The following is a 141,747-nucleotide window of genomic DNA, read 5'->3' on the forward strand; positions in this document are numbered from 1 at the left end:
TTTGGAAAATAAAATACAGCTTTGGGTAACCAACTTTTATACCAATTCTGCTGTATTGCTTCTTATTGGAAATAAAATACTATTTTATTACCCAGGTAAATAAATTAACAGCTATTTCTTCTAAAAAACAACAACACAACATCTGTAGGCCTATAGACTTTCTATAAATGCTTAATAAGGCATAGATAGTTCACGCTTTAGATTAGGTCACGCAAAAGCCTTAACTAACAGTTAGTAAATGCTTTATAACTTGCATTACTAATCAGAAGTTGCATCATTAGTAAGTCTTTATAAAATAGTTGTTAAGACATTTGCAAAGCATAGTGTACATCCTGTATTCGACTTGGCATACATTAATTAAAGACATAAGTAAATATGTTGTTAGTTATTTACTCATGCACACCTTATGAATTGTATTATGAATAAAATACATATTTTTTAACAGTGTTTATTAATGATCAACATAGTGTTTAATAATAATCTTATTAACTATTTAATAATGTATTGTTAATGTTTCAAAATGTTTTATAAAGGATTAACTAACTATTAGTTAACACTTTGTAAATGCCAAAAAGCATTGACTTATTATAAAGTGTTACCAACGTTTTTTGTGTGAATTTCTGCATAAACCTTGACTACACGGAATCCGCACGGCATCGAGGGGAAGGAGGAGGAGGGACAGGAGGAGGAGGGCGAAAAGTGAGGGGGGGGGGGGGGATGAAGGAGGGGAAGAGGGGAAAGGGGGAGGAAAGGGGGGGGCAACATGAGCCTGAGAGGAGTCATATTTCCTCCTCAGGAGACGACAGACGGTAACGGCGACCAGGATCTCTTACAACTAAAGTGATTTTATTGTTATTGTTCCAGGACTGATTCTATTGTTGAAGCCTCGATATCCAGACAGCCACGGGAATCAGATCAAATGAGACAATGTGCCTGAAGCTTTGACTGTGTTATTGCCCCAGTGTAATGAAGCCCCAGTAATAATTAATGACCCACCCGATGTGGTCTGGAAGGGTTGGGGGTAGGGGTTGCTGTCTCAACCCCTGCTCAGCTGGGGTGGCAGTCTGGTGTAAACAGAGCAAATACACTCATTCACTCACTCATATACGCTTTCAGTGACTCATTCCCTCCCTTAGTGATCACTATGGTTTCCTCCAGTTAGTCTTGTGGTCTCATTTGCCATGTGAGACCGGAGGGACAGACATAAGGAAAGTTTGTGGTGTTCTCAAGAGGTGTGTTGCTCAGGGATGATGACCTCAAGCACTCCGAAGCCCTATAGCCCTAAGCCTCAGCCCTGCTTCCCTGCCCAGAGCAGGAGGCAGTGAGTGGAGGGACCAAGTGGGTTTATGGTGCTCAGAGCTGTTGTGGACCCTGGTTGTGCCCCCATGCTCCATCAGTCATCAAAAAGAGATTTGGTCCTTCCATCCTACCCCTCCCTTTCCCCCTGGTTCCCCTGGGAACCCTGCAACACCTGCCCCCCACCCTGAGATGAGCATTCATCCAGAAGACGCTGAGCATATGCACATACACACACATACACACACAAATCATTATTTTCCTCTCATATTCCCTTATGTTCAGGCTGGGCAAAGCAGGAAATGGCAGCCAAGTTAGAATATGAATTGATGGGTGAACAGAGTCACGGGTCACTGCAGTCACTTGCCGTGGGATGAGAACCATGACCGTTCTGGCTGGTTGGCTTTGAGAGAATATCATTGAAGGGGGCTGGTGACACGTTTATTGAGCCTGTCAAATTAACAAAAGCAATGGGCTGAGGAAAAGACTAGGGGTGTAATCGCTGCATGTCTGCGCCAACACACACTCCCTTCCGATCCCCCCTCTACATTCCTCCCTCTCCTCCCTCTCCTCCCTCTCCTCCCTCTCCTCCCTCTCCTCTCCCTCCTGTCCTCTAAGCTTGTTTAACCTCTACAGATACAGAAGGTCCACATCAATCAACCAGGAGGTTTCCATCCAGACCCCTGTTGGTGTGGCAACCTGGTGTACCAGGAATATCACCTGGCAGAAGATCAAATCCTACTGGGGGTCCCATTGAGACTCTTTCTCATTCCGACTGTCTAGTAAAGAATGAAACACAAGGAAAGAAAAACACAACCATTTCCTGTTTACCAAAGAAACAGGAAGCTCTCTTCACACAGGGGTGCAGCCTCACACATGTCCATTGTTAGAGAATATAGATTCATTAGATCATCTCAGGCTTTTTTACAGTATTGTTGGACAGATAGATAGACAGACAGACAGACAGACACACAGACATGCAGAGCGATAGATATATATTCTAGATAGATATGTAGTTATGTAAAAATACAGATGGATATCTACTCCCCTCATGCACATCTGTCTTGAGAGGGGTGCAATCCTTTACAAATGTAAGTTCAAAACGTTTCTTAAATCAATCAGATCCAGATAGATGTGTTCTGACAGCACTTCCTGGCCTCACCCAGCTCTCATCGGGTGTTAAAACAGTATCGAGCAGGGCCACAGATAAATTTCATTTGAAGGTAGCAGTTCAGATCTCTCCAGGGCAACAGTCAGCAAGCGAGCCCAGATGTGCGTTGACATCTGTGGTAATCTGTTGGAATAGGTTTCCTTTTACAATTCAGAGTGAGAGTACGCCTTCTACTTTGCAGTCTAATCAATGGGAGAGGGGGGGCTAACAAGCTGCCAAGTTTCGCTCAAACAAAGGTTAGGGTTAAAAAACGAAATGGGAATGGAACAAGGCTGGTATTTGCAACAGGGGAAAGCCTGCATGTGTGTTTTCCAGTGATGAGGAAGACATGTCATGAAAAGTAACACATTCATCTGAGTTCTTGTCTCTGCTGAGGTTTTAATTATCAGGTAGACAGGTTTGCTCATTCAATTGGCCTGACTTTATGACAAAGCTCCTCCACATCCTTGTACAGCCACGTGCAGAGTTCCAACAGAGCCTGTCATACCAGGTTCAGCCCTGATCTGAAGGTCAAACAGGAGCTGCAAAAAAAGTCATGTGCTACAAAGCCAGTATGTGTGGAGTTTAAAAGGATGATGAGTCATATCTATCCAGACTAGAGTTGTACTTGACACCTGTTTCCAAGGGCCAATAAAATCTACATAGTGTCATTTATTGAAGACTGACTCCAGGCAATAAGATGATATTAAAATAACGTAATACTAATAAATACTGTCTGTAGTCTTCTAATAGAAAGTATATCTTTATCTATAGGTTCACTCTGTGGTCTCTAGGAAAGCACTGTCGATGTATAGTGTCTGTGTGTGTGTGTGTGTGTGTGTGTGTGTGTGTGTGTGTGTGTGTGTGTGTGTGTGTGTGTGTGTGTGTGTGTGTGTGTGTGTGTGTGTAGGGAAGAGGGGAGGGGGGGGGCTGGAAGGCAGGGGGAGGTGGGGTAAGGGGTCCTTTGGTACTACGTCTGAATTAAGCAGCTTCTCCAAATAGCCCAGTAAGTGCTTCCCCACCCTCCCCATCTCCATTAAGAGGTTAGAACTGTCAATAGGTCTGCCTGGGCGCTTGGGGCCGGCTGCATTGATCCCACAGTCCGAGGTGAAAGGAGGATAGGCGGAGGGAGGAGGAGGATGGAGGAGAGAAGGATAGTGAGGGAGGAGAGAGGGAGAAAAGGGTGGACAGGAGGTTGAGGGAAGAGAGAGGAGAGCCCGAGGAGGAAGAAGGAGTGATACTGAGTCTCTAGAACACATTCCCCTCTCTATCTACAGCTTCATGTTATACAGCAAATGTTGGATTTCATTTGTAGGGAACTTGCTATTATATTTTAAATAAATGTGATTATGTAATCACAAACATATGCATATACGAATAAGTATGTCTGAGACCAGATTGTGATTCTTCCTCACAAACAACAACAAGACAAATGCTCTGTTTGTTTGTCTTTTTTTATGAAAAAAGGATATATAGAGCATTTCATTTTGACATCAACAGACCTCTCAACTGACACAGCAAAATAAGCCATTGAATCACACTGCAACTTTACTCAGAGGTACAAAACAGGAACATGGTACTGATACTCAGGATGCACTGTACTTGTGACAGCTGGGTAAATGTTTGATCACCTATTACAGACAATCTTTACGTCATTGAATATTGCAACACATTGATGAGTGAGAGGAGGGAGAAGGGGAGGGGCACAATGGTTGAGGGGGCAAGAAGTGTCCAGCCACTGATAGAACACACATCAATCAAACTAAAAAGGTTAGCGAAAGGGACAGAGAGAAAGAGAGAGAGAAGGAGAGAGATAACAGAAGAGAACAACAGCACACCCTCCATAACAAGCAAAGGGAACCGTACAGAACAAGAACAGATGTGCAGACACTAACAGGAGTGGAACCGTACAGAGATATGGAGGAGGGCATCTCCTCAAAGTACAGCCCAGGTTATCATTCTCATCTGGTGAGCAGTCCATGCACAAACTTCTTGCATAGTCAGCATGACAAGGAGATTTGTGTTGGACTCTATTACTATATATTTATATATATATTTATATTATTATATTTTTTATGTATTTTCTTTTCTTTTTTTTACAAGTACTTGTGTTTGTCATTTTCTACATTTGATATCACAAAAACACGACTCCAAAAGAATGGGGAAAAAAAGAAAACCCCACTATAGTTACATAATGTCAGTGTTTCACATGTTGACATGGTGGAGGTTAACTGTTACCATGGCTTTATTGCTTTGTACACCAAGTATGGATGACTCTGTCTGAGGAGGTCCAGATGGAAAACATCTATTTCCACAGAAGGGTACATTCAGCCCCCCTAGCTAACAACCAAATCTCTCCTTGGCTTAGCTCTGCCTCCAGCTAGTTCCCAGCAGCCCTGCAGCTAACTCCCAAATGCATCTTTAGCATAGATGCTCTCACCAAGCTTATACCCACCTCTACTCTACACCTTTGGTTAATTGTGCAAAGAAATTGACACATCAGTAACAGTTTAAAGCGAAAAAGACTGTGAAAGAAAAAGAAAAAAAGAAATACACAAACTACTCCATGTTCCATGCATAAATACATTTTTTCACGCGCACACACACACACACACACAGATCTACTTTAGATAGTTAAGTGCTCAATTGAGGTTTCCGCTGACAGTTAGTGAGAGGACAGGCTGGGTCCCTGTGTCTACTTGTGCTTCTGACAGAACTCTAAAACACTGGGCCCTGTTCGAATACTTTTAAAGCTTCCTTCCTCTGTTCAGCTGTGACATCACTGATCTGATGTTACCGTATTGGTTGGAGCAACGTAGGCAGGCTCACTTATTCACCCAATCCTGTTAGATCAGAGATGACCTCAAAAGAGGTAAGAAAGTAAGGAATGACACACTTTTGGAATATTCATACAAGGTCCATGAAAGTTACACTGACTAGTTACTTTCTTTATGCTGATCTTGTTTATCTTGATCAGCAATTTTCATTGGTCAACCTGCTTTCTCTGGAAAGGTAAACATTTCTGAAGTGATGCTGGCAGCATTAGCTGTCATGTCATGGACTTTTTTTTACACATCTAATGTTCAAAAGCATTCAAATACAATTTAAAAGAGGCATAAAGTTGATTAAATTCAACCACTTCACCAATTAGTTTTCATCAACTGGCAACATCGATCAAATTCGTTATTTATTCCATTCTCTGCATTGACATTTTATTATATGTTGTATTAACTCTGTATTGACTTAATCTCTCTTTTGAATATAATCTATTTAGACTTGTTTTTAGACACATATACTACACTGAACCCTCTCCACATTAGTTTACATTTGAGTTTGACATGTTTTCCATTAAGCCAGACTGAGTACAACCATTTTTCTTTGTACTTTTGAACCGTTTTGCATTGTTTCATCTTTTGTCACCTCTGAAAAAACATACATGTATAAAAACAAAAGGTTTCAACAATGCATTGGTAACACTTGACTTTAAATGGCCTGTCTATACACAATGACCATGGAAGAAGGACATTATGACTCTACTGCTGAGTATTGCAAGTAATGAATGTCATCAAATCCTTCTCCTCATCTTATTCTTTCTTTTTCTCTGCACCTAGCCATATATGTTAAGAAACACAGATTTACAAACGCTGATAAGAAAAATAAAAACATATCGGGCATGGTAAAGAAACATCCGCACCAGTGCTTTAGGGAGACATATGACCTCCGCCAGGATGTGAGCGCTGTCCTGGGTCACATGACCTGCAGTGACAGACTGTTCCCCACGACAACCACTGGCTCTGGAGGAGGGGCCATGGCACTGGAGTCAGGACGCACTCTCAAAAACAAGCGGCTCTAACAGGGTTCTCAGGGCATCTATGTGGGGGAACCCTCTAAACAACTAACTTATATGTTCCTGTTGGAACCTTACATTGTTAAACGAGATCAAGGGGGTTCTCCCACGCCACAAAAGAACCCATCTTATCTTAGTCACGCTTTTTGTTTTCTGAGAGTACAGGAAAGGATTGTCCAGGAAATATGTCAAACTGTAACTATGGTGACCCTGCAAGCTTCGACTGGTAGCTCACTCAGGGGGGAATGGTTCACACTGGTACACAAGATTGCACTCCAAATAAATATATCTAGAATTTATATTCATATTACATTTACAACTCGCCAATCTGATATGTGTTACATCACTATTGTATTTTTATTTGTTCTCTTTAGCAGTTTTACATTAAATTTCTATTTTAAAGTTGATCTTTTTTAAATAACGATTTTTGAATTTGTGCAAACATACAACAATGGATCGTTATCTTTTTTTTTGTTTCTGCTTAGAATTCTAAACTCGCAAACACTCCAAAATAAGTCTACCCATGGGCTGGAGTGTGAGTGGATGGCCCTCTGCTCTAGGAGTAGTCCTCCTGCTTGTACCCGTACCCTCCGGCACCCGCCTCCTCCTGGACGTACTCCTCCTTCTTCTCCCAGCTGTCGGCCCAGCCCCCGTTGACCTGAGTCGTGGCTCCGTACGTCTTGGCTGGTCCTCCCAGGGCTCCGTAGCTCTGGGTGATGTCACCCGTCTCCTCCGCCAGCTCGTCCTCGTCGATGAAGCCGCACTTCTCGTCGCTGGTGAGCTCCGGGTCGGCCCATGGCTGCTTGTCCCCTGAGGCGAACAGGCCGTAGAAGATCACACCCCCGTAGTGCACCATGGAGGCGATGAGGAACACGTACTGCCACTCCTCTCGAGTCTGCCAGGAGAGGGGGAGGAAGGGGGGGGGGGAGGAGGGGAGCAGGTGAGGAAGAAGGAGAAGAGCGGGTTGAGGGTGGGGGTGAGAGGGTGAGCATGTGAACAGAGCGGGAGGATAAGAGAGGGTAGGAGGGAGGGAAGCAGGAGTGGGGTAGGAGGGAAGGTGAGGGGGGAAGAAAAGAGGAGAGGCGAGGGGGAGGGGAATGGAAGATGGAAATATGGGGGAGGGGGGAGCTAAGAGTCAGAATGCGGTCTGGTTTGATACATGAGCAACTAATCGCGTACTAAAACTCTTTGTTTACCTTGTTCTTTGTCATGGCACCCACAATCAGAGGACACACCATGCCAGACAATGTGCCCACCCCGTTGGATATGCCCATTAGGATACTGGCATAGCGTGGAGCGATGTCCAAGTGATTGACATTAAACCCTGATGGGAGAGAGATTGAGAGGTGAGAGTGTCCTCTCTGACTGCTGCACAACATGGCTACCTGTCTGTCTGACTATCAGCCTGCCTGTTTGCCTGTATTCCAGTCTATTTATCCGCCTGCCAGTGGCTTGCTGCCTGTCTGTCTGTCTATCTGTCTCTCTACCAGCCTGCCACCATGCCTCCCTGCCTGCTCCCCTGTCTGCCGGCCACTCTCCAGCCTCCCCCACTCCCCAGCCTCCCCCACTCTCCAGCCTCCCCCACTCCCCAGCCTCCCCCACTCTCCAGCCTCCCCCACTCCCCAGCCTCCCCCACTCTCCAGCCTCCCCCACTCCCCAGCGTCCCCCACTCTCCAGCCTCCCCCTCTCTCCAGCCTCCCCCTCTCTCCAGCCTCCCCCTCTCTCCAGGGGTGTCCGCTGAATTATTAAACACTACAGGAGAAAGCCTCCATCTCAGGCCCCAGCTGGAGGAAACAGGGGAGGGGTGAGGCATCGACCTGGTTCCCTCGGTTCCAAGCTGGCCCAGTGTTCGCTGTGACCAAGCTGTGGGCTAGACCTTGTCTGCTACTGGCTACTCAGAGAGCAGTGCTGGTATTCTTGCATCAGTCCCCTTATCGTTCACACATCTCCTGCACTCACTAAATGCAGTATGCAAATACTTTTTGTAGGTTGTGTTGGCTAAAAGGGTCTGCCAAATGAATAAATGTAAATGAAACATAATATGAGACAATCCAACATGCAAATTCATATAATTTGATTAAAAGCTGTGCAAAGTACAAATGTGTTGCACCTGGAGTATTAAATACAATATTATATTGGTACTGACCTGATATAGCAAACCCACTGAAGCCCACAGCTAGGACCAGGAAGGAGATGGCTACACCTTTACTGTGGGAATATCCTACCACCAACAGCAACGTGGCCTCCATGCCAAACCCTTTAGACACACACACACACACACACACACACACACATATACACATACAATGACCCAAGGCTATTTCCAGTTGTCAGAGTGGAAATGTAATTACAGTGTATCTCAGACACAGACTACACATATTTTCACAGCTACTGTTGTGAAATGCTGCTGTTAACTGATGGATAGCCATCCAACCACTGTAATACGGTTGGAACTGTGCATTTCTAGTCTTTGATGGTCTGCGGCACTTATTCTACAACAGAATATGTACTGTGTTCTGTCGCTTTGGATAAACATATGCTAACTGAATACATGTCTCACCTCCACAGTTCATGATCTTCCTTACGGTGGTGGTGGACAGAATGTTCCTTGTGCGGAGGTAGTCAGCCAGCTGACCACCAATGGGCACTATGATGGTCATCACCAGGTGAGGCAGGGCAGACAGCATGCCGACCTAAACACACACCAACACAGAAATGTACCTGTATTGTCTAGATTGAAGAGACCAAATGACACAGTGCTACATAAATCAAATCTGCTCATTTAATTCAATACTGCACTAGGTTGGCGGCAGGAGTTCAACCAAATCCTCTTTAAACAACAGAACCAAACTGAATGAATGAGCTCGGAGCTGGGGGCTGTCTCAGTGATGTCTGACCTTGATCATCTCAAACCCACACTCCTCTCAGCTGGGACTCCGATATGAAGTCTCACCTTGCTAATCTCAAACCCAAACACCTCCTCGAAGTAGGCCGGCTGGCTGATGAGCAGCAGGTAGAAGGTCCAGCTCCTGCAGAAATTGGCCACGATGATTGCATAGACAGGCATGGAGGTGAAGAACTTCTTCCAGGGGGTCTTGAATTTCTGCAGAGGGAAACAAATGCCATCATTGATTAACTGGCATTCGAGAGATGGAAAGATTTGTTTAAATGCTGACAGCAGTGGTTCCGTAGTGGTCAATCTGATATTCACAAAACGAGTGAGCGAGTGAGAGAGAGAGAGAGAGAGAGAGAGAGAGAGAGAGAGAGAGAGAGAGAGAGAGAGAGAGAGAGAGAGAGAGAGAGAGAGAGAGAGAGAGAGAGAGAGAGAGAGAGAGAGAGAGAGAGAGAGAGAGAGAGAGAGAGAGAGAGAGAGAGAGAGAGAGAGAGAGAGAGAGAGAGAGAGAGAAAGAGAGACCTCAAGGGATCGGATCAAAACATAGCTACTTTGAAAGTAGGACAGGGGAGCCTACCCACTTTAGTATAATGAATTCCAGAGCTAGCTGGAAACATTCACTCTGCCCTACTGTCCCTCTAACATCAAACCCAGAAGTGAGAATCCGAGTAAGGTAAGTGACAGTTATGTCATTGGTTGACTGAGGGTTATTTGAGGGCATGGTCCTGACCTCGGACGGTCCCATGAGCTTGGCACTCTCTCCAATGCTCTCCTCGATGTAGCAGCGCTCCTCGTCTGTGATGGTAGGGTGGTCAGCAGGACTCTCGTAGGACACTAAGATCCAGAACATGTACCACAGGATCCCAAAGCAGCCTACGCACACGCACAGACACACACACACACACACATAAACACACGTAAGCAGAATAATAGAAATTAAGAATTGGTCAACAGCCAATAGATTCACAAAGAAAGGGAAGGAGAAAAGACTTCAGATCTGCTAGTGGGTATCAGAGGTCTATTCATTTTGAAAGTGCTTTTGGCAATGTAAATCCCTCAAGCCCTAAAATGGCTGTTTGATGTGGGCCTCTTCAGAATTTAACTCAATCATTGCAAAATAAAAAACAGAGACCGTCTGATGCTGTTTTTCCAAAACAGCCTGAAGACCAGATCGAGAGGCCAGCATGCCATCCACAGGGGGAGGAATCATTATTGGAGGCCAGACACACCAAAACATTGCAGAGTAAATCGATAGAAATCCTGGATTGGTAAATCCATTTGGCTTTCTCTGAGGCTGGAGGTCTGTAGCAGTATCAAAAGACTCAGAAGATCTGATGACGAATCACACTGATGATTCACACACACACACACACACAATATCTTACCATAGATATAAAACACGGAGGACCATCCTGAGTACTGCACGAGAATACCAGCCAGAGGCATGGCTATGACAGCTCCAGCATACGACCCTGGAGAGAACAGGAGAGGAGAGAGGGGCAAGGAGGGAAATGGAGGAGAGAAGAAGAGAGGAGAGAGGGCAAGGAGGGGAATGGAGGAGAGAAGAAGAGAGGAGAGAGGGGCAAGGAGGGAAATGGAGAAGAGAAGAAGAGAGGAGAGAGGGCAAGGAGGGAAATGGAGGAGAGAAGAAGAGAGGAGAGAGGGGCAAGGAGGGGAATGGAGGAGAGAAGAAGAGAGGAGAGAGGGGCAAGGAGGGGAATGGAGGAGAGAAGAAGAGAGGAGAGAGGGGCAAGGAGGGGAATGGAGGAGAGAAGAAGAGAGGAGAGAGGGGCAAGGAGGGGAATGGAGGAGAGAAGAAGAGAGGAGAGAGGGCAAGGAGGGGAATGGAGGAGAGAAGAAGAGAGGAGAGAGGGGCAAGGAGGGGAATGGAGGAGAGAAGAAGAGAGGAGAGAGGGCAAGGAGGGAAATGGAGGAGAGAAGAAGAGAGGAGAGAGGGGCAAGGAGGGGAATGGAGGAGAGAAGAAGAGAGGAGAGAGGGGCAAGGAGGGGAATGGAGGAGCGAATAAGAGTTAGAATATTAAAACTGTTTGGAACAAGGTGACTGCAGGTGACTGCAGCTATCAAGTCTATAGATAAATGTGTGAACTAGGGGAGCTTGTTTACCACAGAAGGAAGTGGTTGCCAGACGACTCCTTTCCAGTGGAGGAGCCCACTTACTCCATATGCCGTGGCATGCTGGGTAAGTGACACCCTGAACACACACACATCACACACACACCATAGTGTGTAAGCAAAACATCCATAGAGACTAGATAATACATTGGACCAAACGAATGTATGTAATACACTTATTATATACATTGCATACATGGTACACTGTTTAAAGGTGAGTCTCATCTCTGTCAAACGCAAACAGCTATTACAGATACAGAATAAAAGGCCAAACTGGTAACATATGTAGCCTACCAAGCTATAATAAATAGATGTTTGCACATTACATTAAACCGACAATCCCAATGGACAATGAACCATCACACATTAACTGTCGTGTCTGTATCTCAGATGTGAGCACAAACAAAAACCAACATTCACAGTTGATTACTTTTTTGATTAACATTAATAAGTGAAAGTCAATGCTCTGGGCATGACAAGCTGTGTGCTGCACAGACAGTGCTGCTCCCATTAAGTGTTCATCAGTGACTAATTGGAACAGAGTGTGCTATTGGAAAACTGCAGTGTGCATGGATCACGCCAACAGCACAGGTCTCTGTATGTACATCACCACTGAGCAGGCTGGTGACAACACACGCTGTCCAACAGGCCAGTGTACGGGCCCTGCACCCACTCCGGACAAGAACACCCACATGTCAGATTTGATCAAGTTACCAACCAACTTGTCTTCATGAAATCAGGAAGCACACCTATCTTATTCAAATTCCAATTTCTATCATGTATTCATTGAATGTATTCATTTATATAATAATTATATGGAGCTGTGCTTAGTTATTCTCTTGTGTGTTTCACTTCTCAGATAATGTCAAATGTGTTCATATCTGTTCAGGTTGTGGGCTGTTCTTGGAGTGCTGACTACAGTGTGTCAACGTATCGTGTTTTACTACAAGCCATTTGATGTGCTGAGAGTTTCGTGTTTCACTACAGACTACAGCAGGATTTCTGAGCTATGTTGTATCAGCACGATGGTGTGAGATTCTGTCCAGGCCAGCGGTTTTGCTACACAAGTGGTATGACTGCTGGACATGGTAGTTTATAGTGACATAAGGACTACCCTACACATGCTACAGATCAATACAACAGTGTCACATTTCCACAGGCTACTTCTGATGTTGGGTGCCCTTGATTTGACTGTTTTTGCAACCCGATAATAATCCATGTGGCTCCACAACATTAACAGTTTTGAACACCACTGAAAGAAAAAGGAGCATGGATTGTTTCCAATTGTAGGGGCTGTTATTAAGCTTGGCACATTGCTTTATGTTGCAGTGGATTAAATGAAGAAGCAGTGATCACAAAAAGAGCAATGTGTCCCTTTAGAGAAGGGGCTCACCTCCACTAGACCTTGCAATATCCTCACGAAGATGACACAGCCGTAGTGGAACCGCGCAGCAGAGGGAATGAACATGTTGAGAGTGGAGGTGAGGAGGATGGCAGCCCCGAAAACCCTGCAGAGAACAGCAACATTAAACACTCATGGTAGCATCTGTTAGAACACCATATTCACATGATTTCGATTTTTTTGGCCTCCCTTTTGTACAATGCTGTTTGTGGTTCTTTCGTTCTAAAATGGCTGTTTGAAAAGGGCCAGTATATGCTTAGTGAATCTCTGGATCTACAGTTTTTTTCCAGAACGATTTTGCAGTGTGATCCTTCACACATTCTTTTTGCCTTCTTTTCAGGCTAAACGTATACAAGTTCTGATATTTATTTGAATAGGGTCCATTCCTCCAGTCCGCCAAAACGTGATAATTTATATACAATTATCGGTACATTGTTCAGAAGGTTAAAACCAACCTATTAATACACGCCTACATTGGTAGGCTATCATTTCCCTATTCCGAGAATTAAGGCCTTCTCCGAGTCGTTTTTAAAACCAGCAAAACGAAATGCATCGCTCTCATTATTCCGTGTCAAAGCGGCTGGTGAAATGAAAGGGTGATGGCAGGGCGTGCCGACAGCAGGCTGTATGGTTGCTGGGAGCGCAGCTGAGCCAACGCATGAACGGTCCCTAATGAATACCACGTAGTTCTTTTTTCATTTTTGTCACGTCTTGTACACACCAACCCACCCGCACGCGGGGAGCAAGCCCTAATCCGACTGAGGCACCTCTCTGGCACGAGACGGTTCATTCGATTACATCTCTCAATGTCAATCAATTGGACATGAACAGACAATAAACACGCAAGATAAAAAATCAAAGCATTTCGCCTAATACAATTATAAATTAATTTTCAAAGACTGGGCAGATTTTGAGGGGTTTATTTTGGTGGGATAATATGTTTCATCCTTCATTATTATCCTATTCCAGTGATCGACATAATGTATAGGCCTATAAATGCAATCCGTAATACATAGGCCTATAACGCATTTATTGTTAATTTTAAATATCACACATTTTCTGATATTATAGCAGCCAAACCCCCTTCGTTGCACTAGTGTGAATCTTATTAAGTATACCAGCCACCCCATGCACAAGAGCGTGCATGAATAAAAGCCTTTGGCGCCGAGACCCGGGCTGGTCGCCATGGCCCGCGAGGCCATGAGATTAGTCATGGCTCCCCCAGGAGACCTCATTAACAGGTGGCACAATGCCCCGAGGAACTGGGCTATACGGTCAAATCTCCTTGGCCTTGCAGGAGTTGAAGGTTCCTTCCCTGTCTGCATTTGCATGTCTACCAAGGCAGTGCAGAATATTGCAGAAGAGCCTGCAAACCGCCTTTTGCAGATAATTTATTTAAATTCAAAAATAACATTAACATTTCAGAGGTAAGAAGTGGGTTTCAAATCAAAGGCCTTGACAATGGCACCATTTAACACAAGCAAATGTTGGGCAATATCTTACAGACAAACGTGGGTATAATAGGTTAACAATATAAATAAACAGCATTGCGCATTGTTTCATAAACATGTGGCCCAATCCCAATAAAATATGATTTTCAATATTAAATATATTATACACAATGTCCATTATCTTATGTTTTACATTAGGACAAACGAAGAGGCCCTAGATAGGGAATTATAGTATTAATAAATCTCGTGGGGCGTTACCTGTTCGCTGCCAGTCTCGAGCAGATCCATCCTCCTGGAATCTGCGTCACTATGTACCCCCAAAAGAACGAGCCGTGGATCATCCCAACTGTTTCCGGGTCCCAGTTAAACTTGGCTTTCTTCAAATAAAAATAAGAACACTTAACAAATAATTTACAAAGCAAGTGATTCTAAATGATAAACTCTTAAGCATGTAGTCTTTATTTGAGCAAATGCGCATGCAGTGAATTTACAAAATATCCCAATGCTAAAGGGCTGCTAAATCAAATGAAATAATTAAACTTGATTGTGCAGAAAATACATTGATATTGGGAATAAACCATAATTTGGCTTTAGGATTTAAAATAACCAATAGGGAAGTGTATTATTTGCTGTGACTTAGGCTGATGGGCCTATATAGCCTCCATGAAGGATGCCGATATGCCGTGTATAATTATTGTGGGAGAAAGTAAGCTCACAATGTCAGATGAAAAACTTCTAAGGGTTTATCTGGATTAATTTTGAAATAAAAAGATCTTCAGGAAATGAAAGGGGAATTGATTGCTACATCCTCTAGACGTCAATAACGTGCATAGGCCTGCAGCGCACACACCTCTTTGATGATGATCTTCCCATTCTGGTGTATCGTGCTGTTGTTGACCATGCCCACAATGGCCACGCCTAGATTACACCGGATCCCGAACGAGATGCAGAAACCGAGTCCACTCATGATGGCAATGATATAACGGCGGGGCAGCCCAAAGCACGTGCAGTCGCACAGGGGTGGCTTTTTCACGGCGGCCTCAGAGGGTCGGCCGTCTTCGGTCAGTTCAATCACCTCACCGGGTTTCTGCCGTTTCTCCATAACCCTGAAATTATGGAATTACGGTTGACATTGTCATCTATTCTTTGACAACAACTTACTTCCTAAACAAAAGCTCTCCCTATTCAAAGACAGCCTTTACATATCAGTATGGGTGCAGTTTGATATGGCAGGCCACATGATGGCCCACTAACGACGAGCAATGAGTGAAGTATTTCGTTTAAATGTTTGTATGCCCTAGCCTACTTAAAACTACGATTTATCATTTCAGTTTTAATATTAGAATGGGCCCAGGTTCACCCTAGCCTACAATCACCAAAACAGCTCTTCAAACCGGAACATGATGTTTTATTTTGCTGTGAATGGATAGACTGAATACATGTAGTTACGAAATATTAATCATATCTGTAAAAGAAGGGATAGAGGCGTAGAAGATTCAGAAGACAAGCGAAGATGCGCCATGTCCTACCGCATTGCAGCAACCCGCGCGCTCACCTTCACCCTCATTTGCATGCAAGGATTGGGCAGTAGTTTTCGTCTCCAATGATTATTTCAGACGTTGTTGATCCTTTTCGAATTTATTCGATACGTTTTCTCAACATTTAAGTGTTATATAAACTTAAAAAGCTTATAATGTTTTCAAAAGATGTGAAGAAATTATTGTCTGTGGAATAGGCCATTTGCAACAGCCTGCCTGCCATAATAGACGTCAATATTTTCTGAAAATATTTTAGGAACGTTTCATTCACCACACGATTACATGTGGCAATTCCATTCCACCACTCACAACTAAAGCATGGCATTAATTCTTAAAGTTCTCTCTCATTGATTCCTAATATTAAGTGACAGCATTTTTAGAAACTGGGTTATTAATAAGACTAGGCCTACACTTTACATTGTAAAATAACCTATCTATCAGAAAAAAGATATTTGTTTCATTTCCGAAACAACGTAATCATCGTTTTCATCATTACATTAATTTTGTATTCGACTGGAGGTTTCCAATATTAGTGGCTGTATAGGGACTACTTTATTTAGTGTTTTAGGCTACAAGGTAAGAATTACATTTTCAAAGCGTCATAAAAAAACAAAAATGTAACGAAAAATCTAAATTTAAAAGAAATGTTTTGCATTTTGGTCTTCTGTAATTGATTTACAGCCCAAGTGCAACCACTAAGAATGTAACATTGGCATTAAACCCTCCCTTAATAGCAAAATTGAATTCTGCCTAGATATTACGAGGAATAGCCTATGCCTAGATATTAGGCTACGTCAAATCCCGCGTCTTTACAATTTAAATAGGCTGATTCAAGATAGTTTTCTGTTCTCACTCACGACTGGAATCTCGTGTGAAATATTAGAGCAAAAGATAGCCTAACAAATGAACGTGAAAAACAGGTGGGCTATAAGCTAGGCCTTTAGCCTATATCGAACGAATTCCTTTAATATTAATAATTTGGTAGGCTAAATGCGCATCAGGCTATCAACACAAGCGTCAGGTTTCATCCAACGTTGGAAAGATCCAGTTACACACATTTACATAATTCCTTCCTCGTGACTAGTCTAAAGGCTTGGCGCTGTCCTAGACATAGTCACAAACACTCAGAACAGGTCGCCAACCGGCCTAAATTATATTTAGAAAAATAAATGAACAAAACAAATAAAGCTTTCATTCAAGAACATAACATAAATATAGGCTAAAGATTTTTTCTTACCTGTACATATGCCCCAAAGTCTTTCCCGCAAATTCCTTCACGCCCGCGGTAGCTCTCATCTTGACGGACTCCATATCCAAATTTGATTTTTTCCCCTAAATATATATTTTCTAATGTTTATACATCATGTTACGGTGCTATGTTGACGGAACGAACCAGTGTTTCGAACACTGTTATTTATCTCAGATTTGTTTTGAATGAAAAAGCGACAATTTACAAACGCCGACGTCTGTAAAAACGCCAAGCCGATATGCGAGAGAAATCAGATGTGCTCTGACTCCCTATTCAGAAGTATAAAGCCATCGCTCTCCTCGTGTACTGTAAGAATACGCTCTGCCATGGCAATGGAAACTATCAGATATGCTCTGCGAACAAAACAAAACACACTAGTAGCCTATTAACAGATTCTTCTTTTCTTTTCTCGAAACAATGACAAACAAAAAACAACCGCTTGAACCGGAGACCAGCGGTTTGTGGAGTTGCTTCAATAAATCGCGGAGCTGAGCGCTCACGTCTCGTGGAGAGCACCAGCTTTTCTGACGTCGCGAGAACCTCTGGCCGTTCAGCACCAAGGTCAGCGACAGCTTCGTGCCTAACAGCTGAGCGTAGGTGCGAACCGATTGTCCACATTTAAATCCATATTAAACTCAAGGAGAAATTAAACACCAACAAAAAATTACGAATTATGGACATAATTCAGTCAATTGCTCATTGCTGTGTCATAAGGACTATAGGTATACTTATACAAATCATTTATTTGCAATTGCATTAATGAATTAAATGATGAAACCATTTTTGTGACTGGTAGATTTTTAAGCCATTGATCTAAAGAATGTTCTCAATTGTATGTGCTTATCAAAACATGGCTGCAGACTGGGCTAGACTCCATGGGCATCAAAGCTGGAGTAAAACCCTCCCGAGGGCGGTGCTATGGAAACCAGATGAGAAGTGGATTCTCCACGAACGAGCTCTCTTGAACATAGAAACCATAAATAATTTAGGCATCTAACCCCTCCTCCTTTTCAGTCTCTCTCTCTCTCTCTCTCTCTTTTTCTCAATTAACATCTCTCTGTCTCACTCACAAAACACAAACAATATTATTCATATTTAACCTCAGTTCATACACCTTATATTAATCCATACTGAAGGCCTACACGGCAAGTCATTTCCATGTAAAATGTTACATGTAATTAAAATGAACCAGGCTAGCATGATTTTGTCCAAAACAATATCTGGACAGACCATACAACGAAAAAAAAGGCTATTAAATTAATCTAAACTCTCATCTCATCAAAATAATAAAACAGAACAGACTCAATACCAAAGGCTCCTCTGATAAACATGGAAATTCATATGAAGGGTTAGACCACCATCTGGTGGCCATCAGTATTGACGCAGCCTTCAAATGTACTGTGTTCATACATAAGAGAACAAAAAACGGTTATGTTTCCTTATTTATTGGTAATATTCAAACAACATTCTCTGTCCATCTGAGTGCTGACGTTAATAATATTTGTCTTCAATGGGACTAGACAAACGAGCACAATCTAGCAATGCATGCACCTTTAAGCAAGACAATACACATCACATACATACAATGCAAAGTAGAGAGAAAGTGTTAGTGATCATGAAACGATATGACGAACATGCTTTTAAAAACATTACAAGAAAGTGACATTGCAGTATATATGAGAAGCTGCTGAAAAAACAGATGTTTAAGGCATTGGTCAGTTGGTCCTGTATTTGCCTCCTCAGAGATACAACCTCTCCCCTCCCAAGCATGTCTGTCTGCATATGGCTGAGAGGTGTGTGTGTCAGACACTGGAAGAATGGTTAACCTGAGATAGAAGACATGTAGCAGTGTCACAAGCCGTATTCCAGCCGTGTTTTAGCTAAAACACCGGAGCTGCTAAGCTTATTCATTTATTTGACATATGTAAATGGTGGACTTAAGCATATGGATAAGCTGATTGTGTTTCTGAGCAATAAATTATAAGGTGAATTGTATTCATGTTATATAGTTGCATTAACTTCATATAGTGTACTTTACAAAAACAATATGTACAACAAGCTAACTTACAAACCACAACTCCCACTGTCAAGTCTGCCTTTAATCTGGAGATTCCTTGATATGCTGGAGCACACTCACATGAACAGTTCACTTCCTGTCTGCCGACCAGAAATGCAACAATCTTGAACACATTTATTATAATTTTTCAGCAATCTAATCATGTCTTAACTGCAATTAGAAACATATTCAATAAGGTTTCTGTGTTGAAAAGCAAACAGTATCATATTGCCCTCCTATTTTCAAGTCTGGACTGAACAGTCCACTGACAGATACACCTGGTAAGGATGGTGAACTTCAAAGACTAGCAGTAGACACATTGACTGTTGCTTGTTTAGGATGAGTGGTCTGACTAATTAAGACAGGACAGATATGTATGAGTGTATATGCCTACCTTCAACATGTCAATGTTGAAGTCATGACAATGTCAAAAGTATATTTTGGTCCCATTAAGATAAACAACCCTCAAGGCTTGGAGTGTAAACCAGCCAGCAAACATCCTATCCATTATGGCAGTGAGTGGGTCTACACATCAACACTTTTGAAGTAGCATACATTCACTATGGCAGAACCCAGAGGGAGAAAACGGTACTCCGTGGTTCTCAAATAATTTCAGTCAGGATCCCTTTTCAAAACTGATAAACACCTGCAACCACCCCACCACCCCCCGGTTTGAGATCCACTGACAATACCCCATCCCTTTGGCTCTAGAAGTCCATACAGCAGCACATCCTTCCAACATTGTTGTCTCTTTCCCCAGGCTGAAGTCACTGCTTCTTTACTTACAGTTTTGAAAGCCACTTTTTTCTAAACATTGCACGCATTGCATTACTGTCGCCCACCTATAGCTCAATTCAAACCCATTGCATGCTGTAGCTACCATTTGGAGGCCAATAAAGGGATTTCATATTTAAGATATTACATTCTAATTAGTTTTAGGTCAAAGTGCACGGCAGATGCTAAGAAAGCCAAAGCATTTTGCTCTTCAAAGGCAGTCTCTGCTGAACTTAATTTATATTTAAAATCATACGTTAAATGATTACATCATTTATGATGCAGTTATGATATGGAGAACACTAAATCTTTTTTATCAAACCACTGAATCATCATCATCTAATTATTTCAGACAGGCAGACTTATCTAATTGGCACATACTGTACTTCACCAGGCTTACTGCCGGCCACAATCAGCAAATGCTCCGCGTGATTGCACTCATTTAAAAAGCCCCAGGAATCATTCTCAAATGAATCGAAACTGAAGTGAGTATGCTGCCTCAAAGCAGGTCCTAATATAGGATTCAAGTTTGGCAGCTACTTCACAATCGTTTTACAGAAGAAACAAAATGTAAAAAAATGAAAACGAAATAAGAAAAAGTGAATAGAATATATACCGTTAATATACCGTTAACCTTATTAGGGAAGTCCTTTACATGTGATCACACATTGTCAGCAAAGGTGAATTCAGGGAGACGCAAAAAGGTTCCAAAGGGTGGGGTGGGGGGTGGGTCAAAGGGCAAGGAGTAATTAGCGAGGGGGGGGGCTACAGGCACTCGGACAGCACTTCACACTTGTCTGTGGTGGAGCTGGGATGGGACGGGGGGTCGATGATGAAGCTCTGGCTCAGCTGGATCTTCAGCTTCTCCACCTCGTAGTTGTGCAGGTACTCCTGGATCAGGTAGCGCTCCCGCTTGATCCGGGCCTTCACCTCCGACGGCACGTCAGGGATCATCCACGCCACGAAGAACTTGACCACAAACACCACGTGCTGGGGTGAAGAGGAGGGAGGAGAGGGGGAGGAGTGAGAGGAGAGGAGGGAGGAGAGGGGGAGGAGTGAGAGGAGAGGAGGGAGGAGAGGGGGAGGAGTGAGAGGAGAGGAGGGCAGGAGCAGGGGAGGAGTTAGAGGAGAGAGGAGAGGTGAAGGAGTGAGAGGAGGGCAGGAGCGGGGGAGGAGTGAGAGGAGGGCAGGAGCGGGGGAGGAGTGAGGAGTGAGAGGAGAGCAGGAGCGAGAGGAGGAGTGAGAGGAGAGGAGAGGAGAGGAGGGAGGAGAGGTAAAGGAGTGAGAGGAGAGGAGGGAGGAGAGGGGGAGGAGTGAGAGGAGAGGAGGGCAGGAGCAGGGGAGGAGTGAGAGGAGAGAGGAGAGGTGAAGGAGTGAGAGGAGGGCAGGAGCGGGGGAGGAGTGAGAGGAGAGCAGGAGCGAGAGGAGAGGAAGGAGTGAGAGGAGGAGTGAGAGGAGAGGAGAGGAGGGAGGAGAGGTAAAGGAGTGAGAGGAGAGGAGGGCAGGAGCGGGGGAGGAAAAAAAAAGGAGTTAAAAAGGAGGAGTTACAGAAGGGGTGTATGGAGGTATAACAGGACTGGTCAAGACTTATTTACTAACCTACCTGCATAATTGCTTATTGATTGACCGACTAAGGACACTTTGTCACCACACACACTATACCAAACAATCTCCCACAGGAGTGAGAGGAGGAGTGAGAGGAGAGGAGAGGAGAGGAGGGAGGAGAGGTAAAGGAGTGAGAGGAGAGGAGGGAGGAGAGGGGGAGGAGTGAGAGGAGAGGAGGGCAGGAGCAGGGGAGGAGTGAGAGGAGAGAGGAGAGGTGAAGGAGTGAGAGGAGGGCAGGAGCGGGGGAGGAGTGAGAGGAGAGCAGGAGCGAGAGGAGAGGAAGGAGTGAGAGGAGGAGTGAGAGGAGAGGAGAGGAGGGAGGAGAGGTAAAGGAGTGAGAGGAGAGGAGGGCAGGAGCGGGGGAGGAAAAAAAAAGGAGTTAAAAAGGAGGAGTTACAGAAGGGGTGTATGGAGGTATAACAGGACTGGTCAAGACTTATTTACTAACCTACCTGCATAATTGCTTATTGATTGACCGACTAAGGACACTTTGTCACCACACACACTATACCAAACAATCTCCCACAGCACATTATGTTAGGCTTTACCTTGTTGTGTCTTACCTCCATTATGATGATAAAGGCTAGCTTGGCGGCCAGAATGTGCCAGAACTGCATGGTGTGTGTGTACTGCTTGGGGTGTCCGGGAGGGTAGCGATAGTCTCTATACCTGAACAAACACACACAAGAACTCAAAGTCAACAAACACAAATGTTCTCACCAAACCACTGTGTCAACACCCTTCATTTTCTTTTTCCAATGAACGCAGGTACCCAAACGCAGCTGGTGATCGAAACCCTGATTAACTCAACAATAAGGGGACCTTGTGGTTCCTTGTGAGACCTTGCGCTCTCTGTGGGTTCCTGAAAGTGTTGATACGAGGCTTCACTCAGCACTGGGTCTGTGTACGTGAATGTATATGTGTGTGTGTACCTGCAGGTGGTTATGGTCTGGTTGTTGTACCAGGCCGGACTCTCCCCCTCCTCTGGCTGGCTGTACAGGGGGATCTGCGAGATGTTGTACACTGAAAGACTGTTGTTGACGTAGCCACTCATAGATGCCTCGTGACCCTCATGGTAGGCGTACAGGTAGACCAGCCGGGGAATCATGTCTGAGGTGAAGGCCATGATGAAGGCCTGGGGGGGGGGGGGTGGAGACAAAAGAATTAGACAGAAGAGAGAAATTACAATATGCACAGGTTTCCATGAGATTATAACACTGAGGTCATAGACTGTGATGCACGAGGGACATCATTATCCAGTCCTGTCCTCCCTCCCAAATAGGTTAGTGACTACAGACAAGATGGCCACCCCCCACTCAAATGAGTGACAACAGACAAGATGACCGGCCATCGACTTACGTTAGTGACTACAGACAAGATGGCCACCACGTTGAGGATCTCCTGCCAGGCTCCGATGTTGCGTGCCTTGGCCGCCACAGGCCGTCTGAACTGGGTGGTGAACTTCCAGGCGTCCACGCGCACCTCCAGGATGTTGTTGCACAGAGCCAGGAGAGGAGCCAGGGGGAAGGAGGCCACGAACAGGGTGATGAAGCCAAACTGGATGACTAGAGGTTGGGAGGGGACGAGGGAGAGAAAGGAAGGAAGGCAGGGAGGGAGGAAAGTAGGGAGAGGCAGAGGGAGAGAGGGAGAAGCGAGGGAAGTAAAGAGTTAAGGAGAGAGGGAGGGAGGGAGTGAAGGAAGGAAGTGTGTGAGAGCATGACTCCTCTGCTGCTTGGGGGAGCGCCATCCTCACCCATCTCCAGGTACTCGTAGAAGAGGCCCAGCTGGGTGAAGTTCAGCAGGTCATGGTCCTGCTCCCAGCGGCTGTACTGCTGCTCAGGGTGGTTACGGGCCTTCCTGCTGCCCCACCAGTTACGCATCAGACTGGAGGAGGAGGGAGGAGGGGAGGAGGAGGGAAAGGGGTAGGAAAAGGAAGGGAGGGGTTAGAGAAAGTAGCCCATTTAAAAGAAAGATATTTTGCGTGCCTATCTATGATCTTGTGATCTCCAGTGTTAATGCCCAAGCTTAACGTGTCTCTACTTCATAGTAGACAGAGGGGGTGAGCAGGAAGGGGGTCAGGGGTCACTCACGGCAGCAGGGCTTCCTGGATGTTCCCCCACAGCTGCTTCCCTGCCATGACGATGACCAGCTGGGTGGTCAGCTCGATCAGACAGCCTCCCGGGTCACACTGGGGAACACAGACAGGTCACCTCGACTCCCTCCTGCACTCTACTCTCAGCAGCACAGGTATGAGACAAACTTTCAAGACTTATTTCACTATCATGAAATCAGAAAGGGGGTCACGAACAAATGAAGATTGACATTAGGAAGACTTCCAGAGCCAACAGCCAAGCCATTTGATTGATGGGTATCCATGATGAAATTGAACATTTTCTCCACTTGGAATTTTGACCTCTAACGTAGGTGTGGGCTGAACATGACAGACGGTGGAGCTGGGTTCAGATCTCACCTCCTCGTTCCTCAGTCTGCTCCACTTCCCAAACATGTAGGTGTAGTTGCCAGGGTGACCCACAAACTTGCCCTTGAAGAAGGCCACGTAGAAGCAGGAAGAGTAGTAGTTGACGAACTGGAAGAAGAACATCTTCATGGTCAGCTTGTTCTCGTACTCCAGGTGGGTCTTGGGAATCTCTGAGATGTACGGAGAGAGAGAGAGAGAAGATCAATCACAAAAAAATTCTACGTTGATCAAAGACATTAGATTCAGTGGAACCACAAGTAGAAGGACAAGCCCTGTATAAACCCATCTAATGGAAGCGACAACACCAGGAACATGGCCTCACCGAGGTCAGTGATCCAGATGGCCACCCTCTCGTAGAAGAAGTTGAGGATCATGATGATGACGAAGTTGATGCAGGAGGCGGTGACCGAGGTGGCGAGCTGCGGCGTGATGAGCGAGCCCACCAGCTGGATCTTCCTGGTGGGGCTGTCCTTCATGATGCTGGCGAAGGCCGCAAACACCGCCAGACGATAGGCGATCACGCCGATGATGCAGGCCACGATCAGAGACATCTGGAGAGGACACACACAATGTACTGGGAACCTCACTGAGGACTGCTGGTATATCTAACACACACACACACCATGTCCCATGTATTGTACTAGTTTACCCAGAAGAGGACAGTAGCTCCAGACAGACAGAAGCGTGCACACTTGCTGGTGGCAGGGAGATATGGTTCCATTTCCTGTCCAAACAAGAAGTTCAGTTAAAACGCAGTCCAAACCCACTGTTGCAGAAATGTAGCATCCAAATATCCTCACATGCAATCACATTAAAGCAGTTGAACATAAACAGTTTATTCAATAAAGTCTATTCAGTGTAAGAGCATTTCTGTAGTCTAGGACTGTTTAGTAGTGGGCTTACTGACTATGTACCAAGCCATCATTTGATAGTGGGCATATGGGTGGTCCTTGTGGGCATACAGCACATGCAGACTAGATCCCTGTGTGAGCGATAGGCCGTGGCCTGGTTAGGAGGACTGCTGGTACCTGGGTGATCCGGTTGAGCCTGCGGCCGGTGCACTTGATCTCAAACTCGGGCCGGATCATCAGCTGTTGCTGCTCCTCCTCAAAATCCACCAGGTCCCACTCATACTCCAGCCGGGCCTGTCGCCGCTTCCAGAACTCCAGGAACAGGGTCACTAACCCACACACCCACACACACACCCACACACACACACACGTACGATACAGTACACAGGTTAGTACCCTCCCTGCAGAGCTGGGCTCACACTCTCTATGATGAGGGGGAGGGGGGCATCAGAACAGGCCAGTTACACTCATTTAACAGCCTGGAGGAGACTCAGCCTGCGTCCTGATTAAAGAGTATACTCTGTGGGGCTGCTCTGGGAAGGCTTCAGCGCTTCACTAGGGACCAGGAGGAGTCTCCAGTCTGTGCTGTGCAGCAGTCTTCCCAGCAGCCATCTGCCTGCCTCCCAGAGCAGGCTGCCTCCTCTCTCTTAAACAGGTTCAACTCTTTCCCAGACAGGGAAGCAGACACACACACACACACACACACTCACCCCAGATCCCCATAAAGATGGCAAAGAACACCGTTCCCTCGTTGTCAAACAGATGGGATTGCTGGAAGAGAGAACAAGGAGGACAGCAGGGTGAGTTTCTTAGCAACCCGGAGGAAGTGACACGCTGTGGCTTGGCAACAGGGAGCGAGACATACTGCAGGCTCAGCATGCACTGTCTCTATGGGCTTTGTTTGATTGACAGGTCCGGTTCCAACAATGACTTCTATCAGAGTTGTCCTGAGCAATATGGATAAAATGTAGAAGGCAAATACATGGGCTATTCATTTAGAGCACAAACAAATTGAATTATAAGCTGAATATTGTATGATTATTGATGCCGAAATTGTATTAATATAATATCAGGACTGGGAATCATTCATATTGATCCCCCCCACACACACACACACACACTGTTCAATAAAACATCCAATCAACCTGCTAATTGATTTGACAGTTTGATCGCATCTAGGGAGTTTGAAAGAGGTGAGGAATATAGGAGAGGGGAGGAGGGTGAGAGTAAAGTGTGATGGGGGAGGGGGGAAGTTACAAGGGTGAGATGTGCTGCTTCCACAGGGAGGGGTGAGAGAAAAGGATGAGGGTGGTGAGGAAAGGGGGTGAGGGCCTGTGAGGTAAGTGGGGCATGTGGTCTTACCCAGGAAGACAGGCAGGTAGAGTTGAGTTTCCAGTAGCTGCACTTCTTATCACAGAGAGGACACATCACTATACTGCCTCCAATGTCTGCATCACAGATCTCTTTACTGGGGCGACAGGAACAGCACTAGTAAAAAAACACTTTTACAGACCTCCAGTATCACTGGATTGTGTGTATATATATAGTCTCTTTATGCTGTATGTGTGTGTGTTTGAGAAAGAGAGACAATGAGAAAGCCAGTCTGTTGTGGGAAATGATCCCTTGCAGTTGAAAAGCTGCTCAACTCTGCCCCCTGGTGGTTCTAACCTGGACATGTTGTCGTCGTAGCTCAGGACTCCGTAGGTGAAGCAGATGACGCCCATCACCGCAGCGAAGAACAGCATCTCCGTGTAGAAACCCAGCCACGCAAAGTAGATACCAATCTTCTCCCCATAGTACTTCCTGTGGGCAGCACAGACGGATGACAGCAGTGTGGGTTCAGAGGGGAGCTTTCTCTTGACACATGGTCCATTCTTTTAAACTGGATGAGTAACTAAGTCACGATGGAGGTTAGATGGAGAGCTGGAAGCGTCCAGGTTCAGAAAGTAGAAGTTCTACCATGATTTTGGTTCCACCCAGGCACTGAGCCACCTGAGTTGAATCACCTGCTATAGATCTGCAGATTAGCACAGTTCTCTGAGGAGATGGGTGCCATACACTGACTCAGTGCATGGCTAAACAAACCCATGGTAGTACTTCTTCTGTCAATCTGACCTCAGGTCAGATCCAGCCCTCCGGTGACCCCTGTGATGCTGTGTCACCTGATGAGGTTGAGAGGCTGCTCTTTGTAGAAGCTGAGGAACCCGGCCCAGTGTCTGTACAGGTTGTATCTCTCACTCTCACACTCCGGGTTCCTCGCCCTCTTCCAGTATCGACACTGGGAACACAGGAAAGGAAGGTAGCCGTTCATAAACGTAGCTTTGTGAAGTTTTGTATTCCAAAAGACCCCTAACACAGTTTGCAATGTCTTGGTCACATTTCCTTCCTGATAAGAATATGTTTGAGTGCATGGGAGGAAGGGGACTAATTATGCCACTTGTTCTTATTCAGAAGACTTTACAGATGATGACTGGAATAGTTAGTTCACTTACTCATGACAAACTGTAACTTACAAATTGTGAAGTGGTTTACATAAGTGTCTGCTAAAAAAAGGGCTGAAAAGTCAACATAGAAGAAAAGTAGAAATAGAAAGAAGTTCATGTCAGAAAAGTTTATTACATCATGAAGCGGGAAGGCGGAAGTGTAAGTCCCGTTGCTAAGTAACCGCTTGATCCCCTTCTTGTCTTTCTCCTTGCGGTCCTCCTTGTAGTACGGACAGCGGGCCAGGATGTAGTACACCTGGACAGGAAGTGACATCACTGGTTGACAAAACAAAGCAATTGGACAGAGAGAGAGAGAGAGGGAAGTGGAGGAGGGGCAGATAGTGTTTGTGGAAAACCCCCGACCTCTGACCTTCCACGTGGACGCCGTCGCAGTACTCACTATTCTGTTCCTCGTGGAAGGAGGGAAGAAGGTGTGCTTGTCGTTGATGAGGAAGAAGTCGATCTTGCCCTTGTCGAAGTTCGAGGTGAAGTAGTCCGGCTCGGGGCGCATCACCTTCTCCGGCAGGCGGAAGGGGCGGGACAGCCACTCCAGGGGAACTTCCTGGGTGTGGAGGATGTCGCTGGCCTGGGGGGGGGGGGGGGGGGGGGTCACAAGTTCAACATTCATCTGAAATAAACATCTAAACATGGATGGTCAAATGCACATTGCGTTGATGACCACTGTGGCATTTGATTTCCTAAATGAAATGGGCGAAATGAAATGAATGAAATCCTTCAATGAAATGGTGACCTTCTGTGGCGTGAACATGAATGCTGGCTGTACACCATGGAGGAGAGCCCTGGTGTGGACGTGAACAGGGCTACCTTGAAGGGGACCTTGATCTTCAGCACGTCTGCGTACGTGGCCAGGACCTCCCACGGAGCGTGGACCTTCAGGAAGTACGTCTTACCATCATCAGAGTCCTGGGGAGGGAGAGAGGGAACAGGGAGGGAGCGAGACAGGGAGAGAGGAAAAGACGGGGGGAGGGAGAGAGGGAACAGGGAGGGAGCGAGACAGGGAGAGAGGAAAAGACGGGGGGAGGGAGAGAGGGAACAGGGAGGGAGCGAGACAGGGAGAGAGGAAAAGACGGGGGGAGGGAGAGAGGGAACAGGGAGGGAGCGAGACAGGGAGAGAGGAAAAGACGGGGGGAGGGAGAGAGGGAACAGGGAGGGAGCGAGACAGGGAGAGAGGAAAAGACGGGGGGAGGGAGAGAGGGAACAGGGAGGGAGCGAGACAGGGAGAGAGGAAAAGACGGGGGGAGGGAGAGAGGGAACAGGGAGGGAGCGAGACAGGGAGAGAGGAAAAGACGGGGGGAGGGAGAGAGGGAACAGGGAGGGAGCGAGACAGGGAGAGAGGAAAAGACGGGGGGAGGGAGAGAGGGAACAGGGAGGGAGCGAGACAGGGAGAGAGGAAAAGACGGGGGGAGGGAGAGAGGGAACAGGGAGGGAGCGAGACAGGGAGAGAGGAAAAGACGGGGGGAGGGAGAGAGGGAACAGGGAGGGAGCGAGACAGGGAGAGAGGAAAAGACGGGGGGAGGGAGAGAGGGAACAGGGAGGGAGCGAGACAGGGAGAGAGGAAAAGACGGGGGGAGGGAGAGGGAGTAAGAGAGGGGATCTCTTAAGTTCCAACCAACACAAGCTTCAGTAGGATTATGATGACACACATTTGGTGGTGTCTTTGAGCATAAGCGAAGCAAGGGCTATACAAATTAAATCAGATTAGATTAGTAACTGCAGAGATGAAGAGTTTATGAGTGGCCCTCCCCTTTAAAGGTGTTTTAGGGGAAAGGGCTGTACCTGCACACTGTCCCCACTCGGGGGCGCCAGAACAATACAGTTGAGTTGCTTACCGATTTATCCTCAGTCTCCAGCTCCAGCCCTGCCTTGAGGAGGTTGGCCTCAAACTCCTTCCTTCTCTCCTACGCACACACACACACACACAAAGACACACACACACACTTATAACTTGTACTTGCTGTGAATTATATTATTGTTGCTTGCTTTCCTCCAGGTACACTAGCACTTTCGAAGATCATGTAGTTTAATTGTAACTTGTTTAACTACATGCTCTTCTGGTTCTACCCATTGGTTAATATTTGATTTTCACAATGTATGCTTCATGTTTTGGCTACCCACATTGTTTTCATCTCGTTGTTTATGATCATTGACCTATGCACCTTTTGCTCTTTCTTGTAAGTCGCTTTGGATAAAAGCGTCTGCTAAATGACTACATGTAAATTAAGTGCCAAGGCAAACACATGCATTGCCCTCTGGGTCCAGGCAATCTGTCACTGTATCTCTCTCTCTTCTTCCATTATATCTTCATTCCTTCTCCTGCTACAGTTAACTGTCTCCAGCCAGTCACACCGCCTCCCTGTGTGCCGTGCTGCATGGTCTGTCCTCCTCTGGCAGGGTGGTGAGGGGAGGTGAGGGGAGGTGAGGAGGTCGCCAGTGCTGCTGGGTAGAACCGGGGACAGGTCACGCTCCCTGGCTTCCCCTACCTCAGGAAGAGCTCGCTCCACTCAACACCCTTTGATAGTGTGGCAGCGCTGGCCTTTTGTTTTCTATCCCTTCAAACACCTTACATCTTTAGCTAGCTACTCTCGTACCCCCCACTGACCCACATGATTGTATCTTTGTGAGTTCCTTGAGTCGTTTCATGAATTGCTCTTTCAATACTTTGAGACTGCTGGTTGTTCTTGCAGTTCAGTCACCTGGCCTTTGAGGTGGGTTTTGCAATGGTTCCCAGGAACCAGGTTAACTGTGGAAAAGCCTGGTCATGTGATCAAGCCAACATCAGCTGAACCAGTCAAACTAATGCAATAGCGCGTTTCAGTACAACTTCCTGTCAACCACTTCCTCCTTGTTGCCCTCACACCGCCCTGAACGTGAGTCACTTGGCATCACATGACACAGAGCTGAGTCTTCTTGCTGTGCTTGAGCTTTGAATCTCAGATCTAATCACACAACTGCAATCCACACAGAAAGTTCTGTAGTTTCCTTTCAAGAGGTTTCGGAAAGAAAGAGAGGAAGGAAGGTAGCCTGTTGGGCCTGCTCTATGGATGGGTGGTGGGGTGGGTGGGGTGTTCCCAGTTGCAGTCATTCCTTAATTGGGAAATTACTATATTGTGTACTTTTCCTGGATAGCCACTCTATTTCTACAGAGACTACAGTTTATCCCCGGCCCGATTTATATCTCTTTCAGGTCAGCAGACTGTTCTATGCACCAGCAGCTGCCCTGGCTGAGGCCTGTCCCTGGGTTATATATGTTTATATGAACTCTGTCAGAGTCAAGAGGGTGATTTTATTTCCACTCTAGTCTGTGTGCCGTGGGTCTCTGTGTACACACAGGGCTGTCTGTCTCTTTGTGTGTTGGTGTATTAGCTAAATTAGACCTCCGGGGGGTTAACTATTTAGTCGCTGGTTCTTGGAACGGGCAGACGTAAACAAGCATGTACACAACAGCACATGTATTAACCATGAGCAGTATCTCATGTCCCGATAAAGTATCCGATGTCCCCCTCGTGTGTAGGAACAACTCAGTTAGAGGCCCAGCAGGGTGATGCAGTGTTTGAAGTGTCAGAGGGGGATGAGTGCCGGGGTGGTGGGTCACCATCAGTTGTGACACTAGTGTGACGGTGGATTCCATGTATTCACCTGCTTCTTCTCTCCGTCCTTGTCGTCGACGTAGGACAGGACAAAGTCGATCCTGCGAACTCCGTCCCTGAAGAACACTGTGTCCTTGTTCTGATTCAGATTGTCTGTCTGCAGGGGAGGCACAGTTATCACATGTTACTAACACAACTAGCACATACACACACACTAACCCTAGCACACGTAAACAAATACATGCTGGAAAGCAAACACACACCACTGGAACACTAACACACAATCACAAATTCAAGTTACATGAATGTTTGATTTGGTCTGAAAGTTCTGTGTGTTTATAAAGCGAGCGGAGGCGAGATCATAGTTATTTTGAAGCAACCCCAGCAAACACGGGGCAGTGACTTTTGGACTCACTCCAGTGACTGGTAAAGGCCAGGCCTGTTATTATACTAAACTTAGCCAAGACTAGGGTGCACAAGTGGACTTTCAGTACAGAACCAGAGTCTGAAATGATGTTGTTTTGGCCTTACTGTTCACCATCTAAATATGAACTCCTACCATAGCGAGCTCTTTAATTCAAAGAGCCATGCAATACCATGATTACAGAGCTATCGTACAAAAAGGAACATTACAAACCAGAAAGAATTCAAAGTTTTGATTTAGATTTTGCAAGACCAGCATAACTCTTATTGCCCAACTGACCGAGCCACTAGGGACTGGCTGTGACCTTAGCCTCTGTTGAGGAACATGTCTCATCCCTGTGGTGGCTTGGTGTCAGACCAGGACCCAGTGCAGTGGAGCCAGAGGGAGGCATTAGTCTGCCTTTCTCATGGTCGCTACGTGGTCTCAGAGTATCTGTCTACACTCCTGTAACACTCCCACAGCCTGGCATCTGGTTTCTGCTTTTATGAGGTAGAAACTGAAACAAACAGGCTGGTGCTCGAGTTCCCCTAGCTAGCAGCTAACAACATCTGTGCTATTTTGACTCGTTAGTTTCCACCCTCCTCATCCCCTTCCACATTGTTAGCAGAAGCCACCACACTCTCCCTCCTGTCTCCGCCCACATAACATTCTGGATGTGGCACCCGACACACACAGCCTAGACACCGCAAAACAGTGCTCTTGTGTGTGTGCCCACAGCGAGGTACACACCGCACTCTGCCAGTTCACTTCTTTATTGGCAGCTTCCCTGAGGTTGAAGCTGGGCTGAGGGGGGAGGAAGGGGCCTCAGACAGAAACAAGGAAAGAGGAGAGAACAAAAGGAGAAGAAAAGCAGAGGTTGTAGCAGAGAGGTCTAGAAATGAAGAGAGGTCAAAGAGGAGAGAAGGAGAGGTGGAAACAAAACAAAAGGGATGAGGATGGGCTGAGGAGTCGAGTGGAGCAAACGAAGAGAGGAGAGAAGAAGAGAGGAGAGAAGAGAACATAAAAGTTGTTGAGGAACGCCTATTAAGACACGGTGGAGCACAGGAGGGGGGAAAGGCCTATAGTCATATCCTGTGAAATAACTAAGGTTATATCACAGGAAGTGGGTTGCCAGGTTAAAAGGTTGCCAGATGTGTAACACCAAACAAAGAAAAAGTCCACCCAGCTATAACCCAGCAGTCTGTGAGTCAGTCAGTCAGCTCCTAGCCTACAGAACCCCTCCATGGGTGTAAATGAGAGACCCTCTGCACCCGCTCCCCCAGCAGGCCTCTCGACAGGAAGGAAGTGGGTAGGAAGCTGATTACAAGTCACAAAATGTTGTTCAACATTTACATGAAATACAGGGTGGAGGAGAAGTGCTTGTGATACACGTGTCAGTGAGACAACAGTAAACACACCTCCAGTCAGTCAGTCAGTCAGCTCTATACTGCTCTAGGTGACACTGTTAACCTGTCCTGTAAGAACACATCATCTGGCCCAGACCATCCTCTGGTACTAACACTCCTGGACCAGGTAGATGTGAATATCTCTCCTGAACAGTAAACTCATCCTTAATCGGTTCAAAAAGAGACCAGTGTACAATTGGTAATTGCTTTTTAGAAACACACACCATCTTCACTAAATGACTCACATGATCAAGTGAGAGAAAGTATAAATATATGAAATACATCAAGGCTTTAAATACGAAAGGGTAAATACGTTGAATGAATAATTCATTTGGTTACAGAGAGGCAGTGTAACTGTCAATCTGGGTGTAACCATGGGGAAAGCTAAATGTTGCCATGACAGGAGTTCCGTAAGAGACGCATCGATCTTCTGACTGAGCAGGGCAGTGTTTCAAGAGTCTGATGTTCGACACAGACAAACACACACAGACCAAAACAACCTCCTGCTGCACCTACAGCTCTCCTCATCAAGACAGAAGCCTCAGTAGGGCATATTGATCCCAGTTGAGAAGGGAGCAAGAGTTAAATCTCCGCCAGACAATCACTCCCTCCACACACTGACACAGAACCTTGAGGGCAATGGTTCATTCATAGCTCCCATGATAACCCTAGGCCTTATCACGTAGTCTAAATAAGCTGCATGCATTGTGCTTTAGTTGCTGTTGAAATGTCATTGAGGGCCAGCCAGTCAGGCTCTAGTGGGTCAACAAAGACAAAGTCTATGTCGTGAAACATGAATACAGATGAACACTCCTAGAGGAAATGACATCATGATGAAATCAGTGCTGCTGATAAGCATGCAGGTCATATGAGGGATGCTGTGTGGTCGTCTGGCCTGCGGAGGTGGCAGGGTCCGGGGCTGTGGAACGGGCTGGGAAGGGGGTCTGACTGGAGGTGCAGGCCTGCTGGGTGTGTGTGTAGGGGGGGTCCTTGCTTCTGGCTCTGTGTGTGTGTTCATGTGTGTGTGTTTTGGTGTGGGGTTTCTTGCCTCGTGTGTGTATGAAGGTGTAACATGTATTCCTGAAGCAGACATTTTAAAAACGTGTGTGCGTGTGTGTGTGTGTGTGTGAGTGCGTGTAAGGGCTCCTTACCTCCGTGTGTCCAGGCAGCATGTTCCCTCGGTCAGCCATGTTGTTGATCCCGTTACCGCTTTTCTCATCTGGGTAGGAAACAGACACGCCCCCCCGCAGGGTTAATAACACCCACTGAGGATGACTGTTATCCAAATGACTAAGGCTGGGAGAGAGAGATAGAGATGGGTACTACTGAGTACGGATTCTGTAATCTCTCTGAAGTTGAATTACTGAACCTGGAGTACACAGTCATTTCAGATTCATACCTAACTCTTTTACATAGTGAGACACACCACACACACACACACACACAGCATTCTTGCAGTTCTCTCCCCCAGTCTGGCAGTCAGTGGAAATGTGTCAGAGGGCTGCTCAGAGTAATTCTCCTCCTGCTTCTGAGCTCTGGGAAGCAGCACTTCCTGTGGGAGAGGATGGAATCACGCAGAAGAGGGGGGAGGGGCTGCAGCCAGGCCTCCCCTGACTGGACACACTTCACCCTTAAGAAACAACAGCTCTCCTGGGATTGGATGAAGGGCATAGTTTAAAATCCAGAGGTGTGACGGACACCACCGTGAGCCAATGAGAGTCCAGAGGGTGTGGGACGGCTGGCCAGCTCCAGGGTACGGAGGAAGGCAGAGAGACTCAGCCTGCTGGAATGCTGCGTTAGCAGAGCAGAGCTGGCAGAGGGGGTTTCCTCTCTGTGTGAGGTCATGTTGACTATGCTGCTGCTGCAAAGCAAACACACTATCATGGCCAGTGGGCCCAAGGACTATGAACGTCCTGGTAACCAGACCAGCTGTTAACCCAGGCCAGGCAGCGTCAAGGACCTCTCTCTCTCTCTCTCTCTCTCTCTCTCTCTCTCTCTCTCTCTCTCTCTCTCTCTCTCTCTCTCTCTCTCTCTCTCACCAGTGTACAATTGAACATTAGAAACACACACACACATACACACCAACTTCACTTAAGTTTCAGTACTTGACATGACAGTGTGAATCAGCAAGAACGTGTAGGCTAATCATGTTCTTCACTGTGCCACATGGAGAACAATAAGCTCATTTAACAATGCACAGTTCTTCAACAGCAAGCGAGTCTACAGCAGGGTAAAGTGTAGGCAGTACAGGTGAGTGGGGGTGGGGGGGGTAATGGGTGATAGGTGTGTGGGAGGAGGGTAGAGAGCGGGCTGGAAGGACACAGGCTCGCCAGGGTCTTGCTTCATAGAGGAGTTGATGGTAGAGAAACCACACAGCACTCGCTCAGAGCAGCACACTCCAGCAAGATCAGACAAGCCCAGGCCAGGCCCAGCCAGCCAGCATTCTACACAAGACTGAGCAAGTCCAGGTACACACTATGACAGCAGCAGTGACACACTATGACAGCAGCAGCCAGTAACACACTATGACACCAGCAGTAACACACTATGACAGCAGCAGTGACACACTATGACACCAGCAGTAACACACTATGACACCAGCAGTAACACACTATGACAGCAGCAGTGACACACTATGACACCAGCAGTAACACACTATGACACCAGCAGTAACACACTATGACAGCAGCAGTAACACACTATGACACCAGCAGTAACACACTATGACAGCAGCAGTAACACACTATGACAGCAGCAGTAACACACTATGACACCAGCAGTAACACACTATGACAGCAGCAGTAACACACTATGACACCAGCAGTAACACACTATGACACCAGCAGTAACACACTATGACAGCAGCAGTAACACACTATGACAGCAGCAGTAACACACTATGACAGCAGCAGTAACACACTATGACAGCAGCAGTAACACACTATGACAGCAGCAGTAACACACTATGACACCAGCAGTAACACACTATGACAGCAGCAGTAACACACTATGACACCAGCAGTAACACACTATGACAGCAGCAGTAACACACTATGACACCAGCAGTAACACACTATGACACCAGCAGTAACACACTATGACACCAGCAGTAACACACTATGACACCAGCAGTAACACACTATGACAGCAGCAGTAACACACTATGACATCAGCAGTAACACACTATGACAGCAGCAGAGGAGAAGAGATGCAAACAAGAGAAAGAGAATAGGACAAAATGAGAGGTAAAGAGGAGAAAAGGGAAAATAAAAGTCGATCAAAAGTAGGAGAGCTTGGGATGAGGGGAGGACAGAAGGAGGGGAAGAGGATGACAGGAAGGGTTCGGCCAGACAGGTGTCACATGAAGCCTCAGACCTGGCCGTACCTGAGGAGAGGGGGGTCGTCCTGAATGAAGTCAGCACGGCCACACCATCTTCAGAGGAGACACACACACACACACAGAAAGTTAGGGATATAGTTAGTCAACACATCCACACCATCTTTAGAGGAGACACACACCCACACACACAGAGAGAGTTAGGGAAGGTTAGGGAGAGTTAGTCAGCATGGCATACTCCTTCTTTAGAGGAGATACACACACACACACACACAGAAAGTCAGGGAGATACAAACAGTTAGTCAGCACGGCACACTCCATCTTTAGACGACACACACGCAAACACAGCAAGTTGGGGAGTCGGTCAGCTGTGCACAAGACAAGACAGCAGACCAGTAGCCCACGTGTCCCAAACAGAGCTGTTCATTCTGTTCGAGAGAAACCAAGTCTGATCCTGTTAGAGAGCCCCACCTGCCCTGCTGCCCTCAAACACCACAATCACATGTCCCTGCACAGGAAAACAATGGTACCAAACAGAACCACGCGTGGTCGTAGTTCTCAGTCCTGTTGACGTGGAGTTGCTGCAGTCAGGCAGGACAACTGTAACTTTCAACATTTTAGAAGAAAACGTTTCTGCTAACTGTAATGAAGGACCCACAAGGCAGCCGGGACTATAAATAGCATCATTGTTTAACTCAAGACCCGAGTCACGCTGCTCACATCAGATGAGTTAAACTACGAATAGTCAGACCTCTCCACCACTGGGTTGAGGAAATGCTGACATTGTGCACACTCATGGAAATCACAAATACGATCAGACAAGATTAGGAGTCGCTTTACTGACCACGCATTAGCCTGAACGTTGACCTACAAAACCATTCTCCATTTAAAAAGACACAGTCAAAGACATTGTTTTGGACTGATCTCAATCTGTGTCCAGCTCTGCAGGTCTATGTGACCCCTACGACCTGAGACCTGACCAGAGAGGGACATCCGTCACAGAAGCTGTAGAAAGCTGGTTACGGTGTGTCGAGGGTCATGATGAGACTACTGTAGAGACCAGGGTGTGGTCAGAGAGAGGCCTAATGGTGAAGCTCTCCAATTCATCTCCATGCACTGCAAACTGGGATCATATCTCTATATTACAACTACTGTGGTAAAGGTCGGGGTGACTCTACCATCATTAATTAACTTAATGAGTTCATGGCTCAAGAATATTTTCCTTGCGGAACTCATGGATAATCAGGTTTGGAGATATTGCAATTCTGCAGGTCTATGTGACCCCTACGACCTGAGACCTGACCAGAGAGGGACAGATCAGGAGCAGAGGTCAAGGTCCTGCTCTAAGGTTCAAGTGGAACTGGAAGCCATCCAGTACAAGCACACTGGTATCACTATACTTGGACGTAGAAATGACCTTTCGTTGCTAAAAATTTTATCTTCTCAGTACAGCTGAAGTCAAAACTAAAAATAACATTCCAGCCGGACAAAAAAAAAATCCTTGAGGAAAGGCTGAGCCTCCTTCCTAACCTATACAAATGAAGCATATCATAATGAATAATGAATAAAGACATTGATAATAAAGGAGACATCTTGACTGTCCCCAGAGCACTGTGGAAAGACATATTACCTGCCACAGAGAGAATCAAACTTCTACAAAACCACTTGCTTTCATAAACAGCGCGTGTGAAGCGCCTCCGTCATACACAATAGCTGCTTATTTCTTTCTTGAGGAACTGGAGCCCTCCTCCTTATCTCCAGGATACCACAGTCCCAGTGGAGCCCAGGGTCTTGACAACGTCCGGAAGCCTGAGCAGCAATGCTACAGCAGATCTCCGGGACTCGGCAGGTCATGGAGCGGCTAGATAGGACAGCTCATACTTTATCTACTCATGCACACACAGAAAGTATCCTCCTTCTTTTTCTGCCTATCCTCTCTCTCTCACTTTCTTTTTCTAGATCCTTCTTTCTCTAGCTCCTTCTCTCTCTCTCTCTTACTGAGGCCTCCCCATCATTGTCCCATGGTTGCGCCAGGGTTGTCCCTGGGTTGTTCCAGGCAGAGCTCAGTCTATATTCAGATGCCATTCCCCTTCCCTGTCTGCATGGACCATCTATCAAAGAGACCTTACAATTACAGAGCCAGTTTCCATAGCAACGGCCGGGCCTCCCCTAGACAGTGAGCCAAAGCTGAACGCCCTCCCTCCCTCCCACCCCCTCTCCTCCTTCCCAACCCAGACAGAGCTCCAAACAAGGAGGTCCAAACTTCCTCAGTGAACAAACTCTTATTTAATCGCCTTATGTGGAGTAAGTGCTGAAATGAAAAGACATGATGTACATGCTAGCCTTGGTTTGTGTGTCTAAGTTGACCAATGGGGTAATGGGAACTGCACGCACACGCTCAGTAAATCTCCGACCAGGGAACTTGAGGCTGATAGCACTTAGGCGTAATGAATAGCTGGTGTTACCAGGGGACACAGAGTGAAGGTGGAGGACTACACCCCTCTCACCATCACATTAGTGAGCACTACTTTGACAGCTCTTCCAACATAGAGCGTATTCAGTGTAGTCAGTGTGTAGATCGTAAGTCATAGCCTACTCTGTGGTTTAGCACTCTGTATTGAGCTCCAACAGAAATCCTAACCACATAGTATTTAATTTGTTTGTCATTTTGCTGTTGAAGACAAAGGTGATTGTTAAAGTGATTGTAGTATTAGTTGATAACTACAATGAAATTGAACAAATTCTGACATAAATGTGTCATTATTAAAAAACCCTTAAGTGGCTTTAAAGATCACTTACGTATTCTCCTGGCTGCACTGAGCCGTCTGCAGGCTGAGCCAAGTCCTTAGGTAACTGTCAGCCAGGCAATCCACACACACAAACACACACACGAGGTGAGGTGAGGAACTGGTTCCCGGCACGCCCCCTCCCACTCCCCCACCCCACTCCCCCACCCCCTTCATGAGCCTGACGGTTTGGGCAGAGCTGATAACAGCCTGGACAAGGCTGCTGGAAGGAGAGGCTACTCTGTAAACATCACAGACAGCCTTTAGTAACAAGGGAACCCTCATTAACACGAGCACTAACTGAGACATTTAAACAGAAAGGGACACAAAGGAACCAAGGAAAGATTGTCATTAAATTAACCTGCTCGGTTTACTCCTCACTAAATGTCACCGTTATCACTGGACAAGAACAAACAGGTCTTCTCCTCAGAGAGATAGAGTGCTACCCTGTTATTTACCTCAGGCTGTTCTACATACTGTAGCTTCTATCCTGCTAAACACGTAATCTCGACAAGCTTTCTGTTTCAAGTTAAACTGTTATTTGTAGTCATGTGAGAATTACTCAACAACAACATACTCATATCTAGTGGTATGTGAGAAACGATTGTTTGTTTCATAATGCTGAAATTGTTTGAATAATCGATCCTCAATTCTAACCCCAAGCAATCTCGCTATGAAAACGGGTCAAGGATTTTATTAAAAGGGTGTTGAAACAATGACCCCAGTTAGAAAAACATCCGTCACAGAAGCTGTAGAAAGCTGGTTACGGTGTGTCGAGGGTCATGATGAGACTACTGTAGAGACCAGGGTGTGGTCAGAGAGAGGCCTAATGGTGAAGCTCTCCAATTCATCTCCATGCACTGCAAACTGGGATCATATCTCTATATTACAACTACTGTGGTAAAGGTCGGGGTGACTCTACCATCATTAATTAACTTAATGAGTTCATGGCTCAAGAATATTTTCCTTGCGGAACTCATGGATAATCAGGTTTGGAGATATTGCAATTCTATGACTCCCATTATGCTTACAGGCCCTTTCTTAATTGTCATTTTCCCTCTCTCTGAAAAGTGAGAGGAGTTTGAAAAGAGTTTATGTGTTGGGTGTCGATGGAGGCTGAGACTCATGCTATTTATTGTGCAGTGGACAGTCCTAGCAGTAACAAGGGAGAACAAGCAGAGTGATCTACACTGTACTAATCAGGGCTGTCTTTAGAGGGGAGGCCTTGCTGCAGACCCAGTGCTGGCAAGCAGCATTCCTGTGTACTGATGAGAGACTAACGTGTGGAATAGCCTAATTTCTGTGAATAGATGGACGGTGGGCAGAGAAGTGACGACTAGCCTGTGTCAGCAACAATAACATCAACTGGCGCCATCCATCATGAGGACTTTGAATCACACCTGGAACACATTTAATCATGAATAGTGAACACACGCAATATAAATCATATAGGCTATTACAAGTAGGCCTATTGTAGTGGGGTGGGGGGTGAATATGTGAGTGTGTCAACATTGTACCAGTAAGCAGTGCAGATGGAGCTAGAATACATTCTGGGAATATCAGTTAATTCGCCGAAAACTGCTTTGACTGGGCCGATATTGTCCTCATGACGTCACCTGGTTTAGACTATGATATACGTATTTAATCAAATCGTTCCATGGGGTTATAATGGGATGGACAAAGTATCCCACACGTGTTACATCACTATTTCCTAAAAGTACGCTTATTAACATTGCTGCGAGCAATTGTATCCTTTCAGTAACACCTCGTGGGATTTATTAGTGCAGCTCTTTATCAACTAACTGCATGTTCAAAAGTTACTGGGTTTATAGCATGATAGATACGATTACAAGACGAGAGGATTGTCTGTTTGAATCCCGGTTGAATTGAGATCAGATCGCTTTGAGCACATTGTAACCACGTTCCAACCACACGCTTCCAATGTGAGAACACATAAGCAAAGTACCTTCTTCTGAACCTCGCCTACTTTACCTTCAATTTGGAACACCCTCGCGCTCTTCATCTCTATTAAAGTTTCATCCCTCGCCATTCCCGTTATCCGTTTCATCCTGGCCGACGGGCTGTCGCCCTTTCAAGGATTTAAAAGGAAAAGTGCGTGGACTGGAAAGTCCCTAATGAACCCCGAATCTTTCCAAGCCGAAAAGACGCCACTTTAATATAGCGTGGCAGTAAAGGATCCTCGCCGAAAGTACCAATTCTGACATTAATGCCGGGTAAATGTGTAGCCACAATATGTTCTATTAAGATGTTGTCACCTAGGTTGATAAAGGGGAGTGGTCAACCAAGACTCAATTTATGTCGGCAGAATGTGCGTAAGCCCATAGTCGGAATGGGATGGATCTGCCCCCTACAATGAATTTAGATGGATTCATTCAGTAATGCTCTAATTTATTTCGTGTACGTTTCCCTATAATTAAACAATCTTAATTCACTTAAACACACGTAGGCCTATGTTATATTCATTTAATTGAACGCTTGCCACATTCCATCGACAACCCCTTGATGGAAGCCTCGACTTAAATGAAGGTAGACGAGGACCTCAAGTGGTAAAACGTTATATTGCATCTAATATCAGTATTAAGACTTATTTATTTAAAAAAAACTAAGAATATAATACATGTATGACAGACCAAAAATCGAGTCATCTGATTTATTGAATGACAATTACATTATTCAGAAAAAAATGTAATATATTGCAGTCTTTTCTCTTAAAAAAAATCTGTACAAAGAAATATTGACGGTATAACAAAACATGGATTTTACAGCTTGAGTTTAGAGGCTGAGAGTTCCTTGTGCTTCTTCTTCTTTGAGGCCTGGTCCTTGGCTCCTTTGATCTGGCTCTTCACCTGGTCCTGCAACTGGGAGAAGAAGGCCTGGGAGGACCGGAGGGCTTTGTCCTTCCCCTCGTCCTGTACACACACACACACATTAACATCAAACAGTATGTATACTACAAATACTACTCCAAATGTATCAACCTTTATTCTATAAATGACCCATTTGTACAAATGTATTGTAAATGAACACTCACCTTTAGCAACGTTGCTTTGCCACCTTTGGTGAGTTTCTTCAGGTTTTCGGCCACCTCTGCCTTGGAGATCTTCCTGTTCTCCCCAGACTGGCTGGCCTCCTTCAGCTTCTGTCTCCTCTCCTTGTCCTTGATCTTCAGACGCTTCACCACCTTCTTCTTGCGTCTCTCTCGTTTCTTGTCTGTGGAGGTCTTCTCAGAGTCTCCCAGCATGTCGCCCGCCTTGTTCTTCTCCTGAGGAAGAGAGACAACATTGATAGTCACGTGACAGCTGGTGAATTACTACACAACACGTGATCCAACTAAACACCACACACACACAGACCATGAACATAAACAGAGACATGGGCTCACACACACACACACACACACACACACACACACACAGATTTAATCTCTTCATGGATAATTTTGAGCTCATGGTGACCCACCTTGACTTCCTCTGGGGCCAACAGGGTGGCATCGCTGGCACTGACAGGAGCCACCTCCTCCATAGTGATGGATGGCATGTTAGACACCACCTTCACCTCTGGTACAGGCTGAAGGACACACCACACACATATTAATACCACCATTCTATACAATCTAATGTAGCACTTTGAGGAGAAAATTCCACCAAATATCAGACACTCAGCTAAGTATCTCATAACCCTGACCTTTATCACACCTTTAGAAGAGTTATAGATAGTCAATGACATCAGTACACCATCTATACAGGCCCTTCCAAATAAATATTTTATCCAACTGGATATTTACATCCATTGTGAATCAAAACCACGATTGATCCTTTAAAAACTCACAGGCTTGGGTGTAAAGTGGAAGTTGGAGAGAGCGTCCAGCTTCAGGAACAGAGTGTCCATCAGCTTCTGGATCTCTACATGGGCCGGGCTCTCCTCCTCCTCTGTCTTGGACTGTGGACAGGAAACTAACAACGTCAGAGATAGACCACCAACCACAACATGGTATAGGGACGTGTGTGTTTCTGAGTTGCTGTCATGGGCAGTGTTAATGTAAAGCTTCTCATTCAGAGTTGGGGGGGGGGGGGGTGAAAAAGGCATCATTAACTTTGAAGAGTTGGGGCAAAAAGGCAAACGCGTGATTTATAACTGCATTGTTGCACATGACTGGACTCACCTGTGTCTTCTTGAGGTACTCTTGCTCGTAAACCTGGGCCAGACTCAGCTTGCTCTTCTCATGGTCCAGAGTCAGTCTCTTCTTGTACTCAAACACCTCCTCCTTGGGTTTCTCCTTCCGGACCACGTCGTCCCACACCTGAGACACGGGTCAGACCTTAGACAGAAGCCACAGGGAAACCAGAGGACCAGGTACAGGGGGATACTGTGTATCACAACACCTGCTTTGGTTCTAAGTAGACTCTGGACTCGAAGGTTGTGAAAGGTCTTCTCAGTTCTAGACTAGGTGTCGATAACAACAGTCAAGAGTCTGTGTACTTGCCTTGTCTTTGATTCTCTGTTTGATGATGTCTTCTAGCTGTAGTGTGGTCTCCTCTGTGACAGCAGGAGCTGGAAGAAACAAGCAGGTACCCAACATGAAGAAACAAGAAGGTACCCAACATGAAGAAACAAGCAGGTACCCAACATGAAGAAACAAGCAGGTACCCAACATGAAGAAACAAGAAGGTACCCAACATGAAGAAACAAGCAGGTACCCAACATGAAGAAACAAGCAGGTACCCAACATGAAGAAACAAGCAGGTACCCAACATGAAGAAACAAGCAGGTACCCAACATGAAGAAACAAGAAGGTACCCAACATGAAGAAACAAGCAGGTACCCAACATGAAGAAACAAGAAGGTACCCAACATGAAGAAACAAGCAGGTACCCAACATGAAGAAACAAGCAGGTACCCAACATGAAGAAACAAGCAGGTACCCAACATGAAGAAACAAGCAGGTACCCAACATGAAGAAACAAGAAGGTACCCAACATGAAGAAACAAGCAGGTACCCAACATGAAGAAACAGGCAGGTACCCAACATGAAGAAACAAGCAGGTACCCAACATGATTGATCGACATGGATGACACCTTTTTTACAGAGATACACACCCATATACAGGTGAGGCATACCTACGCCAAAAACGTAATCTTTCTATAAAGACATCTATACACAGACTTCATTTGTTTGGCTCTCCTAGGCATATATACAAAGAAATAGTTACCCCTCCTGGAGGCCTGGTCGAACTCCACGTCCTCCTCCAGCATGCTGTTCTCTGGGCGGGTCTGGGCCGACACCTCTCCGGTCAGCTGCCAGGGCTTGTCTCCCAGAGCCGCCTTCTCCAGCTCATCAATCCTATCACTCATCTGGGAGAAGGATGGGGTGTTACACTTGATAATGACAATCGGGGTTAAACTACAGACTCTCCATCTTGATACAGAAGAGCAGGTTGTCAGGGACAATGTCTTGTACAGACCTTCTCTTGTCTCTTCTCAAAGGACGACTTGGCCACCAGATTCACTGCTTTTTGAGCCTTTCCTCCAAATATGTCTTGCATGTCCTCTCCCTCACTCTCCTCCTCATCCTCTGGGAGGTCAAAGGACACTTTCTTCAGCGCCTCCTTCGCCTGCCGCCCTTCTTCATCCTCCCCGTCCTCTATGAAGTCCCTACAAAAGCCCATCCACATGTTAGATGGTCAAAACCTGACAATGTCGGAGGAAATATGGAGGGACAAGAAAAGGATGTCTAGCAACTTGTATTTTACTACCACAAAATCTGAGCCCTTACTCGTCCTCATCATCGTCCTCCTCCTCCTCATCATCCTCCTCTTCTTCTTCCTCTCCCTCCTGCATGCCGTCCATGCTGTCCTCGTCTTCTGACATGTCATCTGTCTTGGCTGGTGCACCATCCACCGTGTCAAAGAAATCCTTGTACTTCAGATTCCTGGAGCTTTTTACCTGCAATCAAATAAAACAGTAATCATTTAAAAAGACCCAATACAATTATTATTTTTCGGAAGCAGATTTATATGAACTTGATAAAAACATAAAATATAATATTAGAATCTCAACAAAAACACATACCATGCTCTTTTTGTTGTGTTTCTTGGGGGGCAAGTTTTCAAAGTTCAGGTCCTCCTCCTCGTCCCCAGAGGGTAGGTCCTGGAAGTAATCAACGTCCTCTCCCCCCACACCCTCCTTACCCTCCCGCTTGTCCATATCATCCAGGAAGGACTCCATCTCTGACAACTTGAAGAACCTGTCGTCCACCTCAGACGGAACACCCAGCTGTTTGGATGGTTTCTTCGCAGGCTGTTTCTTTTGTTGAACCTTTTTTTCCAAGGTGTCTACATCAAAATTTACATCTGAGTCGTCGTCTGTAATATTCTCTGCATTGTCAGCCAACAGTGCTTTGGAACTGCCTGCCTCTTCCTCATCGCCCATACACCCCTCCACCTCATCGCCCTCCTCTTCCTCTACGATACTCAGCGTGTCATCAGAGACAGCCTGTTGGACTGCAGTCTCAAAGTGCTTCAGCACAGCAGAGTTCTGGAGTTCGAGCTCTTGCCATATCTGTTCTTCGTCGAAGTTCTCCACCACGAGCTGGTCCAGCGGGCTTCCTCGGCAGTCCGCAGACTCCTGACCTTTCTGCAGGTCATACAGGGCCTTAGTAAGACAGGTGAACTCAGCTGCGGCAGCATCCTGAACACTGTTGAGACAAGAGCACACACAACACAGTTTAAAGCCGCAAGTATCAGACATACCAGGTAGAAGGCGAGTGATCGTTGAAGCTCGCAGTAGCAAAATTGTCTGCTGGCTGTAAGCTAACGTTCGCGAGCATTAGCAAGCTACGCTACCAGCACCAAATACCCGAGTACGGAAACAAGTCTTGCTCATCGCTGTAGCCATGAAGCTAACCTTCGACATGTCGAACTTACCTTAGAAATTGTTCTGGATGGACAGTGTTGATACTTAAGATTGTTGAACACCCATGCAACGTGTTGCCGACATCCCCGTTAGCCATCATTCTGTCTCACATGGAGACCTATGTGTATCGTGTAAATATGTCCCACCGGAAACACTTTTTATTGCTATATAGTTCCGGGTAGCGTCACACAGCTCTTCGAAAATATGGCTGCGTCCGTGTTGAAGGTTGCAAGTAAGAGATCCACTTCTTTGTTCTATGCTCTAATATGTACATATTTGCTTTGGAAAGCATACTTATGCCAATGTAACGGGCGAGTATAAACGTTAGTTAAGTACCTAAGGTAACAATACCAGACGTTCACCTGCTATTTTGACAGGAGCCGTCCTCGACGTGCCACACATATACAGTACCTCTTTGTTTGCAACGTCTTATCTCATCGGTTGTTCCTCTTGCTTTATAATGTTCTCTTTATTTGACTGGGATCCTTGGCAGAGATGCTCAACTTGATTCAAGTTAAGTTGAATTGAGTAACCCAAAGAGCCCATAATAACAGTCGTCTCTAAGGTCTCCAAAGCTGCCAACAGCGTCCACTAGCGGCTGTTGTGACTAAACCATGTTATCAAGCAAACATAATGCCTCCATTCTCAAACAAAGCCTGTCTTAGCCTGCTCTGAGAACTGTGATAATAATCATTATATATATATCTAAGATTGATCTGTAATAAATTAATCAGTGTATCTTCAGTTACAGGTCTTTCGAAGTGTGCCCGTCACACTTTGCCTTTGCTGAGAACCCACTCAACAACCACTCCACTCTGCCAAGGAGTCCCAGGGTCAGTATGGAAGCTAGGCAGATTGAACCACGTAGCCATCGCTGTTCCTGACATGGAGAAGGCCACTGCTCTGTACAGGGATGTACTTGGGGCTCGGGTCAGTGACAAGGTGCCCCTGCCTGAGCATGGCGTCTACACAGTGTTTGTGGAGTTGGGGAACACCAAGCTGGAGCTGCTGCACCCTCTAGGAGAGAAGAGTCCCATTGCTGGCTTCCTTCAGAAGAACAAGGCTGGAGGAATGCATCACATTTGCATAGAGGTGATAGGCTATATGTTCTCTTCATCCCGACTTTCACAATTCTTTCTTGATCGTGTACTAATAAACCATGCATGTTCAGAAACAAATGACTTAATAATTTGTTGCTCACTCACTTTAACAGTAAATGAATGAAGTGGCACGTGAAACAATGAGTGATTTATGAGTATAGTACTGGCAAATGTTACATTATGATTCATTTTCTTTGTCTTGTGTTCTAGGTGGATGACATAAATGCTGCCATTGTGCACCTGAAGGCCCAGAAGATCAGGACGCTCTCAGCAGAACCAAGGATAGGAGCTCATGGGAAACCAGTCATGTTCCTGCACCCTAAAGACTGTGACGGGGTACTGGTGGAGCTGGAACAAGCTTGAGTGTTCAAATATAGCTATATTCAAACAACAAATTTCAATAAAACAAGACTTTTTTATGAACATCAAATGGCCTGGAATTGTTAACTTTCACACTGAAAGTGTGTCTGTCTGTCTGTGTTGGTCCTGTGTAGGTGCAGAAAACACTGTTTGGTTTCATCTGTTGCATGAGCACCTGTAGCTACTACAGAAACTCTGTAGCTCTGGCTAGGAAATTAACTGTGCCATTTCACTTTCTACAGTTTATATATGCTATCGATTGCTTTTGGTTTTGCATTATACTGTGAAAGTGGGTTTTCATGGAGAGATGTGGGACCTTGTATTGATTTACTGTTGATGATATTTTCTGGTGTTTTTCTGCCGTAAACGTAGTTGTTTTTCTATGGCATCAAGATTTGCCTACCTCTGACTGTTCTGAATACATGGTTTAATAGTGTTTTTGACCTTGCTATAATCACATCCTGTTTTTTGTTGTTTTTTATTCTCACCCTTTACACGTTTTCACAAATCCCAGTACAAATGAACACATTTTTGTAGTTAAGACAGATAAACAACTTACTGTAATAGTTCAATAAATCAATTTTCCACTGACAAGACATCACTGGTCAGTTCCTGGTTGCCTGAGGATTTGGCTGAGGATGAAAGCAGTGAACTGTGCCTTTAAAGAAAAAACAATATATCTGTCTGGTCCAGCATGGACTATTCCTCTGGTTTCACTTACTGCTCAGCACCTCCCACACCCCATTCTCTCTCTCTCTCTCTCTCTCTCTCTCTCTCTCTCTCTCTCTCTCTCTCTCTCTCTCTCTCTGTCTCTCTCTCTCACACACACACCTTATTGGCTGACTCACAGAAGACCGCAGTGATGGACAGGCTCCCAGAGATGAGGAAAGACAGAGTTACTTTGGCAGGCAGCCGACTCTCTGTTCTCTTGTGAGTGGATATATAAGTGTGTGCGTGGGTATGTGTGTGTGGGTGTGTACAGAGTCATCCATGCCTGTCATCATCTATCAACTCCAGCAGTTTTTTATGTATCAGGCGCCCCATGCTGAGTGTTAGTTTAAGAGACAACAGTGCCTTTCATTTAAGATGTGAGACTGGAGAGGACGTAAAACAACTTAACACTGAACTTGAGACAGATTCTAAACGTTTCAAATAAAGCAAGATACTCCTGAAAATATACAAATCCCAAACATCCTGACTATTCATAATAATTTCCAATTGCAAGACAGTGTTGAGCAGGATTCGAATGAATGTAATAATCGTGTGAAATGCGTGTCTGACCTTGGACATGTATTACCTTTTGACAACATTGTTGCCGTCCTTATTACCTTAAATTTCGTAGACCTTTTCACACATTTTTAGCTAGGCTACATTATGTTAATGCTGATCGTATCTCGACCACTGACTGTTAAGGTTAACAATAAGCTATACGATGAGGAAGGCAGTTCAACATTAGTAGGCCTACCACTGATGCAAACAAGATGATTTTGTCTTTGTAGTGTACAATTAAGTGTCGGGAGGTGAGGAGGACATTTATTGATCAGCGTTTTCAGCAACTTCTGCTGTCAGTTGATGGATGCTCTGAAGCGCCGCCTTCTGTTCACACAGGAGTCCCGCCCCTTTTCACTCCAAGTCTTCTGTTCCACGAGCGATACCTCCGAATCCCAGGCAAAAATTCCTCCAGAAAGCAAAACGGGACGACTGTGTCTGAGACAGGAATACTAGCGAGTCGGATTTCAGAGAAACCTTGTAAAAAGACAGGAATCTCGCAATTTTCAAGGTGCGTGTGCGTTATGATCTATTCTACTATTGTACTCTGCAGCGGACAGCTAGTTTCACTTGAAAGCAGCTTGATGGCAAGGGTGTCAAATGACAGACAACACGGCAGAATTCCATGCAGGAAAATCCCGTTGGTTTCCTGAATGTCCTTGAGTGTGCATGAGTTGAAAGTTGACAAATAAACTGTCTGTGTAGTTTAATAGCCTAATGCAGACTGGAGAACAATCCCTACGTTACTTGTTGGACAAACTTGGCAATGTGGGCACATTGTTGCTAAACATGGTGTTTAAGGCTCTTGCGATACATCCAAAGTTGATACAATAGAACTCTGTTCATTGACCAAACAACCAATAGGGGGTGTTTTAGTAAAAGTTTAGAGTTATATTTAAACAACTCAAACAAATGTTTATTATGCATGTACAACAATGATTCAGAATTCCTATCCACATTTCTAGTGTGCTCTGGTGTGGTGGCGTAAGTCTTTGTAGAATGAATGGAGTTGAAAGCTGAAGTAAAGCAACAACCAAATGTCTGCCACTGTCCAGACAGCAGACCGTTATGTTGCAGTGATTCTGTATATTGGTGATAGAGTAAAACGGGTGTGTTTGTTCATTTTTTGGGGGGACACACGTCGACTTCAAAGACGATTTGCAACGCCCCAGTAAAATGGTTATTCCTTGGTAATAACACGGACGTTTGATTCTTTAGGATTAGGGGTAGGCTACTATTTAAAATGCTACAATTGTTTTCTAGCAAAGGCTACGACTTAGCATACCCTACTGTGGTGGAAGCCTTTTTGCTTAAAGTACCCCTTTTTACCATGACATGAGTGTGTGATAACACTGCTGCCTATAAGTGTATAGTGGGGTGCTAGCTGGGTTATACACTCACTTCTGGCCCTGTTATCAATGTTTTGGGAGGAGAACTGGGTAGGTTTACAGCTGGGTGGAGACACAGACAGACAGACACCCATGTCTACAGGAAAACAGATGGTGTGCTTTAGACCTTGGGAGGGATCTCATCCAATCAGAACCACTGATCGGGTTTCTGGAATAACTAAAGAGAGAGTGTCTTCCTTTTCAGTGAGAAAGTTAGATGTGAAGATGTGATTTGGGTTATCGGGAATGACCTCTTAATATCGTCTGAGCCCTTATACACGAAGCCCTTCTAAGACAAGATGGAAGCGTGTCCTAGGGTTTAACATGGTGGCTTTGGACCGAGTGGCGTCCTTGCTGCTCACACTGCACATCATCACAGCAAATGTTGTGGCTTTTGGCTCAGAGGTTTAGCCCATGTCCCCAAATTGGCTAAAGCATCATCTTCCGAGAGGCAATCTTTTTTTCTTAAAAAAAAAAAAGAAAGTTGGACAGAAACTGTATGGTTGTCTGGTTGCTCTTGTGCATTGCATAACAAGGGCACACACACTGGCGGACTCCAGAGAGTCCATATTAAAAGAAGGAGTCTTCCCATCGTCAAGGTGCCTGTGTGCAGTGTAGACCTACTGGATCTACTATTCATCGTCAAGGTGCCTGTGTGCAGTGTAGACCTACTGGATCTACAATTCATCGTCAAGGTGCCTGTGTGCAGTGTAGATCTACTGGATCTACTATTCATCGTCAAGGAGCCTGTGTGCAGTGTAGACCTACTCGATCTACTATTCATCGTCAAGGAGCCTGTGTGCAGTGTAGACCTACTGGATCTACTATTCATCGTCAAGGAGCCTGTGTGCAGTGTAGATCTACTGGATCTACTATTCATCGTCAAGGAGCATGTGTGCAGTGTAGACCTACTGGATCTACTATTCATTGGTCAAGGAGCATGTGTGCAGTGTAGACCTACTGGATCTACTATTTTTCCAGAATGGGCAGCCTGTTCTGGATAGATCAAAGTTCTGAAATCTCACATCTGGAAACTGAAGCCTTGCTGATGTCATCACTTCCCCCCTTGTGTCTTCATCACTCGCCTCATTCTCTGTCATCTCTTCCTGTGTGCTCCTGTCCTCCTGTCTCCCTCTCTTCTCTATGTCTTCTCCCTCTCTCCTCCTGTCTCCCTCTCTTCTCTCTGTCTTCTCCCTATCTCCTCCTGTCTCCCTCTCTTCTCTCTGTCTTCTCCCTCTCTCGTCCTGTCTCCTTCTCACCATGGTTTAGGGGGAAACAATGGTCCACTGATATCCTGGCTACACTGACTCAGAACATGTACCTGTGGAATAGATATTACCTACTCCAGTCGAAGATTTCTGTAGTAATGATTTTTTTTTTTTTGAAAGTTAATAGTGTCCTTCTCCTGTCCAGTTTCCCCCATTATGGTGATGATTCACCCTCCTACACATCTGACCCACATCTGGGTCAAACCTCTCTTCCATCTCTAAGATGCGCTGGGTCTGGCACAGGGCTACCTAGCTGATGCAGCGGTCAGTTTGACAATCAGACACGCTGGGATTATTAACATCTCAGCTGGGCATCTCTCTGTATCTCTTTTTCTTACACACACGGCATACACACTCACACCCACACACACATACACACGGATTGGCGAATGAGTCCTGAGTATCGTTGTCATGGCAACGCAGACTTTTCGGAAGGGGAAGAGACCCATCTGCTTGTGAGCGCGTGCAGACAGTGTGTGTGTGTCTGTGTGTGGTTGGCTATATGTAGCCTGAATCTTTGGCTTGGAGTAGAACTCCCCTTTGTCTTTTTTCCTGTGTGGAATATCAACATCCTCTTTTTCTCTCCACCCTCCCGACTGCTACGCTGAGCTAAAATATAGCACATTGTATACTGTTAGTAGTTGAATGGTACCATGGCTGGCCATAGACGTACCACCCTCTTAGTGAATTTTCGAGGATAAATACTGTCTGTTTATTTTGGTGCAATCAAGAAGAAATGGCACATAGCCTACATGCCACATTGACAGTGTACCTACAGTCATTCTGGCTAAACACATTCCATTCTCCCACACCCAACCCTTAACCCTGTCAAGACTGTTTGCTCTTCTTTCAACCCCCCTCTCCTTTTTATCTTTTCTCCCTCGTGTTCTCGCTTTTTCTCTTCCTCCACCCTCTTTCTTTCTCCCTTTTTCTCTCTCTCTCTTTTACATTTTGCGGGATTTAACTGCTGTCAACCAGGGTTCTGTCCATCTTTGACAGTCAGATACCACCAGAAAGGAAGAGTCAGTCAAGTCTGGTTTCTCTTTTACCAACCTGATCTCTGTTGTCAATCAGGTCCTTCTCAATTCTGACCATGGCTAATGTTAGTCATCATTTGAATTCATAGGTGATATCATTACTGTGACAGTAACACACCATTGCAATGTAACATAATCTGTTTTAGTAGGGTTAGAGTTTCTGAAACAATACTCCCTACATACACATTCCCCCTCTTCCACCACTCTCTCTCTCACACATAGCACACACACACCACACACACTTGGAACAGAATGAAAGGGCCTTTCCACAACAGTTTTTGTTTATTCACGTAGAAGCTGGGGCCAGAATCTAGTGGGATCTGCTCAGTTCAGCATTGGAGAGGAGAGGAGAAGGGTGAAGGTAAGGAGCAGAGAGGAGAGTAGGGGAGGGGACAGGAGAGAGGAGGAGGTGCGGAGCAGAGAGGAGGAGGGAACAGGAGAAAGGAGGGGAGGAGGAGGGTGAGGAAAGGAGCAGAGGAGAGAGGAGGGGAGGAGACATGAGAGAGGTGGAGAGGAGGAGGGTGAGGAGAGAAGCAGAGAGGAGAAGACAGGAGAGAGGAAGAGGGTGAGGAGAGGAGCAGAGGAGGGGAGGGAACAGGAGAGGGAAGGAGAGGAGGAGGGCGAGGAGAAGAGCAGAGTGGAGGGGAGGGAACAGGAATGAAAAAGAGGGAAAGAAGAAAAGGAGCGGAGAGATGTACAAGGATAGAATATGAAACAATAGGAGAATGGAGACATATCTGTTGTTTTATTCAGATGAGAGGAATGTTCTGGCATCTCCAGGCTTGGCTGTTACAGCAGGGATCACAGGGCCAAGCAGGGAGCTGCACACTGGTTGACCCTAACTGCTGTGGCTATGGCCTCGGGCACACACACACACATACACACACACCAACCTGATGACAGAGACTGACTATCCATGCCAGGGGCTTCATCTCATGGGGTTCGCAGTGTTGGGTGTGCAGATTGAGACCTTGGTGCAGCAGCATTCGGTACTCATTTCATTCAGCCTTGTCCAAATATATACTAAATGGATGTGAATGCAGTGTTGTTTAGTGTTGTTTATTTAAGCTTTTTTAACTACAGTTGGCAGTTCGTGTGTGTTTGGCTAAGGAGAGGAATGACTTTGGTCTGGTAGTCTATCTGTCAATGGAGCTTCACTATCGGGCAATCTGGAGTGTTTGTCAATGCAAAAATATTTTGTTTCTCTGTGTGTGTGCTGCGTTTACACGTGAGCTTGTCAGAGTAACTTATTTTCTGGTCTGAGGAAAATAGACTGGGAACTTTGTTGTATAAGAACACAGGAAAGAGTATCTGTGTGTGAATGCATGTCAATGCTATCCACAGGAAGTGGCCATAAGTCAGCATGTGACCTTCCTGCTAGGGCTGGACCGCTGGGTGACGTCAACGGTCTCTCCCTGGCCCTCTGTAAGCAGTTAGCCAGATGTAGCCATCACAGCTACTACTGGTGGCTGTGGTCTGTGTTTAAGAAGTGTGTGTGTGTTTGTGTGGGTGTAATGTGTACATGTGTCTGATTGAGGAGCTTATTGTACATGCCAGTCTTGTAAAGTGAACAATAAACCCAAGTTTAAAATACTGTATCAGTTTTCTGGTTGATTTGAAGAGATAATTCTCCTACCAGAAGCCAGTGCTACCACTGGCCTTGGTCTGATAGTATGTGGTGTCTTAACATCGCCAAAAAATACTGATATTATATGAGCCCATAAATGCTGGTATGATGTCTTTTATGGGTGCTCTGCTTCCTTGGTGTGTGTGAGTGGAAAAGAGAGTCAGACTAGGAGAGATTTCGGGGGGAAGAGAGATAGATATCTAAGATGATGAAAATGATCATTTTCTAATGTTATGAAGGAGGTGCAAAGCCCTCTTTGGAACTATTTGATTCTATAATTGTGTAGGTCTAGCTAATGGCCCAGTCCTCTGCCTGTTGAACCTTTCCTCTCCGCTCTGCTCCAGTGCTCAAAGAGGTTTAGAGGCTGGAATTGTTTGTGGAATTGCCCATTTCTCTTCCTCTGTTTTTGGCAGCAGGCGCGACAGTCAAATCTGTCCCCCTAGAAAAAGTCTGTCATATCGTCTGATGCTGTTGCCCCCTCGCCCCGCTCCACCCCGCAACCCATTAGCTGACAGATTTACTGGGCTTTAACGCCCAATTACCCCCGCCTCAACACCAGAAAATCCTTACCCATGATGCCTTGCTAATAGGCCTGGACCCCTGTCCAAGTCACAACTCTGATTGTTGGTAATATCCAAACCAAGAGGTTCTCTTAGAGTCCTCTTTGAATCAGCATCCTTTCCCTATGTGGTGTGAAGGTGTCATATACTTACACCACTTGCTGTCTCTTTTGTTTTCCATCTCTCTCTCTCTCTCTCTCTCTCTCTCTCTCTCTCTCTCTCTCTCTCTCTCTCTCTCTCTCCATCTGTCTGACAGAAGCTGAAACATAGTCTTAGCAAATCTCAGACTGATCGATACCAAGAGACAGCTTAAATCTATACTGCTCAGTAGTGGTACTGTAGTATAAATACAGTCACTAAACACCTCTCACTCACTATACTGCAAATACCTGCTCCAAAAACCTGTTCTGAAGACCTGCCCCTATTATAGTCCCTTAACACCTGCCACCATCTATCTACCCCAAAGACCTGCCTCAATGATTTGCCCCAAACAGCTGCCCCTTTTATTTGCCCCAAACACGTTTCAAACACCAACAGACACCAATCCTAAATCTGCCCAGGGTCTAATAGCACCATTATATAAGTTGACTTATATAATGTATATTAAGTTAATATGTAATGTATATAATATATATTGACAATTTTTCATACTAACAGCTCCATTATAACAAGGTATACCTGTTTACCTTGAAGGACTTGGTTTATTACACTAACTTGCTACAGTAAATGTTAATGTGTCCATTCTGCAGCTATAGCTTTTAACATAATAGATTTCTCTTTATTGGTCTTGCGACTTTGCTAGCAGTCTTCATCAGTTTCTCTCCATCATGTTCTACTTCCTGCAATTCCCCTTCTCTCATTTGCTTCGAACATGTTCCTTTTATTTTTACATTTCTCTCTCTCTTTTTAGCTCTTCCTCTCTCCCTCTCTCTCTCTCTCTCTCTCTCACACACACACACACACACACACGCAACGCAGACACACTTTGTCTCTCTTTTTCAGCACCCTCTCTCCATTACAGTCTCCCTCCTCTTTCACACCTGTCTGCATAAACGATTAATTGACTTGACCTTTAAACTGTGTAATTAATAGCTCTTTAGAGAGAGAGAGGGGGCTTTAACACACACACACACACACATGTTTATGAGCAGAGTTTATACTGTTGGTGAACAACACTAACACTCCCCATGAGGCAGAATCAGTGTGTCTGACTAATGCTATTTGTCTGCTTGTAGGAGTGTGTGTGTATGTGTGTGCATATGTGTGTGTGTGTGTTGGGGGGGGGCACAGCTCAGTCTTGGGCCTTCTGTCACCCTGTTGACCCAGGTCTGGACAGTTGGCCAGATGGCCTGGATAGATCACTTCAGTTACTCATGTGTGTTTGAGTGTGTGAGGTTGTAAGCTTTAGCTGATTAATGGCGATACCCTGAGGAATATAGCAAAGGTACGACCATTCATAAACCAAAATGATGCAGAGAAGTTAATTCATGCTTTTATATCCAGCCGGCTGGACTACTGTAACGCACTTTTCACTGGTCTTCCCAAGAAAACCACTGAAAGACTACAGCTCATTCAAAATTCTGCAGCTAGATTATTAACCAAAACTAAAAGGAGAGAACACATTAGTCCTGTCCTAGCTACTTTACACTGGCTCCCTGTTACCTTCAGAATTGACTTTAAGGTCCTTTTCCTCACATACAAAGCTCTACACGGACAAGGACCTAGCTACATTGCTAACTCCTTTATAAACTACACACCAGCTAGAACACTGCGATCATCAAATGCAGGCCTATTAGAGGTCACCAGAAGCAGTCATAAGAAGATTGGTGATTGGGCCTTTGTCAATTACGCCCCAAAACTATGGAACAAATTACCCATAAATATTAGGGAAGCAAACACTCTAGACATTTTTAAAAGACAGCTTAAAACCTACCTTTTTACCGAAGCATTTAAGTAATTTTATCTCAAAAGGGTTTTTCCTACTTTTATTAGTTATATTATTGTATAATCTTGGTTTAGTAAATTTGGGTCATTATTTGACTTGCTATTTTTACTTTGTCTAGGTCAGAGTTGGCAAACTCTGATAGCGTACAAGAACTCTGGTCGCGTGTATGTATTTAAACAAATATGTAAAACAATCTGTATTCTTGATCTGAGGCAAAGGATCCGTTAACAGAGAATACGGCCCATACTCTTGACCTGGGGAAAGGATCTGTTAACAGAGTGTATGGTTTTATATATACAGACCAGGGGTGAACCAAATGTAGTATATGTTACTTTTAAGATGCATGTTTAAAGTTGTTTTCTCTCTTGAACAGAGATCTTATTGGGATTTTTATTTTTGTTTGAATTGTTTATCACTTGTATTATTGTTTTTATTGATTTTATGTAAAGCACCTTGAGCTACAATTCTTGTATGAAATGTGCTATATAAATAAAGTCTTACTTACTTACTTACTTACAAACAACTTGTGTAAAGTAAGATCTCCTGTCCTTCCTCTCTTTCTTACTGGCAGTCAAAGCCATGTTGTGGCTCTGACTAGTTGTGCATGGTGAGCCTGTCTATCTCACCCTGAACTGCCTGTCTCACCCTACCCTGCCTGTCTTACTCTGCCCTGCCTGTCTCACCCTGCCTGTCTAACCCTGCCCTGCCTGTCTCACCCTGCCCCTGTCTCACCCGGGCCTGCCTGTCTCACCCTGCCTGTCTCACCCTGCCCTGCCTGTCTCACCCTGCCTGTCTCACCCTGGCCTGCCTGTCTCACCCTGCCTGTCTCACCCTGCCCTGCCTGTCTCACCCTGCCTGTCTCACCCTGCCCTGCCTGTCTCACCCTGCCTGTCTCACCGTGCCCTGTCTGTCTCACCCTGCCTGTCTCACCCTGCCCTGCCTGTCTCACCCTGCCCTGCCTGTCTCACCCTGCCCTGCCTGTCTCACCCTGCCCTGCCTGTCTCACTCCAGCCTGCGTTTCTCAGCTCCTCAGCAGTTCTGCTGCATCCCTGTGTCTATGCCATGGAACTTCTGTACTACATTGATTTACCTCTAGTGCTGGTAATTATGCTGAATTATGAATTCATTTGTTTCTGAGTCTTTGAAGCTTTCAGCCCTGTGGACCTGTTCCTGTTTTAGCTCAACTTTAGCAAAATCTGCCATCCAAACTTATTTACATCCCTCCATCCTTCCCTCTATTTATACCTCCAATCTATCCTTCCACCTCAATGGTCCTCCCTCTATTCTTCAGCTTCACCAGCAGGTTTGAGAAACAAGCAGTGACATTCTACACCTCCTTTCTCTTTCATCCCTCCATCCCTCCATCACTGCCTGGCTGAGCCTGTGCTCCTGAATAAATTAGGGCTATCTGATTCTGCAACGCCTGCTAGCTGTCCTGGGATGGACATCTAGCTCGACAGAAATACGACCCTGAGCCGGAGGCGGAGCCAGGTCACACTGAAACAAATGCATCAGATGTGAACGGACGCACACACAGAATAAATGTCATCCCACAGTCTTGTGCACATATAATTAGCCCATGTCCTGCTGTGCTGCTGAATACGCACTACTGTGCAGGTTGCACAGGACTGCCTTCTTGTGTGTATGGGTCTTTGCATAAGTGTGTGTGTGTGTGTGTATTTAGAGAGATTGAAAATCTGATAGGAGAGAACTAGACACATTCCTATGTCTGCAGTTGTACTGTTTTAATTAGACCTAGTTTATGCTCTGCTTGCTTGCCTGTGAGTTCGGTTGAAATTTCACTGCAGCTCTGCTCTCCTGCTCAGGTCTTTGATCTTGTTAAAGAGACCTTTAATGTGGCTGATAACAGGCTGTTAGTAGTTACAAGGACCTGAGTCATGGTTTTGTGTGTGTGTGTTAATGTGTGTGTATGTGTGTTAGTGTGTATTGTAGGTTTGTTTGTGTATTTCTCCTTGTGTGTACGAGAGAGAGAGAATTAGTTTATCGCATTTTATTTATGAGTTAACTGGCTGTACTCTTTACAAACCAAGATTGCGCCCACAGCATGTGAGGGTACATGTCATACATTATGAAACTCCATACTGTAGCCCATGTCTAGAACTAGCGTGCAAGTCTTTTTCCATTCGTTTATCCTTCCCTCTCTCTGTAAATCCCACCCTGCTCCCTCTCTCGTCTCCCTGTGTGTAAAGAAGCTCTGTGAGAACAGGCTGAGGAATGATGGTGGGAGAACCAGGGAGAAAGAAAAGAGCATTTCACACTTCCTGTCTGGCAGTTTAGCACCAGGGTTAGAATGTCATCCTCAACCTGCTAATCTGCTGTCATCCTCAGCCACCTCCCACTGAGTGGAGAGGACGGGACTTAGCATATTTGTATACAGTATGTGTGTGTTCTGTTTAGTATGTGCATTCAAAAACAGGACAGCGTTTATGTTATAACGAGTGTGAATGGGTGTAGGTTTCTGTCCGCCGTGACAACAGGATGTGTTTGTGTGGGTGCGCGCGTGTGTGTGTACGCACGCATGCGCGCGTGTGTTTGTCCGGTGAGTCATAGTTCAGGAATCTTCAGTACTATTACACATGGCAGACAAAGACCCCTCACCAGTCACTCAACACCAGAGCCCTCTGGGAAAATGAGGCTTTCTGCTTCAGAGACAGACAGTGTGCAGGAAACTACTGTAGATTCACTGTTAACATTGTGTAACCATAATAACAAGCTTTAAGAAAGGAATTTGTGATGAAAGGACATGTTGAGCTGTCTTTGGGTCTTGGGTAAGAGCAGGAAGATGGGATTGACAGATACATATTAGAGCAGAGAAGTCTCAGGACTAGTCCATTCCTGGGTCTGGCAAACAACCTCAGCTGGCCTCCCCTGCTTTGTCCTCTGATCACCAGCACTACCAGTCATTACAGAGGGTGGGGGGCCAGTTTCACAAGCAGATGTCAGTCCAGAAACATTGGTGTTAGAATGTTCTCCTTTTTGTTGGCTTTTGTTTGCCTGTTTCCGATCGTGTTAGCTTGTTAGCTTTTGTTAAGTCGTGCTAGCTTGTGTGAGGTTGTGGTATTTTATGTTAGCTTGTATTAGCTTGTGTTAACTTGTGTTAGTTGTTCCCTGTCCTCAGGCTTTCCTGCTTACTCTCTCATACCTGCCCTCTGAACTCCTGAACGTTCCTCAAGCTGGGACTCTGCCCTCCAGAGAGGAGAAAGGAGCCACAGGAGGAGGACAAAGGAGGAGAGGCTGACAGAGTTATGAGTCAGTCTAGTGCGTGTGTCTGGGACTAGGATGTGTGTGTGTGTTTGGGGTCTTTGATGAGAAGAGTTGTGCGCCAGACTCTGTTTACGAATCTTTGGTATCTGTTTTTTCCTGTTCTGCAAACCTTTCATGTTCACAAATGTCTCTGGCTTGCTTTCAAAAGTTGAAACTTTAAATTGAATCCGTCTTAAATGTAGGATGGATGCAGATTCCAGATCATTAAACTTAAGTAACACACTGATTTAACAAGTATAATTCCATGGTTACACCGGATCCTAACAAGTCTCCGTGGTTACACCAGGTCCTAATCAGTCTCCACGGTTACACCAGGGCCTAACCAGTCTCCATGGTTACACCAAGTTCTAACCAGACTCGGTGGACTCCTGCATTCCCGCCCAGCTGACTCATGCGGTTGGGGGAACCGTTCTAGAACCCAAGACCTTCCCCTGAGATACGGTCCAGGCCTGGGTGCTCTCAGGAGTAGGAGGAGGGTTGTGGTCAAACCATGGTCGCCCTCCACCCCCCCTCCCCGACCTCAGAGAGCTCCAGACCTAAGAGCTGCTTCTCACTGAAAGGTTTTCAGTGTGTGATTGAGGAAATCCTGTGAAAGAGCTCTGCTACAATCAGCTCTCACCACATTCCCACACACTCCCTCCCCTCTCCTTGTACTTACTGTAGACATGCAGCATCTCTCACACTGCTCCAACAACCCTTTAACCCTGAGATGTCCTTCTCTGTGTGTGTGTTTGGTGTGTGTTTTTATTTTCCAATTTTGGTTTACACCTGTGTCATAAAAATGTCAGACCCCTATACTGGGTTTCATGGTTGAAGCCAGGAGCTGTTAAGGGGAGAGGCATGTATACATACCTCTCTGTAGGCTTATATGTATCCCCACTTGTGTGTGTGTGTGTGTAACCCTGACTACAAACCCACATGACTCTGACGTCTAAGCAGGCCTTGACTCTACTGTAATCTTAGCCAGATAAGCAGTCCTGAGTTCTGGGTGTGCATGAGGGAGACGGAGCTGTACTTGAGTTTCGGGCCTGGCCTCTGTGGAGTTTGTGTATGTGTGTGCGCGTGTGAACTGCGTGAATCTGACGGGGAGAACGAGAATCCCAGGAGAAGGAGAGGTGGAGGGATGTTGGAAGTAAAGGATGACACAATTAAAGGGGAAAGAAGTTTGTGGCGGGACGGACGGATGATGCGTGTCGGGAGATGGGCGAAATGACACGTGTCGTTCGGAACACTCGGGGTTTCCCTCCCTACTGGCCCGCTGCTGCTTGATTGCTGTTGGGCGTGTTTGTGGCCCAGCCCAGGCCGAGCACGAGGTCACAGGACAGATGTGCCTGTCAATGAGTTTATTACCCAATAGGGGGGCGAGGGGTTTATGAGCTTGGGAGGGATGGCAGGAGAGAGGGAGAAGGAAGGGGGGGGGGGAGAGGGGAATGGTAAGGGACAGAGATAGAGAGACAGAGAGAGATTTCCAAACACCATTTGGTGCAGTACTGGGAATACAGTGAAGTTAAAATGAGAAGACAGGAGGAAAGGTAGTGTGTGTGTGAGTGAGGGAATAGTCATTCAAACAAGTGGATTCCTGGTAGGCGTGTTGCTCTCACATGAAGGGAAGGGTGGGGAGAAGGTGCATCGTGAGTGTGTGTGTTTGTCTGTGCATGTGTGTGCGTATGTGTGTGTACTTGCATATGAGTGAGTAAATGATTTAGAGATTGAGAAAGAGAGACTCTTTGTGTGTGTGTGTGTGTGTGTGTGTGTGTGTGTGTGTGTGTGTGTGTGTGTGTGTGTGTGTGTGTGTGAGAGAGAGACAGATATTGATGTGCTCTGTGGAGCATGCCTGTTCTTGCTAATGCGGTTTTTGAACAGATGAGCAGGAGTTCTGTTCTGTTCATGCAGCAGCACTGTAGCACCCCAGTACCCTGTTCACTGATTGATTCATTAATACTGAGGTGAATGGTAGCCTGGAGGAGCCTGGAGGGAGTTACTATCTCTTTATCTCTTTAGTGTAACTCAGTTTCTCTCTCTCTCTCTCTCTCTCTCTCTCTCTCTCTCTCTCTCTCTCTCTCTCTCTCTCTCTCTCTCTCTCTCTCTCTCTCTCTCTCTCTCTCTCTCTCTCTCTCTTTCTCTTTCTATCTCTCTCTCTCCGCTATCCTGCATCAATGTGATTATGTAGGTTTTCTTGTCCAGGGTGGGGTAACTGCTCGGTATCTGACAGTTTTGACTGGCCAATAAAGACTTTTAGAAATCTAAAAATCTCTCTCTTTCTCTCTCTCACTCTCTTTGACTATATCTCTGTCTCTCTCTTTCTCCTTCTCCTTCACACACATACACACACACACACACACACACACCACAAACACACACACCAACTTCTTTCTGCAGCATGGCATGGGCTTGTGTTCCTTCCTGCCAGGGTCTCTTTCACGGGTCACATGATCTGTGCTATTTCCCTCCGCTGGTGTCGATCCCTGAGAACAGAGCTGGCCAGAACTCTGGTTCTGGGGCGACTGGTGCCAAACATGCTCCATTTGATCTCAGCAGAGGGGGAAAACTGTCACTTCATCTATCAATGATACAGTACAAACTCAGACTACAAACACACACACATGGTCCAAGGTCCTGGAAGTGATAGAACATGGTGTTGAAATTAAGACAGCTTCCGTGTTTCCTCATGACGGTCCTGTTGCCACTGGCTCCAGTGACTCACACATTCATTCACACATTCCTACATGTTTACGTAAACCTGGTCCTCACACATGCCACATCTATCTGTCTCCCCCTCCCTTTCCATCTCTTGTCCTATTCAACAGCTTCTCCTTTTCCTTACCAATGGAACTGAGAGTAAATCACTTGGGTTGTTGTGTGAATGTGTGTGTGTTTGTGTGTGTGTACACACGGCTGATGGTAGGCCGACTTGGCAGTAAATCAGCCAGCCAGCCAGCCAGCCTGTGTGTTTTTATCACCAGAGGGGAAACCTCTGCCATCTGCTGCTCTCAGAAACTCTCATCTCCTCCTCTCCTCCTTCACTCGCCCTTTCACTCCCCTCCCATCTCCCCTCTTCTCCTCATTCACTCCCTCCCACCTCCCCACCTCCCTCATCTCCAGTCTTCCATCAGGAGATATACAGGTTATTGGTGTCATAGACGGATGTGTTCTCAGTAACCTCTTTTGCAGTAGTACAGTTGTATTATCCAGTGAAATGACTGTGGTCTCGAGGGTGACTGGGCGTGTGTGTGTTCTATTTCGGGATGTTCCCAGGGTTGTGCCAGCTGTCCAGAGGATTTCTGTCCTATGAACAGTGACAGGATGATACAGTGATACACTGTAGAGGACAGGGCATAGAGAGCCAGGAGAAAGGACAAAGAGACAGAGAGGTAGAGAGGGGCAGGAATAGAAGGAGACAACTCTGATAACTGGTGAAATTGGAAGACGGCTTGTGTCTGGAGGCCCATAGAGCCCAGCGGCATGATGCTGTGCCATTAGCTTTATGTAGATTAGCATCAGAGTTAATTAACACTCATCTCTTTAATCACGAATGTCTGCCTGCAGGGCAGCACTGCAAATCGCCTCACTACCGCCCCCTGGTGTTAGCCTGAAGTGAGACAGTGGATGAGCCACTGTCTCTCTACTGGATCATCTGAAGAGTGTGGACCAATGTGTGTCACGCACGCACACACACACACAGAAACGTTAACCTTACTATCCTTTGTTGCAGCTAACCAGCTGTGCAGTCCTGCGCCTCTCACTTCCTCTCCATAGGAGTGCGACCCCAGAGTGGCCCTCACCTGACCCCTGACCCTTGATCCCTGGCCCCTGTCCTGCTGGTCAGACCCTGTCTTTGTCCCCCTCTGTCAGTTGCGGAGGCTGGACTAGCCTAGGGCAGGGGCCTTCTCCTCCCTCTCAATTTAGAGGATAGCAGAAGACCTAGATATCAGCTGGGAATGTAGGCCACATTCGTTTCTCACCAGAGGAATGAACTGGCGGTGACAAATGTTCATCTCAGCCTGTTCCTGCACACTCTAACCCAAGGGGGATGGGGGATGATGAAAGAGGGGTGGAGTGGTGGATGGAGAACGTTCCCTTGGCTCATGATCCCAATACCCCTCCTGTGATCATGTGACCAATTTGGTCCAGAGCCAAACATGACCTCATTTCCTGGTGCAGGTGTTGCTGGGCCCGCGAGAGCAACCGTAGAGAGCGAGCACGTTGAGCATCGCCTCCCATACCTCAGTGTATATCATCCTGGTAAACTAGAGCACTGCGCTGCTCTGGCAGAGAAAACCCCTGCAGCAAATGGTCCGGGCAGGGATCAAACCCAGGCCTCAGCCTGTGTGGTACACACTCATAACCGGTGAGCCCCCGAGCCTGTCTGGTTCTGACAAGACTCTCTGTCTGTCGGTGTTGGAGGTCCTGCAGCATGCAGGGTGTCCTGGCTCTGCTGCCCAGCCGCGGCTCCTTCAGATGGGCTTGGTTAGTGGAGAGAGCCTTCTGGAAGAATCCATCTTATTTATAGAAGCGTTTAATTCTGGGGTCGCTGACGCATGGGACCACGGTCTTGGAGAAGATTGTATCGACAGGCAAAGAGCTCCCAGACGGAGAAAAGCTGCTTTCATATTCCTCATCCTCTTTTCTCAGTCGGTCATCTCTCAGACGATATGGTTTCTATGTCTTACTTTAGAAACATACTGTCTGTTTTCACTCTGTTCCACGTTTGTTCATAGAGTTGGCTGAACAGAGTGTTTCTAAGTGTGTATGTTTAGTGTGTGTATATGCGGACAGTCAGTGACTGGTATGGGTATGTGCGTGTTCATTATCCACTCCAATTCCTTGTTCACATATTCTCTCGGATTCTGTCTTTCGTCTCTTAGTTGTTCTTCTTTGTTCCTTTCTTTACCCTCGTCCTTCCACATGCTTTTCCTTCTTGCTGTTTCCCTCCTAGTCATTCTGTCATGTCTCTGTTCTCACGCTCTCGCTCTCCCTACCTTCCTGTCAGCCCCTGATGAGGGTCAGATTACACACTTAACCAGAACCATGTACTCTACTGTACCCCCCAGCTTGACGTTCTCCCTCCCTCTCCTACTTCCTCTCTCTTGCTCGCTTTCTCTCTCCGTCCACCCCCCCTTTGTTCATCATTTTCTACTTTCACTTCTCTGTTTACGTCCCTCCCTCCCTCCCTCCTTCCCTCCCTCCCTCCATCTCTCCATGCTTTCCCTTCCCCCTGCTTCCCATCTTTAATCACCCCCCCCCCCCCCCTCCTTCTCTCTGTCTCCCCTGTTCCAGGTCTGGTTTCTACTGTGTCTGACCCTGATTCAGCTCAGGTTACTGTCTGGTCCTCCCCCCATCTTCTCTCTCTCATCCCTTCTTTCTCTCCTTCTCTGGAGCTTCTTATTCTCCATTGAGATTGTGTGTGTGCGTGAGTGTGTGTGTGTGTGTGTGTAGAGGACTGCAGCCACTGTCTGTGGTCCAGATGGGATCCTTTGTTGCTTATAATGTTTATTGATGTTTGTTTGTATTGATGGTTATGTGTGTGTTTAAATGTGCGTGAGGATGTGTGTATGTCTGTTTTATTTGAAGATACGTTCTTGTTTGAATTATACTGAAAAGGGCTTTGCCTGAAGCAGGGGAAAGTAATTAAACTGGAGGTCAGTCATGCATGGGTTCTATTAAACCACAAATATACACACACGCTCAAAAAGACACACACTTTTGTTTCTCTGGTCTGCTTTTGCTGTGTGAGTGCTTCTGGATTTCCTGGTTGCCATGGTGTCAGACTGAGGTGTGAATGGACATGCTTCAGGTCATTAGGTTTACGCAGTTACCATGGTATTGGTAGATGCCTCACTCATAATTGGCTTGTTTAAATTCCATCAGAATGTGGGAGGGCTTGGTAATCTCATCCATGTGACTGCTCATCTCCAGCCTGCTGGTGCTGGTCCTGGATCAGGGTTGAGATAAAGTTCCCAACTGGACTCAACCCGACCAGACTGAAATCAGGCCAGGGGATAAGAACTGAGAAGACCGCTGTACAGCATTACAGTAACTAGTTACTCCTTGAGGCCATAGCGTCTAGGTCATGTTAATGAAAGAGGGATGGATGGATAGATGAATAAAGGTAGAGAAGAGAGAAAACAACGAGTGGAGGACTGATGAAGGATGATTTGTTTAGACTCTAACTGTTGTTGTTGTTGTGTGTTTGTTTAGGGAGCAGGTCTACAGAGGAGGGCCATGCAGTCCTGAGAGCAGACCCTCTCTCAGATCCCCCCTCTTTCCCCGGATCTTCATCCTCCTCTTCATCGTCCTCGTCCTCACCATCGGCTCCGTCATGAACCACACCCCCAGCCCCCACCTGTCCGAGGCCTCCAAGTCGGGGGGTTCAGGCCTGCTGTGTGGCCTGGGACTGGGCCCTGACCGGGGGGTCCGTTCCCCAGACAGCCTGACCCACACCCCCAGCCCCACGGGGGGCACCCCCAGCTCCAGCCCCCCCCTGCTGCTGTCCCCGGGGCTGGGCCTGGGCCTGGGGGAGGCGGGGGGAGACTGGGAGAGCAGAGAGGAGCTCAGGCTGAGGGAGCTGGAGGAGGCCAGGGCCAGGGCGGCCCAGATGGAGAAGACCATGAGGTGGTGGTCGGACTGCACCGCTAACTGGAGGGAGAAGTGGAGCAAGGTGAGGATGATGATGATGGTGGTGGAGATGATGATGCACGAGGAGGGGGTTGATGATGATGGTGGTGGGGATGATGAGGGTGAGGATGATGATGATGGAAATGATGGTGGTGATGATGATGAAGATGATGATGGTGGTGGTGGAGATGATGATGATGTTAGAGGATGAGGTGAAAGAGGAGGATGGCGATGATGAGGCAGATGAAGAGAATGACGATGGGGACGCCGGGGACGTCACATAGCGGGGCACAGGGCGCAGCGTCTCACTGCTAAACAGAAGGCACAACCATCACACCATCAGATCCTCCTCCTCCTCATCACCACCTGCTCTTCATACAGGAGAATCCTGTTCCCCTCTGGTGACAGACACTGTTCAAACCCCGAGCTTGTCCCTCCTCAGGTGCGTTCGGAGCGCAACCGTGCCCGTGACGAGGTGCGCCAGCTCCGCCAGCGGCTGGACGCCATGACCAAGGAGCTGACGGGCGCACGGCGAGAGCGACAGGAACTGGCCTCCGAGAACGAGACCCTCCGACAGGACGCGCTGCGTCTCCGTGCCGACCAGTCCGCCTCCTCCCCCTCCCACGCCCTCCCCGTGCCCTCTTCGACCCCGCCTTCTCCGTCCTCCTCCTCCTCACAGCCCGCTGCGGACAGTACACAGGACAGGGTGGGGCTTACGGAGGGGGAGGGGCCTGGCAGGGTGGGGGAGGGGCCTGGCTCACCGGAACAGGAGCCAGTGAGAGACGTGGGGACAGACAAACTAGACAGACAAAAGGTGGGTCACATTCTAGAACCACAGAACCTAGAACACACACCTTACCGAGTTTCTCTGACGGAGCTTCCTGGATCAGAATCTGTACCAAATTAAAGCAAATCGCAGCTACTGGACTGGGCTGAACTTTGTTCTTGTAGATGAAAGTGGTGCAGATTCAGCTGTGCTAGCCAGGTCACATGACTTCAAAAGAACAAATTCACTTACTGGTGTTTCATCATCTAAATGAAAATCTCTCTCTCTATTTAGCTCGTTTTCTCTCTGACACACACACACACACATTAAATCATGTCAATGTGAGCCCAGCAGGTGTGGTTCGCTGCAGAGCCTAGAACTGTGAACTAACCGGAGGGAACAAAACATAAGAGAAAAACAGAGAAGAGAATAAAACAGAATAGTGACTAGCTACTCTGGAGGGGATTTGGTCCTAAAATAGAATCCCCTCACACACACACACACACACACACACACACACACACACACACACACACACACACACACACACACACACACACACACACACACCCCACACACACACACACATACATATCATGGTCTGCCCCTGGGGTCTCCCAGACAGATAGTTCTGCAGTGCTACAGCTACCTTATCCCCACAGCAGAGACCTGGTAGAGATATAAAGACTCTAGATCAAGAATCAGGTCCAGAGTCTAGATCCAGATGCAGGTCTAGAGTCTCCAGATCTAGAAGAAGGTCCATAAACTTGAGATCCAGATTTGGGTCCAGAGTGGAGCAAAATTTAGATTCATGTTTCTGTTTTTAGGATGGGTGTGTCTCCTATGCTTCCTGGCAAAGAGCTCTCACTGCTTAGTTGTATTCTGCTGCGCACACACACACACACACACACCGCTAACCAATGCTGCGAAGGTTTGGCTGAAGCGGCAGTGCATACAGATCAGTGTCATTACCAATCAGATATGACCTTCACCTAGTGGGGGCTGTGGTTTCCATGGTAACACACACCCCATTGCATAAACCGCACAGGAGTGTATCCAGGAGGTCTACCCTTCGGGCATAGGTAATTATGGTGATAACTTCTCAGCTTTTCTCATCCAGGAGCCAAAGAGAACATGGAAAATAATTACAACCTAACCTGGAGGAACAGACACACAGTCACACACACACACACACCGCAGACCTCCCCTCAGACAGCCATGTGTAATAAATCAGGTTAGATACACAGTGCTGTGAGCTGGACGGGAGGGGCCGCTCTCCTGCATCCATTTCCTGTTCCTGCATTGTTCCTCTCAGCCTCAGACATGCTCTGAGTGCTTCCACATGTGGCTCAGCCTGGGCTCAGCATGGAGATGCAGCCAGCATGCACTGCTGTAAAAAGCCTCTGGCGCCATCTGCTGGTGGGAGTGAACAACTGCAGTATTCATGTTTTTTTTTTACTCTGACCTGACATCATGTAACCTCTCTCTCTGTATTCCTTACCCCAACCCCCCCCCCCCCCACACACACACATGTCTCCCTCTTCCCACTTCCCACCTGCTTTCCTCCCCCTCCTCTTCTTCTTGTCCCCTCCCCCCCCTCCGCCCTCCTTCTCTCCAGGATTTGGAGTTGTTAGAGTCAGTGTTGCGGTCCAAGGGGGAGGGTCCAGACTCGTGGGACGCCCGCAGCGCCAACAGCCTGCGCTCGCCGCTGAGTCGTCAGGACCGGAGTCGTTTGCTCTGGGACGACATCAGCACGCTGGAGGAAGACTCCGGAAAGCTCAACGCTCTTCAGCTACGCCTCGACGAATCACAGAAGGTCCTGCTGAAGGAGCGAGAGTAAGGGGTGGACACACGCTGGGAGACAGAGAGAAAAAAAGAGGGAAAGTTGAAAAAAGAGAGGGTGGGAGAGATTGAAAGATATAGTCTGTGTTTGAGAATGTTTTAGTTACTTGTTGGACTCTTGCCATGCTCTTAAAGTAACCCATACCCCAATCTCTCTCTTTCTCTCCCCCTCACTCCCTTTCTCCAGAGATAAACATGCCCTCATTAAGAACATAGAGAAGCTGGAGGCAGAGCTGAGCCAGTGGAAGCTCAAATATGAAGAGCTAAACAAGACCAAGCAGGAGACACTTAAACAGGCAAGGCTTGGATGTTTCTCTTTGCCTCTCTATACCCCTCTACACCCCTTTAAACCCCTCTATACTCCTAAATATCCATTTCATCCTCCTCTATAACCCTCTAAACCCCTCCATACTCTGTTATACCTCTCTGTCCATCTCTCACCCTGCTCACATAGAGGGTGTAGTAACAGGAGTCAGGCTCTAGGTGGAGCTCTGAGATCAGCCAGCAAACAGACAGGCACGCTTGGCCCACTCTCGTGCAGGGCTGGTCTGTCTGTCGGCGGAGGCCGGGGGAGAAACACCCTGAATGTGATTGAGGGCAGAAGAGAGGGGCTGCCGAGCAGAGGGGGCGAGAGACAGGGCAATGACTGGGTGATAAAGGGGGGAGATAAGATGGATGGAGAGCGATCAGTAATGACTGTTTAATGAGAAGAGGAGTGAAGTGAAGGGCAGCAGGGCAGGTGAATCCGAATTAGTTGAAGTTAAAGTATCTGAGGTTGAGCTGGGACAAGGTCTCCCGCACAGGCGTTCACATGTGCACACACACACACACGCACACACACAAGCACACTGTGCGCACAAATAAATTGGCCTTTTGACGGTTTTAATTATAATACATTTGGAGAGAGAGGCGGGAACGCAAGGAGAGACAGAGGTGAAGACGTGCAGGAAATGGCCCAGGCCGGAATTGAACCCTGGCCCCTGTGTTAGCCCCTAAGACGCCCAATAAATACACAAATATACACACGAACGCACACCAACCCACCCAAACACACGTACACACGCTCTGTGACGCTCAGACTCTGTGCCCCAGGTGAACCTGCTGAAGGAGATGCACCAGGACGAGCTGGGCCGGATGTGTGAGGACCTGGAGGACGAGCTGGGGGCCAGAACCAACATGGACAAGAAGCTGGCCGAGCTCCGGGCTGAGGTGAGCAGCACTCCCACGGTGTTAGAGGTCTGGGCAGACTCCAAGGGTGGATGGTATGTGTGAGTGTATGTGCGTGTGTGTGTGTGTGGAGGGGGGGGGGGGGTGGTAACACCAATAGGAATGGACTTAAAAAGTTTGAAGTCTGAAGCCCCCCAGCCCCCCTTCAATTTTAACATTGAAGGTGAGGTAGTCCAGAACAGTCCGTGATTCAGAGTCCTCTCTGAACTCCTCTGGCACCTTTCACAGTCATTGCCTGATTTCTCCTCCACTGTGGTCTCTCTCCCTCCCTCGTCGCCTGTCTCCCCCCCCCCCCCCCCCTAGATGGAGCGTCTGCAGGTGGAGAACGCGGCGGAGTGGGGCCGGCGGGAGCGTCTGGAGACGGACAAGCTGGCGCTGGAGCGCGACAACAAGAAGCTGCGTGCGCAGGCCGAGGACCTGGAGGAACAGCTGGCGCGCAAACGCCGCCAGGCCGCCAGCGCCCTCGACACCGACCTCAAGACCATCCAGACGGAGCTGTTTGAGAGGAACAAGGTGAGTCAATACCCCTCTATACCCTTATGTACCCCTTCAGACTCATCTATACCAATCTGTACTCTAAAACTCTCACCTCTCCACCCCTCTGTCCTCCTCCAAACTCCTCTATACCCTCCTATACACACACACACACACACACACTACTCCTCAATGCTCTATACTACTCTAGATCCTCTATACGGCTCAATTCCTCTCCTCACCCCACGACAAACAGCCTGTTATGCCACAGCGGTGGACACAGAGAATGTATGTGATGGATCTGTTTCCGTGTGGCGTTGAGAGCAGCCTATCGATCGGTACGGAAAGGGGAAACACACCGAGCGATTAAGACACTGTGCCGACACACACACACACACACACAACACACACACACACACAACAAAGTGTGATTGATACCAGAATCATCTCCCGGCCCAGACCCTGGGAACGATGGTCCACTCTGAGATTGATGCTCGCTGTCCTTCAGTAATACACACTGCCTGGGGGGGAACACAGGGAATGGGACTGCTGTACGTGTGTGTGTGTGTGTGTCCACTGTTTATCGTCACCCACAGTATCTCTTTGTGCACGGTCTGTCATCTTGTGTGTCATCTAACTTGTGTTATTGTTGTGTGGAAGACATCTTGAGCCCAAGCCTATCGATTGAACTGGTAAAAGGGAGAGGTATTGATACATGAGTGTCATCGCGGGCCCAACTACATGGAGAGGTGTTGATGCATGAACACAATCCCAGCCTCGTGGTGTCGTCTCCAGGCTGGGCGGGCAGCGCTGCGTCTCCCTGCCTTCTCAGAAGGGCTAACAGTGTTAGCTAGCTCTGACGTCTCTCTCATCAGGATTTCTCTGTTGCACCTCTCCTTTGCCTTGTAGCACACACACCTCCGCCTGTTGGGGGTGGTGTGTGTGCGTCTCTGTGTGTGTGGATGTTCCTCTGTGTTTGTTTGTGTGGGTGTGTGTGTGCATCTTTCTGCGAGTGTGTGTGTGTGTTTGTGTGTGTGTAAGAGTTGGACCCTTATTTGGTGGAGACAGTGCGTGACATTGGTTCTATATGCCAAGTTAGCCAACACACACGCGCACACATATGCACATGCACACACAGACACACACACACACACACACACACACGGTTGCCAGCATCCCCATAGAGATCTGCCTTTCCCCATCGTTGTTCCTCCATCTGTGTGTGTGTGGGGGTGCCAGTGTAGTTCATTCGGAGACCTCTTTGTGCTTTACTCGTCTTGTCTCTCCCCTGCATCAGTGTGTGAGTGTGCTGAAGGTGACAGAGGAGCCCAGCTATAAATCCTGATGTCTTATACCACGCTACGTCTGCCACGCGCAGGCACCGCCATACATGACAAATACATTTACTGTAATGCAGGCTGAAGTCACCCTAGATGTGTGTGTGTGTGTGTGTTTGTGTGTGTGTGTGTGTGTGTGAGAGAGAATGTTTGACAAGGAAAGGGGCGAGGGTTGTTTACGACGGGTCATATTTTTTCCACCTTCAACGTCACAAAGACAGGATCACACTCAGCCAAGCACCAATGTGTTTGCACATGCGTACATGCTCGTATGGTTGTGCACATGAAGGCGTGCACAAGATACATTGCTACTCCAGAAGCTATTCCCCCCCTTGCCACCCCACCCCCACCCCCCTCCGAACCCGTGCCCCCCACCCCTTTGCCCTCCACATCCCATTAATACTGATAAACCCACCCAGAGCCAAGACAGCCACATTAGACACACAGCTGCTCCCCTTGCACTCTGAGAGCCCCCACCACCACCACCACTGTCCCCAGGACTCAGGCCTGAGCAGCCGATCACAGATCTCTCTGATGGATGAGGCCATAGAGAGCTCTGTTCTTCGGTGCTCGGCTGCTTTACCTGACAGATGGAGCCACTCAAACTGATGCCTATGACTAACAGGTCACATTAGCTATGTTCATTAGGACTCTAAAGACTTATGCATATAAGTGTGTGTGTGTATGTGTGTGTGTGTGTGTGTGTGTGTATGGGTGTGTGTATGGGTGTGTGTATGTATGCAAATGTGCTCTCCTGGTGTGTGCTGGCAACATCTGGGGTTAGTTGGTGTGAAATGATATTATAGCTTGGGCTTCTCTCTTGGTGTTTTTCCATTTAATGCCTGCTGTGAGTCGATGTGTGTGTGTGTCTGCTGGTGTGTGCCAGTGTGTGTGATAGAGCTGTGCCCTCCGTCAGTCTAAGTGGCCCTATTAGAGGCAGGTAGTGTGTGTGGTTGGGAAGAGTAAATGACAACCTACCCACTGGGTTATATATGAACATCCCCTGACACACGCTGCATTTAACAAGCACACACACACACATATTTTATCCTGACACACACATACACGCTCACATCACACATACACACGAGGACACACACACGTACAGTATACTGACACACACATTCACTCACATCACACATACACACAAGCACACACACACACACACTGTATACTGACACACACACACTCACATCACACACAAGCACACACACAAGGACACACACCCACACATAAAAACACACACAAACAGTGCATACACACACAGACACCCATGCAGTTCCTAAACACACACACACTGACACACACAGACACACACACACAGGCTCTCAGAATCCCAGCATGTTGTAAATGGGAAATAACAGAGAGCAGTACCACAAACACACTCCTACAAGCAGAGGTAGCATGTAGGGAATCAGTGTGCACGTGTGTGTGTGTGTGCGCTTCTTCATGTGTATGCGTGTGTGTGCTGTTCTCTGTGTGTGTGCATGCGTATGTGGGTGTGCTTGTGTGTGTGTGTGTGTGTGTGTGCCTGCTACAGTAAGTCTGTAAGTGTTCCTGTACTGCAAGGAACACTTATCCAGATTCCAGTCAGGAGCTGAGCTAATTGAAGGCAACAGGCATTTGAGGCTGGACCACTGAGATAACTGTGTGTTTACGTGTGTGTGTGGGTGTGTGTGCGTGTGTACGTGTGAGTCTGTTTTAAGTCTTCAAACCTTCTCCACTGCTTTCTGAAAAGATGATGTTAATCCTCTGAGTGGAGAAGAAGACAGGAGAAAGAGAGGAAGTGGAGGAAGTGTGCTGTATGTCAGCAAAATGAGAGAGAGAGAAAGATAGAGAGAGAGAAAGAGAGAGAGAGGGAGGAAGGAAGGAAGGAAGGAGAAGGCAGGAGAAGTGAAGGTCAGAGGACAAGGCAGGGTGTACCTGCCAGAGAGAAAAGCCCACTTCCTGTTTGGATTAGCCAATGAGGAGCAGCCCGGGGAGCCTCTGCCTTGTGAGTTCCTGTGTGGTGTGGAAGTGACGCCTGTCTGCTGGTGTTGCAATTGGGGTAACGAGGGCGCCCTGCGGCTAGGTGCGGCGGGAAATTGGCGGTAGTTGCCGGGGGCAACCCCAAGGCTGTTCACCTGCTCAGCCAATTACTGCATATAGTCCTGTCCTGTAACTGCTCTGCTGACTCACAACCAAACCTAGCCTGGGGCTAACCTGTAAATATACACATACTAGTGATATGTAGTAATATATTGGTGTATATACTATTGATAAATATTTGTGGAACATATGTGATATTAGCAGGTATTTAACTTTGTGTTTCTTTATAAAATCTTGTCATTTCAAGGTGCTGGCAAATCATGTTTGGTTCTGTAGCTTCCTAAATTGAAGGTATTCCTTCTGATGTTGAACACTGATACTGTCTTTAAGTGCATTCGTTTGGAATGTGTTCAGAACGGTAGAGAGCTGACCAGATGAATAACCGTAGTAACTGTTAGATATCTGTCATTGTTCACTAGAGTCCTCTTTATCTCCTTTCTTCCTTTCTTCTTCTCCTTTACTCTCTTTCTCTTCTTACCTTTCCTACCTACTCTTTATCCTCCTCATCCCTCCAAATCTCCTTCCTTGCTCCAGCCCCTTCTCCCTCCCGCTCCTTCCTCCATACTACCCATCCATCTTTCCATCCCTCCTTCTCCCTCCTTCCCAACCATGTTCCATCCCTTCCATCCCTTCCATCTCTCCCTCCTTCCAAACCTTAATTTCTCCATCCCTCCCCCTCTCTCCGTCCCTCCGTCCCTCCCCTCCTCCCTCCATCCACCCCTCCATCTCTCTGGCATTCAGTCTTCATAGGGTTGAGCAATTCCTGACCAATCCCGTTGCAGCAATGTAATAGGCCTATCTCCCCCAGGCCTTCTCATAATCAACCCAGCTCAAAGCTGTTCTGTGTGTGTGTGTGTGTGTCTGTATGTCCGCATGCATGTGTGTGCGCATGTGGTATTGAATGAATTATACCCACGTTCAATATAATAAAAAAGCCAATAGGGGGTGAGGGAATATGAGGGTTTAAGAAAAAAATAATATATATAAATATATAATCTCAGTTCTGGTTCTTTCTAGGTATATGTAGTGTAAAGTATTTAGTATATAGTGTCCATGTATGTAGTATGCACTGTAGGATACTGATTGATATTCCCTTGGTCTTTGTGTGTACTTCCCTGAAGAGATCGGGCTGTTCTGACTGCTCATACAGGGGTGCATGTTGACTTACTTGAAAAATGTGTGTGTGTCTGTGTGTGTCTGTGTGTGTGTGGTGTGTCTTTGTTTCATTGGAGCAGATGTTGTGGCAGACTTCAGGGTCTGTCCAGTCAAGGAGAAATATTTAACAGCCTGTCTCACGTGACACACACACACACACACACACACACACACACACACACACACACAAACACTCTGCAGTCAATCTAGCCCTCTTTATATATTTACAGAGAGGATATGGCAGTGTTTGCCCCTGTCTAACTAGGTCTCAGAAGGGGGTTGTTACTGCAACAGTGTAATTGTATTATCTATGACTTTTCAGTTTTTGTGTCTCCCTCTTTTGACTCCTTCCTTCCTTCTTTCTTTCCTTTTACTTCTTCTTGATTGTATCCACATGATTGCATGCAAACACACACTCTTTCAAATGTGCTTAAGTCAGTCATTCTAATAAAAACTCAGGTATGTGATTATGTGGCATGCCAGTGTGTTGAAATGTGCAGAAATGTGTGTGTGTGCGCGCGTGCGCGTGTTCTTCAACATATAGATCATTCAGTCTATCCTCTCACATGTTTTATTGAAACCACTGTGCGCTTGTGAATCCATCTCTCCTACCACCACCCCCCCCCCACTCTCTTCTCTGTCTGTCACCCTTCTATCCCCGGCTATCCTCTCTCTCTCTCTCTCTCTCTCTCTCTCTCTCTCTCTCTCTCTCTCTCTCTCTCTCTCTCTCTCTCTGTTCTTCCATTCAGGACACTGGCTGTGTCCCTCGGTATGTGTCTTTGTGTAGGCGCTGTCTCCTCTCTGTGGAGGGGGAGATCTGCTCCTGCTGGAGGGGTGTGTGAAACCCACAACAGGGATGGGTTCCTTCAGTTTGTTGAAAAATGCATGTCCTTTGTTCCATCATACAAAAGAGCTTAAGCGCTCCTTCCTGTATGGATAGGTGTGAACTAGACCTGACCTCTGTGCTGCTCAGAGCTACGTTCCTCCTCTCCTCTTCTCCCCCCGTCCTCTCTTTATCATGTTTATAATTCATGTGATTTAATCGCCTTTGTTCTTATTCAGCATCTCTGTCCTGGACATATTTATGCCATCTTCCTCCACCCCCATTTCCTCCCTCAATCCCCCTTTCATTCCTCCACCCCCCTCTCCTTTCCTTATCCACCTTTCTCTCTTTTCAATCATGTACTCGTCTCCCCTCCCCCCCTTTTTTTATCCCCCTTCTGTATTCACCCTCTCATCCTCCCACTCTTTTTGTTTAAACAGAGAATTATTCTCTCTCTCTGTTGGAGATTCAGCCTACATCTTTAGAAGTCTCTTTTGAACCCTTTCCCTTGTGATATCAACACACACTATCAACCATGATGTGTGTGCGTGTGTGCAAGTGTGTGCGCGTGTGTGCAGGTTTGTGTGCGTGTGCAGGTGTGTGTGTGCGTGTGCAGGTGTGTGCGTGTGTGATGTAGCAACCCTTGACAGTCACAAGTGAGTGAGAAAAATTCAATTTAAGGGAGTCGGAGAGAGACAACAGAAAAGAACACTGCCTGTTGTTTCTTTTAACGAAAGGGAACAATATTCAAATTGGCAAAAAAGGAAATCACAGTTCTCAGGGATTCTCTTCGGGGAGGCTCGCTGCACCCAGGTTGGCCATTATGTGAGGAATAAAACAGAACACGTCAGGTAATCACACAGAGATATTTGTGCCAGAGACCGTCTCTCACCCCATCTCTGGCTTGAGGCATGCTCTCCTGTCTGGCTGTGTGGCAGCCTGCACACAACCTCCTGGTCTTCAGACTGCAGGAATTAGGGTTGAAAGAATAACACGCTAAACGTTGTTGTTGTCGAGCTCATGGTTCCTGAAAATGCTTTGAAAAAGGCTTTCTAATGGAGGACATTGGCACCGACCAGGGAGCTGCTGTGTTTCCGTGGCAGTGATCGGAGCTTCTTGGCTATTAGCTGAATGGGCAGTAAGTGCTCTTGAAGAGCAAGCTCTATTATTGATAAGGTGCTCAGTGTACTATCAAGTGTTCCTGAGAGGCCCTCTCACCAGGACATCTCCTGAAGGTCTGGCCCTCACGTTTTCATCAGGCACTGACACAGCAAAAATGATAGGAGGAAGACAATTTTCGTTGCATAACACAATGTTACAGCACAGAGTACAGTACAGTACTGTCTTATGTCAGACCTCGGCGTTCTACCTCCCGTAGGAAGGTGGCACACTGTGAGACTGACCCTCTGGTAGAGCGCACCATGGATCCCATCCTGGAGTCTGGAAAAACAAAGAAAATACATTCACCGGGCTTTGTCAGCATTGGTTACCGTCAAACTGATTTGCGGCGATGTGGAATGGACTAACGATCTGTCACCTTCCCCCCCTTTTGTCTCCCCCCCCCCCCATCCCCCCTCCTCATCCCCCCCCCTCCCCCCCCCCCCCCCCCCCCCTCCCGTGCTCAGGAGCTGGCAGACATGCGGCATGTGCAGGCCAAGCTGAAGAAGCAGTACCAGGAGAAGACAACAGAGCTGGCACATGCCAACCGCCGCGTGGAGCAGCACGAGGCCGAGGTGAAGAAGCTCCGCCTGAGGGTGGAGGAGCTGAAGAAGGAGCTGGGGCAGGCCGAGGACGAGGTGGGGTGCGCCCGCACACACACACACACACACGCACGCATGCAGAATGATGTATTAGACGCTTCCTGCATGGTAAAAATCCAAGAAGACAGTTGGATCATTGTGAGTCTGTGTGCGTGCGTGTCTCCGTGTGTGTCTGCCAGCTGGATGAGGCCCTCAACCAGACCAGGAAGCTGCAGAGATCTCTGGATGAGCAGGTGGAACAGTCAGAGAACCTCCAGGTCCAACTGGAGCACCTGCAGTCCAGGTAGGGCTGTCACACACACTGACACACACACACTGCTGTTAGGACTCTGTATGAGCTAGGTTCTGTCCAGACCCTAGTAGTGTAGCAGTGTGTCAGCTGTGCCCTACTGATGGGAGGTAGAGGAGGAGATTAGCTCACTGTGGGGCTGGTGTGTCAGCCTGTCAGCTACACTAGCTCTCACCGTAGAGTCAGTCTATCAGCCTACACACCCAGCTTAACCACCACCGGCTCTTTCTGTTCTCCTCTCTCTTTCTCTCTCAATATTTCTTTCTCTCCCTCTAGTGCTTTCTCTCTCTTTCTTTCTTTCTTCCTTTCTTTCTTTCTTCCTTCCTTTCTTTCTTTCTTTCTTTCTTTCTTTCTTTCTCTCTCTCTCTCTCTCTCTCTCTCTCTCTCTCTCTCTCTCTCTCTCTCTCTCTCTCTCTCTCTCTCTCTCTCTCTCTCTCTCTCTCTCCCTCTCTCTCTCTCTCTCTCTCTCTCTCTCTCTGTCTCTCTCTCTCTGTCTCTTTCTCTCTCTCTTGACAATGCATATGTCTCTCACTCTCCCTCTTTCTCTCTCTTGCCCTCCTCCCTTTTCCTCCCTGTCTAGTTCGCCCACTCTCCTTTTTTTCTGACGGCCCCCCTCCTCTCTGCCATCTCTCTCTCTTTCTCTCTGTCTCTCTGTCTCTCTCTCCCACTCACTATACCTTATCATTCTGCCCGCGTTCCATCTCATGCCCCCGAACAGCCAATCGCAAGCCTCTTAGCTGCAGGTTACCGTAGTAACAGAGAGTCTCTGTGCTGCTAAATGGTGCCGGCCCCCTGCAGGCCACCACAGCACTGACACACTGGCACATTGTTTGTCCATGCACAGGTCTTCTTGGTGTGTGTGTAGGTATATATGTGTGAGTGTGTGTGTGTGCCTGATCTGAGCTGTAGGTAGACCTAGATGAGACTTGGTTTAGTTGACCTAAGATAGTAGACCTGTCCTAGTAGACCTGGGTTAGACCAGGGTTAGTAGACCTGGGTTAGACCAGGGTTAGGAGACTTGGGTTAGACCAGGGTTAGGAGACTTGGGTTGGATCTGGGTGAGTGAGACCTTGGGTTAGTAGACCTGGGTGAGACTCTCTCTTCGGCTATTTCTCTATCATCTAATCTCTTCTCTCTCCTCCTTTCCTCTTCTCTCCTTTCCTCATCTCCTCTCTCCTCTTCCCCAGGGCTGCACAGTGGTGCGCTCTACCAGGCTTGCCTAGTCTATAACCATAAAGCTGATGTCTAAATCAATACTGCACAATCAGACAGGTGATCCGGGAAAGACTCTGTCCCTCAGGAATTCCCCCTTAGCACCGGAGGGTGTTGTGTGTGTGTGTGTGTGTGTGCACAAGTGGAGAGAAAGATGATTGGTTCAGCAAATGTTTTTTTTTATTGTGGCTTGTTAGTCCTTCCTCCTCATAGATTCAACAGTGGACTGGATTAACTTGTCTGGCTCTTGTGCTCCCACACACACACTCTCTCTCTCACACACACACATTCTCAGGACCTCTGACCTCTGAGTGTTATGGCGCTTATAACAGCGCTGAGGTCAGGGGTGCCAGCCCGACCAGGAGGGTTGAGGCATGTGTGTGTAATGGTCTGAAAGCAACACAAGGGGAGGCCCATAAGCAGACTCTCTTCTCCTTCTGTGTCTCTTTCCACGTCTGGTTGGTCTCCTTCTCACAGTTTCTGTTGACCTCCATCTGTCTTTACTCCTCTGTGTCTTTCATAATACCGCTCTCTCACTCTCTCTTTCTCTCTCTCTCTCTCTCTCTCTCTCTCTCTCTCTCTCTCTCTCTCTCTCTCTCTCTCTCTCTCTCTCTCTCTCTCTCTCTCTCTCTCTCTCTCTCCCTCTCTTCCTCTCTCTCTCTCTCTCTCTCTCTGCCTGTCTCCCTCTCTACCTCTCTACCTCTCCTTGCTTCTCTCTCTCACTGCTTCTCTTTCTCTTGAGCTCTCTCTATGTGTCAGGGTATCTAGGTAGTGTGCTGTATGATAGTGTAGTGAGACTCATGTCTTCCTGCCTTGAAGATAAGAGCCCTCATTAACCAATACATATATGTGGCTTGTCTTGAGAATGGCAGGTTGATGGTCTACAAGTGCACTCTGGTCAAATGTTTTTGTGTGTATCTTTATATTTACTTGTGTGTGGAGGTTGATGGGTGTGTGTTTCTTTGGCCAGCCGGCATTTGGTAAGCCCCTAATGCTCTGGCCTCCACAACCAATTAGAAACTAGAGAAAATAAAGGAGGTTGTTGTGTATTGATTTTCCCTTTGCTGTAGTAGCTTTGTCTCTTTAGCACAATCAAGGGGCCGATTCAGACTGCAAATGTGATGTGTGTGTTTGTGTGTGTTTGTGTGTGTGTGTATGCAGCTTCCACAGTTCCCGGTTGAGGACGTAGGAGCTCAAAGTTGTGGTTTAAAGCTGCCAATGTTGACAGCTGTGTGTGTGTGGGTGTGTGTGGGTGTGTGTGTGTGGGTGGGTGTGTGTGGTGTATGTGGGTTTACTGGAGCAGAGGTGCTGAGGCTGTAATGTGATCTAAGAGGCAGATAAAGAAAGACAAAATGAGAAGAATGAGGAGATGGGAGGATGGAGAAAGGAGAGAAGGAGACCGAGACAGGAAAAGAACGGGTGGGTTCGAGAAGAGAAGCAGGACAAGGGAAAGGAAAGGACGAGGACAGGAAAGAGAGAGATTGATCATTAAAAAAAATTAGAATGCATTCAATACATTGTGGTTTAGTGTATAGTAGTGTGCTAGTATGATTCTTAGATCGTTTATTAGAACGTTAGTGGCACATCAAGGATTAGTGGCTTCTCCTGTTCTACCGGAACCCTAGGAGTGTCGACAATCTGTCTCTCTATTTAAGTTTCATTCCTTCTTAATTATAGGACGTTGTAGCCGTCACCCGTCCCCGGGGAGGTTTCTGGCCTGTTTGCTGCAGTCCTCTATTAGTTCCTCAAGTTTTGTGGAGAATGATGAGAGAAGCAACTGCTGCAGAATTTGATAAATGATGTCAGTATGCCTGGCGCATAATCTCTCCTCTCCTTCTGTCTCACTGTCTCACTGTCTCTCTGTCTCTCTCTCTCTCTCTCTCTCTCTCTCTCTCTATCTCTCTCTCCATGTTTCTGTCTCTCTATGTATCTTACTCTGTCTTTGTGTCTGTCTTTCTCTCATTCTCTCTCTCTAGGTTGGTCTCTCCTTCTCTCCCTGCTATCCTTCCATCTCATCTCTTTCTCTTCACACCTCACCTTTTCCCTCCTAATCCCCTCTTACCCCCCCCCCCCCCCCTATATGTATGAATAAGTGACTCATTCTCAGCACTGGCTGAGCTCAGTTCCTAAGTGCTGCTGTATAATTTATCTCAGAGGTGTGTGTGTGTGGGTGGATGAGGGCGTGTGTGTGTATGTGTGTGGCTGAGAGCGAGAGATATGTTCTATGTTTGTCTATTATAGCCTGCTCTCCATAGTCCAAAATAAGCTTCTGTTTTCTGATTTGCTGGTCCAATCTCTAGACCAATCAGCATTAAGACACTGTTGTTTTGCTGCAGCCAGAGATTGTGTCCATGCAGGGATGACACACCAAAGCCTTTTACCTGTCACTCTGTCACTCTGTCACTCTGGTGTTCTTACTCACTCTATCACTCTGTCACTCCTTTTCATCTTTTCATTCTATTCTCTTCAAGGAAGATCTATTGTGAGTGATAGATTCCTCTATCCTGTTCAGACTGTCTTAACTGTGTGTTGGTGTGTCTGTACAGACTGACAGTAGTGAACTGTGTGTTGGTGTGTCTATCCAGACTGCGTCGGCAGCACAACCCAGGTCTGTTTGGGAAGATGAGGTCGGCCCGCTTCAGCCCCGATCACCCAGACGGCCCGGCCAGCGACCCAGAGGAGGAGGAGGAGGAGCTGCAGATACAGATCCCCTGAGACACAGGCACACACGCACCCACACACACTCATATTCTCCCTCTTTCTCTCCTCTCCTCCCTTTCTCCTCCAAACACACAGAGCTCTGTCAGATTTATTGACAGATAGGTCTCTCCTCTGTCCATGCCTCCCCCATCCCCCCTCACCCCCTCCTTGTCCCTGTCTCCTCCCCACTGCCCACCTATCACACTTACCCCTGTCCTCCCTCACCTATTCTGCCCACTGCCCCTCACCCCCAGCAGCCCCATGTCTCCCCCCCCCCCATGTCGGAGAGAATGAGGGTGGCAGGCTGTAGCACCACCTCGTAGCACACACACACACCTACATACAGACACAAGGGGACCAAGCAGTTTCTACCGGTCATCACATATTTATGTTATTGTTATTGTTCTGTTTTTATAATTGATCTGTACCACAGTGTTTTTGTTTTTGTATTTAGCTTAAATAAATGTTACTAAAATGTTATATAAACCTAATGGTCTAGCTCTTTCTTTATTATTGCTTGTCTAAAGCACGCACACACACAAACCTACATGGACAATCTCTCTCTCTCTGTCTCCTTTTCTCTGTATGTCTCCATCTCCCTGTCTCTCCCAATTCTGACACACAGGTTCACAGGAGGGGGATTGTCTCCATGGCAGCTCTCCGGAGACTGTGATGAGAGAGAATCAGAGCAGTGATAACTCGGACTCCTGGCTCTCAGCTCCCTGTTCTAGCCCACACTGGACTTAGGCTTGGCCTCCAGCAGACCACTAATTATAGCAGTCTCTGTCTGTGTGTGTCTGGCTGTCAGTGTGTGTGTGTCTGTCAGTGTGTATATGTGAAGGGGTGTGTGGAGTCATGTGTGTGTCTGTGCGTGTGAACCCCCTCATTCAGAGAGACTTAATGAATGCTTTACCTGTCTGATTCAGCTCCATACAGGTTGGAGTTAGCGGCATTAAGATCCCAGACCAGCCACAAACACATCATTCTCTCAAGACAGGCCTGGCAGGTTTTGGAATGCTTTTCTCCTTCATGTTTCAGTGTGTTTTCGAGGTGGAAGAAGCCATGGTCTACAGTAGTTGGTTCATTGATTCACCATTTGCTTGAAAACGGCATCTTCAAATGAGTGATTTCCCAATAGTCTCACAAACAGCATGATGACCAGAGGACAGTATATTTGTGGGACAGAGTGGCCCATTGAAAGACAAGATAAGATCGTTGAGATGTTTCCTCTGGGGTTGAATCTACAGCAGGAGTTACTGACTGGTTAATCATTTTTATGTTCCACTCGGCAATGTACTATTTGTATATGTATCGTTTAATGGCGCATGGGAGCTTGCTCCTTTGTCTCGTGACGCAGTGTGTGTGTATGAGGGAGATGGAGAGAGAAAGAAGTACTGTTTAAAACGTATAAGTCAGGCCTCACCTCAGAGTCTAGCCTGCGGCCCTGATCTGGTAGTACTGGAACCTAGAACAGTGCAGGGAGGACAGAGAGAGAGACAGTGGGAAAAATATAGAGATACAGTGAGCCAGTGAAAGAGAAAGGGAGATCATTTTGGGATTACCTTCAGTATTTTGCATCAGAAATCTAGCATTCTAACCCACTGAAATATGAATAATTATTCGAGCACATGAATATGGAAAATGGATGTTGAGGTACTGTAAAGCTTAACATTGATGTGACCAGGGAAGTGAATTGAAAATGATATATACATTCTTTTTCATCCCATTTCCCAATGGAGGCTGATTGCTCAGCCCTGCTAAGGGGCCAATCAGAGTTCCAGAGAAAAAAAGTGAGGGAGTACAGAATGAAATTAGGAGAGGTATAGACATTTTATCATATTCATGACACAGTTAAATAAAAGAGGCTACATCTCCTATGCTGATAGACCTATGAGATAAAGAGAGAGAGAGAGAGATACCGCTGGAGAGTGGAGAGGAGGGAAAGAAACAGAGAAGGAAATAGAGGGAAGATAGAGAGAAACCGAGATGAACTGGGAGAGAGTGAATTGCCTGTTTGAAAGAGCGATGTCTCTAACATGCTTCTCCCTTAAACACACACACACACCTGCACATCCCCTCAGACAGCCTTCTCCCCTACACCAAAATAAAACAATACTCATCCCTTAATGTCTTGTATTATTTTGTTACACACTATACTGTTATACATACCATGTTGTGCTGTATCGTGAATACTACCATGTACTGTGCTGTACTTGAATGAGCTACACTACAACAGACTGTACTGTATCCCAGTATACATGAATGCACTGTACCACACTGTACTGAAGTCTGCTGTAATCTACTGTATTCTTCTCTATGGCTCTAAACATGGAGGTGACAAAGAACAAGTAGAGGAACCAGAAGGTCTTGATTTTCAGAATTTTCAAAACAGCTGCTTTTTAGTTCTCATACTCGGAGAAGGCAGAGTGTCTGCTCTGCCATCGTCATGCGGTGTGTGTGTGTGCGCGTGCGTGTGTGTCTGCTCATTGTTCGTAATTACAGGTCCTGTCACCTGACTCCCTAAACCCTCTATTACACACCCACCCGCACCCCCTCCACACACTCACTCACTCGCACACACAAACACACCACCCTGCCATTACACTCTATGTTGCTCCACACACAAACAGATCACACAAACAAAAGAGGCTGTCAAACTATAATATACTCAGGGTGTTCCGCCTATTTATGTGTGTGTCAGCATGTATGTGTGTGTTTGAGACTATGTGTGTGTGTCAGCATGTGTGTGTGTGAGTATGTTTGTGTTTGTCTTTATAGTTTTCCTGAGACATCCATGTAATCCTAGGAACCATGGGTCTTGTCCACTGATGCTGAGAGCAGTGATGTTATTGAGCCATCTGTTCTGTGAAGCAGGCTAGGTTCCACTACCCCCCTGAGCTTGAGAAACAGGCTCTGCCTTCTGGGTTTACTCTTTGTGTGTGTGTGTGTCTGAGTGTGTGTGTATGCCCATGTGTGAACGTGTGTCTGTTTGTGCGCATTAGCACGTGCGTGCACGCGCGTGCGTGTCAAATCGGTGCGGGTGTCAGCTAAGTGTGTGTGTTTACTTTTCATCGGCAGTGCTAATGGCCTCAGGAATGTTGGCGACATGCTGATGAAGCTGATTATCAGTTCACATTCACATGGATCCTGCCTCTCATTTCCTCTCCAACTGCCTCCTCCCACTCCCAGGATCCCCCTTGATTGTTTGATAGCTTCATTTGTTCATGCCTCAGTGTGTGTCTGTTAGTGTGTGATAGTGTGTGTCGCTGTGTGCGTTAGTGTGTTTCCCTCTTTTTTGTCTTTCTTTCTTTTGTGTGTCCCTCTCACTCCTCCGTTGGCTCTCGCCCTCCCTCTGGTTTTTCTCTTCCTCCCTCTTTCCCGCTCTATTACTCTCTAGCACTTTTGTCTCTCTTTCTGAATCATCTCTTGGTCTCTTTCTCTCGTTATCAAGTTAAATGGTATAAAAGGAGCCAGGAGACTGGGAAGATACTGGGCTGTGTCTGCCACTGACTGGAGATAGAGCAAGGCCAGACTCAGAGGGGCAAGAATGGGGGGAGGGAGAGATGTAGAGATGAAGGTAGAGAAAGAGAGATCGAGCTGAGGAATAGGAGAGAGTAAGAGTGAACGCTGGCGCAGAGAGTATACACTACAGGGTGAAAGGGAGATGGATGGATGGAGGGATGCATGGGATGGATAGAAGGAATGAGAGAGGGAGAGATGAGGACAGAGAGATTAGAATATCAGGCCAATTATTTTGCTGCCCAAGGGCCTTGTAGCTAAGCATGGCTCTAGAAGGGTCCGTGGGTCAAGAGGTCACATCATATCACAGTGAGAGGAAGGTGGGAGAGAGAGAGATAGACACAGAGATGAGAGAAACAGAGACAGATAGAGAAAAGAGGGGGGAGAGGAAGAGAAAGAGAGAGAGAGAGAGGGAGTGAAATGGAGAGCGAATGAGAGTGTGTGTGGGTGTAAGAGCTGAGAAGGTCAGTTTAGGGCACAGTTGAACATCTAGATTTCATATCACGTAGGACTAGTGGTCAGAATCACAGCACTGACCCCCCCCGCCCTGCCACACACACACACATACGCACGCACACACACACACACACAAAGAGGCAGAGAGGGTTCTATTTCTCTCTATGTCCTTAAATTCCTCTATAAAACTGAGGAGAGAACATGGTATGATTTCAAGGCTGCAGGGTTGTGAGTCTCTTCTGCCTCTGACCTTCATACATGCCTACACACCTCTGTTCCTCCTTCATGCAGCATTAATATGTAGATGGAATTCTCCAGTGAAGAATGGATTCCAATGCCTCAGATCATATTGTGCGTGTGTGTATGTTTGTGCGCGCGTGAGTTTGTGTGTGCCTATGTGTATTATGTGCATGTGTGTATGTGTATATGTGCATGTGTACGTGTGTGTGTGTGTGTGTGTTTGCATGTGTGTCAGCCCAAGGTCTAGAGGCAGCACATGCAAGGTCTTGTTGACAAGGAGGACACTGCTACATCAATATTTCATCCCCCAAGTTCTGCATGCGAGGATCTCTTATGAGTGAGCTCTGATACATGGCAGGATCTTATCATAGTGGGGGGGTCTAACCAGGGGTGTGCCAGCTTCATGACATACTAAGCCATGACCGTGTCCTGATCAGACCTGTCCACCCGGCTGGGTAACAATAAGAGTGTATATGGACACTGAAGGCAACCGTGGTCACGTTCTGATTCTGAAAGGGTTCCGTGGTAATGTTCTGATTCTGAAAGGGTTCCGTGGTCATGTTCTGATTCTGAAAGGGTTCCGTGGTTATGTTCTGATTCTGAAAGGGTTCCGTGGTCATGTTCTGATTCTGAAAGGGTTCCGTGGTTATGTTCTGATTCTGAAAGGGTTCCGTGGTCATGTTCTGATTCTGAAAGGGTTCCGTGGTCATGTTCTGATTCTGAAAGGGTTCCGTGGTCATGTTCTGATTCTGATAGTCGGACGGAGCTCTGTGGTAGTGCATCACGCCTGGCTATCGATGTTCCCACGACCTTGGTGCAGCTTGTCAGAGGGAGGATGAGAGATGATACTGTATGTACACCTCATGTCTCCTGGAGAAGACCAGAGCTTCTCAGGCAGGAGAAGTTCTCAAAAATACTCATGTCTTTATAACATGTCGTCTCAGACCCAACCCAGCCTGCTTGAAAGACCACACGTCTAGACCATTATTCCTATCAGCCCATTACTATTTGTGTGTGTGAGTATGTTAGTGTGTGTGTGTGTGTGTGTGTGTGTTTGTGTGTGTGTGTGTGTGTGGTGAACAGAGGCCCAGGCTATTGCCCTAGCTATCAGCCTGACTGTGTATGTGTGTTTATATGTGTGTTTATGTGTGTATGTGTGTGTGCACGAGTGTGTGTACTGTGTGCGTGTGTGTGAGTGTGAGTGTATGGGTGTGTGTGTGTGTGCTGAGCAGAGGTCCAGGAGGAGGAGTGACAGATGGTCAGAGCTGCCCAGTGGTGCGTCAACGCTCCGTTTGGTACAGAAATAAAAACATTACCGTGGCAACTTGTCTGACATAAAAACATAAAAATGCTGTTTAGGAGAGCTGCGAGGCTGCTTACTAGCCTGACATTGTGCTACTGTGTCTGAACGTGTGTGTGTTTTTGTGTGTGTATTCAATTGTGAGTGTTAAAGTCTATCTGAAGTTAAAATAAATAATCAAAAGTTACTTTAGGACAAGGCACCATAATAAAGGGAAACTTGATAATGGAAGAAGCTGTATTTGTAGGAAATGTACTTCCTGTTTTTCTTTATGAGCCCTGTCAGACCTAATTTAAACATTTGAATTTGAGGTGTGCTTGATTCAGCGTGCGAGGCTCCCGGGAACCAGCAGAATGGTCCCAAAAGTGCATGCAATGCAGACTTAATGAAACGCACCTAAAATATTTACGAGGTTAGAAATGTGCGTTTGACCCAGGTCCGGAGCTTACATTTTACATCTCTGAATGTCCCAGGGGAGGCGCTTGCTCCTGTTCCTGAGAGGAGAGGTGTTAACAATCAGTCGCCAAGGAGTAAACTGGAGCCCCACACTTGCAAGACGTCTACCATCAGATCAAGATGGGTCCTTTTGGGCCAGAAGGTAATCTCTGTGGTCAGATTTAGATTTGGAGTCAGGGTTAGGGTTATTACTGAACTCTGTCCTGGAGTACTCCCTGGAGAGAGAGAGAGAGAGAGAGAGAGAGAGAGAGAGAGAGAGAGAGAGAGAGAGAGAGAGAGAGAGAGAGAGAGAGAGAGAGAGAGAGAGAGAGAGAGAGAGAGAGAGAGAGAGAGAGAAAAAGAGAGTCGGGGAAAGAGAGAGATAAGAATACTGAATGCAGAACCCTGTCTCAAAGGATTACAAAGACGGAGAGAGCAAGAGAGAAAGAACATAAAAAGAAGAGATTGGAGAAAGAAAGAGGAGAGAAACCTGCTGACAGGGTAAATTCAACTTTTACCACCGAGGCAAAAGGGAAGACTTCTCTGTTTGTCTGTTTGAACCCTGACTCGTGGGTTAATTACAACGACAACCTCCCACCTCTCGGCATCTATATCTCTTTCTCTTTTCTCCATCCTTCCCTTACTCTATCCTCTCCACTCTCCCTCTCCTCTCCTCCACTACCAACACTACCCCTGCGACTGTCTCAGTATATTCTGCTTCATTCTCCTCCCAGAGACCCCCCGACCCCCCCAGCCCCCAGTCTCGTCCAGAGTGATCATTAACAGTGTGAATTCCCGTGACCGCTGAAGAGTGGGGGGCCCATGAAATATTCACGGTTCCCCCTCCCCCTCTAATGGTAGAGGAGGAGGCTGATGTGTGCCCAGACAGCTTGTCAACAGCTCCCTTTCTGACTGGAACTGAGCCTGTTCACAAGACATTGTGCATCATTTTTGTGTTTAGATATTGGAAGTGACTAATACTGTAAATAAATGTTACTTTACTAAGTTGTCACTGTCAGCCTGGTATGTGAGGCTGTCTTTGTGTGGGTGAGACAGAAAGAGAGTCTGTGCGTGAGAGGATGTGTTTGTGAGTGTGCGTGTCTGACCACAGTGCTGGATATCTGGTTTCTTAGTGTGGAGTCCAGGGAGAGCTGTTCCATGTTAGTCTGTTAGATAGCTGAGCTACTCACTTGGGTCATCACACACACACACACACACACACATCATAGGACAATTCCAGGACAATTGCCCAAATTGTTGGAATCTGTGGCTAACCCTAACCATTCAGGACATCCCCTTCATGCAAGAGGAGTGAGGGTTGAGAAAGGGATGGGAGGAGCGAAGAGGGAAAGAGGGATGGGAGAAGGGAGCGGGAGAAAAGAGGTGGGATATAGAGGAGATGACAAACTGTTGACTCCTTTGACTCTGCTGTGAGTTCCAGGAGTGTGACTTGATGATGAGTGATGGGGAACTATAACACAGAGGTGTGTGTGCTAGAGAGAGAGAGAGAGAGAGAGAGAGAGAGAGAGAGAGAGAGAGAGAGAGAGAGAGAGAGAGAGAGAGAGAGAGAGAGAGAGAGAGAGAAAGATAGAGAGAGAGAGAGAGAGAGAGAGAGAGAGAGAGAGGGAGAGAGAGAGGGAAAACACAAGATCAACTCTGATACATGGAGAAGGAGAGTGAGGGAAGAAGAGTTTGAAATTCCAGTGGCAGTTGGAGAACCATTGCAGCTCATATGTTCTTTGCTTCAGAATGCTGCAGGGCTAGCTCTCCCTCCCTCCCTTCCTCCATCCATCATTCTACAGATAATAGATGCAGTTATCCTCCCAGAACAACACCCCCGTCCCTGATACAAGATTACACACAGGATACCAACAAATAACAGGTAGCAGAGAGAAAGATGAACTCAGAGTTTGGGGGTCAGACTTGCTTCCATATTTCTCTATGTTCCTGAACTGACATCTGAAATGATTGTGGTTCACATGCACACTGGCAGAGATGAGGAAAGAGGCAAATACAGATAGAAAGAGAGAGACAGACAGAGAGAGAGAGAGAAAGAGAGATAGAGACAGATTTACATTTAGTCATTTAGCAGACGCTCTTGTCCAGAGCGACTTACAGTAAGTACAGGGACATTCCCCCGAGGCAAGTAGGGTGAAGTGCCTTGCCCAAGGACACAACGTCAGTTGGCATGACCGGGAATCGAACTGGCAACCTTCGGATTACTAGCCCGATTCCCTCACCGCTCAGCCACCTGACTCCCACAGATACAGAGAAAGAGAGAGAGAGAGAGAGAGAGAGAGAGAGAGCCCTGAGCGCCACACAGAGGGTGAGTAGCCCTGTATTGATTCTGCTCCATTCACAGTTCGTTTACACTCTGAGAGAGATGGGAGTGGGGATGGGGGGTTTCTGGAAACTTCTCTGATTGACACATGCCACTTGATCAAAGGATGCAAACAAAGAAGATGAGTTGAGAGAAGGAGGGGTTGATTAAGAGAGGAGAATGGAAAATATGCAACGTAAAAGAAAAGAGGAAAAGTGGAGATCATGAATTTGTCTTCTTCCTAATCTGTATGTATGAGAGAGAGAGAAGTCAGGGTGTTCATGTGTATGTGTGGAATTCAATAATTTTCCTATTTTCTGCCTGAATATGTGATTTGTTTATCAGTGTATATTTGTGGTTAATACACACCATAGTCCCTTTTCTGTTACATTCTGCACCATCTCCATCACGCACACCCACAGACACCCACATACACACACACATGCAATACACACACACATTGTACCCGTTTCTGCTTCTTTTTTATATTTTAAAAGCCATAAAAAGCCATAAAATACACTGTAATAACAAACCATTTGGGTCTTCAAATCTCTCCCTCCCAAGAAATATTTATTTTATAGATTGAAAACCAAATTACCATGGCAACTTGTATTGATCTATATATTCATTATGACATGTATTCATTTTTCGTTCTACAAACATGGTGCAAACGATGGAGATAATGTCTAAATACACTATTCCGTGTGTGTGCATGTGTGTTTATGTGTGTGTGCATTCCAGTGTCTGCGATGCATGTTTTCTGTAGATTACATTATATCGCCTGTTGTTAGCTGGCCCTGTGCTGAATGACTGCCTTTGTTCACAACATTTTATTAAATAAAGAAAGCTTATTCTGACTTAGTAATGACATGGCCTGTTTAACGAGGTCACAAATTGCCCAAGTGTTTTGGTTTATGATAGTTATTATTTTAATCTTGTACTTTCTCTTTCTCGCTCTCCCTCTATTTCTGTACTTATTCCTGTATTTCTCTCCATCCTTGTATCTCTTTGTTTTTCCCTCACTCTGTGTTTATCTCTCTCTCCTGCTCATTCTCCCTCTCTCTCTCATTTTCTCCTGCTCTCCCCCCTTCCCTCTTTCTTTTCTCTCTCTCTCCTCTGTTCTCATGAAATAAACAGTGCGTTTCCCAGTCCACTGCATGTTTACATGAACATAAACAGTACACAGTCTAACAGACTCTGTCTAGAGGTAAACAATGCACATGTGTATGTTTGTGTGTGTATGTGCATTTCTGTGTTTTTGCGTGTGAACTGAATATGTGTGTGTGTGTTTGTGTGTGTGGTGGTGCGGGGGTACTCTGACGGGGCTGGGGGGCTGATGAAGCAGTGGTGTGTGAAATGTGAAGGAGACAGTCTTATTTCCCTTCACCCCCTCCTCTCCCCTCGCCCATTCTTCCCCCCCCATTTCTTACTCTGCCTCACTGTCTCTCTCCATCTCTGCCTTTCTCTTTTTCTTTCCCTTTCTCATCCTCCCTCCCCTCTCATCCCCATCCACCCCTCCCTCCCCCTCCCCCCCCCCTCTACCCAGTCTCCCTCATCTCTCTAACAGTGCCATATGGCCTCCATTACCACCAGTTACAAACGTACCACATTGAATGGCTCCACTGCTGCTGTGCTACTGGGCTCAAACACTGTTTGTCCTCTGCACTTAATTAAGGTGTGTAAGTGTGTGAGTGTGTATGTGTGTGTGTGTGTGGGGGGGGGGGTGTAATGCATGTGTTCCTCTTGAGCTATTCTGTAAAGGTTACAGTGTGAAACATGCACGCTTAGCCCCGGGGGGAAGTAGCTGTTGCTAATACAGATGAAAGAATCACCAGCAGTTTCTCTTCACACACACACTCACACAAACACGCCACACTCACTCACTCACACGCACACACACACACACACACACGCACGCACGCACGCACACGCACACACACACACACCATGGAGCCAGCTGTGGGTGAGTACTGAGCTAGGCTGAGGGCAGGACAGATAAAGATAGACAGTCCAAAGGAGACACTCAGTCTTCCCTGCTACTTGACACAGGTCGAGATTTCATGCAGTAGCTTTTATGACTCATGTTTTATATAATATGAAGAAATGTTTGTGTACATATGCTAGTGTTTACGTGTGGGTGTGTCGAGGACATATGATTTCTAAGTATCTGAACAGGGTGTGCCTGTTAGTGATTGTTTTGTTGATGCGTGTGTGTTATTGTGCATGTGTGTGAGTGTGTGTGTGAGAGTGTGAGGGCCTGTCAGTGCCTGTCCTGGCGTCTGTGTTCTGTCCCCCGCCATCTCTTCTGTCTGTGTTATCACTGTAGCTTATCATCTGTGCTGCACCAGTCTATCTCTCTCTCTCTCTCTCTCACTCTGGACAGATGATTCTCTAAACCCCCCATCCCCCCTCGCCATGATTCCATAGAGGACGCACTCAGTTCAGCAGAGGTAGTGAATGTCACAATTTGTGTGTGTGTGTGTGAGCGAGCGAGCATGAGCCCTGTTTCCTCTCTGAGCTTGTGGGACTCCGCTGCGCATCACTTCCTGCGTCTCCACTGCCAGGACTTTCCACTGTGTCATCACTATCCTGTCCCACTACACGCACACACGCACGCACATACGCGCACACACTCACGCACCCGTGCACTCACACACGCACGCACTCGTGCACACACACACGCATTCGCACACACACACACACGGGCACTCACCCGCACACGCACGCACAGTACACACTCCAAAATGGAAGCAGGTTCACACCATGTTGGGTTTGACAATGTGTTATGACAACATGCGCATTTGGGTTAGATGACCTGGGCCTCACCCCTTCAGTCAGACACACATCTGACACTGTCCCCCAACAACACGCACCACAACACCTTCAGACACGTCATGTGTTACTCCCGTTGCTCCGCCTCTCTGTCTGTGCTGTAGGGTCAAACCAACAGAAGGTGAACGGTAGGACAGCATGAACAAACACCTGGGTTATCCAGCCCCTCCCCCCGTGTGGCTTCCCTGTTGGCTGTGTTTAACTGAGGCCCATGTTTACACTGACTGAAGAAGCGCTATCATCGGGATCCATCTGTCTGGTCATCTCTGGAATGAAGGTGGATCTCTGTCATCTCTGTATGTCTACCTTTCTGTCTGTACCTGTCTGTCTTTAAGTCTGTCTGGCTCTCTGTCTGTCTGTCTACCTGTCTGTCTGTCTGTCTGTCTGTATGTCGGACTGTCTCTCTACCTGTCTGTCTGTCTTCATGTCTGTCTGTCTGTCTTCCTGTCTGTCTGTCTTTCTGTCTGTATGTCAAGCCGTCTCTCTGACTATCTAGCTATCTGTCAGCCTGTCTGTTGGTCTGCCTGCCTGTCTGGGTGCTTGCATGTCTGTCTGTTGGTTGGTTTGTCAGCCTTTCTGCTGCCTGCTGCCCGTCTGTCTATGTATTGTATTTGGAAGGGTTATCTGACTGAATAAGTGTTCTTGGAAAAGTTAATTCATAGAACAAATAACACACACGTAACATATTTAAAATAACCTGTCAGAATTCAGTCACCATTCTGCACGTCTGCTCACAGTTTCACCTGATTGGGCAGGAGACGGATCACCATCACCTGATTGGGTATAATCCTTCATCCTGAGTGATGATGAGCAGGATGTCGCCAAGGTAATGCAGTGAAGCATCACCACAGAACTACCCTATCAGCAGTTACAGTAACAACTGGGCCAGTTTGCTCTTCCCGAAACCATCCATCATCCCTGGCAAAGTTACTCAGTTACTAACAGCCCCTCCCCCCAGAGTCCTGTAGGTGACCCCATTCAAACCCTCAATAGGGTTACGGGGCTACAGTGAGGAGAGAGATGGGCTTCAATATTTAACATGGATGAATAATGAGACTATATAATAGATTGACCCGCCAAGGTTTGACTTGTGGTTTTGAGTTCGACTGGTTACGCAGGCCCTACGTTCATTTCTCAAATCAGTTTAAGAATCGGGTATTTCTGGTAGGTTAACAGGTCATAGTGCAATGCCGATGGTGTAAGAATTATTCTGCCCTTTACAGTAAAAGAGCATTATCGTTGATTCCAAATCTCTTAGGAGTTTTACGGTAGAGGGAGGGGGCCGCTGTAACGTGGCTTGCTGTGTCTGTTTTGTTTCCAGCACCGCTCTGTCTGGGCGGCCTCAAGCACAGTAGCGCCAGTCGGACTGCACGAGACAGAGAGCGCCGCCAGCCTTCAGTTGGGAACGGACAGCAGCTGCGCAGTCACTGCAAAGATAAACCTCACATCTCCAACGGCACAAACCGGCGATCCATGGAATTACCATCAGTTAGTTCATACAGTATTTAGTTAAAAGAGCGTGAGATACTACATTAGTTTAGCCTGTTTTACATCCAAGCCGATGGTCGGAAACGCAGCAAAAATTCTATCAGAGGAGTCTAGGAGCCCGTTTTCAGCGACCGTCCTCACCGCGCCCCTTCGGTCGCTCGTCATCCAGGTAAATGTTTTGATGGTGTAATATCAATGAACGGGCTGCTACGGAAAGATGATTAGACACCTCCAAAAGTTGTATTCTTCTCTGGTGCATGTGTTTTAAGGATAAGATGTGGGGTAATCTATATTCTGGTTATAATTTGATTATTTAAACCAATGGTCCTGTAAAGGGACAGAGCAGCTGAAATAGCGAGCAACAAGACAGAACATTTTAGACCAAACTTTATTTTTACTCAAAGTAGGCTACATATTTAAACTTGGTTATAGATTTATAAGGTTTCGTGGAGCCTCGTAACAACTTGATCTTGCTCGTGGGTTTAGGCTACATAGCCCGTACGAGCCAGTATGAGAATGTAGATTCAGTCTGAACAGTTCACAGGTTGAACAGAATAATTTGAGAATATAAAACCACTTCCCCAAACAAGCCTATATACAAAAAATAGAAACAAAACTGTACTGAAAGTATTAAAATAAATTTCAGTTGGAACTGTCATTGGAAACCTATTGCCAAATTTGTAGCCTATTTGATACTATAGCTTTAATTAGGTCTAGCCTACATCTAATTATCCTTTCAAACGGCTACAACCATTCCACATTATTAAACTGTCCGTGGATAGCCTTGATTCTATGTGAATGACATGAAATTGCACATTTGTAAAACTCTCCTACCAGGCATCATTAATTATAATGCAATATAGCGCCTTTGTTGTATTTTCCCTCTGATAAACGGGTGTTTCGCCCAGCTCATGAAACGGCGTCATCTCTTATCTCCCTGGCCATAAACGACGTCTCCAAAGCGGGTAATGAATGAGTTTGATAAGTCGGCTCCGCAGCTGACAAATCTCGTGGAGGAGACGGATGGACGCGTGGAGATAGTTTTTTTTGTCCAGTTAGCAATGTTGGTTTTAAAACCGCTTTACGATTAGAATCATAGCTGAGACCTCATTAACCGGTTGCCCGTTAATTCAAACGAGGCTGCTGGAGATTATTAGGCGAAAGCGTGTATCCTGTATTTCACACACACATACACACACACCGACACACACACCGACACACACACACACACACACACACACACACACACACACACACACACACACACACACACACGCACACGCACACACGCGCACACACACACACACTCTCTCTCTCTCTCTCTCTCTCTCTCTCTCTCTCTCTCTCTCTCTCTCTCTCTCTCTCTCTCTCTCTCTCTCTCTCTCTCTCTCACGCACACACACACACACACACGCAAACAGATGTTAGCTGTACAGTAGACAGCCCAGTGTCAGTGTGTGACAGCTGAAGTGCCACTGGGTACTGTCTGGGTGTCATGGCTCAACATACAGACATGATGGGCACAACACTGCATTTATTAATTGCATGAGTGTGTGTGTTAGTGTGTGTGCGTGTGTGTTCTTGTGTCAGGTACGGGGTTGAGTGTTTCTGATATTTGTGTTCTGATGCTCTCGTGTGGGTGACCTCAGCTCTGCATGAACTAATCACATATCAACATGGAGCGAAAGATAGGGAAGATGGAGTGGAGACATCTCTCCTCTTCCCTCCTCCTCTTCTTTTCTTCTGTGGATTGCAGCGAAAGTTGTCTATGTATGGAAGCAGCAGGTTTTTTTAGGCATGCATGCGTGTGTGTTTGTATTTGTGTATATGTGTGTGTATGTGTGATCACACACACCCTAATGCTTCCCCCTACACTCACTATAGCATTTTAGAGGTTCTTGCACATACACACACACATCATACAGTGCACAGTGCAATAGATAGAACACTCATATTTCAATCATGTTTGTAAGCATGATCAGCCATATTTGACCTGACACTGGTGTGTATGTGTGCATGCTTGTTATTGAGTGTGTGTGTGTGTGTGTGTGTGGGTGCATTTGTGTGTGTCTGTTTGGGAGTTTGTGTGTGTATGTTTGTGTGTGTGTGTGTGTGTGTGTGTACTGTGCACTGTATCTAGGGACTGGAGCTTGGAGCATGGCATTGTGGGAATAGTCTGGTTCTGGTTGGCTGGTTCTGCCTTCCGCGGGCAGAGAGTGAGAGAGAGGGAGAAACATAGAGAGAGGGAGAGAGGCAGTAAGAGAGGAAGATAGAGAGGCAGAAATTGAGGGAGAGAGAGAGAAACTGAAACAGAGGGGACAGAGACAGAGGTGGTGAGAGAGAAAGATGGAGACAGAGAGACAAAGAGACACTGAGAGAAAGAAAAGGAGAGAGAGAATGATGGTCTGTAATTAGCACCAGGGGCTGTCTGCAGTAGCATTCCACATCAGTAATGACAGAGTGGCCTCAGCCTAACTCCCTGTCTCCTTCTCTCTGTCCCTCCCTCTATCTCCCTCTGTCTCCTTCTCTCTGTCCCTCCCTCTATCTCCTTCTGTCTCCTTCTCTCTGTCCCTCCCTCTATCTCCCTCTGTCTCCTTCTCTCTGTCCCTCCCTCTATCTCCCTCTGTCTCCTTCTCTCTGTCCCTCCCTCTATCTCCCTCTGTCTCCTTCTCTCTGTCCCTCCCTCTATCTCCCTCTGTCTCCTTCTCTCTGTCCCCCCCTCTATCTCCCTCTGTCTCCTTCTCTCTGTCCCTCCCTCTATCTCCCTCTGTCTCCTTCTCTCTGTCCCTCCCTCTATCTCCCTCTGTCTCCTTCTCGCTGTCCCTCCCTCTGTCTCCCTCTGTCTCCTTCTCTCTGTCCCTCCCTCTATCTCCTTCTGTCTCCTTCTCTCTGTCCCTCCCTCTATCTCCCTCTGTCTCCTTCTCGCTGTCCCTCCCTCTGTCTCCCTCTGTCCTAGCCTTCTAGCCCCAAACAACCCACCCTATTCTACCACTCTCTGTCTCCCTCCCGGCCTCATAGCCCCCCTTCCCTTCCTCCCCCCCTCCCTCCCTCCCTCTCTATCTCTCTCCGTCCCCTAGTCTACAGATAGACCAGACTCCAGACTGGACTGAGCTTATCCAGAGCCGTCCTCTCTCCCCGTCTACCACAGTCCCTCCCTTTCTCTACTTTACATCTTGCTTTCCATTTATCACCCGCTCTCCTTTTTCCCCCTCATCTCTTTCAGACTAACAGTATCTCTCCCTCCCCAACTCTCTCTCTCTCTCTCTCTCTCTCTCTCTCTCTCTCTCTCTCTCTCGCTCTCTCTCTCTCTCTCTCTCTCTCTCTCTCTCTCTCTCTCTCCCTCCCTCTCTGGGTCTTTCACGCCCTCTCTCTCCCTCTCTTTTATGTTTCTCCCTCTCTCTTCTTCCATTCTTCTCTGCGTCTGCAACGGTGTGGTCAGGCTTGGCAGTGGGAGCTTATCCTTCATATTTTCCCATCCCCTTCCAGAGCAGCCCATCTCAGGCTGTCATTTGGAGCAAAGGCTTGGCCTTGCTCGCCTTCTGCCTCCCCTTCTCTTCTCACCCCTCCATTCTCCCAGCACCACCACTACCACCCCTCTCCTCTCTGCTCCCTCTCTCCCTCTCCCACCCCCTGCTCCCCTCCTTCCCCTCCTCCCCCAACTTTTTGACCCCCTGCCCTCCTCCTTTCCGCTCCACATCTCCTTCCCTCCCTCTTCCCCTCCTCCTCCTCTTCCCCTCCTCCTCCTCTTCCCCTCCTCCCCCTGGGTCAGTTTCATGGCCTGGGCCTCATTGATTTGCTGTGATACCAGAGACACCCCAGGTCCACTGTGCCCTTCTTCTCTCTGGCCCACAGACACTCACCCTCCAACACCAGTGTAGTGGCACACACGTGTGTCATTACATTGTGTGTGTGTGTGTGTGTGTCAATGGGATTGCTGTCTGGTCTGATGGATGGGGCTGAGCCAGCCTGTCAGAGTTTATGTGGCTATCTATGTGTCTGTATGTATGTGTGTGTGTGTGTGTGTGTGTGTGTGTGTGTGTGTGTGTGCATCAGGGAATCCTGTTGTGCCAGTCTGATGGAGTACCTGGTCTGATACTGGGTCACAGAGACTGAACTCACAGACAAGTGTCCCCCCCCCTCCCCCCCCTCCCTTCACCCTCCTCTATTTCATTGAGACCTTGCCTCCCTCCCCTCCGGTTCCTCCCTCCATCTCAGTCCGACCCTGTGTGACTGCCTTCCCCAGGATGATGGATGGTCCAGACAAACTCTCCAGACCTCTCTGGACAGCCTGTCTAGTACCTGACCAGGACCAGCCTGTCTAGTACCTGACCAGGACCAGCCTGTCTAGTACCTGACCAGAACCAGCCTGTCTAGTACCTGACCAGGACCAGCATGTCTAGTACTTGACCAGAACCAGCCTGTCTAGTACCTGACCAGGACCAGCCTGTCTAGTACCTGACCAGAACCAGCCTGTCTAGTACCTGACCAGGACCAGCCTGTCTAGTACCTGACCAGAACCAGCCTGTCTAGTACCTGACCAGGACCAGCCTGTCTAGTACCTGACCAGAACCAGCCTGTCTAGTACCTGACCAGGACCAGCCTGTCTAGTACCTGACCAGGACCAGCCTATCTACCTGACCAGGACCAGCCTGTCTAGTACCTGACCAGGACCAGCCTATCTACCTGACCAGAACCAGCCTGTCTAGTACCTGACCAGAACCAGCCTGTCTAGTACCTGACCAGGACCAGCCTGTCTAGTACCTGACCAGAACCAGCCTGTCTAGTACCTGACCAGGACCAGCCATTCTAGTGTCTGACCAGAACCTGCCTGTCGACCTGTCCATCCAGCAATGAAATCTATAAGCATACGGTCCCTTGTATCCATGGTGTTTCCCTGCTCCTCTCTACTCTGGTGTGTCTTGTGCTCTCTGCTTCACCTGAGGTCCTGTCGCCTGGCTGTCTGTCACCGACTCTAAGTACCCCTCTGTGCGTACTTAACTACAGTCTGTCTGCAAAGAGACCGCCAGTGTAGGCCAAGGTCCCATGTAATTGTGTGTGTGTGTGTGTGCTGTATGATTGCATGTTTTGCTGCGTCATTTGCACATTTCTAGTCTTACTGTCTATGGATGGGTGGTGGGTATGCTGTGAGCTGTGATGTGAAGTTCCCAGCCTCCATATGGTTCATCCTGAGGTCATCTGAGAGGCAGGAGAGGAGAGGGGTGAGACAGGAGAGGAGAGGGGTGAGGCAGGAGAGGAGAGGGGTGAGGCAGGAGAGGAGAGGGGTAAGGCAGGAGAGGAGAGGGGTGGTTGAGGTGAGCATTAGATATCCGAGTTAGTGTCTGCTTTGGTCTCACTATATCTCCATGTTTATTCTTCCTGTTCTACTGGTTGTGGTCTGGCTGTGTGTGTGTGTGTGTGCTGATGTGTTGAGGCATATGTGTTCTCTGATTAGAATCTAGTGTTCTGATGTTAATCTGGCCTCATTACATTTCCTGCTCTCCTCTCTGTCTCTCAGGATGTGTGTGTGCATGTTGGCCTGTCTCCCTCTGTATGTGGAAATTCCACCACATGTGTTTGTGTCTGTCTGTGTGGGAGTGGGAGAGTCTGTGTGTGTGCGTCTGTGTGTGTGTGTGAGTGTGTGAGTGAGTAAGTGTGTATGTGTGTGTGTGTGTGTGTGCGCGTGAGTGTGTGTGTGTCTGTGTGAGAGTGTGTGTGAGTGTGTGTGAGTGTGTGAGAGAGAGTTATGCTCTTCCCCATTGGAAGTGGTGTGTCCAGTTGTCCAGGTGTCTCGACTACAGTTGGACTACAAATGATCTGCATGTGGACTACAGGTATCTGCAGGTGAGGGTTAGCCCTCAGCATCAATGTGGAAGAAAGTTCTGTCTGTCTCCACTAGACCAGTGTGACCATCAGTTTAGGTTGTAGGTTTATACGTTGTAGACAACCAGCTGATTGAGAGAGAGTTTAACAAACACATCAACATAAAAATGTCCAGTTCAGACGCACAATGATACTTGCAAAGTCTTTCTGAAGCATGAAAGTAAGAGGACGGTGTTTATAGTGAACAGCAAAAATCAAAGATAACACCTGGACAATAGATGTTTGTAATTATAGGCAGGCGGAGAATGAGACTATCACACTGAGAATGCTTCATATGACTGATTAATAGCATAGAATACATAACCAAATTATAATTCAACAGTTGATCTACTGATTGTGATTAACACAAGCACTTAGGAAATCCCTGATTTCCTCCACACCAGACCACAGGTAACATTATGCATCCTCATCACCACAGCAGACAAGTGTAAACAACACAGTGTTGTCCTTGAACAAAGTCAGCGTTTTAAACAAGGCCTCACTCAGGAAACTACCCAGGTGTGGTCTGAGACTGGTCAGGAAATCTGTACCATCCTGTACCCTTTAGTCAGTTCCTGCCTGCTGTAGTATCTCTAGGTCTGGACTGTACTATACTGTACTGTAATGTACTGTAGGTGTGTGTCAGAAAAGTTAAGAATGTAACCTTTTATCAGAGTTCACATTTGGGGGGGTTGGCCTCTCTTTGCACACAAAGAATGCTGAACACAGTATCATTCTTATACAGGTTACATTCTTAACTTTTCTGGCAGTGTGTAGCACCCCGTATGTGAAGTAATAGAAGGTACATAAATAGATATTAGGGGAGAGATATGTTCCTGGTGTGATGTCTCCTTGGCCTGGTGTGGTTCGGGGCTTATTCCTGTCCCACTAAAATATGATACACTTATGATACATCTCATAGGCATTTATTACATGCAGTACAACACACACACACACACACACACACACACACACACACACACACACACACACACTCATGCACACACCACCATGCACATGCACACACAGACCAGAAGATGCACGCGCACCCATGCGCGCCAACAAACTCACACAAGAACATACACACAAGCACACGTGCACACACACACACACCCGCATGCAGACACCCACACACACACGCTGTGATGTTCTCCCCTAGTCTGTAGCTGGCAGCTGTTTGTCTTTGATGTGTATTCACAGGAGCGTTGTTATGGAGACCGGGGGAGTTAGGGCCTGCCTACCACTTTGTTAGAACTCCTCTCTGCGCAGAGGCAATTACCAAAAACACCCGGCACAAACCTTGCCATTTATCCTCCCCAGATAGCATGCAGCCATGCAGCCAGGAGGGGCGATGGGAGGAAATGAAAGAAGAGAGTTGAAAAGTAGACGTGCGTGGAAGATGACTGAGCTGCTCAGTCTGCCTGCAGGCTCAGGGTGAATAAAACATGCCAGAGTCCTCAACTGTGGTGCAGCCTCGCTCCGCTCTAGTGTAGAGAGTAGGAGCTAGTGTGTGTGTGGGTGTGTGTATGTGTGTGTGTGCGTTTGGGTGCACAAGACCTAGCCTTGCCCCGGACCAACATGTGCTGCATTGTGTTAGATATCAAACATTGTGTCAGACAGGCAATTAAGACTGTCACATCCAAGGGTGAGACAATGATACACTGAGGATCACAATATACTGTACACACACACATGCACACACACACTTGGGAATGCATTAAGCCAGTAGGTGTTAGCAAGAAGCAGTTAGCTTTTAGCGGCTAAATGTGTTTTCGCTTCAATAACGGAGAGAGAGAGAGAGGGCGTGTAGAGAGAGAAGTGAGAGAGAAAAGGATAGATGTAAAGTATAGAGAGAGAAGAGAGAGAGAGAGTTTTGTGGGAGAAGGGATAGCAGAGTGACTGGTCTCTCCCCTGAGAGCTGTTGGCTCTCGTCAGCTCAGGGCTAAACAACCTCTGAATAAACCCTCTCACAAACTAGTAAATTTGACTATGACGGTTTATAGAGACAAGCTCATGTCTATTCAGACATTGAGATATCAGAAAAATGTCTGTCGGTACGGAGGGTAAAAGTGGTCTGGTTTCAGTCTGGTTTCAGTCCTGAGGAGACTGTAGCAGTGACGCAGCCACGCAGATGGAAAAGGTGAAGGTCTAAAGGTTCCAGTTTGTAGTGAAGGACTTGAGTGTGACCTGTCAGCTTGTAGACACACAAGGAGGCAACACACCTCCAGCCCTGAAGCGCTCTGACTGGTAATGACATGAGGAGTGTTCTGTTTTCACAGACTGGGTCAGAGATGGCTATCTGTGTGTGTGTCCTTGTGCCTGTGTATGTCCGTGTGTGTGTGTGTGTGTCAGTGTCTATCCGCGTGTGTCCGTGTGTGTCCGTGTATGTGGCTGTGTGTGTACTTTCCCTGACAGTATTAATGATGGTTATCAACTCAGTAGCTGACCCTGTCTCTGTCATGGCCAAGAACCATCACCTGATCAGTGTCTCCATGTGTGTTTCTGTGTAGTGCAGTAGGTATACCATTAGGCATTAGGATAGTTGAGATTTGCACTGTGGTGAAAATACAGAGTGTTCCTCGCCACTAACCACTGTAATACTGTTCAAATCACGCACTTCTGGTCCTTCATTATCTGCTGCACTTCCAATATGCCCCATTTGTGAGTGTCTTTGAATAAATGAGTTTTTGTCATTTCTACCTCTGCTGAATCATGTGTTTTAACTGTTTGTGTATGTGTGTATTTGTGCATGTGTGTGCTTGCAGCAGGCCATTATCTGATAGTGCGTAGTCTAGTCTGATAGTGCGGGTCTGCAGACAGTGTCTTGTCTATCTATGAACAGGGTGCTGAAGGACGTGTGTGTGTCTAGTGTCTGTGTGTGTGTGTGTTTATCCCTGTGTGTGTGTGTGTGTCTAGTGTCTGTGTGTGTTTATCCCTGTGTGTGTGTGTGTGTGTGTTTATCCCTGTGTTATCTGTGACAGAGAGTCGACGTGAGCAGACAGTTTGTCGCGTCTGTCCTCGTTCGCCAGTGTTACCTTCAGGAAGATATCTGTGTGTGTGTCTGCAAGCTCTCGTGCATACTTCGACAAGGGGGCTGTATCTGACAGGCAGAAGAGCCTCCACCCCCGATCCCCCCAATCCCCTCCCACCCCCCCATCACTGCTTCCTTCCCCCACTCCTCCCCCTCTCCTCCTCCCAGTCTCTCCAGTGGAGGATGAAGAGTTGAGAGGTTTGAGGAGCCGTCCTCTCAGTGGACTGCCAGGTCAGAATACATTCAAACAAAAAAAACTCCAAGTGAATAATTCTCTCTATCTATCCTCTTCCATCCCTGTTCGTTTCATCTCTTGGGAGTTTTCCACCGTCAGTTCCTCCCTGCGACATGACATGGGTGAGGCAGGGTGAGGCAGGGTAAGGCAGGGTAAGGTGGGTGACGCAGGGTAGTGATGATGTTGGGTGTGATCTCACCCATGGCTGTGTCTGAGTTGTATTCATTGAAGTTGACCCAAGCATTGTTTGTCAGTTTACCCCACCCCTCTGCCGCCCAGGGAGAATCAACAAAGTCACACCAACACAGGCATCGCATGCCTCCTCAGGATAGGAGCAAACATATCTTTCACATGAGACCATGTCTATACCACTACCTGTTGACGACAAGCAGTTAATGAATATCTGTTTGTGTGCGTGTGTATAGTACTGCATGTGTGTGAATACCTTCGTGCGTGTGTGTGTCTTTGTCTGTGAATACCTGCGTTTGAGAGCCTTTGTGTGTGTGTGTGTGTGTGTGTGATCAAGCACATGATACGTCGTGTAATGGGATATGATACCAGGATTAGAGCTATTAGGATTAGGGGTCTGATTGGTGTGGTAGCAGGGGTGGTAGCTGGATTAAGAGGGTGTGTTGGCGGGTGGGGGGTTATGAGTCAGAGGGAGGGGGGGGGGTTGGGGGGTTGAGGTGAAGGGCAGACACCCACACCCCTCATGGCAGACAGGCTACAATGCTCTGGCATGGGTGTGAAATTGGCTTTGAGGAGCTGAACACTGGCGAGAGATCTCTGAGGTGACCCTCCATTATCTAACAGTAATATACCCTTGCACACACAGACACACACACACACACATACTGGCAGGCACACATGGCCAGGCACACACACACATACGCACGGGCATACGTACACACACACACACTACACACACACTGTCTATAGCGGTTGCAGAGTGGCGTACTTGCATCATCAGCGGTAGACCGACAAATGGCTTATTCAATCGACCAATCAGACGACCAGCTGGGCCTCCCTCCTCTCTGCTCTGCTTGATTTCACCTCCAATTTCTCTTTTTCTTTTCTTTCCTCCCCTCTTCTCTCCTTGTCTCTGTCCTTCTCTCTCCACCTCTCTCCCTCGGTTCTATGGTTCTATCAGTGTGTCAAGGTCATCAGAAGATTTCAGGCTAATTCTGTCTGTGCTGACAGCGGAGACAGAAGGACTTTGTGTGTGTGTGTGTGTATGTTTGTGTGTGTGCCATTGTACTATTTACTTGACTATAGAAACGTACAATTGGATGAAGTCTCTTGCAGAATAACATAATTCCCCTGCGTGTCTTATTTCTCTTTCTCTACCATTCCCTACCTCTCCCCCCTCTCTGTCTCCCTCCCTTCTTCATTCTCCCTCCTTTATCTCTTTCCCTCTCTCTTTATCTCCCTGGCTCCCTCCTCTATCTCTCCTTCTCTCCTTGGAGATGTTCCGTTCGTCTGTCAGGGTTATTCCCTGAACACTCCTGACTGAAAGAGTTGATCCTCTCTTTATTCTTCTTTTCGATTCCCTCTCTCGATTCTCCTCTCCTCCATAGGGGTTGTGACTCTTCTTTCGGTCCATGGGCCCTGGCCCCTATTTTCACGATCTGAAACGCAAGTATCAAAACGCAAAGCGCAAGTAACTTTGCGGGCGGGACTCCGGCGTTGTCGCTATTATACCGGCGGGATAAATGACTTTGCGCCTGGCGCAAATCTAAATTGGGTTGGTCTGAAGTACCTAGCTACATTACTAATGGGTGTGGTTTGGGCGTAACGTGCAATAAACCAATCAGAGCGTCATATCACATTACCTTTGTAAGAGCAGGCAGGCTTGTTCCATGTCGGATTGCTAGTATAACGGCAGATTTGCCAGGCGCACGCCAGGAGCGGTTCACAGCTGAGGAGACCGACGTTCTCGTCAGGGCCGTACAAGATAGAGAAGTGATATTGTATGGGAAAGGCAGAGCAGTTTTCTCATTGCACTAAGTTGCACACTCATGCTGCTCATTCAAATTCTTAGTCTTTTTTCTATATTTAATTTTTTAAATTGTTATATTTTTTAATTGTTTAGTTCTTAGAATTTGTTTAACCATTGTTAACCATTTTTTTTTAACTTATGTTAACACCTGTATATGTTTATTGTTTGCACCTTCCTGCCACAGTAAATTCCGTGTTTGTGTAACATACATGGCGAATAAATTCTGATTCTGAATGGGATGGGAGAAAAAACCCACCCAAATTAGCTTCGGTTAAACATGCGTGGGAGGAAATTTCCACAATTGTTATAAATGAAGTTCACATACATAGACATTTCTCATGAAAATATTTTTAATCATTGACATGAAAGAAATGTAACTCAGCCATACAATAAATCAAAAAAATGTAACGCTTCGCAGGAAGAAGACCCTGGCCTAGCCAGCAGTGCGCACGGGCCAAGCATGCCTCATGCGCTCTTAAAATAGCATCTGAATAACGCGCCATTGACTTTAGACTACGTTTTTCCTGGTCTGTGGCGTAATTGTTTTTCTGAAACTGCAAAATAGCACCAGGGAACGTTTGCGCCGGAACTCGCCTCCTTTTTTCGCTGAACCGCCCCCGGGAGCGCAAGGTCATTCCCTAATTTACCGACGTGCGTCCTGTGGAGGGAAAAGTCCGCTTTGCGTCCAGTGCAAACTAGGAAATGATACTTGCGTCGTTGACAAAGTCAATTGCGCTGGGTGCAAGATAGGGACCCATGTGTCTAACCCTTCTATGATAGTAAAGGCAGAGTTATTTTCGGGTAGTGTTCCCAGCATAGCTAAGTCAATACTGGCCGTTTATGATCCTGTCCAATGAGCAGCAGGAGTGACTGGATGATCCAGCTCTTGATTGGTTGTCAATATCACAGCAGAGCATTAAAACTCCACTCGGACACACAAATGATTTATCGATTTGCCCATTCAACGGCTTCCTCTGATTGGCTCAGTGTGGCAGACTGTTGACTGTTATTGGTCTTTGAATCGTCCAATGACCTGCAGTGTTTGCATATTGGCTGTTGTAACTGCAAGGTTCTGCACTGGGCTGCAGTCAATCCCAGATGGAGTGGTGGGATTGATCTCAGAGCAACCAATCAAATCCTGAATGGGGGAAGGGGGGGGATCAATAATGTTAATGATCCGTGATTGGCTGAACTTAATTAGTGCAGCTGCTGGTCCGTAATTTTGGTGGTCAGCTTTTGTCCGGGGTCGTATTGTGTGACCCATACTGACTGCACATGCACACAAACAAACGCACAAACACATCCCTCCATTTTCCTCTGGCTGGATAGTACATTCATGGGTATGTTTTTTGGCTGGCATCTTGTCTGCCATCTTGTGTACCAGCTGCTTTGGTGCCCACATGAGTGGCAGACAGCTGCCAGCTCCAGAGAGGGGGTCCATGGAGAGGAGGGCAGCCCAGCATGCAGCCTCTCTTGGGGGAAGGCTGTCAGACGAGACCCAGAACATTGGAGGTGTTATCCTTGTGTTCCCTCGCCATGGAGGCATTCTTCAAGCTGACAGTGTTGAACATCAGAAACCAACTCTGTCGAATGTCACTGACCGCTTACACGTATATAACTGTCTGAAGATATTAACACACACACAGTTATTCCATCTACACGCTGTCCTGTTCAGTTGATCGATGCTCCTTCCTGTCCCCCTCTCCAATCTCGCCCAGGGAATAAAGAAGAGGAGAAGTGGTTCATGAAATTGACTTGACATTGACAATCAACTTTTCTTTCTTTCTTTCTTTCTTTCTTTCTTTCTTTCTCTCTCTCTCTCTCTCTCTCTCTCTCTCTCTCTCTCTCTCTCTCTCTCTCTCTCTCTCTCTCTCTCTCTCTCTCTCTCTCTCTCTCTCTCTCTCTCTCTTTCCCTTTGTTGCTTTCTCTCTGATTTTCTCTCTCACTCTTTCGCCATCTCTCTCCCTCTGCTGTGCTCTCTCTTTCTTTCTCCCCCTCTCCATCCCTCTCTTCCATGGTTAAAAAGGGTGTAACAGGATCCTTATTTATTGTCTTTCACCTGTTTTCATCTCTGGTTGTTCCCCTTGGTTCTGTCTTCACATGGCATAGATTCCGTCTCTCTCTGGATACAGTACAGCCACAGGAGGTGTGAGAGAAGATCAGCGTTGTTACCAGAGGATGTTGTTCCCAGATACGTTTTAGTAACCAATCAACCAACAGAAGGCTTCCAAAGAGACTACATTACCCTTAAGACCTTTTTGAAAGTAGTCGTTTACCATGCCTGTCTGGAAAACACAGGCCCTTCTGTTGTCCGTCTGTTCTCCTGGTTTGTGGAGTACAGCTGTGTGTTCTCGCTTGTGGATACAGTATGTACATGTAAATATGTCCAGCCCAGATAGACAGAAAACCTTCAGGCTAGATCTGCCCATCACTGTCAGAAAGCTGCTGATATCTATTGATTTTATAACTAAATTAGCACATTTCATCCAAGTTTGCGTGCATGTATATGTCGGTGTGTGTGTGTGTTTGTGTGTGTGTTTTGTAGCTGTAGGTGCAGAACCAATCAATCAAGCAAGCATCAGAATCAATACTTGGCCCTTGTTGTTATTCACATCTGGTTCTGACAAGCTGCTCGTTTGTGTGTGTGTGTGTGTGTGCCTGCGTGAGTGTGCGATGTGCGTGTGAACCTAAGTGTGTGTGTTTTGGATGTGTGTTCGTTCCGTTCTGTGCATCGATCTGTCTTCTTCTCCTTCCTTACACTCCCTACCCTCCGAACAGAGGACCTCCATAAAGTTTTCTATCCGTTTGTATTCTTCCTTCAGGTCCGTGGGACTGTAGCCATTGTAGTTATTTGATGTAGCTTGTTAAGTGTGCATTGTTCTCGGTTCCAGACACCTCTCGACCCCCCTCTCAGATAAACGGCAGGAGGTTCTGCTCTATTGAGTGTACTAGACAGATCTTTAATGTCAATACTGCTTTCTTTGTCTCATCCGAATGGCTTTTATAGGATCTAATCAGCTTTCAGTAAGGCAGGGAGGCTTAATGAGCCAAGCAGTGTGTGCTTTCATAAAGCCGTCCCAGTCCAGTGCTGTTCATGAGAGCGGTGAGTGAATGAGGTCTGTATCATTACTATGGGTAGCCGGGTGGATGGGAGAGGATTGGCTGATGTAGAGAAAAAGGTGTAAGAGATTCCTTTTCACATATGTGTGTGTGTCCATGTGTGTGCCTATGTGTGTGAGTGTGGCCGTGTGTGTTTGTGTGTTTGAGTGACTGTCTCAGTGTGTGCATGTATGTGTGTTTGATCCACTTGTCTAAACCAACAGTGCCAGCAGCGATTACCCTGGCTCTGTCCTGGTTAATGAGATCCTTATTAAAGTTTAATGTCTCTGTTCTGCAGTTGTCAAGGAGATTTACCGCCGGGCCCTCTGGGAAATGGGCACCACGCAGGTTTTTGGTCCTAAGCACCCACCATGATGTCATCAGACCATGGGACACACTTGCATCACACACACACTTACAAACACACACACACACATACAAGCGGTACATTTAAACCGTTTATTCCCAATGCTTAAACTATTTTTTGTATCTCCCTGACGACAAGGCATCATACTGGGATGAGTAAGTGATGTTTATTTACAGAAATGATAAATGCACTACAAGTGTTTGGAGCTTAGACCCCATGGGGAATTATTGATCAAAGGGCGCCTGCCCAGCATCCGAAGAAGAATCCCCCACGGAGTCCAGCCAGAGGAGTCGAAGAACAACGAAGAAAGGCACCGGGTGGCGATGGGGCACGCACTTTGATAGCATCGACAAACTAAACAGGGAGAGAAACGTATTTAAAGGCACAGCATTATTGTGATAGGCTGACAACTACGAGGACGATTTGATACCGCTAATTAATAGATGAGAGCGCTAATCGATACTGAAACCCAGATGACTGCCCGGCATAGGAAAGAGGGAAAGTAGAGCGTTTTTAGCGGGGGGAGTGAGTAGTGAAACATTATCCAGTATGCCCGAGTGCAGGGATCGGTCTTGCCTGACTGAACTTGCGCTAAGCTTCATTACTACAGCACTCATACTATACCTCATAATGTACCTCTTACTGTACCTCACAATGTACCTCATTATGTACCTCTTACTGTACCTCATACTGTACCTCACACTGTACCTCATACTGTACCTCATACTGTACCTCACACTGTACCTCACACTGTACCTCATACTATACCTCATAATGTACCTCTTACTGTACCTCACACTGTACCTCATTCTGTACCTCTTACTGTACCTCATACTGTACCTCACACTGTACCTCATACTGTACCTCACACTGTACCTCACACTGTACCTCATACTGTACCTCACACTGTACCTCTTACTGTACCTCACACTGTGTCTGCACTGTACGATACATTGACCCCTCGCCTGGAACCAACCTGTGGACTGTCCCCTACACCTCCATGTTCCTGTTGGAGGAGCCCTGACGGGGGCCATGATGACCCAGCCTACCGCCTCGCTCAATAATGCAGGAGAATGAAGCGTGTGCCTGCGAACCACCTCCTCTTCTAATGACACTTTAATAAATAATATATCCCTCTTTTTTCCCCCTTTTCCCTCTCTCCTTCTCACCCCCTTTCTCGATGTCTCTGTCTCAATCTCTCAACGTCTCTGCTTCTCTCTCTCTGTCTCGTCTCTCTCTTTCTCGACAGGAGGAAGAGAGGTAGTCTGTTTGAAGAGGCTCCAAGTCCGGAGGACGACAAAGGGAGGAGGAGACTGGGCTGAAGTTTGGGAAGAGCAAATCTGAGAAGAAGCCAGCTTGACTACAGCAGACAGAGGAGAGGACTGGAGCAGGAGAGGAGGAAGAGAGGAGGAAGAGAGGAGGAAGAGAGGAGGAAGAGAGGGGGTAGAGAGGGCGGCGAGAGGAGGGTGCAATAGCAATGCTAGGTTGAGGGTCTGGTTGCTCATATTAATTCTTTGATGCTAGTCCTGCTGGTTGGATGCTAGTCCTGCTGGTTGGATGCTAGTCTTGCTGGTTGGATGCTAGTCCTGCTGGTTGGATGCGTCTTGCTGGTTGGATGCTAGTCTTGCTGGTTGGATGCTAGTCCTGCTGGTTGGATGCTAGTCCTGCTGGTTGGATGCTAGTCCTGGTGGTTGGATGCTAGTCCTGGTGAGCCCCAGCAGGTCCCTGCTCCCTCAGAGATGGCCTCCAACTTCAACGACATCGTCAAGCAGGGCTACGTCCGCATGCGTAGCCGCAAACTGGGGGTGAGTGATGTTTACGCTGTCTTTGTGTGTGTGCAGGTGTGTGTGTGTGTGTTGCTGAAAAAGAGAGAAAATGCTGGTGTGAGTGTGTGTGTGTTTGTGTGTGGCATTGGCAGTCCTCTGAGACTGAGTAGCACCCAGTTCATCCACTACATGTGGTCATGAATGTGAGTCAGCCTCTCATGACTCTAATGTGACTGTTAAAATTTCACATCTTGAGTCACATAAATGACATGTAGATGAGGACAAATGGAATAAGTAACTCCCTGCCTGCCTCTCCTCTGCTGGTTTCGAATTATATGACTGCATGTCATGGCTGTTGCATGGGTTATTGAAGAAACCGAAGATGGATCTAGGAACAGCAAATACATTTCTTGACGGCCTACAGTTGACGGTTCTGTGACAGTGTTAAGGACTAGTTTTGGTCTAGGCCTGGGAAAAAACAAAAACTTTGTGATTGATGTAGCGGGTATCCGGAAGTGTAGTAACTGGCTTTCAGCCAGGGTGGATGTGAACAGTGCTGTGTCGTATTGTTGAGTCTGTCCTGATATGAGTGTCCTCACCGACAGGGTCAAAGCCTCATATCTGCTATACTGAGGCCGAGAGAAGGAGACGTGAGTGTGAGAGAGAGAGGAAAAGAGAAAAAACGAGAATGTGAATGCAAGTTTGTATGTGTGTGTGTGTGTGTCTGTGAGACAGGGTCGGACTGGCCTTCGGGAGAGTCGGGAGATTTCCCGAACGGCCGGTCAAACGGCCGCCGCATAATGCAAAATTATATAATAATAAAACACGGTCGTGGGCCGGTCTGCGTTTCAAAGTCCCGGGACGTTTTTCAGTCCCAGTCCAGACCTGCTGTGAGAGTGTGTGTGGGTGTGTGTTTGTGTTTGTGTGTGTGTATCTTCTCTGGTGAGTTTTTGCCTAGAATTCTAGTCTGCATATTGATGAGCCCTTGAGGCCTTGTTGAATAAAAGGCTAAAATACCCACAACACTATCTAACTAGAGAGGGTACAATTTCTGGGGAAATTGTAGGGTGTGCTTGCTTGCGTCGGTTGGACAGGGGTCCGTTTTTTAATGACATTTTTACAACTGATATTTCTGTATTTTATATAAAAATGCATACTTATTATTTATAAAGATGACATAGATTTAAAAGCATTTTTTTTTGCTGCTCATTTACAACTGAAAATACGAGTGAAGTGTAGAATGAAATCATTTCCCCAAGAGGCAAGAGGCAGCCTCATCGTTGAATCAAAACGAATACATTTGGCAGACCGGTGTACAAATTGACCTAATCTCTATGACTTAAACGTCCTTTTAAGTTTTTCCCTTCTCGTGATATTTTCATGCATTTAGCCTACTCATTGCATTCATTCATTAATAAAGAACCCCCTTTAAAGATTATTCTACGACGTTACCCGGCAGTAGAAGATGGAATCGCGATTCAAACAGTACCATCTGCTAACTGAAAATATGCCCCCCAAAACGTAAATAAGCTTGACATTTATTTAGTGGAAAATCGCTCATTCATAAAAAGCTCACTGGTAGCGATCATTGTCAGTAACAACGCAAAATGCGATATAGCCCTGTGTGGAGAAGCTGCCCCGGTAAATTGTACTACTACGGTACAGTAGTAGTACAGACTAGACTACTGCTGTGTTCGTCTTGGTAGCGATTGCGTTGGTTGAATTGGATTTAACGTTCCGTTGTACGGTTTAGGCTGAAATTAATTATTTTCATGAACAGGTTGACAAAGTTTAGGCTGTGGCAATGAAGTTCAGGTTAGTAGTTAGATAGACTTTTGATTTAAGTAAGGGGAGTGCCGAACATGTTCTGTCGCCGTTTGACTTCCTACAGCTGTGTAAATGTTTTTGTAGTGTCTCGCGTAGGCTACAGCGTTGCAGTGATACACTGGATTGAAACCACAGGTAATGATAATTTCACCCACAAATCGTTTACTTGTAATCTAATGTCATAATAAATCCTACAACGAAAATGTATATGTGAGGAATGTTTATTTTAACGATTGAAAACAGATACATCATAGACCACTGTAGTATGTGTTGCCCGGGCAACACAGGCTAATGTCATGATGCTAATATTTCAGTGAAATAGTAGACTACTGTTTCCGAAAGTAGATGTACTTCCTTAATAATATCAGCTTATATTGTACATTACACATCACAATTGTGTGTCATATCACAAAGTAAAATGAGTAAATAGTTATCACCCTGGCCTCTTTGCTTGTGGCGTTCCTGCAGCTGCCTTGCAGTAAAGCTATAGTTAGCCTAGCTATCCCCCAAGTTAACAGATGCGAAACGAATGTTCTGCTACAGGTAGTCACGCGTGTTTTCGTGACGTTAGTGACGTAGTGACGTTAGTAACGTCAGTGACTGTGGCTAGCAAATTAGCCACCGTTAGCTTCACTTTTCGCCACAAAAACTTAACTTAAGCCCAAACCATGCAACGGAATGTAAATTCCAATAGAAGCAACGCAATCGCTACCAAGACGAACCTTTTGACACCGCCGTTGTGTATGTAGGCCAAATATTGACTGAGTTTTAGGGGGGCGAAAATAAACAATAATAAATCATATATATGTGAGAGAACAAAGGTTGTGCTCTCGCCGAAGGCTTGAGCACACCCAATAACCTTCCACCCACGTAACCTCCACCACCCACTCCCCTGACACATACACACACACACACACTCACACACACACACACCCACACAAACACACACACTGTCACACACACAGACTCAAGCACACTCACACACACACAGCCACTCCTTTTCAATACTAAACCCATCCAGCACCTTCCCCTACACAGGTCTATAAACCCACAGAGATTGTAAAAAGTCTTCAGATCTGTTTGCATAAGGTCTCCTCTCTCCCCTCTCCAGCTCTCCTAATAGAGGCTAACCTTGTAACCCCTCTTCCCTTACCGCAGCAGAACCAACCCCCCAGGTCATCTAACCTGCCTTCCCTCCCAGTATTAACCTTTCACCCTACCTATCTACCACCCACGCATGCTTGCTGTCTCTGCACCTATGTTCCCACACACCTCATCCACCCCTTGCCCCCAGCCCCTGCCCCCAGCCCCTGCCCCCAAGCAGCTACCCACCCTTTATGCCGTAGGCCCTCTGTGCTCCCCCCCTCCTCCTCCTCCGCCCTCACCCTATCCAGTCCTCCTCCACCCCTGCTCCTGTCTCCAGTATGGAAGCAGGGTCTCTCTGACAGTAATTACTGGAGGATGTACGAGGGTCAGGATGTCTGACCTACCTAGATACTCCCACACAGCACGGCTGAAGCTTCTCTGTCTCTCTCTCTCTCTCTCTCTCTCGCTTTCTTTCTCTCTCTCTTTCTCTTTTTCTTTCTTTTGTGCTCTCTTTCAACCTTTCTCTGTCTTTTTTATCTCTTGCTGCCCTCTTTTCTCTCTCTTTTCTCTCTCTCTCTCTCTCTCTCTCTCTCTCTCTCTCTCTCTCTCTCTCTCTCTCTCTCTCTCTCTCTCTCTCTCTTCATTTGTCCTTTTTTCTCTTTCAGTGCTTCAGGAATGGAGTGGTGAGGAAGTGTGCACTCAGCAAGATTGTGGTTCCCGTGGCAGCGTGAGGGTGGTGGGGGTGAGCACAGGCAGGAGTGTGGGGGGAGGGGGCGTTGGTGACACATTGCTCCCACGGGAACGCAAGCTTAGCAAGCACTGAGTTACCTGACGGTGGTTTTACACCCTCACCCCTCTGTTTCTCCCTCCCTGCTCTCCATCCCTCATACTCTGTGCAAGCTGCTCGCAGCTCCTTTCACACCTTTTCTCTTTCTATTTTCCACAAGATATACAGTACATTGTTATCGCTCTCATTCTTTCCGTTTTTTCCTTGTCTATTTATCCAGACTTCACCCCGAGCTTGACGTGCATGTCGCTAATTATAACCAAAGAGCCAGACCTCTGCTTCTCTGTGATAATACCATGTTGTCATCCCTCTGTCTTTGGTTTGATAAACTAATTGTACTGTAAATCCATGTCCTCTAGCTGGAATGTGTTATGCCGGTATTTCTATAACAACAGAGCAATGTCAAAAATGTCATACAATGCTAATGCTAACTCTAATTACAACATTATTCATGCTTATCAACATGTCCTCTGCCTGTAGAAGAATTATTTAGCTGAGTATTAGCTTACCATTATTGTTAGCTCAACATAAGCTCAGCATTAGTATAGTATTAACTTAGCATTAGCTTTGGTATAATCTTTAGCATCAGTGTTTCCTGTGCTGAACCTGTGTTGTTGTTGGCTGTTACCCATCAGCCATTGTGGCCAGATCTTTCTTGCAAAGCTTCAGCAGAGCTTTTGGGGTGTAGTACAAGATATGGAGGACAGTCAGAAGCCCCAGAGCAGTTTGTGTCTATACCACAGCTAACTCCACGAGGTCTGGATATATTGTTTGTGAAACCTCAAAGCTTTGTTCTGTCACGTTTAGACAGACACACTCACACACTCACACACACACTCACACATCCAGAAAGGCCTACTAAGGATGTCAGGCTAAAAGCGAAGATGTGAGAGGAGAATAGAATGAGACAAGGCTGAGGGCTTGTTCTGTGGGCAAAGCTTTCTCTCGTCACCTCACAAGCCCTCCCTCCATCTCCGAGGACTAACTCTGAGCTTTTATAACATGCAGCGCCCGCCGCTCTTCTTTCTCACCGCTGGGCTCCCTTTTTTCATCTCTCTGCCTTTGTATTCCTCCCTCCTCACCTGGGCTCTGAGGAGTCAGGTGTGTGAGGCTGCCAGGGGGGGTAGCTGTGTGTGTGTGTGAGTTAGGTGTGTGAGGCAGGTGTGTGTGAGGTAGGTGTGTGTGTGAGGTCATTGTGTAAGGGAGGTGGTGTGTGAGGGAAGTGTGTGAGGGAGGTGTGTGAGGCTGCCAGTGGGGTAGGTGGGTGAGGTAGGTGTGTGTGAGGGAGGTGTGTGAGGGAGTTGTGTGAGGCTGCCAGTGGGTAGGTGTGTGTGAGGGAGGTGTGTGAGGGAGGTGTGTGAGGGAGTTGTGTGAGGCTGCCAGTGGGGTAGGTGTGTGTGAGGGAGGTGTGTGAGGCTGCCAGTGGGGTAGGTGGGTGAGGTAGGTGTGTGTGAGGTAGGTGTGTGAGGGAGATGTGTGAGGATTTTGCTCAGCACAATGTGCAGATAGCAGAGGTGTTCTCAGGTGACTCAGGACAGCATTCCCTTTCCATTACTGTATGTGGCAGTGCATGGGCTATGGACTGAGGCTAGAGCTTAGGCCAGGGCTCTGGATAGGTTTGGGGCTTGGGCTGGCCTTCTGGGGCTGGTGTTGGAAGTGAGGCTGGATCTAACGCTGGATTTGGGGCTGGTGTTGGAGCTTAGACAGTGTGTGCAGCCGTGCGGCAGTGACAGGGCCTCCAGAGAGACAGATTAATGTGGGCTAACTGCCTCTGGCCTTTCTGTGTGGGAGCTGAATGGGGGTGGGCAGAATGGAGGGAGGGGACTTATAGAGCGACAGAAAACAAGTTCCACAGTGTTTCATAGACTAGTACCTTATCTAAGAAGGCAGATTGTTGAGATTCTCACTGACAAAATAATTCACCAACAGCTCACTGTTTGGTGCAATGAATATCTCCCTCTTTCTACCCTCCCCATCTATCTTTCTATCTTTCCTTTTCTATCTATGTTTCCCTCTTTCTGTCTCTCCCTCCTACTCTCTGTCTCTCTCCCTCCCTCTTTCATTCTCTCTCTCTCCCCTTCTGGCTGCTTGTTTACGGGGGATTAGTGAAGCCTCAGGGGAGAGAGACATGCAAACAAGGGATCCATGTCTACCTGTCTGGAATATCAATGACACACACACACTTTCACTGTACATTCAGGAAAAGGATGTGTTAGACAGACTAAACAGCCACTAAAGCTGTGTTTTACAAGGCCTCTGGAGGGCAGAGACAGACAGAGAGAGAGAGAGAGAGAGAGAGAGAGAGAGAGAGAGAGAGATGTCTCACAGTGACTGGAGGCTGCTGACACTGGTACAAGACGTCATTAGAAAAGGAGAAGACGGGGAAATGAGAACAATTTCAAGATGGGAAAAGATGGGAGGAAAGGAGAGAACGCAAGACAAGCAAAAGAACGGCAGTGCAGAGGTGGAGAGAGAGTGGGATGTAGAGTATGAGGAACAGAGGAAGATAGAGCACCTGGTCTGGGTATCTGCTCCAATCACAGATAGAGAGGGCCGGGGGGGGGGGGGGGGGGGGTTCATGGAAGGTTTGTGATGATGACTAACTCTGTCAAACACCTGAAACCTCTCCTCTCGCTCTCTCTATCTCTCTCTTTCCCTCTCTCTCTCGCTCTCTCTCTCTCTCTCTCTCTCTCTCTCTCTCTCTCTCTATCTATCTAGCTCTCTCTCTCTCCCCCTCTATCTCTTCCTCTCTGTGTTTTTGCATATCCACCCACTTGGCTAATTAAAAGTCTTCACAGCCAGTTTGTCTGGCAAGGCACGGTTTTTCAGAACACCGTAGGGGTGTGTTTGCGTGTGTGTGTGTGGAGGGGGTGGGGGGTAGTGTTGGAAGGAGTTTTGCTGAAGGAGGGGTTAAAGGATCTGGGTAGATTGTAAGCTTGCCAACACACACACATGCGCACACACATACACACACAGATGAGGAACTGAGCCAGGTGACTTGGCCAAAGCATTGCAGAGAGTCAGGGTAGATACAGAGATGTACATCTCCATACAATATTTCAGTGTTTGTCCTATTTGTGTGCGTGCGTGTTTATATTATGGGATGTCTTCTTCCATCATGGTCTTGGTGATAACTCTATAGACTCAGCAACGTCGATAACCTTGGTACTACAGATGTGTGTGTGTGTGTGTGTCTGTGTGTGCATGCGCTAGCTCCAAGCTCAGAGCTGTTATAATCGTTAGTTCCTGTTGCTGACTCCAGAGAACCTGACTGTAATAAAGTCTTGTATAGTTTCTCTACACTCTAATTGGCTCTAGTCCCCCATGCCCTGTCCAATCAGCATCTGGGAGTCGTGTGAGCATGTGTTTGTGGTGTGTGTGTGAAGTGTATGTGTGTGTGTGTGAAGTGTATGTGTGTTTGAAGTGTATATGTGTGTGTGTGGGGGGGTGGGGGGGTGGGGGGTGTTTGTCTTACAGCAGTGGATTGTGGGTCTGGCTGGACAGCCTCATACAGGTGCAATCTCAGGGGATGTTGCCATGGCAACAGCAGGTTGGCTAATGATGGACAGAGAGTATATAAAAAAGTCAGTTTTATCTTGCTGTGTGTGTGTGTCAGTGCTTTTGTATAGCATTGAGGACACTTAGTACTTGTGTGTGTGTGCATGTGTTCCCTTAAATTATATTTCATTGTTCTAAGAGGAAAGTTTGTGTCATTGTATCTGACTCTCAACACAATATCCCAGGCATAACATAATTACCCAGCATGCAATATTGAGATGATGACATTACCTTTGTATTTCTGTTCTCTCTGCCTGCTCTAGTTTGGGGTGTTAAAGTGTTGAATAGAAAGTTCCTGTGTTCACTTTGCATTCTGTGTCTCCATAACGATGTGTCCAGTGTTTCTCAAGATAGTACAGTTTCAACAGAATATGTGGTTATCCTGTTTAGCCGTACAGTGTTGACCTGACTCTAACCCTAACCTTGACCCTAACATGAACCTAGCCCTGATTCTGCTTCTAATCCTGAATCTAACCCTGACCCTAACCTTGACCCTGGGCTGTGTCCTCTGATCAGATCTACAGACGCTGCTGGCTGGTCTTTAAGAAGTCGTCTAGTAAAGGACCTCGCAGACTGGAGAAATACCCAGATGAGAAATCAGCCTACATCAGATCCTGTCCCAAGGTTGGTATCCCTTCAACTACATCTAGTTTAGCTGGGACTGTGTGTGTGTGTGTGTGTGTGTGTGTGTGTGGTATCAGCTTGTCAGCCTCTGTTCACTGACCTCCTCTGTAAAGCTTCAAGGTGCAAGGTTGCCTGTCTGGAGATAAATCACTGAACACACACACACACACACCTGCCTGAGTCCTTCTAGCACCCCCTGACAGCCCAGCAAGAATCAAACATGTCTCTCTCCTCTCTCTCCCTCCCTTTTTCTCTCTCTCTCCCTCTTTCTCTCTCTCTCACTCTCCGCTAGCCTGTCTGTCTCACTCAGTTTCTTTTCCATTCTTCATAGCTCCTCTCTCTCTCTCTCTCTCTCTCTCTTCTCTCTCTCTCTCTCTCTCTCTCTCTCTCTCTCTCTCTCTCTCTCTCCTCTCTCTCTCTCTCTCTCTCTCTCTCTCTCTCTCACACACACACACACACTTTCTCTTTCATTCTCTTTCATCTGTCTTTCGATCTATTACCAGCCCACCTCTCTCTCTTTCTGTCTCTCAATATATATATGTCTCTATCTGCCAGTCCTACAGTGACAGGCTAACTCAATGTCCTGCTACTAGGTATTCACCAGGTATTGATGCATTTTGGACAGCCTGAGTTTATGTCCAGATCTGACCTTTTGACCTCTTCTGTTGTCTAGGTGACAGAGATCAGCAATGTGAAGAATGTCACCCGGTTGCCACGGGACACCAAGCGTCAAGCGGTGGCAATTGTCTTTACAGATGACACTTCGCGAACCTTTACCTGTGAATCAGGTGGGTGTCTATATTGGTTTTTTTTTTGGCACGGAATACCTTTCGTAAATGCGGCCAAAGCAATAATCTGAACAATTCCACACATCTCTCTGTCTCTCTTTTTCTCTCTCTCTCTCTCTCTCTCTCTCTCTCTCTCTCTCTCTCTCTCTCTCTCTCTCTCTCCTCATCTCCTCTCTCTCTCTTCTCTCTCTCTCTCTCTCTCTCTCTCCTCTCTCTCTCTCTCTCTCTCTCTCTCTCTCTCTCAGCTCTCTCTCTCTCTCTCTCTCTCTCTCTCTCTCTCTCTCTCTCTCTCTCTCTCTCTCTCTCTCTCTCTCACACACACACACACACACACACACACTATGTCCTGTGTTTGACTTGTCCCTGTGGTCCTGCCCACCAGAGCTCGAGGCAGAGGAGTGGTTCAAGACCCTGTCAATCGAGTGCCTGGGGACCCGCCTTAATGACATCAGCATGGGAGAACCAGATCTGCTGGCCGCAGGGGTGCAGTGTGAGCATACAGGTCAGTCTCCATGGCAACACACAGCAACACAACCCCCCCCCCACACACACACACTCACACATGCACACACACACCTGCACGAAACACACACACAACACATACACACAGTAGCAACAGTAGCTCACTGTTTCATGTTATTACTGTCTTGCTGGCCGTGTTCTGATGAGAGCGGCCCCAGTCTGGCTTTGTGAGGGAGGAGCAGTGTGTTTTGTCTGTCATGATTACTTTCATCTCTGGGGGATAGAATGTTCCTATATGTATTAACATATAGGAATTCATTACTACTACAGATTACTTTAGAAGTCTAAATGTCCCTCACTTGCCCATCCCCCCTTCACCCATTGTCCACCCCCACCTCTCTCCTACCCTCACCCATTGCCCCCTCCCTGTCCGCCCTTCCTCTTACCCAAACCACCCGCCCACCACTATCCCTTCAGAGCGTTTCAATGTGTTCCTCCTGCCCTGCCCCAACTTGGACATCTATGGGGAGTGCATGATGCAGATCACCCATGAGAACATCTACCTGTGGGACATCCACAACCCTCGCACCAAGCTGGTCACCTGGCCACTCTGCTCGCTGCGGAGATACGGACGAGACGCCACACGCTTCACCTTCGAGGCGGGACGGTATGGACCGTGTGTGTGTGTGTGTGTTGGGATGGGGGATGGGACTGTATGGACCGTGTGTGTGTGTTGGGATGGGGGACGGGACGGTATGGACTGTGTGTGTTGGGATGGGGGACGGTGGAAAGGAGGATTCAGAATTAGTAAGGTCTGACCTTTTCTCATCTGACTGTGTTCACTTCAAAGACCACAGTCTCCCTCTCTCTTCCTCCACATCTCTCTGTCTCTCTCTGACTCTCTCTGTCGGACACACATGCTCACCGCTGGACAAAGCCTCATAAAGAGATTGATTGAATAGATTGCAGGAAATCAATGATGAGCAAAGCGTTCTTATCTCCTCTCTGCTCTCGTCCGCTTTGATAAACTTGAAAGTAGATGACTGGTGTGCAGGCAGGGAACAGCCTAGAGGACACAGACTGAACGGCTGGACTGACACACACACGCACACACACACACACACACACACACACACACACAGACAAATAAACAAACAAACAGACAGACAGACACACAGACAGATAGACAGACAGACACACAGCCAGATAGACAGACAGACAGATAGATGCACACAGTCAGACATACAGGCATGCAGGTATACACATAGACAGACAGTAACAGACAGACAGACAGACAGGGACGGAGGGAGAGAGACATGGAGGGAGCTTGAGTGGTTACACACTGCCCTCTGGTGGTGAGATGAGGTCAATACTACTGTCTAGTGTCGGAAATTTCTATGAGATAGATCACACTTTATGCCAAGTCAGATATATATTTTTTTTTTTATTGCACTTTTAAATTTAATATGATGTGTTTGTGTGTGTGTGTGCATGTGTGACAGGATGTGTGACAGTGGCGAGGGCCTGTATACGTTCCAGACCAGAGAGGGGGAGCAGATCTACCAGAGGGTTCATTCTTCCACCCTGGCCATCGCTGAGCAACACAAACGAGTCCTCATGGAGATGGAGAAGAACAGCCGAGTAAGACTCACACACACACACACACACACACACACGCACGCACACACACACACACACACACACACACACACACACAACACACACACACACACACACACACACACACACACACACAGGCATACACACAAAGACACTTGCACACATTTTCCAGGTGGTTCTGACATGTCTCCTCTGTGTGGCAGCTGTTGTCGAAGGGTTCGGACCCAGGCTCGTACCCCTGCACGCCCACTGCCATCCTGCCACGCAGCGCTTTCTGGCACCACATCACTGGCACCCAGGGGGGCATGGAGCCCAGCAACGGTACACAGTCTGAACCCCTAGTCCTGATCATAATCTTGACCCTTAACCCTCAATCCTGATCATAATCTTGACCCTTAACCCTCAATCCTGATCATAATCTTGACCCTTAACCCTCAGTCCTGATCCTAATCTTGACCCTTAACCCCCAGTCCTGATCCTAATCTTGACCCTTACCCCTCAGTCCTGATCCTAATCTTGACCCTTACCCCTCAGTCCTGATCATAATCTTGACCCTTAACCCAATTTGTAATATTTAATCCTAGCCCTAAGACTTGGCTCAGATCTTACAATCTTTGGCTTTTTCCGTTTCCTGTTTTTTACTTCCTGTTTCCTGTAGGTGACCTGTACAGCAGCTCCCAGTCTGGCGCAGAAGCCGACCTGCTCTCCACCCGCCATGCCACCCTGCCCCTGGCACACAGCCGCCACTCCCCTGCCCACTACCCCACCTACCCCGGTCAATGAGGTGGGGGGTGGCACTTTCATCTTACCCCCCCCATGTCCCCTCAACCACCTCCCCTACTCTGCTCCCTGCGCTTCTTCCACTGGATAGTCTCCTTAGAGCCACACCCTTTTATCCAACCCCTCCAGCCTATCAGGGTGGGAGAGTGAGTTGTGGGTCCGTAAAGGAACCAATACGACACCTTTTAGATCTTTGAAGCAAGTAGTGAAGGTTGAAGTTTTAGCTTCAGCGGAGTGGAGGGACGCTGCTTTCCAAAGAACTCAGACTCCCATAACCCCCTCAGTGTGGAGGGCGAAGTATATTGTGCAATCCAGCAGATGGTTGTTGTAGTACTCTGCTGAGTGTAGTTACTCTGTGAGGTGACCCTTTAGAGGGGTACCTCTCTATGTCTGTCTATGCATGGGCTTTGGAGATGGACAAACTGCTGTAGTATGACCAGAAGATGGCGCTGTGAGCAACTCGAAACCTTAAACAAACTTTTCAAACAGGAGTTGCTTCCTGGTCCTCACTCTCCATTTTAGACAGGCATCTCCATGGATCTCTGTCACCTCTTAGAAAGCTTCATCCCAGGAGCTCAGGACCGACTCTACAGCTCCTGCCAAGCTCCTGGTAGATGTTTGGAGAAGGATGGACAGACCTGTATCTCCTGCTCTCCAGCCTCCAGCATGAGAATGAACATGGCCGCAGCCTCTCGCTCCAACAGAACCTCAACCTGACACACACGTCTGTAGGACCTCCTCCTCCCCCTCCTCCCCCCCCCCCCTCCTCCTCCTCCTCCTCCCCCCCTCCCCCTCTTCCCCCTCCTCCCCCCCTCCTCCTCCCTCCTCCCTTCCCCCTCCCCTCCCCCTCTTCCCCCTCCTCCCCCTCCCCCTCCTCCTCCTCCTCCTCTTCCCTCTCTTTGTAACTGGCCTTAGGCACATCATTCAACTCAGTGTGAGAGTGAGTGTGTGTGAGTTGTGTGTGTGAGTAAGGGTTGGCAGGCTACCCTAACAGAGAGAGAGGGGGAGATAGGGAGAGAAAGAGGGCAGGATGTGTATTTCCACAGAGAAAACAGAGAAACCGTTCTTCTCTTTCATCTATATGTCGGTTCTATCACCGGGGTTGGAGATGTAACGACACACTTGCCTTCTGTTTCACCTCGCCTGATAATGACCACTGAAGTTGTTTGTGAGGAAGGACAGAGAAAGAAGGGTTGGAGATGGAGGGATAGAAAGACAGAAGAAGAAGGAGGCAGGACAGAGGGATACTGTAGGAAGGGAGGGAGAGACAGAGTCAACATGGCAATGATGAGGAGGGAGAAGGGAGAGAGGGATGAGAGGAAGAAAGGAGTGCAAGAACCCTACACAGAGCCATATAGTATGTCAATCTTGTAGATGTCCCGCCTAAAAACTTTTCAACAAGCCTGTGTTTTTGTTGCAATTTATTATGGGAGACCATTTGTTTGTTAATCTGTTCCTGATTGTGTTGAATGTGGAATTTTGTATCCATTTCCGCCTTGAAAGAGCACTTGGTTGTACACAGATGTGACGTAAAAACCAACAGGACAGCATGATAATGTTAGTGGCCTACAGTACCAAATCAAACAAACTCCAACCTGCCTGTCTGTCTGTCTATCTGTTTATCTGCCTGTCTGTCCATGTGTGTGTGTGTGTGTGTGTGTGTGTGTGTGTGTGTGTGTGTCTGTCTGTCTGTCTGTCTGCCTGGCTCGCTGTCTGCCTGCCTGTCTGTCTTTCTGAGAGGACATTCCACTATGCATTTTGTTTATTTATTATGTTCTATTGTTTTCTATTTGTTGAAGTTTCCACCCTGCCCTAAAGGCTGTAGGTAGGCAGGTAAAGACCCTGCTCACGCTTCAGTCACACTAGACTGTGGATCTAGGATCTATACAGTATACAGCACTGTGCAAAAGTCTTAAGGCACGGTAAAGATGCTTTATTTTCATTTCATTATTAATGAAATGAAAACACGAAACAACAAAAAATAATCAAAATATTGCTATTTTCTATTTAAAACACTAATGCAGAAAACAAAGATGTTTGCACAGTACTGTATCTATGCTTACCTCGCTTCTTAGCCACAACGTCTGGAGTAAACACATAATAATTCTATAGATGATAGTAACATTGAGCCTTCTGTAACATCATTATGAGACAAGAATATTCATTGGATGCTTTAGAAGAACATATGTATATTTAGTGATTTGACTGCTATAAAATAGGCATTGCCACTGTTAAAATTACTGTGGGTTGTAAAGTATATGGTTTTGGTGCCACCTAGTGGCAGAGGGTGTTACATCATCTTCGATGTGCTTGGGACGAATGTGCATAAAATTATATTAATTCAACTATGGTATTGATGGAGTGTTAAGAGACATACTAATGTTAATTCTGGAATTTGGGAAGACCTTTTCAACAGTGTATAATTTATGCTATGTTAACGTTAAGGGCTAAGCTTTCTGTTTAACATGTTTTGTCTATGTATTTCCTGTGTGTGTGTGTGTGTGTGTAGATGTGTGTTAATGTACATACACGTAACATGAGTTGTTGCTGTCCCTCATGGGGAGCTTGTATATACAGCTATTTATTTCACACCATAGTCCCATGGTCTCTGAGGTGTGTATGTATGTGTGTGTGTTCATGTAAGTGTGTGTGTGTGAGAGAGAGAAAGTGTGAGAGTATGTTTGTGGACTTGGATATTTGTACATGTGAGTATGTATGTGTGTGTTCTCATTCACAAGGGTTTTGATGACATGCTGTTTATGATAATTTGGAAACAAGTGATAATTTGAAATGCATGCTGTTCACACATGTTCCTAGCATCTATGTTCTTTACAGTACAGGGACAACAAATAAACATATTCCTCTTCACTGGCTCCAGTCAGTAATTCTGCAAGTGGGGTACACACACCTGGTCGTCCTACACTGGCCCCTTCCCCACAGGCCTTCGCAGAGGGGTGTGTGTATGTATGTTTGATCACTCCGTAGCTGTGTAGTCGCTTCTGTGTCACTGTTTTCTCTGAGCAGAAATGGACCACAGTAGCAGTTGAATAGAACACAAACACAAATAAGCAAGTGGTCCTGTAAGGGAGCACCTGGACACGTGCCCAGCTGCAGTCACAACTCTCATGTAGCGTCGCCATTGTTCTCCTCTGTGATAGTAGATCCCGTCGTGTTGGGACGTTGGTAGGACCCATGCACTGATCCCAGACCTGCTCCGCCCTGAGAGAAGAGGCGCGCTTAAAAGGCATGTTGCCATGGACCCCCCCCCCCTCCCCCTCCGCCTCCGCCTTGCATGAATTTATTCTCCAAACTAATAATGCCATATTTGTGTATGTTCTGTTCATGTACTGTTCGTGGTTTGAAATTTTGCAGTTTTTCAATAAAAAAACTAACAAACACAAGGCTGCTGTTTCTCCAGTCAGGTTGGTTCTGTGATGTTTTGACCAGGAGTTCACTACAACTCGTCTGCTCATACCGTCTCTACACACATCAGTTCTGCACTTCCACCATGACACCACCAGAGGGAAATGTTGTATCATCCAGAGAGAGATTTAGAGCGGAGAGAAAGAGAGGAGAGAGCGCTAGAGAGAAAAGGAGACAGAGAGGGAGAAGGACAGAGAAAGAGGAAAATGGTTAGGACAGATAGGGGAGAGAGAGGGGGAAAGAGAAGAGAGCGAGGGACAGAGAGGAGAGAGAAGGAAAGAGAGAGGAGAGAGAGAGCAGGGGCAGAGAAAGAGGTATGTCGGGTAGACAACTGAGTCATGTTAGACGAGGCGGTGGACACCATGAATCAGTCCTAGTTACAGGTCTACATGTCAGCTCCTCCACACCAATACAGCATGGTCCTCTTCCTTCTATCACTATCCTTCATGTCCTCCTCTTTCTCATTAATGACAGGGTTTGAATTTCTAATGTAAAAATCATGGAGATCAATTGGAGCTCATTCAAAGCAATTCACCTCTGAATGCAACATTACATAACACACACACACGCAAACACACAGAGGCCATTAGTGAGGCAGACCACGTCTGGGAGCAGATCTCTGGTGCAGGGCTTCAGGGTACACATACATGGATGTTATTAGAAATACTCTAAGGAAGCATGCTTAGAGAGAGAGAGGGCTCACCATTGATGCTGCTGCTGTTGATGTGCGGTTACAGTTTACCCTGGGGAGGTTAGTGTCCAAGACATTCCATTCGAACAGCACCATAGAGGAAGAAGATGAGAACCTGAATGGACCCGTTAAAATGTCATCTACAATGTTTCTGTCATGTAGAGCTTTCTTTCTTGGGGGAGTTTATGGACTTATAAGTAAAACTGTAATACACTGTTTGTTTGACCCTTTTAACCTCTGAGTGTATGAAAGAGTGTGTGTGCATGCGGGTTTGGGCATGTGAAAGAGAGTGTGTGTGGGAGTGTGTGTGAAGGCGTGTGTGCGTGTGTGCGTCACACTGTCTCAGAACAGAATGGACATGCATGTTGTGGAAGTGCCCCCCTCCCTTGCAGGCCTCTTCTCTGTTTATAAACTGTGTGTGTGTTGGGGGGGGGGAAGCAATGAGCCGGGGGTCAGAGTTCATTAGAGCCTCATTGACACTCTGCCTCAGCTGTGAGGAGCGTCCGTTAAATGATCGTGGGAATGCGGGGGCCACCAAGGGGGGAGAGGAGGGAGGGAGGGAGGGAGGAAGAGAGGAAAGGAGGGAGGGGTGGAAAGGGACGAGAGAGGGGAAGGAGGTGTGGTGGTCAGGACAGGTCAGGTCATCCTGCAGTCAAGGTTAGAGAGGAACCGAGAGAGGAACCGAGAGAGAGAGAGAGAGAGAGAGAGAGACAGAGATAGAGAGAGAGACTCTGTGTCAGCACTGACACTCAGAAACCAGCACTCAAACAAACGCACACGAAAATGAGGGAGAAGTGAAAATGCTGAAACAGAGCCTGAGACAGATGGATGGAAGAGCAATGGACATAGAGGAAAGGGAGATCTGGGAGAGTGAAGGAGAAAGGTGGAGGGAGACGGAGGCTAGAAGGAAAGAGAGAGAGGGAAGAAGAGTAGGACCCAGAGACAGAGATGTGGCCTGGCATGCTGATCATGGCCTCCACATTCTCACCAGTTGTCATGGCGACACTGCACTGCCTCCATGGCCCGGCTCTATGCTCTTGGATCTGTGTGTTTGTGTGTGTGTGTGTGTGTGTGTGTTTGTGTGTGTGTGTGTGTGTGTGTGTGTTTTTATGTGAGTGAGGAAAATAACTATGTTAAAACAATGTGGTAGGTTGTATTTTTCCATTTCTATTGGAGGGTAATGTTGGTTAAGACTTAAGAGAGGAGAGGATGTGGCAGATGAAGGGATATCCTGGTTTCTGAGTCTGATGTCCCCGACCCTTTTCCTGTCTTGATGACGTTTCTTTAAACCTGGATGTCATTGGTCATATGTTGCATGTGTGTGTGTTTGTCAATGAGTTTATGTCTGTGTGTGTGCATGTGTGTGAGCATATGTGAGTTTATGTGTGTGTATGTTTGTGTTTGTTTGTCCATGTCCAGATGTGTGCAATGCTTCTCCAGAGTTCTGACTGATCCACAGGGAGGCTGTCTGGAACTTTGCCTGGCAGATGGGGCCTCTCTCTCTCTCTCTCTCTCTCTCTCTCTCTCTCTCTCTCTCTCTCTCTCTCTCTCTCTCTCTCTCTCTCTCTCTCTCTCTCTCTCTCTTTGTCTCTCTCTCTCTTTCCCTCTCTCTCCCTCCCTCCCTCTCTCTCTCTCCCTCTTTCCCTCTCTCCCTCTTTCCCTCTCCCTTTCTCCCTCTTTCTCCCTCACTCTCTTTCTCTGTCTCTTTTTTCTGTCCGACACTCTCTATTGTACAGCACTGTAACTCTCTGTCTTTCTCTCGCTCCTTCTCTCTCACATGCTTACACAGTTGACACTGAGGGCATACCAAGGATGTGTTGTGTGTGTGTATGTGTGTGTGCATCTCATTTCTTAGCTCAGTGAACAAATGACAAGGTCACAGGCCATCAAACCTGGCTCATTACCACCAGGATGGACTGAGAGAGAGAGGAGAGAGAGATGGGGGGACAGACAGAGATACCTTGGAAGAGTGATGGAGCCACAACTTTAAATGTATTTGTCCAGGAAAAAGGAAAATGTGTAAAGAGCAAGGGAAATATGAACACTGAAACATAGAATTCCATGGAACATGGAATTATGGTTTGCTATTATAGTTTGAGGGAGTATGAATCTGGAGGACTCCCCTTTTGGGTAGATTTTGCATTTGCAGTGAGACCTTTAATTGTTCAATTTAATTTGTGGAAAGCTGCAGCTTCTGGACGAGAGGATTCTAGTTAGATGAGGAAGTGGAACAGCTTTTTGACCACAATCACAAACACAAACAACCACAAACTGCCGCAAATCATCAAGAATCACTGTGACAAACTGAAAGACACTATTCTGGATCAATATAAGTTGTTTACTACAGTGAGGAGCCACTGAGAATTTTTCTTATTTATGGTAATGCATGATAAATGCAATTTTTTGTTGAAGTCTAACTCAGGCTCTCCTTATTTGCTCTTTGGATTGTGAGTCATGAACCCTGCTCCAGCTTGGCCATTGGCTATTTGAAAGGACTACTTTAGTTTCTGTGTTATTATTTATCTAAAAGTATCCCATATAAAGAGATTTAGAGAGACACTGAGGACGCAGAGATTCAATGAGGCAAAGACAGTTGGAGAGAGAATTATAAAGAGGGAGAAGCAGAGTTGGCGAAGGAGCGAGGGTTGGAGAGAGAGAGGGAGAGAATGCGAAGAGAGAAAAGGCAGAGGGAGGAAACTCTGTTGTACAGTAGCTGTGTTCTGTCCTCCTCGAGAGCCTGTCTGTGGGTCTGAAGAGGAGGCTGGAGTGTCTCCTTCACTCTGCAGTCTGTTGTTCTGTCTGCTCTCAGACCTCTCTCACACTCCAGAGGTGTTCCCTGATGCCCTCCCACTCTCGTCCTCTCTGTCTCTCTCACGGCCCATCTCTTCCTCTCTCCCTCCGTCTCTCCGTCTCTCCGTCTCTCCGTCTCAATCTTCATCTCTGTCTCTTTTCACTTAATCCTCTCTGTCCCTTGCCATTTATTATTCTCTCCATTCTAGGAGTCTCTCTCTCTCTCCTTCCTTCCCTCTCAGTTTCTCTCTCATGTGTTTTCCCAGAACCCTTTCATCAGATCTGCTGTCTCTCTGCCATCCCCAGCCTCTCAGACTGATCCAGGCCAGACTCCAGATGTCACAACAAGGTGCTTATGCTATTCATGCCACAACATTGAAAGACAGCAGTAAACAACCTTCTTCCATTTTCTACATCACATGCAGTAGCTGAGCAGTTCCAGAATCTGGTTTATGTGACTATTTCAGAATTCTCTCATCTGGAAAACGTTTCAAAACCAGATTTCTGTTTAGCATTTCAGTATCTACTTGTGGGTGTTAATTGGTGTGAATGCTAGGCTATGTTGAGTCAATATGAAACAGATGGGAAAACCATTAAACCTTATTAAACTGGATGGTTGGTACAAACATGTTGAAGAGGGTATCTGTCACGTATAGCTAAAAGGAGGAACCAAGTGCAGAGTGCAGAACGAAAAGTTTATAAAAAAACTGAAAAATACCAAGCAAAGGGCTCGGGAAAGGGAACGGATTGAGAGCCGGAGTCCGACAAGTTAAGAGGGGTAATCTGTAAACAAGATCAAAACACAGGGAGAGTCCGAGTTCCGGAGAGCAATAATCCAAGGAGGGCAGGAAAAGACACACTTGAACGAGAGCAAACGGACAAGGCAAAGGCACAAAACACATTAGCAAAGAAAGAGGGAAACAGAGGAGACATTTAAGATGCGCAATCAACCCACAACAGGGAGCAGGTGGGGAAGAGGACAAGAGGTCTGATCAACACATCACATTTGTCACGTATTAAGCTTTCATTAAATACCACTTCCTGCTATTCTTACTATTTTAAATATATAAAAAAATGGTTACATTTACATGTAAATATAAAGTTTTTAGCACATTTATATTGTCTGATTATGAAAAAGTGTTAAACAGTTATGGATAATTCAACAAACAGAATAAATGTGTGGATATTAACTGTGTCATGATGTTGAGGTGGAGTCCATGGGGGTTGTCTCTGCTTTGACACCTCTTAGCTTCCTAATCAGCTCCCTTGAGAGGTGTGTGCGTGTGCGTGTGTAGGGCTGGCAGGCAGCGTAACATCAGGTCTCCTCCCTGGGGACTTCCATCAGGACTTGAAGTGCTTTTTGGGGGTGGGGGGATTTAACAGGGGGCGGGGGGAGTTGTGTGGCACTGAGGTTACAGCAGGGGTCCACGGAGGGTGGAGGGGGGGGGGGGGGGGGGGCATGTTGGGGGGGTGGGGCACCAGCTATCAGACCACTGGAGATTGGGCCTGGATCTGGGATTGGGCCTGGAGCTTTGGGTACAGGCAGAACTGAGGTGGGGCAGAGAGGTGGTGGTGGTGGGGGGTGGATGTGTGTGTGTGGTGGCGGTGCTCCTTTTTCACCACATGCATTCACAGAAAACTGGAGACTCTTTAATAATTCAAATCAAATGAAAGTGAAAGATTAATGAGCTCAGCTCCTCTAGTCAGCTCTTTCATTGCTCTTTTCTCCATACCCCTCTCGTTGTACTTCCTCCCTCCATCATTCTTTTCTCTCTACCAATACATCTCCACCTGTCCTCAGACTACAGGCCATGACTGTCAGATTTGTTAGGATTCCTTAGACAATTGTTTGTGAGGAACAAATGTTCCTTCACAACGTTTTTGGAAAGGAATCCAGTGTTCTCTGGATTACTACACAAAAAGAGCCAGAACTATTGTGTTTTATAGATAAGATCATGCTACAACTACAGGGAGATTCTCAAAGAATGATTCCATTTGAAGCACAGCCCCATTGTCTGTTCTCCCCAACCACGGTCTCTTTCTCTCTTCAAGTGTGTGTGTGTCTGTCTGTGTGTCTGTGTGAGTGTCTTTGGGGACACTCAAAGTTCTATCATGTGACCACACAGGGTGACCTTCCAGCCTGTACCATCAGCAGTGACCTGGAAGTGACTTGAGTGGGGGAAGATGGAGGTGTGCTGGCTGGAGGGCACAGGGCGAGAACAGCTTGCCAGCACCATGTCCTCATGACTTCTTGATGTACCTGATCCAAGCATACTCTCTTAAACACTGACCAATCAGCATCCAGAGAATGGCAAGTACTCTCTAATAATCAGAAAGCCTCAGGCGGAATGTGAATTACGTAACGCTAGTATGGCTTTGGTGTCACTGTCACAGTTGAAGTCACTCATGTTTTGGAGTTACCAGCAAGTCAGGTTAGTGTGAGATACTTCCTCAGTATCCAAACCACCTCCACTACATATGCTGTGGTGGGGTTTGGACCGTGGGTTGTATAAACAAAGATAGTGTGACATGTGTGACAGTTGGATGCTTCTGACATATTTTGTTGACTGTTTTTGTTGACTGTTTCCTGTCTATAGTGGTGCAGCCAGTGTGCAGAGGAGAGAGCTGTGTCATGTGTTTGACTGGCTGCACACGCTACACACCATGCATTCATGCGTGTGCACGAGGGGTGACTGTGTTCGTATGCACGACTGTATCGGCGGATTGTGCGTGTGTGTGTGTGTGTCGTCTCTGTGATGTGTCAGTAACTGGGGCAGAACTGATTGTTGCTGATGGCTGTAGGCAAGCTGAGACCTACATTCTACAGCAACATGGAGTGATACTGTAGAGGGGGGGGGAGGAAGGGGGGGGGGGAGATGGGAAGAGGAAAAGAGGGGGTTCCTGCCTGTCCCAATTTTAGTCTTGGGCAGTGGCAGGGGTAGAGTCAGTGGTAGGGTCAGGGGTAGAAGCAGATGTAGGGTCAGGTGTAAGATCAGGGGTTGAGGCAGGGGTAGTCAGGGGTAGAAGCAAGGGCAGGGTAAAGGTAAGAGGTGGAGAAACAAGGGTAAAGGCAGGAGGAAGGGTTTGGCGGAGGCAGAGGCAGGGCAAAGTGCTGTTCTGGGAAAGTGACAGATACAGAAAGTAAGAAAGGAGAGAGAGACATAGAGAGAGAGAGATAAGGTTGATAAGGAGGACGAGTAACAGTACTGCTGCCTCATGGGAGTTGCAGTTTGAAGGTGACTCTGCCTCCTGTTCTGTAGCAGGTGGTGTGTCTGTCACCCCCTGGAAGGAGGAAGTCTGTTCATCCTTCTCTCCCTCCTCATCACCTTGTATCTCTCTGCTCCAGTTTGTGTCTCTGTTTCCCCGTTACTCTACCAAGGAGCCCTTGACGTTCTGCCCCTCCTCTTTCCTCCTCAACACCTGTTTCATTATGCCGTTTTCATCCTCTCCTCAATCTTCTTCTTGTGTCTTTCTGTGACTGAATCTTAACGTCCTCTCTTCCTCAAATAACTATTCTTCCTCACCTCACTCCCTCATCTCCTCCTTGCCTCTCTGCCTTCCACCCTTCCTAGCCTCATTGTGTTTCTCTGTTCATCCCTCCTTCCTTCCCTGCACTCTAAATGTGCCCAGGCCAACACAACAAAACAGGATGTCTAGGCTTTAACTTCTTGGGTGGATGCATTACTGAGGAACAGAGAATTCTGTGATTCAACAGGCCATTGGTCAGTCACAAATGCTCTCTGACGTGCTCCCTCTCCACCTCCAGCTCCTCACAGGAAGTGTCTGGCCTTTGGATTTCATAACTCTCTGACCTTTCACCCTTTCCCAGAACTACAGATGTGTTGTCTGTGCCATTCAGGGACGCCTGGGGTCAGCAACACAGGGTCACAGTTAGGGTCAGGGGTTGGGTCAGAGACAGAGATCAAAGAGATTATCCTGACTGACTGTGACATGTTACAAGCGTATTTATAAATGGACTGAGGCTGCTGGTTGGTTACAGCATGGTGAGGGGATTGGTGGTCTACAAGCGATTGCAGCGTCACTGTTATAGTTACTCAATAAACAGTTTTGTGCTGGACCAGAGGGCTATGTTCAGTTGAGTTGGAGTACCTGTGGGAGTATTCTTACTGTCGGTGTGTATTTATACGACATCTGTATGTGTTCAAATTGTAGCAGTAAGAGTGACTGTTGGACCATCTTACCCACCAGGCTGGCTAAATTTGGGTCAGCATCGACCTTCATGTGAACTAGCAGTGAAGTCTGCCCAGACTGGGGTCAGGGACCTCGGGATGAAGACTTCAGGGTTGATTTTGGCACCTCACAGTTCAACAATTTGCTTGAAATGTTGGACCCGCTCAACAGTTTTGTTTGTTTTTTGTTTTTTTTGTCTTTGCCCTCTAACCATTAAATGCGGTCTCTTGAATGTGTTATGAGTTTAGGAATGTTGAGCAGAGGGGTCTTGTTTTATGCATTGATCTGACTCAGTTCACTAAGTATGTGTTTGTAAGGGGAACAAATGTGTACTATGGCAGTGTGTCCAGTTTTTCTGTCTGAGTGTCTTCTATTCAGTGTGATGGAGTCGGTTTGTTCCTAAGTTCCATGCAGACGTTCTCCTGCTCCGTGCGATCTGGTGGAGAGAAAGCAGACATAAAGTCTGGAGCAGTTCAGAATAAAGTGTTGGCTACTGACCCTCGACATCCTTCCTGTTAAAAGCAAGGTTGTGAGGAAGACATCATTCTCTCTGTCTCTTTACCCTCTTTTCTTTCTTTCTTTCTTTCTTTCTTTCTTTCTTTCTTTCTTTCTTTCTCTCTGTCTCTCTCTGTCTCTCTCTCTCTCACACACACACACACACACACACACACACACACCCACACACACACACACACACACACACACACACACACACACACACACACACACACACACACACACACACACACACACACACACACACACACACACAGGGGTGTCTCTATTGAGGTCTCTATTAGGCTTAGTGACAGTTGTGTCTGGGGTTGTGCATCCTGTCCCTGACCAGATTGCGTTATGTCCCTAGGTGCCTGTCATCTTCTGCTCAAGGGAACACAAAGTGGCATACACACACACACACACACAAACACACACACACAATCAGGCACTAGGGACATGCAACAGAGGCAGTCTGAAACTAAACCTGAGCTTAGTGATGTCCAGTCTGAGTTCAGCAGGACCTTGCTTTGTCATTAGACCATAAGTTGGTAAGTATATAAGTAGAACTGTGTTTGTCCTCACATGGGTGACTCGTGCAGCAGTGAAACACAAACAATAACAACATACAGTTTTACAAAAAAAACAGTTTAGCTATTTACTAGAAATATTGGACACGTTCCACTGATTTTTTTCTTTGACCTCTATCCATTCAGTGAGTTTAGGAATGTTGAGCAGAGAGGTCTTGTTTTATGCGTTGATCTGACTCTGTTCACTAAGTCTGTGTTTGTTTCTCTTTTGCACAATAAGGACTCCATCTTGTTCTGGATGTTTGTATTAATTCACGAGAGACCCAGGTTGGACTCTAACTTACATACTTACGTTGTAATGTATATTGGGGGGGGACAAATCCTATTTTGCCTAAGATTGGGGGGTCGTGTCCCCCCTATCCCCCCCAGGATTTCCGCCAATGCCTTCCTCCATACCTGATCCATCCCTATGTGACATTATTAGATTCATATAGCTGACATAAGGAGGACATACAGTATACGGGTTCCATTGAGTGTAGGCCCTCTGCTTGGACAATTGCCCAATGTAGAGTTCATTAATCACGCATTCTAGCATAGTGTTAGTTTGCGTTTGTATCAGCCTACACAAACAAGACCAGCGGTCACGTGTTACTGTGACTGTAATTCTTACAAGTTGATCAACACTAAAGTCGTATTCTATTCTATTCTGTTCTGTCCTTAAAACAACTAGCCATTCCGCAGACGCACAGGCGCATTCTGAATGCGTCCCCATACCATTGTTCCGAGGTCGCTAAATCTGTTTGACGTTTCCCCCCATCTCCTATTGAAATGCCGGGTGTGCGTGTGTGTGCGTGTGTGTCCTCCCCCTTCCATTGCTACACTATCTCCATGTGACAAGAAAGCTGTCCTGCCCCCTTCTGATTCTCATGGATCGAATTTCTGGCTGTTCGCTCCGCAGCTCGAGCCTGCTACCTCTGCTCCAATCACGGGCCGCCTCGCGCTCCCCCGGTGCCCACCAGCCTTCGTCTCACATTCTGACACATCGCTCCGGTGTTCCTACTGCCTTTCATTATCCCCCCCAAACTGATTTTTCTGTACTGTCCGAAGATGAGCGTGTCCATCGCAGTTCCATCTGCACTCATCACACCCCGTGTTGGTCTCTAGACTCGGAGCTGGGAAGGGAGAGCGAAAAACGTCTCTCTTCTCTCCACATTTCTCGTAGGGTGCACGACGGACACCGGGAGCAAACCGACACTGCGACGACAGAAGTCATTGAACCGTATTTCTGTGCATTTTCTCTCGTACACTCTGCGTCCTGACTCTCACGTTGGGAGAAGTAGGAGAGAGCCACACAATCCTTTCCTGCTTTGGAAATATATTTAGCGTTTTTTTTCTTTCTAGTGTGAGTCACTGAATATTTGGAACCGTGGATTCTGCAAATATGGAGACGGTGGACAGGGAGTGCGGGGCGTTGGGTGGCCTCTTCCAGGCAATCGTCAATGACATGAAGGTAGGTGGTAGATGAATAATAATTGCTTGCAGCAGATGTAGCGTGTCCTAATTTTCACGGATGGACGGTTCGCTCGCATATATGCTTGTTCTCTCCTTAGAGGACACGCTGCCGTTATTCTGTTGCCGTTATGCGGCGGCCCATCACAGCAGACAAGTTGCATTGAGGTTATCCATGAACAGTTATAGCGGAAATTGTTTTGAAATGTTTTAACCACAAGGTTTTAAAAGGTTTTTGTGTTTGAGTGCTCCAACGTAGCTGGCTGCTTGTGCGCGTATGTGAGCGGTGCTGCTCTCTTGAGCGTCATGTGTGTACCCATTTATGAACCAGAGGGTGTCTGTTAGGCTAAAGTAGGATATCTCTGGTTTCTGATCAATGTCCAAAATAGACGAGGGGAACCGAGAGAAAACATGTAGTCCATGGGGGAGTGTTACACTAAAACTGAATTTCAGACAATCATTTAAACTGTGCGTAATCATCCTGTTATGTTGCCAGTATAATGAAGCTACAGTAGCGGATGTCATCTGCAGTCGACTGTACAAAACCCCCTAGCGTCATTGATTTTCTGTCACGCTGATGTGTGAAGATAGGCTGGGAGCATGAGAACTTGGACAGCCGTCGGTCAGACACTGCAATTCACGTCCAATTCAGACTGTCTATTTCTCTTTTTTTCTTCTCTGTCTGCCTTAAAAATCTGTCTGCACTTCAGCCTTCATATCAGTTCATTTTTTTATATTGTTCTTGATATTTGGTATATATGGTAACATGGTACTGTATTTTCTCTTGCTGGTCAGATTATTCTGTGTTTCCCTTGAGGTTAACATTCATAATGTAGGCCAATGTTTCAGCAATATTTATAATACCAAGCTCTCTCAGAGGTATAGTCTTTGTTTGAAGAAAGTGAGCTTTGACCATGGAATTGTTCTGACAGGGCTGCCATGGCGCCATGTGACACACACACACACACACACACACACACACACACACACACACACCATACACACACACACACACACACACACATAACACAGTCATGGACAATACCAAAATATATAATTCAAAGTACTTTTTAACCCCCCCAATTTAAGCCTTCCTACACTTCCTACACACACTCCATTTTGATTCCTCTGTTTCTTACTCCCTTCCTCTACATCACACACACACACACACACACACACACACACACACACACACACACACACACACACACACACACACACACACACACACACACACACAGACATACACACCCACACTCCAGACACTCACACATCTCATACATTATTAAAGGCTTGTTTCTCCTGTTGTATCTTATCTCCTAGTCTGTGTTGCGGCTCACAGAGATACAGGTCCTAACAGTGACTGCAGCATGGAACATGATGTGTAACACCACACCTGCTTCTGTTGCCACAACAGTCTTCTCGAGATCTGACCTGCCACAGCCCTGTTGGGAATCCAGGCCTGCTCTCTGCTGTGTTATGTCCAGCCTGACATGCTGGCATGATTATATGACACTGGAACACATTCTCTACTCCCATCCACTGTACAGTTATACACCTGGAGACAACAGTTCCATTGACACGGATGGGATGCTGTTTTGTGTAGTGTAGACTGAGGTTAAATGAAATAAAACCCCCAAGACTGTGATTTGTGTGTCAAGTCTACTGTCTGGGGCTGTGGGGTGTTTATAGGTAAGCACTCTTCCTTTTTACTCATCCCCCTCTTCCTGTCTTTCTTCCTCTCCTCTAATCCTTTGTTGTTGAGGGCTCACTCGCCCCCAGGGCAAACACAGTCACCAGTCTCTCCTCGTGTCTTCTTCTCTCGCTCTTTCTGTCTCTCTGTCTGTTTCTGTCTGTCTTTTTCTCTCTCTCCTTCTCTCCAGTATAGGATCACTGTGTGTGTCAGTCCAGTCTTTTATGCAGACACACAGCAGTATAGATAAACAATACCCAACATATATAGCTGTCCCAATAACTGCCCCCACTGAAACCCACACATAAAAACACATACACAGACGATGTTGTGCAGTGATGTGAGTGTACTGTTTGCATCAGACATATCTCCTCCTATATTGCTGGTTTCCCTCTTATATGTCTGTGTTGTTGAAGTGACTCAATGTTACAGCCACAAGGACATTAAAGGAGACCCCCACCCACCCACCCCCCTAACACCCCCTCCCATGTCTCACCTCCTCCCCCTGCTGTGTGTGTGTGTGTGTGTGTGTGGGAGGGGGTGGTCCTTTGTCTGCACATCTTATTTCATAAGACATGTGCATCCTCCTCCACTATGATCTACAGGGAGAATGTGCTAATGACATACAGTACAATACACACACCTTATTTTGTGTGTGTGAGTGTGTGTGTGAGAGAGATAAAGAGGGGGTTGTATGTACCCCTTTAGGGCAATGTCTTGAACCCTTTGTGGGTTTACATGTTTGTTGTGTGTTCAAATTCGGAAGTGGGTACATTGGAAACACAAGAGGTCAAATTCACAGTCAATTAAATACACTCTGTTCATATTCACACACACTTCCTGCCTGCCGGCCTGCCTGTCTGTATGTCTGTTTGCCAGATGGAGCAGTCATAGATCATTGGTGTTTACATTCTTAGGCCTTGATGACACTTCTCTCCAAGGTGTGCATTCCAGTCTTTGTTAGACACACACACCTAGGTCGTATAGTATGCGTGCGTGCTCCTGGTCTCAGGGTGCATAAAACAGCAGTGACACAGCAGGGTTGGTCCACTCAGACCTTGGTGTGCGTGTCACGGTGTGCATGTGTTATCACTGCCCGGGCAGAGATCAGCGGTGGACCGGCAAGGCCATCCTCCTCGTGACTGCTGTGTCCACGCAGCACTGGGGACTCCAAGCCCCCTCCCACTCCTCCTCTTCCCCCCAGGCCAACCCCCCCTTGTCTCTGGCGTCCAGTCATGCCAGGACGGTGTGCGGGACTGTGAGCTTCTAATCCAGCTGGTGCCCCTCATCCCTTGTTAGCCTTGTTAGACTAACGAGGGATTTCCACAGGGTGTTGAGAACAGAGAGACGGAGGGAGGGAGGGATGGATGGAGGACACGGAAGAAAGGAGAGAGGGAAAGATAGATAGAGGGGAGGAATTAGGGGAGGGATGGAGGGAAGGAAGGAAGGAGGGAGGGAAGAGGCCAGGGGTTCCACTCTTATTGGCATCTTTGTCTGAGCTGTCAAACCCATTCAATCCAGTCAGCTGATGATGAGTCATTGTGGACAGATAGAAAGGGGGGAGAGAGCAGAGAAGATGAAGGAGGAGGGGAGGAAGTGGGGTAGACTGGGGTGAATCGATATTGACACACTCAGATGTTGCAAAACCAGGCTACTGAATAAACACCACGACAGAGTTGGCACAGTTGTTTTCTTCCTGGAGAGATTGCACTGGTGTGTCAACATGCTGTTGACTTGAGCTTCTAGACTGTCAGGTTAGTTTGAGACAGGGATACACTAAAGTAATAACCTAAAGGTTATAATATATAGTTATAACATAAAGTTTCTTTAAAGGCGTTTTTTCAATCAAACCACTAAGAAACCTGGTGCTGATGGCCGTGTGTCCAAGGACATCTTTCCTTCCTCCAACAGGTCAAATCTGCATAGCTCACTGTCTCTGGATGATTGACAGCTAGTTTGAAGCTGTTCTATCCAATAAGAGTGCTGTAACAAAGTGGATGGCGAGAGAGAGAGAGAGAGAGAGAGAGAGAGAGAGAGAGAGAGAGAGAGAGAGAGAGAGAGAGAGAGAGAGAGAGAGAGAGAGAGAGAGGGAGAGAGAGAGAGAGGAGAGAGAGAGAGAGACCGTCTCATGTTAAGTGATTTCCATTATTCATCTATGCATAACTTAAGGTTCTAAGGTAATTGATGATATTGAGAGGTGAGAAAGATAGACCGGGGAGAGAGAAAGAGAGGATGAGATACATTATTGGCCTCCATTCATCCCCGCATCCATCATTTCGCCAGAGTTTTGTGGAGGGAGGAGGGGTAAGAGGAGGTGGAAGAGAGGGTGAGGAGGAGGTGTCCCCATCTAAGATACAAGTGGGGAAAGGCAATATGGTGAAGTGTTTGTTTTTTTGTTTCTGTTTACACAGTATGTTTGCTGGGGGAGGGGGGGGGACTAGATTAGGGACAGGATTGAGGGAGAAACACAGCAAGAGAGAAGCGAGATGCAGAGGGATGAAAGGAAAGGAGGAGAGAGGGAGACTGAGGGTGTGAGAGAGGCAGTGAGAGCAGTCGTCGGTTATCTGAGTGTGATGTCTAAGATGGACAAGGTCAAGGTTGAGGAGAGGACATTTTGAAACCTGTTCCTGTCTGGACTCTAACAAGGAGAGACACGGGAGAGGAGCATCAGGAATGTACATTCTGAGATATTGGTATTTATTTTCACAGGCTGACAACTGTCTAGTGTTTAACCCTGGTCTGAGGTAGTCTGGTGCTGGTAGAGATGTATCTACACTATATAACAACCCCCCCAGTCCTTGCTAGAAGTTCATTATGTATAAGAAGAGCTGTGAAATTAGGCAGCATTGTTTGGGTGTTACTTGTCTCCTTTACTGGGTGAATTATGGAACAGAAACTGGGCTAATCCCTCAATTCCCTCCCTCCATCACTCACTCCTTCTCTCCCTCCACCCATCCTCTCCCTGGGATGCCTCCATTCTCTCTCTTCCTCCCTGGAACAAAGGCAACAAAAGAGTGAGAGCTGTAAGCCTTTCATTCCCTCTGCGGGCCAGGGCCTGATATGGCTCTCTGGATGTAGGACAGACCTGATCGGGCTTCCTCTCCATCAGAGGAGAGACTGGAGAGACTGACTGGAGGAGAGGAGAATGGAGAGAGTGGAGAGGCTAGAGATACTGGAGGAAAAGAGAATGGAAGACTACAGGGGTGGAGAGACTGTAGAGACTGTAGGAAAGGAGAATGGAGAGACTAGAGGACTGGAGAGACTGGAGGAAGAGAGAAAAGAGTGTACAGAAGATGGAGAGACTGAAAGACAAGTCAGGGTGGCCATAGCCTCTGAAAAGTGAAGAAAGGAACGAATGGAAAGAAGAGGGAGAGAAAGGGCTAGCGATGAGATGCAGTGCATGTGCATCTAGTCATGTGTGCTGTGTTGCTAGGGAGTTTCTGTCTGCGTGTTGTTGTGTCGCAATACTGAGGATGTCTTTGAGGGCCACAGAGGAAGTGGTGATGTAACAGCATCTTGTGTACTGAGTGGTCTTTTATACTAGACACGCACACACACACACACAGATACACACACACACTCTGTAGAAGACCTGCCTGGGGGCCCGAACATGTACTGCTACCCTCTACCATGCCTCTAATGTCCTCTCAACATCACAGTTATGTCAAACAGCAACTGTGTGTCTGTCGTGCCACTGTGTGTCTGAGAACCCAGGCCAGGGAAGGGAAAGGACTTGGTAGTCAAACCATAGCAGTGCCGGTTAGTCCTCATAGCAGTGAATGACTAAACAGTAACAAACTGCATGGATGAAGGAGCCCACATGATGATGAGTCCATATGATTTTTCCTGCTTAAAACACATTGCTTTTTGCGCTGCATTACAAAATTGTATCTTGTACATTTGTATTTTTTGTAATATTTGTATTTTTGTATTTTTATATTGTAAATTACGGCAACTTATATTTTATTTTATTGTATATTTTATTTAATTCTAATTCCACTTCCGCTAGTTTATGTACCCTTAGTATAGATAGTCCACATATTAAAATTTTAGGTCCCTATATGTTTATTGTATGCACCTTCCTGCCAAAGCAAATTCCTTGTCTGTGCAAACTTTAATGGCGAATAAATCCCATTCTTA

At 46.9% G+C, this 141,747-nt stretch overlaps 6 protein-coding genes across 14 annotated transcripts; 3 read left to right on the forward strand and 3 right to left on the reverse strand.

Annotated features, from left to right (window-relative positions):
* Nucleotides 1-5,044: 5,044 nt before the first annotated feature.
* Nucleotides 5,045-17,478, reverse strand: slc17a6b (solute carrier family 17 member 6b). Its single transcript, XM_062471420.1, has 12 exons — nucleotides 16,948-17,478; nucleotides 15,023-15,278; nucleotides 14,431-14,549; nucleotides 12,713-12,827; nucleotides 11,311-11,398; nucleotides 10,572-10,658; nucleotides 9,917-10,059; nucleotides 9,247-9,396; nucleotides 8,854-8,986; nucleotides 8,440-8,550; nucleotides 7,490-7,617; nucleotides 5,045-7,188 (listed from the first exon to the last, which is right to left on the reverse strand). Exons 1-12 carry the CDS (start codon nucleotides 17,019-17,021, stop codon nucleotides 6,850-6,852), a joined length of 1,743 nt encoding a protein of 580 aa, XP_062327404.1. The 5' UTR covers nucleotides 17,022-17,478; the 3' UTR covers nucleotides 5,045-6,849.
* Nucleotides 17,479-18,388: 910 nt separating this feature from the next.
* Nucleotides 18,389-41,039, reverse strand: ano5b (anoctamin 5b). Of its 6 annotated transcripts, XM_062470813.1 has the most exons (23): nucleotides 37,592-37,981; nucleotides 36,806-36,922; nucleotides 36,010-36,057; nucleotides 33,776-33,843; nucleotides 30,865-30,972; nucleotides 29,058-29,126; nucleotides 28,033-28,131; nucleotides 27,608-27,793; nucleotides 27,344-27,463; nucleotides 26,887-27,002; nucleotides 26,393-26,527; nucleotides 26,087-26,192; nucleotides 25,435-25,495; nucleotides 24,902-25,053; nucleotides 24,523-24,597; nucleotides 24,196-24,424; nucleotides 23,865-24,043; nucleotides 23,485-23,582; nucleotides 23,148-23,278; nucleotides 22,754-22,959; nucleotides 22,327-22,529; nucleotides 21,958-22,063; nucleotides 18,389-20,779 (listed from the first exon to the last, which is right to left on the reverse strand). In XM_062470813.1, the coding sequence occupies exons 2-23, from the start codon at nucleotides 36,810-36,812 to the stop codon at nucleotides 20,555-20,557; spliced, it is 2,727 nt and encodes a 908-aa protein (XP_062326797.1). In that variant the 5' UTR covers nucleotides 36,813-36,922; nucleotides 37,592-37,981; the 3' UTR covers nucleotides 18,389-20,554. The 6 variants fall into 6 exon arrangements, with proteins under 6 accessions (XP_062326797.1, XP_062326795.1, XP_062326800.1 ...); XM_062470811.1 differs by lacking the exons at nucleotides 36,806-36,922; nucleotides 37,592-37,981 and adding an exon at nucleotides 40,740-41,039; XM_062470816.1 differs by lacking the exon at nucleotides 36,806-36,922 and having other exon boundaries at nucleotides 37,592-37,980.
* A 365-nt stretch (nucleotides 41,040-41,404) lies between these two features.
* mphosph10 (M-phase phosphoprotein 10 (U3 small nucleolar ribonucleoprotein)) lies at nucleotides 41,405-45,845 on the reverse strand. The gene is made up of 11 exons (XM_062471400.1): nucleotides 45,692-45,845; nucleotides 44,838-45,462; nucleotides 44,542-44,711; nucleotides 44,231-44,420; nucleotides 43,979-44,120; nucleotides 43,252-43,319; nucleotides 42,931-43,068; nucleotides 42,597-42,707; nucleotides 42,228-42,335; nucleotides 41,800-42,030; nucleotides 41,405-41,677 (listed from the first exon to the last, which is right to left on the reverse strand). The coding sequence occupies exons 1-11, from the start codon at nucleotides 45,778-45,780 to the stop codon at nucleotides 41,528-41,530; spliced, it is 2,022 nt and encodes a 673-aa protein (XP_062327384.1). The 5' UTR covers nucleotides 45,781-45,845; the 3' UTR covers nucleotides 41,405-41,527.
* A 7-nt stretch (nucleotides 45,846-45,852) lies between these two features.
* On the forward strand, nucleotides 45,853-47,652 carry mcee (methylmalonyl CoA epimerase). The gene is made up of 3 exons (XM_062471401.1): nucleotides 45,853-45,912; nucleotides 46,426-46,772; nucleotides 46,991-47,652. The coding sequence occupies exons 1-3, from the start codon at nucleotides 45,885-45,887 to the stop codon at nucleotides 47,141-47,143; spliced, it is 528 nt and encodes a 175-aa protein (XP_062327385.1). The 5' UTR covers nucleotides 45,853-45,884; the 3' UTR covers nucleotides 47,144-47,652.
* A 1,111-nt stretch (nucleotides 47,653-48,763) lies between these two features.
* Nucleotides 48,764-82,293, forward strand: ccdc102a (coiled-coil domain containing 102A). Of its 2 annotated transcripts, XR_009931507.1 has the most exons (11): nucleotides 48,764-48,920; nucleotides 65,718-66,177; nucleotides 66,577-66,948; nucleotides 68,519-68,736; nucleotides 68,930-69,038; nucleotides 69,835-69,951; nucleotides 70,273-70,482; nucleotides 77,472-77,642; nucleotides 77,786-77,889; nucleotides 81,693-81,886; nucleotides 81,989-82,293. XR_009931507.1 is itself a non-coding variant. In XM_062471688.1 (10 exons), exons 2-10 carry the CDS (start codon nucleotides 65,839-65,841, stop codon nucleotides 81,820-81,822), a joined length of 1,770 nt encoding a protein of 589 aa, XP_062327672.1. In that variant the 5' UTR covers nucleotides 48,764-48,920; nucleotides 65,718-65,838; the 3' UTR covers nucleotides 81,823-82,293. The 2 variants fall into 2 exon arrangements, 1 of the variants encoding a protein (XP_062327672.1); XM_062471688.1 differs by having other exon boundaries at nucleotides 81,693-82,293.
* An 11,951-nt stretch (nucleotides 82,294-94,244) lies between these two features.
* Nucleotides 94,245-125,156, forward strand: dok4 (docking protein 4). Of its 3 annotated transcripts, none has more exons than XM_062472069.1 (9): nucleotides 94,245-94,566; nucleotides 110,237-110,792; nucleotides 118,528-118,635; nucleotides 119,309-119,423; nucleotides 119,806-119,925; nucleotides 120,363-120,552; nucleotides 121,388-121,526; nucleotides 121,709-121,826; nucleotides 122,177-125,156. In XM_062472069.1, the coding sequence occupies exons 2-9, from the start codon at nucleotides 110,727-110,729 to the stop codon at nucleotides 122,374-122,376; spliced, it is 1,056 nt and encodes a 351-aa protein (XP_062328053.1). In that variant the 5' UTR covers nucleotides 94,245-94,566; nucleotides 110,237-110,726; the 3' UTR covers nucleotides 122,377-125,156. The 3 variants fall into 3 exon arrangements, with proteins under 3 accessions (XP_062328053.1, XP_062328054.1, XP_062328055.1); XM_062472070.1 differs by having other exon boundaries at nucleotides 110,240-110,792; XM_062472071.1 differs by having other exon boundaries at nucleotides 94,246-94,566; nucleotides 122,164-125,156.
* Nucleotides 125,157-141,747: the final 16,591 nt, after the last annotated feature.

This window comes from Osmerus eperlanus, chromosome 10 (genome assembly GCF_963692335.1).
Source record: "Osmerus eperlanus chromosome 10, fOsmEpe2.1, whole genome shotgun sequence".
Lineage (NCBI taxonomy): Eukaryota > Metazoa > Chordata > Actinopteri > Osmeriformes > Osmeridae > Osmerus > Osmerus eperlanus.

Bases quoted from the DNA above. Each gene is read 5' to 3' on its own strand.
- ano5b (XM_062470811.1), bottom strand. From the start codon at position 40,815: ATGAAACGGATAACGGGAATGGCGAGGGATGAAACTTTAATAGAGATG. The intron at 36,058-40,739 runs GTAAAGTAGGCG...TCTCCTCTGAAG, and splicing joins GAGGGTGTTCCAAATTGAAG to ATGGTGTGGCCGTGCTGACT. The intron at 22,960-23,147 runs GTGAGGATGGCG...CCCAACCTCTAG, and splicing joins CTACGAGTACCTGGAGATGG to TCATCCAGTTTGGCTTCATC.
- slc17a6b (XM_062471420.1), bottom strand. From the start codon at position 17,021: ATGGAGTCCGTCAAGATGAGAGCTACCGCGGGCGTGAAGGAATTTGCG. The intron at 14,550-15,022 runs GTGTGTGCGCTG...TTTTATTTGAAG, and splicing joins GGAAGATCATCATCAAAGAG to AAAGCCAAGTTTAACTGGGA. The intron at 8,551-8,853 runs GTGAGACATGTA...GTGTGTCTAAAG, and splicing joins GAAGATCATGAACTGTGGAG to GGTTTGGCATGGAGGCCACG.
- dok4 (XM_062472069.1), top strand. From the start codon at position 110,727: ATGGCCTCCAACTTCAACGACATCGTCAAGCAGGGCTACGTCCGCATG. The intron at 119,424-119,805 runs GTGGGTGTCTAT...CCTGCCCACCAG, and splicing joins AACCTTTACCTGTGAATCAG to AGCTCGAGGCAGAGGAGTGG. The intron at 121,827-122,176 runs GTACACAGTCTG...TGACCTGTACAG, and splicing joins GGGCATGGAGCCCAGCAACG to CAGCTCCCAGTCTGGCGCAG.
- mcee (XM_062471401.1), top strand. From the start codon at position 45,885: ATGGCTGCGTCCGTGTTGAAGGTTGCAA. The intron at 45,913-46,425 runs GTAAGAGATCCA...GTGTATCTTCAG, and splicing joins GTCCGTGTTGAAGGTTGCAA to TTACAGGTCTTTCGAAGTGT. The intron at 46,773-46,990 runs GTGATAGGCTAT...CTTGTGTTCTAG, and splicing joins TGCATCACATTTGCATAGAG to GTGGATGACATAAATGCTGC.
- ccdc102a (XM_062471688.1), top strand. From the start codon at position 65,839: ATGAACCACACCCCCAGCCCCCACCTGTCCGAGGCCTCCAAGTCGGGG. The intron at 69,039-69,834 runs GCAAGGCTTGGA...TCTGTGCCCCAG, and splicing joins AGCAGGAGACACTTAAACAG to GTGAACCTGCTGAAGGAGAT. The intron at 69,952-70,272 runs GTGAGCAGCACT...CCCCCCCCCTAG, and splicing joins TGGCCGAGCTCCGGGCTGAG to ATGGAGCGTCTGCAGGTGGA.
- mphosph10 (XM_062471400.1), bottom strand. From the start codon at position 45,780: ATGATGGCTAACGGGGATGTCGGCAACACGTTGCATGGGTGTTCAACA. The intron at 44,712-44,837 runs GTATGTGTTTTT...ATTTGATTGCAG, and splicing joins AACACAACAAAAAGAGCATG to GTAAAAAGCTCCAGGAATCT. The intron at 42,708-42,930 runs GTGAGTCCAGTC...TCCTGTCCACAG, and splicing joins AGTACCTCAAGAAGACACAG to TCCAAGACAGAGGAGGAGGA.